Source organism: Hyla sarda, chromosome 2 (genome assembly GCF_029499605.1).
Source record: "Hyla sarda isolate aHylSar1 chromosome 2, aHylSar1.hap1, whole genome shotgun sequence".
Classification (NCBI taxonomy): Eukaryota; Metazoa; Chordata; class Amphibia; order Anura; family Hylidae; genus Hyla; species Hyla sarda.
This window is the reverse complement of record NC_079190.1, coordinates 287,829,581-287,973,759: the sequence shown is the minus strand read 5'-3', so window position 1 is coordinate 287,973,759 and position 144,179 is coordinate 287,829,581. Positions and strand designations below refer to the sequence as shown.

The following is a 144,179-nucleotide window of genomic DNA, read 5'->3' as shown; positions in this document are numbered from 1 at the left end:
AAATTTTTCGCCACAGCGCAAACTCCTAGCGGGAAACTCACTGTAACCCCCCAGTGCGAATATACCCTAAAAACACTACACTAACACATAATAAAGGGTAAAACACTACATATACACCCCATTACACTGCCCCCCCCCCCCACTAAAAATGAAAAACGTATTTTATGGCAGTGTTTCCAAGATGGAGCCTCCAGCTGTTGCAAAACAACAACTCCCAGCATTTCCAGACAGCCACTGACTGTCCAGGCATGCTGGGAGTTTAGCAACAACTGGAGGCACCCTGTTTGGGAATCACTGGCGTAGAATACCCCTATGTCCACCCCTATGCAATCCCTAATTTAGTCCTCAAATGCGCATGGTGCTCTCTCAATTCGGAGCCCTGACGTATTTCAAGGAAACAGTTTAGGGCCACTTATGGGGTATTTCCGTACTCAGGAGAAATTGCACTACAAATTTTGGAGGGATTTTTCTCCTTTTACCCTTTATGAAACTGAAAAGTTGGGGGCTACACCAGCTTGTTAGTGTTAAAAAAATTAAAAATTTTACACTAACATGCTGGTGTTGCCCCATACTTTTTATTTTCACAAGCGTTAAAAGGAAAAAAGACCCCCAAAATTTTCAACGCAATTTCTCCTGAGAATGGAAATACTCCATATGTGGGGGTAAAATGCTCTGCGGGCGCACAACAAGGCTCAGGAGTGAGAGTGCACTATGTACATTTGAGGCTTAAATTGGCGATTTGCACAGGGGTGGCTGATTTTACAGCGGTTCTGACAAACGCATAAAAAGAAATACCCACATGTGACCCCATTTTGGAAACTACACCCCTGATGGAACGTAACAAGGGGTATAGTGAGCCTTAAAGGGGTACTCCGGTGCTTAAACATCTTATCCCCTATCCAAAGGATAGGGGATAAGATGCCTGATCGCAGGAGTCCCGCAGCTGGTGACCCCCAGGATCATACACGCGGCACCCCGTTTGTAATCAGACCCGGAGCGTGTTCGCAGGGCGGGCGGCGTGTGACGTCACGCCTCCGCCCCCGTGTGACGTCACGCTCCGCCCCTCAATGCAAGCCTACGGGAGGGGGCGAGATAGCCATCACGCCCCCTCCCGTAGGCTTGCATTGAGGAGCGGAGCATGACGTCACACAGGGGCGGAGGCGTGACTTCACACGCCGCCGGCCCTGCGGTCGCCGGTAATAAGTCCCGGAGCGAACACGCTCCGGGCACTGATCACAAACGGGGTGCCCCGTGCATGATCCCGGGGGTCCCCAGACTCCCGCGATCAGGCATCTTATCTCCTATCCTTTGGATAGGGGATAAGATGTTTAAGCACCGGAGTACCCCTTGAACATCCCACAGGTGTTTAATGAAAATTCTTCGAAGTTGAATGGAAAAATGAAAAAAAATTTCACTAAAATGCTGGTGTTACCCTAAATTTTTCATTTTCACAAGGGAATATAGGAAAAAAGCCCCCCAAAATTTGTAACCCCATTTCTTCTAAGAACAAACCCCATATGTGGATGTAAAGCGCTCTGTGGGCGAACTACAATGCTCAGAAGAGAAGGAGCTCCATTGGGCTTTTGAAGAGAAAATTTGTCTGGAATTTAAGGCCACGTGTTTTTACAAAGCCCCCATAGTGACAGAACAATGGACCCCCCTCCCAATGGACCCCATTTTTAAAACTACACCAATCACGTAATGTATTAAGGCGTACAGTGAGAATTTATGCCCCACAGGTATCTGACAGATTTTTGGAACAGTGGTCCGTGAAAATGAAAAATTAAGTTTTTCATTTGCACAGCCCACTGTTCCAAAGATCTGTCAAATGCCAGTGGGGTGTAAATACTCACTGCACCCCTTATTAAATTCTGTGAGGGGTGAAGTTTCCAAAATAGGGTCGCAAGTGGGGGGGGGGGGGGGCTTTGTAAACGCACATGGCCGCTGACTTCCATTCCACAATTTTTTTCCCAAAAGCTCAATGGCGCTCCTTCTCTTCTGAGCATTGTAGTGCGCCAGCAGAGCACTTGACGTCCACACATGGGGTATTTCCATACTGAGAAGAGATGGGGTTACAAATTTTGGGGGGCATTTTGTCCTATTATCCCTTGTAAAAAATTTTAATTTGAGGGAAAACTAGCATTGTAGTGAAAAAAAATAAAATAATTTACACATTCAACTTTAACGAAAAGTCGTCAAACACCTGTGGGGTGTTAGGACTCACTGGACCCATTGTTACGTACCTTGAGGGGTGTAGTTTCCAAAATAGTAGGCCATGTGTTTTTTTTTTTTTTTCTGTTCTGGCGCCATAGGGGTTTCCTGAATGTGACATGCCACCCAAAAACCATTTCAGAAAAACTCACTCTCCAGTCGCTCCTTCCCTTCTGAGCCCTCTACTGCGCCCGCCGAAACTACACCCCTTGTTACATTCCTTGAGGGGTGTAGTTTCCAAAAGAATATGCCATGTGGGGGGTGTTTGCTGTTCTGGCACCATAGGGGCTTCCTAAATGGGACATGCCCCCCAAAAACAATTTCAGAAAAACTCACTCTCCAAAATCCCATTGTCGCTCCTTCCCTTCTGAGCCCTCTACTGCGCCCGCCGAACACTTGACATACACATATGAGGTCTTTTCTTACTCAAGAGAAATTGGGTTACACATTTTAGGAAGATTTCTCTCCTTTTACCCCTTGTAAAAATTCAATAACTGGGTCCACAAGAACATGGGAGTGTAAAAAATTAAGATTTTGAATTTTCTCCTTCAATTTGCTGCTATTCCTGTGAAACACCTAAAGGGTTAACAAACCTTTTAATTGTCATTTTGAATACTTTGAGGCTGCAGTTTTTATAATGGGGTCATTTATGGGGTATTTTGTAAAAAATTGGAAAATTGCTGCTATACTTTGAAGCCCTCTGATGTCTTCCAAAAGTAAAAACATGTCAACTTTATGATGCAAATATAAAGTAGACATATTTTATATGTGAATCAATATATAATTTATTTGGAATATTCATTTTCCTTATTAGCAGAGAGCTTCAAAGTAAAAAAAAATGCAACATTTTCAATTTTTTCCTCACATTATGGAATTTTTCACCAAGAAATGATGCAAGTATCGACAAAATTTTACCCCCAACATAAAGTAGAATATGTCGCGAAAAAATTATCTCGGAATTAGAATAAAAAATAAAAACATCCCAGAGTTATTAATGCTAAAAGTGACAGCGGTCAGATATGCAAAACATGGCCGGGTCCTACAGTGAAAATTAGCTGGGTCCTTAAGGGGTTAAGGCCCAAATGGGCTGCATCCTTAAGGGGTTAAAGGGTTACTCCGGTGGAAAACTTTTATTTATTTATTTTAAATCAACTGGTGCCAGAAAGTTACACAGATTTGTAAATTACTTCTATAAACCCCTTAACGACCACAGACGTAAATGTACGTCCTGGTTTGACAGGACTTCCCGCACCAGGGCGTACATTTACATCCTGTGTATGACCACGAGCATCGGAACGGTGCTCGCGTCATACATGGCAGGTTTCGGGACCTGCCGGTAATGGGCGACACCCGCGATCGCGCGGATGTCCGCCATTAACCCCTCAGATGCCGTGATCAATACAGATCACGGCATCTGCGGCAGTGCAGTACTTTGAATGGATGATCGGATCGCCCGCAGCGTTGCCGTGGTGATCCGATCATCCAGCATGGCGGCCGGAGGTCCCCTCACCTGGCTCCGGCCGTCTCCCGGGGTCTTCTGCTCTGGTCTGAGATCGAGCAGACCAGAGCAGAAGATGACCGATGATACTGATCAGTGCTATGTCCAATACATAGCACTAAACGGTATTAGAAATCAAAGGATTGCTAAAGATAGTCCCCTATCGGGACATAAAAAGTGTAAAATAAAAGTTGAAAAATTGTAAAAATAAAAAGTAAAAAAAAAGTGAAAAATCCCCTCTCCCGTTTTTCCCATTTTATAAACATATTTGGTAGCGCCACAAGCGTAAAAGTCCATACTATCAAAATATAATGTTAATGATCCTGAACGGTGAATGGCGTAAACATAAAAAATTAAAAAATAAAGTCCAAAAATGCAGCTTTTTTGTCACATTTTATAAAAAAAAATTATAAAAAATGATCTAAAAGATTTATATATGCAAATGTGGTATCGATAAAAAGTACAGATGACGGCGCAAAAAATGAGCCCTCATACCGCCCTATATATGGAAAAATGAAAAAGTTATAGGTGGTCAAATTAGGGAGATTTTAGATTACTGATTTTGTACAAAAAGTTTTAGATTTTTTTTAAGCGGTACAAAAAATATAAAAGTATCTAGCCATGGGTATCATTTTAATCATATTGACCCACAGAATAAAAAAAAACACATGTCATTTTTACCGTAAAATGTATAGTGTGAAAACAAAACCCTCCAAAAATGGTTTTCATTAAAATTTCCTCCCTTCGCCGTACATTTTATGATGAAATGAAAGGTTTCATTACAAAGTACAATTGGTCACGCAAAAAACAAGCCCTTATATGGATCTGTAGATGGAAACCTAAAAGAGTTATGGATTTTAGAAGGCAAGGAGGAAAAAATAAATAAGAAATAAAATTGGCCTGGTCCTTAAGGTTAAAATGGTCTTGGTCCTTAAAGGGTTAAAAAATCTTAAATCCTTTCAGTACTTATTAGCTGCTGAATACTACAGAAGAATTTTTTTTCTTTTTGGAACACAGTGCTCTCTGCTGACATCCTGAGCACAGTGCTCTCTGGACAGTTCCTAAAATGGACAGAGATGTCAGCAGAGTAGGAGAAAATCCCCATAGTAAACATATGCTGCTCTGTACAGTTCCTAAAATGGACAGAGATGTCAGCAGAGAGCACTGTGCTTGTGATGTCAGCAGAGTACTGTGTTCCAAAAAGAAAATAATTTCCTTTGTAGTATTCATTAGCCAATAAGTACTGGAAGGATTAAGATTTTTTAATAGAAGTAATTTACAAATCTGTTTAACTTTCTGGCACCTGTTAGATTAAAAAAAAAAAAAAAAAAAAAGTTTTCCACCAGAGTACCCCTTTAACCCCTTAAGGACTCAGGGTTTTTCAGTTTTTGCACTTTCGTTTTTTCCTCCTTACCTTTTAAAAATCATAACCATTTAAATTTTCCACCTAAAAATCCATATTATGGCTTATTTTTTGCGTCACTAATTCTACTTTGCAGTGACAGTCATTTTACCCAAAAATTCATGGCGAAATGGAAAAAAAAATCATTACGCGACAAAATCGAAGAAAAAACGCCATTTTGTAACTTTTGGGGGCTTCTGTTTTTACGCAGTGCATATTTTGATAAAAATGACACCTTATTATTCTGTAGGTCCATACGGTTAAAATGATACCCTACTTATATAGGTTTGATTTTGTCGTACTTCTGGAAAAAATCATAACTACATGCAGGAAAATTTATACGTTTAAAAATGTAATCTTCTGACCCCTATAACTTTTTAATTTTTCCACGTACAGGGCGGTATGAGGACTCATTTTATGCGCTGTGATTTTTTGTTTTGATCGGACTTTTTGATCACTTTTTATTCATTTTTTAATGGTATAAAAAGTGACCAAAAATCCGCTTTTTTGGACTTTGGAATTTTTTGGCGCGTACGCCATTGACCGTGCAGTTTAATTAATGATATATTTTTATAGTTTGGACATTTACGCACGCGGCGATACCACATATATATATTTTTTTTATTTACACTTATTTTTTTATGGGAAAAGGGGGGCGATTCAAACTTTTATTAGGGAAGGGGTTAAATTACCTTTATTAACATTTTTTTTTAAACTTTTTTTTGCAGTGTTATAGCTCCCATAGGGATCTATAACACTGCACACACTGAACTCTCATGCTGATCACTGGCGTGTATTAACACGCCTGTGATCAGTGTTATCGGCGCTTGACTGCTCCTGCCTGGATCTCAGGCACGGAGCAGTCATTCGTCAATGGGACACCGAGGAGGCAGGTAAGGGCCCTCCTGGTGTCCTGTATGCTGTTCAGGATGCCGCAATTTCACCGCGGCGGTCCCGAACAGCCCGACTGACTAGCCGGGATAGTTTCACTTTCACTTTAGAAGGGGCGATCAGCTTTGACCGCCACTTCTAAAGGGTTAATACCGCACATTGCCGCGATCGGCGATGTGTGGTATTAGCCGCGGGTCCTGGTCGTTGAGGAGCGCCGGGTCCGACGCGATGTGATGCTTCATATCGCGGGAGCCGGCGCAGGACGTAAATATACGTCCTGCATCGTTAAGGGGTCAATAACCACTGTTTCCTATCATTGAGCCAGTTACTTATCCACTACCCAATCCTTCTCATTTTATGTACCAATCTTTTGTGGCACCGTATCAAATGCTTTGGAAAAATCCAGATATACGTCATCCAGCGATTGCCCCTGGTCCAGTCTGGAGCTCACCTCCTCATAGAAGCTGATCAGGTTAGTTTGACAGGACCGATCCCTCATAAAGCCATGCTGATATGGGGTCATACATTTATTTTTCATCAAGATATTCCAAAATAGCATCTCTTAGAAAACCCTCAAACAATTTACATACAACAGAGGTTAAGCTAACAGGATTATAATTCCTGGGGTCACATTTTGACCCCTTTTTAAATATTGGCACCACATTTGCCATGCACCAGTCCTGGGGAACAGTCCCTGTTACAATAGAGTACCTGAATATGAAAAATAGGGGTCTGTCTATTACCTTACTCAATTCCTTTAGAACATGGGGGTGAATGCTATCTGGACCAGGCGATTTGTCTATTTTGATTTTTTGTAGGCGGCACTGTACTTCTTCCTGGGTAGACAGGTGAACTGTACTGGGGAGTTTACCTTATCTTGCTGTATTTCACCTGGCATTTCATTTTCCTCTGTGAAAATCACTGACAAGGTGCCGCGGGGGGGGGGTTCACTGCGCAAATCACTGACAAGGTGCCGTGGCCATAGAAGAATATTGTTTTTAACACAGGGTGCCTCCAATTGTTTCCCCACTACAACTCCCAGCATGCCCTGACAGCCAATAGATGAAACAGCTGGAGGCACCCTCTGTAGAAAAAATAAGGGCGGAAGTGTCGGCCACAGCAGGCATCAGTGACGTTGCGCCTGCTGGGGAAGTCTGCCTGTTAGTGAGCACACTACCAGGCAGACAAAAAAGCATTTTTAATATATATATTAAATTTAAGGCAGGGAGGGGGTTAGGGATAGATGGGCAATAGGCAGGGACAGAAAAAAAATAATAAAAAAATAAAAAAGGATGGTGGGAGCTACTCCCCCATTATTATCACATCATTCTTATTTGCTGCCTTTTTTATTTGCCCCAGTAATCGATTTTCTGGCTCTTCCATTATGTTTGGTGGCTTATAGCAAACCCCTATAAGAATTTTTTTTATCTCCATATATTTCTACCCATAATGACTCCACATTATGGTTTCCCTCCCATATATCCTCCCGCAGTGTGACCTTCAGACTGGACTTTACATAAAGACAGACTACTCCCCCTTTACGTTTTGTCCGTTCCTTCCTGAATAGACTATAACCCTGTATGTTGACAGCCCAGTCACAGCTATCGTCCAACCAAGTCTCTGTTATACCCACTATGTCATAATTCTCCTCAGACATCAACCACTCCAGTTCGTCAGTTTTATTGGACAGACTTCTGGCATTAGTCAACATGCAATTCAATGTTGTATATGTTTTTTTTTCCTATAAAGCATCTCTCTTAACTATTCTAACCCCTCCCTCCACTCCCCCCACCAGGTACCTTAACCCCTTAACATCCATGAGCGTAAACTCACGCTTGTGGGCGGCTCCCGTTATGTGAAGCATGCTCTGGAGCTGAGCGCGATTCATACCCAACAACAGATCACGGTTGCTATCAGCAGCCAGGACCCGCGGCTAATACCAGACCAGACAAATTTGACCGTGGCGTCTAAAACAGGAGAAAATCGTTGCCGGTTAGTTCAGTCGGCTGTTTGGGACCGCTGCGGTGAAATCGCGGCATCCCGAACAGCTGAGAGGACAGCGGAAGGTTTCTTACCTTGTCCCCCGCCATCCGATCGTCACTCTGCTGCTCCATGCCTGAGATCTAGACTGGAGCAGCAGAGCACCGATAACACTGATCAATGCAATGCTATGGCTTGGCATTGATCAGTGTCTGCAATCAAGATATTGCATGTTATAGTCCCCTATGGGGACTATAACATTGCAAAAAAAAAAAAGTGCAAAAAAAATTGTTAATAAATGTGATTTAACCCCTTCCCTAATAAGTTTGAATACCCTCTTTTCCCACTTAAAAAAAAAATGTAAATAAACATATGTGATATCGCCGCGTGCGTAAATGTCCGAAATATGAAAATATAATGTTAATTAAACTGCACGGTTAATGGTGTACACGTAAAAAAATTCCAAAGTCCAAAAATGTTATAACAGGCGATCAAAAAGTCCCATCAAAACGAAAATGGTACAGATAAAAACTTCAGATCATGGCGCAAGATGAGTTCACATATATCCCCATATACGGAAAAATAAAAAAGTTATAGGGGTCATTAGATGACAATTTTACACATACTAATTTTGGTGCATGTAGTTATAATTTTTTTTTTAGTAAAATAAAATAAAAGCTATATAAATTAGGCATCCTTGTAACCATATGGACCTACAAAATAAAGAGATGGTGTAATTTTCACCGAAAAGTGTACTGCATAGAATCAGAAGCCCCACAAATATTTTTTTTCTGGTTTTGACATAAATTTTGTGGTGAAATGATTGATGTCATTATAAAGTACAATTGGTGGCGCAAAAAATAAGCCCTCATATGGGTGTGTAGGTGCAAATTGAAAGTGTTATGATTTTTGGAAGGAAAAAACAAAAATGCAAAAACTTAAAAACCCTGCGTCCTTAAAGGGTTAATAAGTCCCCCTTCTCTATCTACACTATCTTCCCCCTCTATGTTGTAGGTTCCCTCCGCCCCAGTCCCTAGATTAAACACTCCTCCACCCTTCTAGCCATCTTCTTCCCAAGCTGCACCCTCCCCATTGAGGTGCAGCCCGTCCCTACGGTAGAGCCGGTATCCGACAGCGAAGTCAGCCCAGTTCTCCATGAACCCAAACCCCTCCTTCCTACACCAGCTTCATAGCCACTTGTTTACCTCCATGATCTCCCGCTGCCTCTCTGGTGTGACTCGTGGTGCAGGTAATATTTCATAAAATTTTACCTTGGAGGTCCTTGCCTTAAGCTTGCGGCCTAAGTCCCTGAAATAATTTTTAAGGACATTCCACCTACCTCTTACTTTGTCATTGGTGCCAATATGTACCATGACCACTGGGTCCTCTCCAGCCCCACCCAGCAACATGACAACCCGATCCACCATGTGCCGAACTCGAGCACCAGGAAGAAAACACACTGTTCGGTGATCCTGGTCTTTGTGACAGATCGCCCTGTCTGTCCCCCTAATTATTGATCCCCCACTACCACCAGTACCTGTCTGCCCTGCACTCCTCCCTCCCTCCTTACTGGAGCAGACACCCCCTGGCAGTCAGAGGCAGAGTCCTGCTGCAGTACTGCTAGCTCTGAAATGGCATCCCCCCTCATCTGCCAACCGGGCAAACTTGTTGGGGTGTGCCAGTTCAGGACTAGCCTCCCTGACACTTTTCCCTCTACCCCGTTTTCTAACTGTAACCCAGCTAACTGCCTGACTGTCCTGCACCTCCGTCCCACTATCCTCCCCCACCTCTACCCCATAGAGTACTTGCTCAGTGAGCAGGAGACTCCTCTCCAGGTTGTCAATGCATCTCAGTGTTGCCAGTTGCTCCTCCAGATCCAAGATCTGGGCTTCCAAATGAACAACTCGCCCACATCTCACACGACAATATGCACCCTCAAACTGCTGTTCAAGGATTGCATAAATTGTGCAAGGTGCACACAGGACTGCCTTTTTCAACATGGAGGCAATTCAGCGATGGGGATTTTAACAGATTAACAGCCAAAAACAGACTAACTATTAGAATTAAATTCTCAGTAGACCTTGTGAGTTTAAAGTGTTTACCGTGTAAGGAAAGTAACGCTCACAGTTTTGCAAACGCTGGAGGCACCCTGTTTGGGAAACACTGCCGTAGGGTATTTGTGGTGCAGGAGCCCTCATGTAAATCACTAATTGAGGCCTCAATTACGTATGGCGCTTTCTCACTCCTGAACCCTGTCTTATTTCAAGGCATAAGTTTAGTGCCACATATGGGATATTTACATACTCGGGAGAAATTGCGTTACAAATTTTGGTGGGCTTTTTCTAATTTTAAAAGTTGGGGGGCTACACCAGCATGTTAGTGTAAAAAAAAAAAAAAAAATTACACTAACTTGCTGGTCTTGCCCCTCCATACTTTTCATTTAAACAAGAGTTAAAAGTAGAAAAAGACTCCCAAAATTTGTAATGCAATTTCTCCTGAGTATGGAAATATCCCATATGTGGACGAAAAATGCTCTGAGGGCGTACAACAGGGCACAGGAGTGAGAGCACCATGTACATTTGAGGCCTAAATTGGTGATTTGCACAGGTGGCTGATAGTTACAGTGGTTTCCATTTTGGAAACTACACCCCTAACGGAACGGAACAAGGGGTTTAGTGAGCCATAACACCCCTTGATAAAGGCTGAAATGCTGGTGTTACCCCAAATTTTCCATGTTCACAAGGGATAATAGATGAAAAAGCCTCCCAAAATTTGTAACATAATTTCTTCTGAGTAAGAAAATACTCCATGCGTGGATGTAAAGTGCTCTACTGGTGCACTACAGGGCTCAGAAGAGAAAGAGCAAAATTTGTTTTTTGGAGAGATAATTTGGCTGGAATTGAAGGCCACGTGTGTTTACAAAGCCCCCATGCTGCCAGAACAGTGGATCCCCCCCCCCAATTGACCCCATTTTGCAAACTATACCCCTCAAGGAATGTAATAAGGGGTGCAGTGAGCAATTACACCACACAGGTGACTGACAGATTTTTTGACCAGTTATCCGTAAAAATGAACATTTGCACAGCCCACTGCTCCAAAGATCTGTCAACCACCAGTGGGGTGTAAATGCTCACTGCATTCCTTATTACATTCCATGAGGGGTGTAGTTTCTGAAATGGGGCCACGTGTGTGTGTGTGTGGGGGGGGGGGAGGGTCCTCTCTTCTGGCACCATGTAATGGCACCCAACTTCCATTCCAACCAAATTCTCTCTCCAAATGCCCAATGGGGCTCCTTCTCTTCTGAGACCTGTAGTGCGCCAGAAGGGCACTTTACAACCACATATGGGGTATTTCCTTACTTGGGAGAAATCGGGCTTCAAATTTTGGGGGCCTTTTTCTACTATTACCCCATGTGAAAATGAAAAATTTGGGGTAACACCAGCATTTTAGTGTTAAAAACCAAATTTTTTTATTTTTACGGCCCACTGTTCAAAAAAACCTGTGAGTTGTTAGTACTCACTCTACTCCCCTCAAGGAACATAGCAAAGGTTAGTTTCCAAAAAGGTGTCACATGTGGGGGGTTTCTGCTGTTCTGGCTCAACGAGAGCTTTGTAAACGAACATGGCCCCCGACTTCAATTCCAGCCAAATTCTCTCTCCAAAAGCCTCCTTTTTAGCTGCTGAAGAAAGGTCCTAAGGAGGACCTAAAACGCGTCCAGCTTCAACCACAAACAATCCAAGTGCCACATCAACCTTTTCCACAAGAATACAATGGAGAACCGCTGCAGTATCCACGGACTGAGCCCACTGCTGCCGCTCTAAATCTGAGACGGCCGAGTCTCTGGCAGCGCACCCTCTGCCCAGGGACTGGGACTCGTCCGGCGATCAGCGCAATCTACAGAAGGTACCCATTCTGACTACACTTTTAAAGCGCTGTTCTTATTGAACGTAACACTGCCGCTGCATAATTGGGAGACGGCTGTGTCTCCAACAGCAAGCCCTCTGCATAGAGGATCCTGATTTGTTACATTCTAAAGTCAATTGATACAATTGCCACTAACTAACTTTGCGCAAATCGCTGCATTCTTTATTCAAGACATTTACTATTTATTCTAATTGGATACAAAATTATTGTGGAAATAGCGCGCCAAGACTATCAGAGAAATCACTGCATTTTTACAAATCGCTAAACCATTGCTTTCATTCCTATAGATGTGTGGACACTTATTTAAAGGATTATTGAAGGGGCGTGTCAGCCACTGCTTTGTGCAGGAGTTGACACGCCCCCTTCCTGAGGACAGCCGGGGTTCCGGGGTCTCCAGTGGTCAGACCCCCCCCCCCCCCCACCCATGATCTAAAACTTATTTACTGCTCTGGAGTACTCCTATAAATGTCTGCCTCTGAAAAATGATGCAGTCATCTGCCCTCTTTTTATGCACTTACCTTATCATATGAAAATCTGTGGTGGGTGGAGCTTTTGATTGTCACATGATTTGCTTTGAACTTTATTTCCCAGCAGTCATTCGTACAGATGCTCATTCCTGTGCAGCATCCATCATGCAAACCTAATCTTCAGAATGGTTAAGTTACCTCTTCTCTCCCCATACAGCATAGAGTGCTATTAAAGTGAATATTTTCATTTCTCGGGATGGCATTATCTCACCCTAATATTGCTCAGTGGGTTTATTGAGTTTATGTTTATTAAGACTCATGTCTGCTTTTATGTATGATGTCTTTTCACACGGATTGTATTTTACACTATAACTATTTTATTGGGACACCACACGTTCTATGTTACTAAGGTTTTGCCTTGTTCTTTAAGTTTTCTGTTGATAAATGACAAGAAAATAGAAAAAAAAAACAAAACTGAAAATTCCCATGTTTTCTAGACTAGATATTACTGTGTCACTGTATTACTTGTGATCTTTACCTTGTACTTGACATGTTTTGTATTGATATCAGTGGTATTGTGTGAATAAAATTCTATTAAAAAAATTAAGAAATAAAAAAAGTGAACATTTTCCTTCACTCTTCCCTCCTGCCAAGTGACTTTAGTGTTACAGACTAATATAGAAGCTAAAGCAGTACATAGGGGGAGATTTATCGAAACCTGTGTAGAGGAAGAGTGGTGCAGTTGCACCAGGTATAGGACATATCCCATGGCAACAAGCAAAAAGCGATCCAGCTTATATTGATAGAGCTGCCTTTCAAAAACTATTGATTTACAATTTATTTCACATAATGCCTCAGTTTAGACCTATATATATTTACGGAAAACCCCTTTAAAATATTTGTTACTTGGCAATTGTGTTGTGAATGCTAGTATATGGCACACACTATTTTGCCAGCCTCAACATGCTTCGCCGTTATAATGGCTTTCTCAAGAGGCAAACAGTTGCAAAGGCCATTGCCCCTGTTTCCTCTTGAGAACGCCATTTTAGCGGCAAAACATATTGAGGCTGGCAATATACTGTGTGATTTTAACATTATCCAGTGGGTCATCAGGTATCTGCCGTACCTACTCACTTATACCGGAGTAACTACTCCTCTATATATGTAGACTATTGGTCCCACTGGCATAAATTTTAATCATTTGTTCTGGGTTTATTTTAATTACTGACAATAAAAGTTACATTTTATGGGTATATTAATAGGGGTGTTACACCCCAGGCTACGGCCCTGGGGTTTAAGTGTATTAATGGGAGATAAGTCATCTCCCCCTAGCAACAAGGGATCCTGGGGATTGTAGTTGGAGGGAGAGCACAGAAACAGGAAATAGCCAGTTCATACAAACAAGCCAGCAGCCTAATATTGGACAGGACATGGCCATTTATCACCAACACAAGCACAGATCCTTGGTAAGCATGTCAATTACTGGCAGGTAGTAGAGTCACCTAGGGTTGGATAACCCCTTTAAACCTGGTCATGGGAGAGCCCCTTTAATTCTATTTCTATGAGCTTAAAGAATTATTAGTGCCCTTTAACACAATTGCATGTAACTTGTATTAACCAGGTCAGCATCATCATTACAAGGACAAAACAAATAATACAATTTCTAAATAAGATTCTGCCAACTACAGCCCATAGGAAATGTAAAATATGTGTAGCTCACTTAGGATAAAAGAAAGCTGTAAGCTGTACTTTTACAAGGCAACTTTTAGCCACCATACTTATATTGGATACATAATGACAAAACAACAACAAACAAATTACTTATATAGCACACCTCTACACCCATCTAGTTTTGCAGTCAGCTGACAGACTACATATAGAATGCAAAAGTGTCTTTTACAGCAATATCATTGTCCTTCCAATGTATGAGGCTAACTGTCAAAATCGACCTTCGAAAGAATCCTAGGGTATAATGTAAATATTTTTGCCCAAATTTATTATTATCTGTCAGACTCAAAAACTAGAATGATTTGCCCACAACAACCAATCACAGCTCAGCTTTCATATCCTAATGCACTGTTATTGGTTTTCATGGGCAGGGGCGGACTGACAACACTCAGGGCCCCTGGAGCAAAAAAAGTAAGGGCCCCCTGCGATGCTCTGCTGCTGGTCACACTTCTGCCCCTATTCTACCCAAATCCCTCTACTAGCACTACACACAAAATAAACTAAATTTTATATATAAGAAACACTTTAAGGTAGGTAAAATAATTTTCCATGTCCAATAATACAGTATACAAGAAGTAAATATATACCACCACACAACTGGATAATACCGCCATATTGTACTGAATAAAACCCACTATACACAGACCAGTATACTATACAGGATCTGTATACTATATAAGTGATTATATACAGGACCATATAGTGGTAGATATCAGCTGTACACTGGATGTGTATACCATATAAGTGCTTACAGTTACATCAAAGGACTCACGATTACGTATTTTCTGATCAGCTGCGTCTTCTTTCCTTTTCTTCTCCATCTTGATCAGACCGCCATGTCCATCTCTTAACATCTGCAAGACAAACATGTTGGACTGCATTTTTTTCAGTGCTGCCCCCCCCCCCCTCATCTACACAATCTTTCCATCTATAAGCCCCTAACTGTTATAAAGCCCTCCTTGGTGTCTTACACAGTAAAGGGGTAGGTAGGTAGCCAGGTAAATAGTTAACAAGGTATGTAATACAAACTTGGAGATTCAGCACGGGATGGCCTCTAGTGCGGTGCAGAGTATCCCCCAGTGTGCCATACTGGATCCAAACACAACTCTCCCCTCAAGGAAACAGCACCAATCACGAGGTCCAGGTAGTGTGCAGGCTAAAAAGTATTTTTATTGTATCAGAGCATAAAGTGCGACGTTTCGGCTAACAAGCCTTTCTCAAGCATAATATAAGGATACAAACATCAATCTTAAACAGGTGACACAGATACGTGATAGGTGGAACCACAAATGTGAACAATATAGTAATCCACATTATGACAGCCCTTTGTTTTTCATAGGCTGGGACTGTGGCCATGTGATAAAACAACTGTCAAACATGTAAACATACAGTATATTTCATAAATACAGAATGATAAGTACTAACCAATTGGAGTGTCACAATGCGGGGGGACTCCATATCAATATTACTGATATCTGATGTGTCAGAAATTACCGTGGATGCAGCGATCACAGAGGGTTCACGCTCCGTCCCAATGTTTGTAAACACTGAATGTGCGGCTCCGTGGTAATCCCCTATGTGATCGCATGCATCCACCACAGCTGATCGTCTGTGAATAACTCACCTGCGTGTGCACGAACTGGTGAACATTCACTGCCAACCGGATCCACGTAACTGTTCCAGGACGGCTGCGCTGTGCGCGATACTTATGCGCACGCACGGGGAACCCCTGTCTGAGATTGACACACGAATAGGCTGTGCTGCACGTCAAGAGTTCGCGCACGTGAGTTATTCACAGACGATCAGCTGTGAATAATATGCGATCACATATGGGACTGCCGCGCAGCCGCACACGCAGTGTTTACAAACACTGGGACAGAGCGTGGACCCTCTGTGATCGCTGCATCCACAGTAATTTCTGACACATCAGATATCAGTAATACTGATATGGAGTCCCCCGCAATCATTCTGTATTTATGAAATATACTGTATGTTTAAATGTTTGACAGTTGTTTGATCACATGGCCACAGTCCCAGCCTATGAAAAACAGAGGGCTGTTATAATGTTGATTACTATATTGTTCACATTTGTGGTTCCACCTATCACGTATCTGTGTCACCTATTTAAGATTGATGTTTGTATCCTTGCACTAAGCTTGAGAAAGGCTTGTTAGCCGATTCGTTGCACTTTATCCTCTGATACAATAAAAATACTTTTTAGCCTGCACACTACCTGGACCTCGTGATTGGTGCCGTTTCCTTGAGGGGAGCGTTGGAGTTAACTAGGTAGGTAGATCAGGAAGCCAGATATGTAGGTAGGTGACTAGCCAGGTAGGTTGCTATCTAGGTAGTTAGGCAGCCATGTATGAAGGCCAGGTATGTACATAGTTAGGTAGCCAGGTATGTAGGTAGGTAGCAAGATATGTTTGTAGGTAGTTAGGCAGCCAGGTATGTAGGTAAGTAGGAAGGCATCCAGGTACAAAGTTAGGTAGCCAGGGAGTTAGTCAAGTTGGTAGCCAGCACCCCCTCCACCCAGTGGTGGATGCAGAGTCTAGTCTTGGGAGGTGCATTATGAAAAACCCCTATGTAGTTAGTAGGTAGCCCTCCTATTAGTTTAGTAGTTTGTCCCCATATTAGCTAGGCAGGAACATAGTAGATAGTTCCCTCACATTGGGTGTAGGCATCAGAGTTCCCACACAGTGGGTGTAGGCAGCAGAGCTCCCCCACAGTGGGTGTAGGCAGCAGAGTTCCCCCACAGTGGGTGTAGGCAGCAGCGTTCCCCCGACAGTAGGTATAGGCTGCAGGGTACCCCCCCAGTAAGTGCAGGCTGCAGAGTTAGAGCACGCCCCCCCCCCCCCCAGTCCGTGCAGGCAGAAGAGGTTTTCCCCCTCCCCCCATTGAAAAAAAAAAAGATGCTCACCTGATGTCCCACGCAGCGATCTCCTCAGCAGCAGGGGCCTGCGTCTTCCTTCCTACACAGTGCAGGTGCTGATGAGTGATGTCATCAACACTTGCGCTGCGTGGGGGCGGAGGTCACATCTCCTCTGTGTAGGTCACAAAGATAGGAAGCCTTTCCCCTGTATGTGCGTGTACCACACATACAGGAGAAGGCAGCGCTGTCTGCTGGGGATCAGGGACAAGTGTCCTAGATCCCCAGTAGCGGCGGGCTCTGTACCCGGCCTGGCCCTCAGACGATTTTCGATCGGACCGGCTGGTCAGTCCGCCTCTGGTCATGGGCAAATCACTCCAGTTTTTGTCTTGAACAGATTGATAAATCTGGATCTCCGAGTAGTTCCCTAAGGATGCATTTCACCGTATTGTCCTAGATGGCAAAATGCTGTGCATTGTCAATGCACAGAACATATTGTAACCCATTAAATATCGTGGCTAGATATCACATACAATGTACAGAGCGAATTCTAGCAGCATTTTATTTGCACATGACATGCTTGACCCAGCCCTGGAATAGGCCTGACATATGCGCACATGTCTACAGAAGACAGATACTCCCACAGCAACAGACTGGACTATTTTATGAAAATGTTGTGAGCAGATGACCACTGTTAGCCAGTGCACAAGATCATGTGCCAATTGGATGCTTGGACAGAGCAGCTCGGGCTCAGCCTGTGTCAGGCATTACAATCATTGTCATTACTGGCACAGCTGAATCACCACCCTTGGATAGGAGGGAAGCTGATAGATAGATGAGATAGATGCCTATTAGTGTGTAATATTTCATTAACACCAGAAAGCAACTCAGAAGGGACAGACTCCTCTTCTTGTGCGGCCTTTGAAGTGGGAGCAGTGTTGTTGGTGCCAGTTCCTGCTGACCTCATTACTGACACCTCAGGCTTCTAGAGCAGACATCCCCCACTCCTTTCCCTGTTCTCCATCTGTTCTCTCTTACTTACACCCCTCTACTCCCTCCTTTTCTTTCCTCCAGCAGAGTCTGTTTCTCCCCAATTCTCAAATTGCCTAACATCCACTATTTTGCAGTCTCTCCCATCTTCGGTGAATAGCGTGCCGTCTTACCACCCCCACCTCCAATCTACCTTTGAACCTTTCTTTTCTATTAGGTGTTTTGGCTGCTCTTTCCTAAAAGATGGGAAACAAGAGGTAGCGCAGAATGGAAAGGGGGAGGTGTGCAAAGGGAGGGAGACAGTGGTGCTGAGGAGATTAAAGACAGGGAAAAACCTTAAATGGACAGCATGAGAGACAAAAACAGTAAAGGCCTCTTCCTCCTCTCTCCCTCCTCTCCTCTAGTATCCATGGTAACGTGTCACCCTCACACCTTCTGTCCCTGACATGTCACACAGCTCCTGGCTCTGTCCCCAGCCCCTGACATTGAGTGACAGTGGAAAGGAAAGTGCCTTGTACAGACAAAACTCACAGCCATGTCTCTCACACACCTCCTATAGTCAGCTACTTGCGCACAGTTATGCATCACCACACACTTTCAGGCCGCTTTATATTCACGCTGCACATTGTTCCCTGGCCAAAATCAGGCTTATCTCTGGCCGTATTATTGTGCAAATTGCTCATGAACAAGAACATGCATTTCCAACATTAAGAGAATCTCACCTTCTGTGTATTAGTGATAATAAGGAAACAGCATGAAAGAGTTAGGGGAAAAAAATAATCAGCTTCCCCTCCCCCCACCCCCAAAAACAGCACCACTTCTATCTAGAGGCTGTGTCTGTTACTGCAGTTAGCACCATTAATCTAAGCTGAGCTTATGGGTGGATGCCCGTGCACTATGTCCGCTATGCAACAGGTGCAAACAAGTTAGACATCCTTTAATCCCCTCCTCTAGGCAAGGACTCGCTGGCTACTCATAATTTCATCAGATTTGTAATTCCTTCTGAGCAAGAACTTTTATAAAGCTATACAAGACATTCCCCAACCTGTAGCTCTCCAGCTGCTGCCCTTTGGCTGTCAGGGCGTAATGGGATTTGTACTTGTGCAACAGATGGAGAGCTACAGATTGGGGAATACTGGGTATTAAAGGGTTTCTGCAGGATTAGAAAAGCATAGTGGCTTTCTTCCTGAAACAGCACCACACCTGTCCTTAGGTTGTGTGTGGTATTGCAGCTCCATTACATTGAAGGAATGTAGCAGAGTTGTAATACCACACACAACCTAAGGACAGGTGTGGCGCTGTTTTTATTTTTAAGTAAGCAGCTATGTTTTTATAATCCTGGTCAATCCGTTTATGTGTTACAAAACAAACAAATCTTTTCCTCACAATTATATTCACTTTGACCACTGGTTGGCACTGTTCAACGTCAGTGAAATGATCAAAAAGCATTTTGCCACATACATACATTGAATTTCTGTTTTTAGTAGTGTGCTGTCTTTTCTACATCAGACAGGTATGAGACCAACAACTACTATTTTCCATTTTAACCTGGATACAGGAAGTAGCTAAACTACATCAGACATTTTAGCAGACATGCAAGGATGTTTGCAGGAAACACAGCAAAGAAGGTCACCTTTCAGGTGCAATCCCCCCAATATAAGTTGAGTTCAACAGTAGTAAAAGGACTGGTATTTGTCTTCGAGTAAAGACAACTTGTATAGACAGTGGTCCAGAATACCAGCTGTTTCTTAAAGGGAATATGTAAAAAGAAACTATTGACAAAAAATTTTTAGTTTGTGTTTTTTTTTATTTTTTATTCAAACATCTTTTTATTGTTATTATAAAACAGAAACAGAGAGTAAACATTATAGGCTCGGTAGAGACATCGGACGGTAGAAAAGCATCAAAGAGCAGCAGGACACACCCTTCTGGTGTCAGGGTCTCAAATGGTGGTCATTAACATTTGACAGGTATAAAAGTAAGGCATAGGGTGAATTACACGTCTCTACCAGTGCCACTCTAAGGGTAACGTAACAAGGGAGGTAAGGGAGTCTAGGGCAAGAAAGAAGGGAAAGAACCAAGGAAGAAGCAGGGGGGGGGGGGTGTAGGAAATGGAAGGGAGTAAGAATGAGGAAAAAGAGGAAAGCAACCTGGAAGGGGAAGCTCGGGAAGCGGAATGGGTGAACACCCAAGGAGGGTAAAGCAGGGCAGAAAAGAAAAGGAGGGGAGGTCAAAAGGATGGGAAAGAACAGAGAAACAACCACCGACGGAAACGGAACCGCACCCACCGATCTCGACCTATGCACACGTCCACCGGAGGTCGAGCCACCCACTAGGCCAGAGAAGAGAGGGTCCACATCCCATCAGAGTTTAGTCAGTCCTATATAGCGGGGACTCCACAAAGGCCAACCAGGGCTGCCATATCAGCACATATCGCCCTTGGCGACCCGTCGAGTCAGCCATCAGTTCCTCCATACGGCAGAGAAAAAGGACATCCTTGTACCACTACGAAACTGTTGGAGGAGATGGATCTCTCCAATGTCGGGGAATTACCGTCCTTGCTGCCATGAGCAGGAAGTGGGCTAATATCCTCGAGGGGGACCTTCTAGATGTAGGAAGGATAGACAGGAGAAGTACCTTGGGGTCGTCAGGGTAGGATACCCCTGAAATAGTCGCAATACGAGAGAGTACTACGGTCCAAAAACTACGGAGGGAAGGACAGGACCACCACACGTGGGACATTGTTCCACCAGGACCCTTACACCTCCAGCACTGATCTGGCACCGCTGGGTACATCTGTGTAAAGTTGAGGGAACCTGGTACCATCTGGTCAGTAGCTTATAATTTGTTCCCTGTGCTCTACAAGAAATGGACATTTTATGGCACAGGGTAAAGGCCGCATACCAGTCCGTCCAAGCGAAAGTGGTCCGTAACTCTGACTCCCAGGCCGTCACAAACGAGGGGAGAACTTGAGCAGCCGTGTCCAAAAGAAGGCCATATATCTGGGAAACAGACCTGAGCGTCAGAGAGGCGGAAGAACAGATACGCTTGAAGGGCAAAAGCGGTCTAGCAAGTCTCGAAGTCTGCGTGATATGCCTAGTGAAGTGCTCTAGCTGATTATACTGCATGTGCATCAATGGAGTGCGAAGATGATCCGAGACCAGGTCAGTGTATGGACGGAGTAGAGTACCATCCAGAAAAATACTTAGGGGTAGTGCGGGAGGGTCCGAGTGTCCCAGGAAAGAGGAGGCATGAATGCCTCATAAGCCTTTATGAGTTCTCTAGTGACCCACGGAAGAGACTGGAGCAGTCCAGTCGTGATCGCCCTGGGGGGCAGCCACGGGAAGGACGTGACCGCAAAGCTAGTCACTCTCACCTCAACATCCACCCATGCCTTAACATCGTGACCATGAAAGAAGTCCAGAAACCTGGCCAGGGTAGCTGTAATGTAGTAGGACCTGCAATCCGGGACCGCAAGTCCACCCACCTGCTTACGCCCAGCCAGGATCTGCCTGGCTATTCTCGACTGCTTCCCCGCCCATATAAATGTCTGGAATAGCCGATCTAGTCGTTTGAAAAAAAGGGGTAGGAATGGCCACAGGGACTGCTTGGAAGAGGTATAGGAGACTGGACAGGACGTTCATTTTTAGGATATTAGCCCTGCCCAACCAGGAGAAGGTGCCAGTCGCCCATTTCCGTAGATCACCTTCGATAGTCGCTACCAGGGGCGAGAAGTTAGTCTCAAAAGTGTTGAGTGGGTTTGTCGGGACGGTCACCCCTAGGTATTTAAGAGACATGGAGTTCCATCAAAAGGGGTGCGATCGGACTAGCTGTGCCATCTCCGTGGTCGGGAGGGTAACATTGAGGGCAATGCTCTTGGACATGTTAACCTTGTGGTTACTAAAGGAGGAATACAAGTCAATCGCTCGGGAGATCGCAGGTAGGGAGGTGTGGGGGGAAGAGACAAAGGAGTAAGTCATCCGCAAAGCCAGAACAGAGATGTTCGTCCCCCTCGTGGAGAAAGCCTGTGATGTTCGGGTCCAGGCGAAGGGAGTTTAGCAGGTGTTCCTTGCAAAGAACTTAAAGAAGGGTAGAGAGCGGACAGCCCTGCCTCGTACCATTGCGGATGGGGATGGGAGGGGAGAGGAGAGGGAACCGTTCACTCGCACCCGCGGGTCAATATATAAGGCCATGATGCGCCCCAACATTGACGGCCCCAAGCCCATCTGTACTAGGGAGGCCTCCAGGAACCCCCAAGTCCACCCGATCGAACGCCTTTTCGGCGTCAAGTGAGAGCAACATCAAGGGCTGTCGAGTGGCAGTGGCTCTATGCACTATGGAGAACGCCCACACAGTGTTATCGCGCGCCTCCCTATATCTAATAAAACCAGATTGATCGGGGTGGACCAAGGGACCCAGGTCCGCCAAGAGCTTCGCAAACAGTTTAGTGTCAGTGTTGAGTATGGATACGGGGCGATAGCTAGCACCTAAGTTGGGATCCCTGCCCTCCTTAGGTATGACTGTGATATGTGCACTCAACAAATCTGAAGGGAAGCCTACCCCTGGGGATATGCTATTGAAAGCTTTGCAGAGGAGGGGGAGAATGTCACTTTTCAAGGTTTTAAAGGGGTATTCCAGGAAAAAACTTTTTTATATAAATCAACTGGCTCCAGAAAGTTAAACAGATTTGTAAATTACTTCTATTAAAAAATCTTAATCCTTTCAGTACTTATGAGCTTCTGAAGTGAAGGTTGTTCTTTTCTGTCTAAATCCTCTCTGATGACACCTGTCTCGGGAAACGCCCAGTTTAGAAGAGGTTTGCTATGGGGATTTGTTTCTAAACTGGGCATTTCCCGAGACACCTTTAAAGAATTTAGCGGTATAACTGTCCAGTCCCGGACTCTTCCCAGAGGGCAACTGGGAGATGGCCGCCGCTATTTCCCCCTCTGCAAATGGGGCCTCCAGGAGCTCAATAGTGTTGTCAGACAGACGGGTAAGGGCAGTGTGATCAATGTAATCAGTAAGGGAGATGGGGGGTACCCTTCCGGGGCCAGAGGGGGAGGGGGGGAGGAGTTGTACAGGTCGGTGTAATAGTGTTCAAAGGCCTTCAGTATGTCACTACTGAGGTACGACTCCCCCCCCCCCCTTGAGGCATGTTGATGGATGGAACATAGAGAGCCGCCCTCTTGTCACGGAGTGCCCGCGCTAGGTACCTCCCAGGTTTGCTACCACTCGTAGAATGCCCGAACACAGTGCTGTCATTTGTAGCGGTCATTCAGCAAAGCACAGATATGTCTAGTCTTAAGCAAATCTCTCAGAGACTACTCCTGCTGACTCCTCTTATGTTGTGCCTCCAGTGAGGCGAGAGTCTCAAAGAGATGTCTAAATTTTTCCGCTTTAGCCCTCTTGAGGCGGGAACCATGGGCTATAAGTACCCCGCTCAATATGCACTTCAAAGCTTCCCACTGCACGGGCAGCAGCGTCTGGTCTCCGGCGTGATCAGATTGAAAACAAGCTATGGCCGACTTAAGGTAGGTCAAACATAAAGAGTCTAACAGAGATTCGTTAAGGCGCCAAGTAAATTGCGGTTTGCTGAGTGAAGGGATCCAAACCGTGCAAGAGACTGGTGCGTGGTCTGATAGAAACAGATGTCCTATCTGGGTGGAGGAAAGGCGGGGAAGGTAAAAATGGGGCAGGAAAATGTAATCTAGGCGACTATGGGAGGCGAGGGAGCTGGAATAGTAGGAATAGTCTCTTTCTTGCGGATACTGGAGGCGCCACATGTCACACAGCTGCAATGTATGCCAGAGTTTCCGAAGTCTGCTGAGCTGACGGTAGGAGATAGCAGTATGCTGTGTAGACACATCCAGCAAAGGCTGAAGAGTGAGATTAAAGTCGCCATTTAATATGAGCATACCCTGAGCGAACAAGGACAGATCCTCTAAGGTGCGTATCAAGAAAGGCACCTGAGAGCTGTTAGGGGCATAGACCGTCGCCACGGTCACCACCTGGTCCAAAATTTTACCCTTGACAAACAGGTACTGAGCCTCAGGGTCGGCACGAGTGTCTAACAGGCTGAAAGGTAGTGTGCGGTGAAAAACCACAAAAACACCCTTGAAGCGAGACTCGTCGTTGCTGCTGTGGAACCAGGTGGGATAGTAGCGACTGAACTGCTCTGGAGCATGGCCAGTCTTAAAGTGAGTCTCCTGTAGGCATATGATTTTCGCCCTCTGTTTGTGGAGATGGTACAGGACCTGGGACCTCTTCTCAGGCATATTAAAACCCTGCACAGGGAGGTTACCCTAACCTCGGCCATCCAGTGGGTGGAGCACAGGTCAAAGACGTGGGGCGGGTAGTGCAGCGGGACCTGCATAGAAAACAAAAGACAATGAGACAAAGCAAAAACAGTAACAAAAAAAAAAAGCAAGAAACCTTGCAAGGGTACTCTGACAGAGTGAAACGTCTGCCAAACAGGCATATAACCTACGCCAGCCCTAGATGGGGGTGAAAGGTGATGTGGGAGAACACTCAATAGGCCATCGAATAGCAATTAACAAAATATATATCAGACTAAGAAAGGGTGTGAGCACGTCCACCTACGGCCTGGAAAAATCTAGAAGACGGCTCATCCCAGGGGCCGTTATGCATAACCGGTATAGGAGAGTGGATAAAGTTCAACACAACAGGAGGCTATGGGGAACGGGCTACACACTAAGGAGAGGGGACAAATCAAGAGTGCTGTAGGAGCCATCCCATCCAAGATCAGAATGTAGTCAGCATGTCCCTTCTCCATGAGAGGTAACTGTCATATACAGCAAACGCACTCAGATCTCCGTTACAGAGCTCGCCAGTCTAGGACGTTGTCGTCTCAATCGCTGGGACAATGGGTCTCCAGACGTGGGAAGTCTCGCTGTGCCTCTTTGTGAGCCCTGGGTGCAGGAGGCCTAGCATAAGGGTCTCTCAGGTAAGCAGTCCATTCCTGGAGAGTCACAAGAGGGAGATCGAGGGTAGACAAGAAGAGGGGCAAATCTCCAGGGTTGAGGAGGGAGGCCGTCACATCCCCCATAGTGGCATGGAGGGCAAAGGGGAACCCCCATCTGTACGGAATGTGACGTTCTTGAAAAAGTTGTAGAAGAAGTCACAACAGGGCCCGTTGCTGGAGAGTGCGCCTAGAGAGATCCGGGTACAATTGCAAGGAGGCCCTGTCAAAGTCACCCCTGTCTCACTTTCTGCACCTTGAGAGCGTAGCGGTGAATGCGGCAAATTGCATCCCGCGGTCGGGCAGGGTCGGTGCTGGGAGCCCTTAGTGCCCTGTGCACTCTGTCGATCTCAATGGTGGTTTCAGGAAGGCGCCCCAGAAGAGTATTGAAAATCCCCACAACAGTACAGTGTAAGTCCTGAGAACTGGTCACCTCTGGAATGCCCCGAATGGGGACATTGTTCCTGCAACTTCTGTTCTCCCCATCGTCCAGATGGTCAGCAAGGGCATGTTGAGTGGAAGTTTGAGCGTTCAAAGCATGTTTCATGTCACGCATGGAGTCAAGTACAGTTCCCTGAAAGTCCTCAAGGGCCCGTACCCTGCTCTGCAGCTCAGCGACGTCTTGCTTGACTGGCTGAAGACCTTGGTGCCAGGCGCATTTAAGATCCGAGGCCATTGCGGTCGTATCAGCTTTCATGGGAAGAAGCGCTAAGAGCACCTGTAGCTCAGGGTGACCTTTCAACAGTGCTTTCAACCTGAAGGGATAGGAGTGAGATGGCAGGGGTGCCACCCTTCATATTCCTGCGATTGATCGGTCATAAGCGACCGACCAATCGCAGAAGGGGACGGGGGTGTTAAAGTTCAGTTCCCCCGCTCTGCCCACACATGGGTGGCCTGGACAAGCGGCTTACCAGGTCCAGGTGGCGATCCAAGCGGCGGAGTGATCCGGGCAGCGGCGGAGTAAAGACGCAGTGTCGGTGATCAGGTGACTGGGCCTCAAAGATGTGAAGGACCACAGTTTGGAGACCACTGTGCAGTGGTTTCTAAACTGTGCGCCTCCAGATGTTGCAAAACTACAACTCCCAGCATGCCCACGCAGCCATTTATTGTCTGGGCATGGTGGGATTTGTAGTTTTGCTACATCTGGAGGGCCACAGTTTGGGGATTACTGTGCAGTGGTCTCTAAACTGTGGCCCTCCAGATCTTGCATAACTACAACTCCTAGCATGCACAAACAGCAAACTGCTGTATCAGCATGCTGGGAGTTGGAGTTGTGTGCCTCCAGCTGTGTCATAACTACAACTCCCAGCATGCCCGTCGGCTATCAGTGCATGCTGGGAGTTGTAGTTTTGCCACAGCTAGAGGCACACTGGTGAGGAAACAAAGAGTTAGGTAACAGAACCTAACTCAGTGTTTCCCCACCAGTGTGCCTCCAGCTGTTGCAAAACTACAACTCCCAGCATGCACTGACAGCCTGTGCATGCTGGGAGTTGTAGTTTTGCAACAGCTGGAGGCACACTGGTGTTTCCTCACCAGTGTGCCTCCAGCTGTGGCAAAACTACAACTGCCAGCATGTACGGCCTTTCAGTCCATGAGAGAGAGAGTTGTAGTTTTACAACTGGAGAGGTTTGTGCGCCCTCCCACTGCCACCCCATGTGAATGTACAAGGTATATTCACACAGGCAGGTTTACATTAAGTTTTTCCCTGCAAGTTTAAGCTGTGGCAAAATTTCCATGGCAGTTCAAACTCCCAGCGGGAAACTCTGTGTGAACCCCCGCACGTGTGACTGTACCCTAAAAACACTACACTACACAAAATAAAAAATAAAACACTACATATACACGCCCCCTTATTTCCATACTTATTTCTTATTTATAAGAAATAGGGTTTCAAATTTTCTCCAATTACCCCTTGTGAAAATGAAAATTTGGGGTAACAACAGCATTTTAGTAAAAAAAAAAAAAAAAATCATTTTCAAGTCCAACTTTAGCGAAAATTCGTCAATCACCTGTAGGGTGTTAAGGCTCACTATACCCCTTGTTAAGTTTCTTGAGGGGTGTAGTTTCCCAAACAGTGTGCCATGTGGTTTGTTTGTTTTCTTGTTGTTCTGGCCCCATGGGGGCTTCCTAAATGCGACATGCCCCTCAAAACCATTTCAGCAAAATTCACTCTCCAAAAGCCCAATGGCGCGTCTTCGGTTCTGAGACCTGTAGTGCGCCAGAAGAGCACTTTACATCCACATGGGGCATTTTCTTACTCGGGAGAAATTGGGCTTTTAATTTTGAGGTCCATTTTCTCCTATTATGAAAAATTTGGGGTAACACCATCATTTTAGTGTTAAACACATTTTTAATTTTCAAGTCGAACTTCAATGCAAACCTGTCAAACACCTGTGAGGTGTTAAGGCTAACTGTACCCCTTGTTACATTCCATGAGGGGTGTAGTTTCCCAGACAGTGTGCCATGTGCAAGTTTTTTATTCTTATTTTTTTTTATGTTATAGCACCATGGGGGCTTCCTAAATGCAAAAGGCCTCTTAAAAACCATGACAGCAAAATTCGCCCTCCAAAATCCCACAGTTGCTCTTTCCCTCTTAAGCCATGTTGTGAGCCCGCAGAGCACTTTACGTAAATATATGAGGTATTGCCATACTCGAGAGAAATTGGGTTACAAATTTTCGCAGGCTTTTTCTCCTTATACCCTTTGCAAAAAGGAAAAAAATAAAATAAATAGGGCTACATGAACATATTAGTGTAAATGAACATAGTGTAAAAAATTGACATTTAGATTTTCTCCTCCACTTTGCTGCTGTTCCTGTGAAACACCTAAAGGGTTAAACTTTCTAAATGTCATTTTGAATACTTTGAGGGATGCAGTTTCTATAATGGGGTCACTTATGGGGTATGTCTGACAGAAACGCCCCCTCAAATCCACTTTAAACTTAACTGGCCCCTGAAAAAATCAGATTTAGAATTTTTTGCAAAAATTTGGGAAATTGCTGCTGAACTTTGAAGCCCTCTAATGTCTTCAAAAAGTAAAAACATGTCAACTTTATGATGCCAACATAAAAGTAGACATATTGTATATGTGAATCAATATATAATTTATTTGGAATGTCTATTTTCCATACAAGCAGAGAGTTTCAAAGTCAGAAAAATGATAAGTTTCACCAAGAAATGATGTATCGATGAAAATTTACCACTTTATTAACCCCTTAACGACGCAGGACGTATATTTACGTCCTGCGCCGGCTCCCGCGATATGAAGCGGGATCGCGCCGCGATCCTGCATCATATCGCTTCGGTCCCGGCGCTCATCAACGGCCGGGACCCGCGGCTAATACCACACATCGCCGATCGCGGCGATGTGCGGTATTAACCCTTTAGAAGCGGCGGTCAAAGCTGACCGCCGCTTCTAAAGTGAAACTGAAAGTGACCCGGCTGCTCAGTCGGGCTGTTCGGGACCGCCGCGGTGAAATCGCGGCGTCCTGAACAGCTGATCGGACACCGGGAGGGCCCTTACCTGCCTCCTCGGTGTCCGATCAACGAATGACTGCTCCGTGCCTGAGATCCAGGCAGGAGCAGTCAAGCGCCGATAATGCTGATCACAGGCGTGTTAATACACGCCAGTGATCAGCATAGGAGATCAGTGTGTGCAGTGTTATAGGTCCCTATGGGACCTATAACACTGCAAAAAAAAAGTAAAAAAAAAGTGTTAATAAAGGTCATTTAACCCCTTCCCTAACAAAAGTTTGAATCACCCCCCTTTTCCCATAAAAAAATAAAACATGTGGTATCGCCGCGTGCGTAAATGTCCGAACTATAAAAATATATCATTAATTAAACTGCACAGTCAATGGCGTACGCGCAAAAAAATTCCAAAGTCCAAAAAAAGCGTATTTTGGTCACTTTTTATACCATTAAAAAAATGAATAAAAAGTGATCAAAAAGTCCGATCAAAACAAAAATCATACCGATAAAAACTTCAGATCACGGCGCAAAAAATGAGTCCTCATACCGCCCTGTACGTGGAAAAATAAAAAAGTTATAGGGGTCAGAAGATGACATTTTTAAACGTATAAATTTTCCTGCATGTAGTTATGATTTTTTCCAGAAGTGCAACAAAATCAAAAATATATAAGTAGGGTATCATTTTAACCGTATGGACCTACAGAATAATGATAAGGTGTAATTTTTACCGAAATATGCACTGCGTAGAAACGGAAGCCCCCAAAAGTTACAAAATGGCGTTTTTTTTTCGATTTTGTCGCACAATGATTTTTCTTCCGTTTCGCCGTGCATTTTTGGGTAAAATGACTAATGTCACTGCAAAGTAGAATTGGCGACGCAAAAAAATAAGCCATAATATGGATTTTTAGGTGGAAAATTGAAAGGGTTATGATTTTTAAAAGGTAAGGAGGAAAAAACGAAAGTGCAAAAACGGACAAACCCTGAGTCCTTAAGGGGTTAAAGGGTACCTCTCATCAAAAAAAAACTTTTGATATATTATAGATTAATGTATGCAGAATAACTTTACAATTGCATGTTATTAAAAAATATGCTTCTTTCTATTTAATTTTCCACTTTGAAGAAATGACCACTAGGGGTCTCCCTACCAAGGGAGCATTTTAGACTCATGCTGGAGTCCTAAACACCACGAGCTGCCAGTCTGCTTTGTTCAAAAAGGAGAACACTCAGAGCTGCCAGCCTGCTTTGTTCACAGTCTGATTGGCTGTGAACAAAGCAGGCTGGCAGCTCTGAGTGTTTAGGACTCCAGCATGAGTCAGAAATGCTTGCTGACAGGACTGATCGGGAAAAATACAATAGAAAGAAGCATATTTTTCATTAACATGCTATTGGAAAGTTATTCAACATTCATTAATCTAAAATATATCAAAAGTTTATTTGATGAGAGGTACCCTTTAAAGTAGAATATGTCACGAAAAAACAACCTCTGAATCAAAATGAAAGGTAAAAGCATCCCAGAGTTATTAATGCATAAAGTGACAGTGGTCAAATTTGCAAAAAAGGGCTCGGTCCTTAAGGGGTGCGTCCTTAAGGGGTTAAAGGGGTATTCCAGGGGAAAAAAAAATTATATCAACTGGCTCCAGAAAGTTAAACAGATTTGTAAATTACTTCTATTAAAAAATCTTAATCCTTAATCTTAATGTACTTAAAAAAAAAAAATAATTTAAATTTTGCACCACAAATTTGGTGGTAAAATGAGTGATGTCATTACAAACAAATAAACTTCGGCCCTTTTGTAACTATTGGGGGCTTCAGTTTCTACGCAGTGCACTTTTTGGTAAAAATTACACATCGGCCTTGATTTACTATTCTTAACCCAACCTGTTTTTGTCGGGTTGTGCGCCACAAATTGGCCTTCATTTACTATTGCAAACCCAACATGTCTTGTTGAGTTGTGTGCCAGATTCTGGCGCATTGCGCCAGAGATTCTGTCTGTGCCAGAATTTGTGCCAGAATTGAAAAAATAACCCTGAATAACTCTCCATTTTACTGAGAAAACCCTAAAAGGGGGCGTGACTGTATGCAAAGGGGGCATGGTCGCCAAAAAAGGAGCGCGGTCCTGACATATTTAACAAAAAAAACTACATATTTACTAAGGTTTCCACAGAAAATGTGGTGAATTTCAGCTGAGGAAAACCCTACAGGTCAGAGCATGTGTAAAAAAAGGAAAATGTAGGGAAAGTGGAAAATGTAGGGAAACCTTAGTAAATACCGTGTAAAAAAAATTTAAGGGAATAAAAACCCACAAAGAAACCTACAGAACACTCTTAGTAAATAAGGGCCATTGTGTCAGCACATTGGGCCAAAATAGACCTGCAAAGCCAAAAAAGTGACCAGTCAGAAAAGGGGACTGCCAGATGGAATAGGGGCATGTTTAGGACCTATTTACTATTAAATTCACACAAAATCTTGTGAATAAAAAGGCTGGAACTTTCCACGAAAAGAAAAAAAAATAATTACATTTTTAACTTTCCAAGAAAAAGCTAGTCAGGAAACTTTCCTGACCAGTTAATCTCCATAGTAAATGGAAAGGGAATCCTGAAGGTCTGAAACAACATTTCCCATTAATAAAAACCCAACACTAAGTAAATCAGGTCCATTTTCTTTATTCTGTAGGTCCATAAGATTACAATGACACCCTGTTTATATAAGTTTTATTTTGCTACTTTTAAAAATTATATTTCTTAGAAATTCAGTATGATAAAAATTTTTCTCTTCTGATCCCTATGAGGGAGATTTATCAAGGGATTTAAGCAGCTTTTTTGCTTACAAAAGTCGCAAAAAATACCTATCTGCCCTACCTAAGCAATTTTCAGTTTTTACTTTGCTTTGGTCCATTGGTATTCCAATGTGGTTTTATTGGTTTTTGCTTATGTGAGCCAAATTTATCAACCCCCTGTGATATAATATGTGTCACACATAAGCAAAACCAAAAGCAAGAAAAAAATGCCTACAGAAGTCGCTTACCTAAGCTACGATGATAAATGTCCCCGTATAACTTTTATTTTTCCGTAAACAGGGCTGTATGATGGCTCATTTTTTGCATTGTGATCTGTGGCTTTTATCGGTAATATTGATGGGTCCTTTTGATCGCTTTTTATGTATTTTGTTCTGCTAAATAAGGTGACCAAAAAAATCAAGAATTCTGTACTTTTGTATTTTTTTATGTTAACACAATTCACCATGCGGTTTTAACATTACATTTTAAGGGTACATTCACACGTGCGCAGATTTGATGCGCAGGATTTTCTGCTGCAGATTTCAATGTCAACTATGTAGACTGAGTACAGCTTATAATCTTCAGTTACAAATCCAGCGCATGAAATCTGCGCAGGATCCTGTATGTGTGAATGCACCCTAATAGTTTTCACATGCGGCAATACCATATTTATTTTTGCTTACATTATTTTATTTTAAAAAGAGGGTGATATAAACTTTTATCACAGAAGGGGATTATTGACATTTAATGACAATTTTGTTCACAATTTTCTAAGTCCACATAGGAAACTTTTACCTGCAATATTTCAATTGCATCCACTGAACAATGCTGTGCAATAATACAGCATTGATCAGTTTTATCAGCCCTTCATTACTACAGGATGCCTGCACAGATGGGGCACCGATTGGGCAAAGTAAGGAACCTGCAGCCTGAACCCCCTCAAATTCACAGTGGTGGTCCTGATCATTTAACGCCTCATGATCTTGTTACATTTTATAATCCTCCCAGTTCACTGCACCATCATGATAAACCACCCCCTGCCTTTCTTTTAATAATTTTTTAGTTTTCTATCTTGAAATTGCTCTTACCCAGCAGGCTGTGACATCTCAAACCATACAGGGGAGAACTTCCTCACTCTGCTACACACAGCCCAGAGCAGTTCAGTGTGTGAGATGAGCTTTGATTGACACTAAGGCTGCACACAAATCCCCCCTCCCCCAACCTCAGCACTTCAGACTGCATTTCCTGATTTTGGACTTCTGCCAGGCCAGCAGGAGTCCAAAGTCTGTGCAAGAGATAAGGGGGGGGGGGGAGTGGGGGGGGCAATGTGCTTTGGAGAAGTAGGGAGACACCTAGTGGCAGCTTTTTTTTAAATACAAACATTTTTTTTAAACAAATTACATTAGAAAGATTTTTTATTTACCATAAGGAGTGCAATAGCAAACCTTTTTTTTAATGATAGTGCCTATTTAAGGATTTGTTTTTGCACTTTGATTTTTACCTCCCCCTTCTAAAAATCATAATGCTTTTAATTTTGCACCTTCAGACCCATATAAGGGCTTGTTTTTAGCGTCACCAATTGTACTTTGTAATGACATCACTTATGTTGCAACAATTGCGGCAAAGCAAAAAAAAAAAACATTTGTGGGGTGAAATAAAAAAACAAAAACATTTTGTAACTTTTGGGGGCTTCCATTTCTACGCAATGCACTTTTTTGGTAAAAAATGACACCTTATTTAGGTCCATACGGTTGCAAGGATACCCAATTTATGTAGTTTTATTTTTCTTTATTTTACTACTTGTTTTGATGGGGCATTTTTATTGCTATTTATTACTTTTTTATGGTATATGAAACGACCAGAAATGCATAATTTTGGACTTTGGTAATTTTGTACATGTACATCATCGACCGTGCGGTTTAGTTTACCTTATATTTTATTAGTTCGGACATTTACTCATGCGGCGGTACCACATGATTATATTACATTATTCTATTTAAAAAAATAGGAAAGAGGGGGTAATTCACACTTATGCAAGGGGTTAATTCAATATTAATTAATATATAACTTTTTTTTAAACACTTTTTATTTATTTTTTTCCCCCCTTAGGGGCTATACCATGCAATCTTTAGATTGCATATACTGTTTAATGCAATTCCCTAGCATAGCATTCATTTGTGTTATCGGTACATGGCTGGCTGGGAGCATCAGACCACTGATCGGACGGTGAGTAGGCAGGTAAGGACCCTCCTGCCAACGTCCCAGCTATCGGGACATCACGGTTTTACCGTGATGATCCCAATCAGCTCCGCTGAGCTGCCGGGATCATTTTACTTTCGGTTTAGTCAAAAGGGTTAATGCCAGGCATCGGCCCTATCCGCGGGGCCCGGCATTACCCTTGGGTGCTGGCTGCAGATAGCAGTCGGGACCCACTGGGTTTGAAGTGTGAGCTCGTGAGCACGCTTCAAACCCTGGTAACAGGAATAGGGCATACAGATACACCCTTTGTCCTTAAGTACCAGGATGCAAGAGCGTACCTGTATGCCGTGTTCATAAGGGGTTAACCAGCAATGCAGTTTCAGCATTTTTAGGTGCCGTAATCAACTTTGATGCCAACATCTAAAGGGTTAATGCACCCTGATCAGTGATGTATATTAGCCATGGGTCCTGGATGCTGATTGCTGCCGGCACTAACTGAGTATAAAGCATGCTCAGCTCCTGAGCATGCTTCATAGACTGGGAGTGGGCGCAGGACATACTTTTGCGCCCTCCATCTTCTAAGTGTTAAAATGTTGAAGTTTCTATATTGGCCACTAAGACTCATTCTAATAGACTTATAGACTGACACTTCCTGAGATCAACACAAGCAGGATTACAATGGAGTGTACTAGCTATATATAAACACAGGTTTACACCATTCACAATAAGGCTATGTTCACATGGTGGAATGTCCGCATGGAAAATTTCCGTGTGGACGTTCCACAGACATTGGAGTGCTGGCAGAACATGCCGGCACTAGGACCGCTTGGAAATGTGCCGTCTCATTCGTCTGTGTCAGCCTAAGTGATGGCTCAGCTCCCCTCTTCCACCTTTCAGAGCAGAGACTTCTTTGCCGGTCACAGAGTATACCTACAACACTCTTCCATAGAAGTCAATGGGGGAGATTTATCAAAACCTGTGCAGTTGCTCATAGGAACCAGCTTGTTTTAAAAAGGCCTCTAAAAACATTAAATACACAATCTGATTGGTTGCTATAGGCAACTGCACTTTTCCTTTACAGTACAAGTTTTGATAAATGCCCCTCAATTAGTCAGCTCCAGAATGCAGGCTCCTATAGTTCATGTAGCTGGTGTAAAGCATATTTTTAACCCCTCAACGACCAGTGCCGTACATATGGTACCGCCATGCGGCAGGTCTATGAAGTGAGCTCAGGAGCTTAACTCTCTTTGTATCCTTTCAGTTCCGGTTGATATTATCAGCCAGGATCCGCAGCTAATGCCAGACACCAGCAATCGGGCAGATGCCCTGCATTAACCCTTTTCAAAGTTGATTGCAGCATCTAAAATGCTGAAAATGCAATGCCGGCAGGTCAGAGGAGCTGATGGGGATCATTGCAGGGAAATTGCGACGTCCCGATGAGCTGAGAGGACAGCGGGAGGGCGCTTACCTGCCTCCTTGCCATCCGAACGTTTCTCCAAGGCTCCAGCCAGCCTTAGCAAGCTGGAACAATGGAGTACTGATAACACTGATGAATGCTATGCTCTGGCATAGCATTAAACAGTGTATTCAATCTAATGATTGCATGTAATAGTCCCCTATGGGACTAAAAAATTGTGTTAAAAAAAAAAAGTTAATAAATGTGATTTAATCCCTTCCCTAATAAAAGTTTGAATAACAAAAAATATATATGTAAACAAAAATTAGCCCTCATATAGCCCCGGATACCCCCCAAAATTTTAAAGTTATAGGTGTCAGAAGAGGACATTCTTAAACATGCTAAATTTTTGTACAAAGTTATAATTTTTTAAAAGAAGTAAAACAAAATAAAACCTATACAAGTTTGGTATCACCTAAATTGTATTGACCTACAGAATAAAGATAACTTAGAGATAAAGATAAAATAAAGTTTTTACTGAAAAGTGCACTGCGTAGAATTGGAAGCACCCAAATTTAGAAAACGGCGTTTTTCCCAGCCAATTTTGCTCTACAAATAATTTTTGGGGGGTTTCATCATAGAGTTTGTGGTGAAATGACTGATGTCATTACAAAGTACAATTGGTGGCTCAAAAAATCACGCCCTCATATTGGTCTGTAGGTTGAAAATTGAAAGCGTTTTGTTTTTGCCACCTCACTTTCTAAAACTCATAAGTGCAAAAATGAAAAAACCCTATGTCCTTAAGGGGTTAAATGCTGCTAACAGAAGCTCAAGCAAAAATGGCCGCCTCCATACCATAATAATATATAGAAAATAGAATTAAAAAAATCTACAATTTGAAAATGAAAGCAGATTTAACTTCACGTATGCGATATTTCATATTTAAATTTTTTTACAGGTGTTTTCTTTAAATGTGACAAATCCTGAAGTGCATTGAAAAGTCAACTTTTATTACTACTTATGTGAATCATGTTTGTTTTATTGGGAATTCCTCCTGCAAGTTGTTCTGTTTACAGTAGCTCCAAATGACCTGTAACTTCATTACATTAGTTTACCCACACCTTGGGTGGCTTCTAAGAGCAGGTTTTCAGGACACTGGCAGCGTTACCAATATATGGCTTACATAGGTGTAGTGACTACTAATTGCGAAACCTTCTGTCGCACATTTTTTCAGTATGCGCACTAAGAGTGTTTTTATACTACAAGCTCCTGTTCCTACAAACCAAACCTGCATTAAATATGTGTTTTGCTGTTGGACCTGTTGTGATACCTACCAGTTTGACTTTAGTCCAAACCTGGAACTACGTTTTCCCTGGGTTTTCACCCTTTACCTCACTCCAGCTGGACTTCTGCTGCAAGGAACATACCAAGTCACTACCGCAAAAGTATTTCCAGTAACGTGGCAGCTGGCCTGGCTGGCCAGAATGCTCCGGAATGCCATGCACCAGGAATACAGGCAGGAGGGGTAAGCTCAACAGGGTACAATATAACAGAGCTGAGAAGCTCAAATGCATCCAGGTGCTGCAGACTTGAGGAGAGCACAGGTGTGGTCGACAGTCCAGGTCATACAGTGGGGATCAAAAGTTTGGGCACCCCAGGTAAATATTTGTATTAATGTGCATAAAGAAGCCAAGGAAAGATGGAAAAATCTCCAAAAGGCATCAAATTACAGATTAGACATTCTTATAATATGTCAACAAAAGTTAGATTTTATTTCCATCATTTAGACTTTCAAAATAACAGAAAACAAAAAAATGGTGTCTGCAAAAGTTTGGGCACCCTGCAGAGTTATATATCTTGTACTGACCCCTGTGGCAACTATCACAGCTTGTAAATGCTTTTTGTAGCCAGTCAAGAGTCTTTCAATTCTTGTTTGAGGTATCTTTGCCCATTCTTCCTTACAAAAGTCTTCCAGTTCTTTGAGATTTCTGGGCCGTCTGTCACGCACTTCTCTTTTAAGGTCTATCCATAGATTTTCAATTATGTTGAGGTCAGGAGATTGTGAAGGCCATGGCAAAACCTTCAGTTTACGCCTCTTGATGTAATCCCCCGTGGATTTTGAGGTGTGTTTAGGATCATTATCCATTTGTTGAAGCCATCCTCTCTTTAACTTCAGCTTTTTCACAGATGGCATCAAGTTAATATCCAAAATTTGCTGAAATTTTATTGAATCCATTTTTCCTTCTACTTGTGAGATGTTCCCTGTGCCACTGGCTGCAATACAACCCCAAAGCATGATTGATCCACCCCCATGCTTAAGAGTTGGACAGAGGTTCTTTTCATTAAAATCTGTTCCCCTTCTCCAAACGTACCTTTCCTCATTCCGGACAAAAAGTTAAATTTTAACCTCATCGGTCCACAGAACTTGTTTCCAAAATGCATCAGGCTTGTCTATATGTTCATTTGCAAAGTTCAAATGCTGATTTTTGTGGTGAGGAAGTAGAAGAGGTTTTCTTCTGATGACTCTTCCATGAAGACCATATTTGTACAAGTATCTCTTTATAGTGGAATAGTGTACCACAACTCCAGTGTCTGCCAGATCTTTCTGGAGGGATCGCGCAGTCAAATGTGGGTTTTGAATTGTTTTTCTCACAATCCTGCGAGCTGTTCTGTCGATATTTTTCTTGGTCTTCCAGATCTTGCTTTAACTTCTACTGTCCCTGATGACTGCCATTTCTTAATTACATTCTGAACTGAGGATATTGACATCTGAAAACATTTTGCTATCTTCTTATAGCCTTCTCCAGCTTTGTGAGCGTCAACTATTTTCAGTTTCAGATTTCTAGACACCTGCTTAGAAGAACCCATTGTGCTGATGGTATGGGCAAGGTCAGATGAGTCGGGGCATTTAAAACCTTTGAGATTGACATCACCTGGTCTTCCCAGATGATGATGGAGAACAACCCATGACACTTGCAGGTCTCAGCTTTGCAAGTGTCATGCAGGTCTCAGCTTTGCAAGTGTCATGCTATAAATTCTGCAGGGTGCCCAAACTTTTGCAGACGCCACATTTTTGTTTTCTGTTATTTTGAAAGTGTAAATAATGGAAATAAAATCTAACTTTTGTTGACATATAAGAATGTCTAATCTGTAATTTGATGCCTTTTGGAGATTTTTCCATCTTTCCTTGGCTTCTTTATGCACATTAATGCAAATTTTTACCTGGGGTGCCCAAACTTTTGATCCCCACTGTATACTGGAGAATCAGCAATGTACCGAGGTAGCAGAACACAGATCAGCAGGTCAAATTAGACACCTTTGCTCTTCCAAATCTACACTGTTGCTCAGGTAACAGAAAATGGGAGTAGCAAAGTAACCTGGTAGGAATTGGTGGAGAAAAGGAATCAGGAGTGCCCACTGTCCCTATAAGAGGTGGCTCGTGCACATGCAAGGCCCCTATGGGACACACCAGAAAATGCTGCACCATGCGACAGTGCAGTAGAAAAGGCGGGGAAGCTGCACACACGGCAATGTACTGGTAAGCAGCAGTACACGCCTCATGACTCAAACTGTCGGCATTATAAGTACATTTTTGAATTGACCATTGAATGTGTATGATGACCCACCAAGTCATCATGGGTGATAAGCCATTGACAGGGGAAGTTTTCTTCCTTCTCATTCAGAATACGTATCAAACCAAGTTCAGATTTAGTTTAAACAAATGTTCAATCTTTCGACAGAATCCAGTTCTCTTACGTAACTTCTGTAGTGTTAACGTCAGATTAGAGAGTCTGCAAGTGGAATTTGAAATTCAGCAGTGTGAACAGAGGTGACTGTCAAATGAGGTTGCTCATCGAATCGAATCATCACTCTCACCACAAGGCCTCCATACCTGGACTCCAGAACATGAATTACAGTTCCAGTGCATAGCAGCCCAGCTTTCATAATCCCGACACCTATGTGATGGGGCTTGCTGTCAATAGCAGGACATGTAATGGGTGCCAAAAGACCAAATTTCCTTTTACAAATCACCTGGAAATCTATTGGGCAGAAAGAGGTGTGTAATGAATGTGGCACCAGGATTGTGGACAAGGAAACTGTGGTAGCTTCTCGTGCTTGTCAGTAGATCAAACCATACTCCCAACTTGTAGTTTGTCTAGAGCCTATTCACCGCATGTGCATGCCCTGATGTAAGTACCGCTCCCAACACCTCTAATGTTTCGTCAGAACAGTCTGGTCCTATTTCTTCAAGGGCAATAATGTGCTCCTTCTTAAAGTCTGTTACATAAGCAAAATGTCTTTGAATGCATTGTAAACACATGTCTAGCAGTCCTTACCAAGAATTGCACTATGTAAACAATGCAAAAGTGGTCTCAGAGCCACTTTGATAGAGGTAGTTTTTCAGGAGAAAATTTAACAATGCGTTTATGTTTTTTATTTATGTATTTTTACATGTATATATTTTTTTTTGGTTGTTTTTTCAATTTTTTTAATTTATAAAACATTTTTTCAAAATGTAAAGCACTGTGCATGTAGATTTCTTCACTATTCTCTAGGTCAAACAGTAAGCCATGGTTTTTAACTGCGCAGTAGTATGTACCATATTTACTATCTGAGCAAGTACACGACCTATGCACAAGTATTTGTCAGTCTCAAACTGGTTCAGTTAAAAAAAAACTGTTCTGAAATAGTACAATAAGTTAGTTCAACCTCAAGTGCTGTTTTGCTTGTGAAATGTGCATGTATTCACTTCCATTAAAAGAATTCAGCTGCTAGATAGACATGCTTGTTGTTTGAGGTTTTGATATATTATTGTTTCATGTGGGAACATTTAACCCAATTGTATTGAATATGCAATTGGATTTGTAATGGAAATACATGTATTAGTAGATATATTTATCAAATTTCATTACACCCCAACCTGACTCCAGCTCAGGCTACTTTGAGTGGTGTATAATAACTAGTAATATGGACATCTAACAAACCTTTTTCAGAAGATATGTTTTTTTGTATAGGACATATGCTTTAGAACAGGGGTTAGCAACCCCTGGCACGCATGCCATTTGAGCGGAGCGTGAGGGCTGCTGACATTTTCACCTGCAGAGCCAACCAAGGGACATAGTTGACTTTGCTCCAATGCCAATTTAAGACTGCAGTGGCTGCTGGTAGCAGACATGCCGCACGCAGGCACGTATGCTACAAGATGCTAGGCAGTGATGTTACAATTAACTCAACCCGTAGTAAGCTACACCCATATCGCCGACACACAAGACGACTTGGCACAGCACTGCAAGAGGTTGCCTAGCTCTGGTTTTAGAACTAGCATTCCCAATAATACAACAATTTTGTCTTTTCTTAGAACTTTGCCTTGTAACATTCATCTATTGTTCCTCCTGGAAATGTATGACTAAACTAATGACAGCTTGTACACTCTAGCATAGAATACAACGTTAACCCGCACTCACCATTCAGCTTCAGCATTCGTACTCCGCTGTGATTCCTTCTACGGACCCGGTACCAGACTTGCTGGAGGGCGCTCAGAGGCGACTGCTGGCGGTTTTGCGCTTCTTTTGCTTGTTACTATTCACCTTGTCAAAAAGATGCATGTCCTTACACAGTGGCACATGGTGAGCACTGACTTGGACAGCAAGACTGCGTAAGAACCCCCTATAAACATGCAAAATGGTAACACCCATTTGTCAAGTTATTTATATTTTTCCAGGAAGTATAACAGAGGAACAATTGTGTCCTAACAAAGGATGTTTATGAATTTTTTTTATGGGAAGTAAAAGAATTCACTAAAATATATATGTCAGGAAAGCCAACAGGTTCTCCAGGATCATAAAACTGCTTTTTATTTTAGTATTAAAAACACAAACTCTTGTAAATTGACATTTTCCCCATAATTCAATTAGACCATGAACTATATATTGTCTCACACCTAATGTATGAGTAATTTAAGGCAGATTGCACACAGGATTTAATTTCCACTTCAATAAATGTCATTTATTCTGTGTAGAATTATGCCCTTTCACTTTGAAACTGTGCTCCAAATCTACTTGTCAAGGTATTGTTGGGTATTTTGCTAGGAAAAGGACAATGGGGGTATTTATGAAGCCTTTACCCTTGTTTTCCTGGGTATATATGTCGCAATATTTTGGCGCAGTGCATTTTTTGAGACTTTTTTTTAATATACGTGCATTCCTGTGTTTTACTGTGGTAGATACGTTTTGGCTTGTGTTTTTGCAGTGGTCAGGAATTCATAAAAGTGCAACTTTTTTAACCCCTTAAGGACGCAGGGTTTTTTCGTTTTTGCATTTTCATTTTTTCCTCATTACCTTCTAAAAATCATAACGCTTTCAATTTTGCACATAAAATTCCATATGATGGCTTATTTTTTGCGCCACCAATTCTACTTTGCAGTGACATCAGTCATTTTACCCAAAAATCCATGGCAAAATGGGGAAAAAATTAATTGTGCGACAAAATTTAAGAAAAAATTTCATTTTGTAACTTTTGGGGGCTTCCGTTCCTACGCAGTGATTTTTCGGTAAAAATGACACCTTATCTTTATTCTGTAGGTCCATGCGATTAAAATGATACTCTACTTATACAAGTTTGATTTTGTCGTACTTCGGAAAAAAATCATAACTACATGCAGGAAAATTTATACGTTAAAAATTCTCATCTTCTAACCCCTACAACTTGTTTTTTTTTCCATGTACGGGCCGGTATAGGGGCTAATTTTTTGAGCCGTGTCCTGAAGTTTGTATAGGTACCATTTTTGTATTGATCGAACTTTTTGATCGCTTTTTAATAATTTTTTCATGATATAAAAAGTGACCAAAAATACGCTATGTTGGACTTTGGAAATTTTTTGCACGTACACAATTGACCGTGTGGTTGAATTAATTATATATTTTTATAGTTCGGACATTTTTGCACGCGGCGATACCACGTTTATTTTTATTTACACAGTTTTTTTTTTTAATGGGAAAAGGGAGGGGATTCAAACTTTTATTAGGGAAGGGGTTAAATGACCTTTGTTAACTTTTTTTTTCACTTTATTTTGCAGTGCTATAGCTCCCATAGGGACCTATAACACTGCACACACTGATCTTTTACTCTGATCCCTGCAAAGCCATAGCTTTGCATGGATCAGCGAGATAGAGGCTCGATTGCTCAAGCCTGTAGCTCAGGCTTGGAGCAATCAAATGCCGATCGGATGCGGAGCAAGGTACGGGGTCTCCGCTCGCGTCCTAGCTGATCGGGACATCGCGATGTCCCGATCAGCCCGACTGAGCTGCTGGGAAGCGATAACTCTCACTTTCAGACGCGGCGGTCAACTTTGATCGCCGCGTCTGAAGGGTTAATAGCGCGCGGCACAACGATCGGTGCCGCACACTATTAGCCCAGGGTCATCATTAGCTATTATTAGCAGCCGGGACTGACCCGGTGTGACCCTGTTTTAAACACCGGGACTGGGCGTACAGGTATGCCCTACGTCCTTAACAGGTTAAAGAGTCGCATCATTTGGCGCAAAGTACCTAAAAGGGCGTAAAGCAACACCAAATAAAAAACAGCATGCAAACTAACTGTGGACATCATTATTAAAAAGTTGCATAATTGTCTCACGGGTTAAAAAGACTCACAAAAAGTGGCTCAAAAAAACCATACAAAGTGGAGTACAGATGTGAGAAATGTGATTAGCACCAGATTTATCACATCCCCAGCACCATGTAATAAATTTAGTGCAGTTACAGTTTCCACCATATTAATTAGAATAAAAAGACGTTCATCTACACCATTTTTTTTTTCTTGTCAATTCCTCAGTAAATTTTACTTTTGCTCAGCGTAAACATTCTTTTTTGGTAATACAATGGCTTTGGTTTATCAAAATGTCTGAGAACATTGGGGTCATTTGCCCATAACAACCAATCACAGCTCAGCTTTCTAACACGTGCTGGTAAAGCTGAACTGTGATCGGTTGCTCTGGAAAAATAACAGTTTTTCTCACATATTTTGATAAAGCAGGGCCGTTATCTATATCTAGTTTAACAGTACAGACCAAGCCAATTCACAATAATAAAGCAACATATTAAACAGCATTTATGTGTAACACAAAAAATTCAGTAACTAATTTTTAAAAAAATATATATGTGTGTACTATTGCTCCCCCCCACGCTTAATACTGTAGCATGAATAAGATCGACCCCCATTGTTGAAATGTCAGCCAGTATACTACTAGTGAGGAAAAGTACCGTATTTTCTGGCATGATGACTTTTTCACCTCGTAAAATGTTCTCAAAAGTCAGGGTTCGTCTATACCCCGGGCGTCCTGGCCAAGATTAACTTCCCCCGTCACATTCGGGACATCCCGGTTTCCCGAAAGATCTTTTCGGGACACAAGGATGCCCCGGTTACCTTTCTGCGGCCCCGTGTTAACACAGGGACATCACTGACGTCCAGTGCATGCACCCATAGCAACAGTAGAGTGGAGAAGCGAGGAAGCACGGGCATGGTAAGTTACCAGCATGTCAGCTTTGGGGTTCCGACCACTGCTCATCCGGTCCCTACTGCTATGGCCTATAGGCCATAGCAGTAGATCTTGACCCCGGACTGGAGGATTGGTGGTCGGAGCACTGAAGTGGGGCAGTACACAGACATATAGTCTCCAGCCTTACACTGTATATGGCTGAAGGCTGTATGTCTGTGGGGGAACTACACTGCCACCCTAATGTGGGGGAACTACAACCTAATGTAGGGGGGGGGACCTATACTGCCAGCCTAGTGTAGGGGGGAACTATACTGCCAACCTAATGTGGGGGAACTATAATGCCAACCTAATGTGGGGGAACTACAACCTAATGTGGGGGGGGGGGGGGAACTATACTGCCAGCCTAATATGGGGGACCTATACTGCCAACCTAATGTGGGGGAACTATGCTGCCTACCTAATGTGGGGGGAACTATGCTGACAACCTAATATGGGGGGGAACTACAACAATGTGTGTGTGTGTGTGTGGGGGGGAGACTATACCACCAGCCTAGTGTGGGGGAACTATGCTGACAACCTAATGTGGGGGGGCAGGGCCGTCGATAGGGCGGGGCAAACCAGGGCCCCCTGTCTGCTGCTAAGTAGGGGAGGGGGGGGGGGTCGCAACTATTTTAAAGTGGCCGGCTGCTTGTAAAAAATTAGCAGCCCGGCCGCAGCCACTTTAAGACAGTGGCCAGCAGCGGTCCCGGACAGTTCTTCTGCTTTTTCTATTTTTCATATTTCCTTACCTGGCCGCACTCGGCAGGCTCAGGTAATGCGGCGGGTCTTGTGGGCTGTGTGGATAATATGACAAGTGACGTCTCCTGCTGTCTCCTCTGCGTGGCGTCAGAGACGTCACTCATCATTTCCTGCAGCCGCGGCCAGACTGCTAAACTTAAGCAGCTGTGGCTGCAGGAAATGATGAGTGACGTCCCTGACGCCGCACAGAGGAGCCGGCAGGAGACGTCACTCGTCATATCCACACAGCACCCAAGATCTGCCACATTACCTGAGACTGCCGAGCGAAGCCAGGTAAGGAAATATGAAAAATAGAAAAAGCAGGGTGACCTAATATGGGGGAACTATACTGAAAACCTAATGTAGGGGAACATACTGCCAACCTAATGTGGGGGGGAACTGTACTGTCAACCTAATGTGGGGGGACTATACAAAAATATAAAATTGTACTATACCGATCCCTATAACTCTTCTGTATATGGGGATGTATGAGGGTCATTTTTTGCGCTGTGATTTTAATCTGTACCATTTTTGTTTTGATAAGACCTTTCAATTGTTTTTTAGATATTTTTTATGGTATTTGAAGTGACCAAAAATTTGCTAATCTGGTTAGTGCTCTATTACAACTTTTGATTTTGCCTAGGGCCATGCTAAGCCTAAAACCAGCCCTAGTGGGGAGGACTATACTGCAAACCTAATGTGGGGGGCCTATACTGCCAACTTAATGTGGGGGGGAAATATGCTGCCAACCTAATGTGGTGGTAGGGGGGGGGGGAACTGTGCTGACAACCTAATGTGGGGGGGGGGGGGGAACTGTGCTGACAACCTAATGTGGGGGGGGGGGAACAATGATAAGGTACCGTATCGCGATAGAGGAGTAGTCTTGTACGGCGAGTTTTAAATGTAAAAGTTGGGGGTTATATTATACGCCCAGTTTTCTTATATGCAGGAAAATACGGTAACCGAAAAATCAGAGCAAAAAAAATAAATAAAATTCTCTATCTAGTCTGCCAACATTTTCTATTTATTTTTATCTCAGGATAGATAGGTTTGTCCCAGGCATGTATAAAGGGAATGTGTCAGCTTCATACCAGGTATGGAGCTGCAGATGCAGGTGGATGTGTGATATAACCAGCTATGCCTTTACTTTTGTCTTTTATCTTAGCAGTTCAAGTGTCACAGAGGTGGCACTGAGCTGCTGCAGCACGCCTCTTTCCTCCCTGTATGATTTATGTATGGCAATTTAAATGTGCAAACAAATATCAAACAGGTATATTTTTGTTTTATCTACTTGTGACCTATATATTGGTGCCTGCAGCTCCATACCTTGTACGGGGCTAAACTATTCACTCTGAACATGGGTTCACACTACTAAATCTCTGTTTCAGACTGCTGCAGGCACTGACTGAATCAGTCAGCACTAAGGCTATGTTCAAATGCCCAAATTTCTGCACGGAATTCTGCATGAATTTATAAACAAATACACTATAATGGGATTCCACTTTCTGATACAACACAGCAGCATTTCCCCTGCAGGAATTCCATTGACGTGAAAGGGCAGTTGATTTCTGCTGAATTTTCATGCAGAATTCCGTGTAGAAATTCTGCCGTGTGAATGTAGCATAAGACTGCTACGACGTGAGCCATCCCCATAGATGAAAATGCATATCAGAGCGGATTCTGCTATAAAAAAAAAAAAATTTAACAAAATCTTTCTTTTGACGAAGTCCGGTATTTGAATTTCCATGGTGGAAATTAAGCAGTGTGCTTGGTGCAGCAGAATCCCATTGAATAAAATGGGAAGCTGCTGCACCAGAAATTTTATAGTGTTAACTTTGCCTTTTTTTTTCCAACCACATCTGCTGAAAGTTTGCACCCAGCATTTACTATTCCACATGTGGAAAAACAAAAGTTGCAGATTATGAAATATATCTTTTTCACCATACTGGGTTATGTCTGGCACTGCAGCTCCATTTTGTATAATTACCACAATGTATTTGACAAGGAGTCAAAGGGTTGTCCTAGGGTATATTCACAGTGAGCAGATATGCCGATTTTTCACAGCAGATTTACATGCAGAAAATCTGCAGTTTATTTTAGGAGAAGCAAAGGGGATAGGATAAACTGCATAAAAACTCTGCACGTATCTAGACCTGTGGTCTATATATAAAATCTGCAGAATGTAAATTTATGCTGTGAAATGCTGCAGATTTAGTCAATGGGGGAAGTAAAAATCTGCAATAAATCCAGAGACGTTTCTGTTTTGCAACAAAATCAGATTTTTGCAGTTTTTATCTTCAACATAAAAAAACTGCATGATTGTGTGTAAATTTCCTATTGCAGAAATGCTATCTTTCACAGTTTATCTCCCCTGAGAAAACGCTAATAATCCTGGCTGCTGGGTGGCTATCATATGGGGAGAGGCAGAACAGTCTTTGTGATGGTGCTGGTAGCCTCAAACAAAATTCAAAGATCCACAGTTATAAAGCAGTTGGCATTACAACTGTATTTATTGTAATAAAACTAAACAAAAATACATAGTTTCAAAAGGTCTCTTTCTCAGGATCACCATAATCAAGCCCATTCTTCTACCTCTCCCCATGACTATAGCCACCCAGCAACAAATACATTTTTCGTGTATATCTTTATGATCAGCTGACTACTGCATCAGTTTTTATTTAAAAATAAAATAAATCCCAGTAATGTGTACTTCATGTGTGGATCGATCACTTTCTACTACAAATCTGCCATGTGTGAACATACCATTTATTTTACCGATCTTGGGGGAAAAAAAAAAAAAGGCCCCAAGACAATGAGCCAGTGTCCAAGAGGCTCATAAATTGTGCTGGATAAAACCTGTGACAGCAGCTGCGACCTCCAGTAAGAGCTCTACTGCAGCACCCTTATGTCCGTCCTTTCCAGCTGCTTACTTCTATATGCCTTTACTGCTGCTTTATCAGAGGAAAAATGTTTGAAATCTGGAAAACGGTTTCTACTTCTGTAAGGGGGGGGGGGGGGGAAAGGACAAATTTGATGAAGTGCAATACGAAGTCTCTTCATATATATAATGTGATATCCTAATCAGCATAATAAAATTCTGCCTATCTTTTAGCAGTTACTATTGACTTATTTGCACACACTATATGGGGTCACCTCATGCTTACAAGCTTTTGCATGTTAGCAGTAGAATTAGCTACATGACCTACATGAATGACTCAGTCCTCAGATATCATACTATGGATATTAAATGACACTCCTAGAAAATGAGGAAAGAGTCTGGATAGCCCCACCAGGATGCAATGATGGAGGTGGTCTGCTGACCATAGTATTGGCTAAAAGATTGGCTGTTTGGCCCCATAAGACTACATCTCCTTGAATCCTGTGTTTGGCGGTGAGTTAACAATGCCTATTACGTGATTCGTAGGTATGTAATGCTTCTTCCCCATTTAGTTACACGGTAAAGAAACACATAAGAAACCTAAATAACACCAAATAAATCTAGTCTAATACCTTAATGGGAGAAATGCATTAGATCTATACACCAAAGGTATTCATTGCAATTGTACAAATGGTTACAGAAATATTGGAAATGGCTTGTTTTGTATTCGTAGGTGAGGCTTCCTATTTTATTACTTAACATAACGGAGGAGTCTACATATTTCACAGCAGTATGTTGTACTATTATTCTATACTATTTATGATGAGTCCATAATATGGGGACCAATTATGCAAATTACCCATCTATAAACATATGTGTATACACATATAGATGAATATAGACACACATACATAATTGATGCAATACTGGAAATAAAGGCCTGCATGACTTCCCACAGGCACTTGTTTATCTAAAATCTCCCTTTCTTGATCAGTCAAGAAGCTTCTATTTGTACGAATCCATGCTCCCCTGCTTAAACTACACGTGTGTTTTTGCGTTACACATATAACTTCTCATACACACAATGGTCTTGGAAAGGTTTCTCATATTCGCATAAACACATCCATTATATCTCACAAACAACCCTCTCCCTTTCTTGCCTGCACACCTCTCACACACAGCTGTGTCAGTGCACATTGTACAGGGTCAGACATCTGGGCTGTTGCTGGGCAACGCAGCCCCCCCACTCGCCACTTACCTGGCAGCGAGACACCCCCCTGCAGGCAAATCTGGAGGAGCAGCAGTGACCTCCACCCCCCCAGTAATCTACAGCAAGGCCAGAACAGAGGATTAACTAGCACCCTGCCAGAGAGAACCCTGCAGAGCTTTGAAAAGTAACCCTTCCCCAGCCAGGAAAAGATATACAAAGCATAGCAATGTATAAACCCTCCAGAGCGTATCAATGTAACCTCTACCAAGCCTGAGAAAACAGTCAAAGCTAAGCATTGAACAGCTCCTTCTAGAAGGAATCAAAGCAATGTTCCGCTAGCATTTCCAAACCAAAATACGATAATCCATTAAAGCAGTAACATCGAACACGGCAATAGTTTGTAAAGATATACATTTTTGTACATTCACTTCATCCATGTATGCATAAATGTGTGCTACACGTGGATGTTTTGTGATACCGCAGTATGTGCAAGGCTCTCAACAAGCAATGAGGTGTATCTGGGATAATTAGTATTGGAGGGCGATAGTGGTATAGGCCTGGGGGGATTGTGGGAGGACAGTCTGTTCCGAGCAGGAAGGGTCATAGAGCAGCAGGAGATTGTCACACTGCTGGCACAGCTAGGAGAGAGGAACTGACGATGGGGACATCAAGAGCCTGGTGTGAACCGATGAGGGAGGGGGAGAGCAGAGTACAGCAACTGCTGAGCAGAAAAGAGGGCTAAGACATACACACAAAATCCCAGCATAAAATAGCAAGATATGAACGCAAAAGGCAGGTTTGAGTAGGAGCTCATATGATGAATTACTGGAAGGGGTGGAAATGGCAGGAAATGGTAGGTGCACTGGCAAGGTCAGGAAAGAGAATGGGATGATAGCAGGGAACAGATGAGAAGAGAAAGATCACCACAAAGGTCTAAAAGTTAATGTGCATGCAGATTACACACAGGAAGGGTTTGACAAAGCAATTGTCCAGGCAGAGAGTTGCACGATCAAGGAGAGGGTGATGATGATATAAAAGGTGAAATAAAGATGATAAACGATAACATAAAGAAGGCAGAATGTGTGAGGGAGAGATAAGAAATGCAATGATGTGAGATAAAAGATAAAAAAAAAAACGAGACATGAGAAAAGAGGTAAGAGATCAGAAAAGGCAGAAAGCTGGGTAAGGCTTTGTGTGAGAAGTAATACAGAAACAAGTGCTGATGAAAGAGGGGAAGCACAAAGAAGCCTAATGGAAACAGAGACCTGATCACTGTCACCTTGGGTTCTAACACTACTCAAATAACACTTCTGTATACAGATTCCAGGAAGAGTACACACTAACACACTCGAAGTCACTTACATTCTCTCACATTGAAGACACAAGGCTGGTTTTGGACAATACACAATTTATGAGAAATCCTTATTTACAATAAATAGTTTTAACCGCCGAGGGTGGTGGTAGGGCTTTTAACATACGCAATTTCAGTGCAGCCGGTAGATGGGGGACACAGGGTGGTGGTGCAGGACTGGGGGTATGTGAGAAAGGGACTGGACTGCTTAACCATCTCCATGACAGAGGTGCCAGTGCACTGCAGGCAACTCAAATCATATAGAAATAAGATCAGATTTTCCACCCAGTCAAATTTCCTACCTCTAACTCACATACTCCCCATTACCCATAATTCATCTTATTTTACATTTTGAAACATTTAAAAAAATTTCTTATGTACAATTTTTGCTGGTTTTGTGAAGAAAGTAAAACGAGAAAAAAAAAAATTAACAAAAAACACAAATTTCTTGTCAGGGGAGAACTGGAGGGGAGGAGGTTCCAGAGCTCAAGGAGGAGAGAGGGAGTGCACTCAGGATGTAGGTGGTGCAGCCTCCGAAGGGGATCCCACGGCGTTTCTTCTGGCTTCAGTAGAGGGGAATGGTTTCAGCTGTGGATTTTAAGAAGAAATATACAAAAATATCATTAACCTAATCTACAGTAAATAGAGATAGGTCAGAACACTGTTCAAGAAAAAACAAACAAACAAAAAACAGAAACATGAGTCATGATCTTGGGTGTGTGTGCAGCAGTGTTCAATATAGAACAGTTAAAAGGATTAGTACAAATATGACTACAGTAATCTAGGAAGCATAAAAGCAGCTGATACAAAGAGTTAAGCCTTGTGATGGTTGTCCGATACCACAGCCATGCCAGCCCTAGTAGATTTGCTATTATCACTTTAGACCCAAGTACATATAACCCTGAGAAGCTGTATGTATCAGCACCTTGCACTAATCCAATGATTGAATGAGGCCAGGAAAGCTGAGTAAGTTGGTTAGGGCATCTGTCAAATACAGCAATAGTTGCTTTGAAAAGGCAGAGAAGGAAGAGATAACAAAGCAAAGCAATTGTTTGCATACATGTAAGTGTGAATAGTGTACAACAGGCTTGAAAAAAAAAAATTTGCAAACCAGTTAGCAATTTCCAATACAGCTAATGCACAACTGTTTATGGTGCAATGAGGAATGTTCAATCTAAACATATATGCTGTGGAATTACGACTCAATAGGGTTTTATTATTAACACTTTTACAGCATTATTTATAAAGACAATTGTGTAGTACGTGCAACCACCCAGCAGGTGTCAGTATTCAAATTTTTGTGCAAAGTACAGTATTTGACAAAGCTGCAAGATCAGCACAGACAGCAGCAGAAACAGTGACATCTGCAGGTTTTACAATATAATTATACAAATGTCTTCATAGGTTTTAAATCAACAAAGCATGGGTGAAAACACACCATCCGATTGCGGATGCATAGAATTTTGCTGAATTTTTTTCATGTTTGCTAGTTTTAGCAATTACACCCTAATCTTAAATAAACTGGCAAGTATTAAAAGAAAAAAATGTTAAGAGCAGCATTTCAGAAACCGTTTCTGCATACGGCCAACCGGAACAATTGTGTTTTTTTCATACCATTTTAATATCAGAGGACAATAGTAGAAAAAAAACTTTGCTGCCACAAACAACTAGAGTCCATGGTGCATTTTCCTAAATGGTAACAGAAAAATGACAATTGGAGCCTGATCAGTGGCTATATGCAGCAAGGATCTACTTCAAATCAAGACAATGCTGTTCCAAAAAACAAGTATACAGTAAGGTCTAAAGCAATCAATGAAACCATAGTAAAGGCGACGGGGCGGGTGGTGTCAAATTTCTCAAAGGATGAACTCTACTTCAATATCCTGTTCTAACTAGGAAGGCTACTAATGTTCTATGGTGAATGGTAAAAAACGAAACCAAAAGTTTGTTTATTCTAAGGTACTGAGAGAAAGGGAAAAATATGTCATATGTTAATGGTTTTTGTGTAAATTTTCCAGCAGCAGGTGAATTGTGGGGGCTTTTTTTTTTTTAGATCCCAATATAAAACAGAGGCTCCAGGAAAAAAAAAAAATATGTATATACACAAATAAATAATGAAACATTCCAATCCTGCGTGCAATAGGTGGAGACAAAAGCTGTACACTTTATTTCACCATTGATAAATTTCCCCTATAATTCCTTCTTTTCGAAAGCACTAAAAGAAATGAAGCATTTGTTGCAATTGTCTGATCACTGCAACCATTCGAAAGGCTGACCAACATTATGTATAATGTGTAAAGATGGCCATACACCTCCAATAGCTGTCACTATTTCTCCTGTCTTTACTAGACACGCTCTGTTCAATTAATCCATCAAGAGAGGGGCATAGGGCGCTGAGAGACACCTTTTGCGGTGACTTTACCTTGACAAACTAAAGGCATGAGAATTAAAATTCAACATTCTTTTTTTTTTTATATAGCAATAATCTGTTGAAGGAAACATGGCACATCTCCATACATCTAACTGGATGTGCCACCAAAACTGACAGATTCGGCCAACTTTGCCCTGTGGTTACACCTTTAGGGGTATATGCTGGGCACATGTAGCAGAAGCTTATTTCCCTCTCTTCCTTTACCATGAGTAACATGAGAGCGCGCTGCTAACAGTCATCTAAAGCGTCCACCATTATACCTTTGGGGAGATTTATCAAAATCTGTGCAAAGTAAAAGTTGCTCAGTTGCATATAGCAACCAATCAGATTTCTTTCTTTCATTCATTTTGCAGAGGCCTTGTTAAAAATGAAAGAAGCGAGCTGATTGGTTGCTATAGGCAACTGGGCAACTTTTCCTTTGCACAGCTTTTGATAAATCTCCCCCTTTGTGACTAATCGAATCACTGTAATTTCGCTCATCTCTAGTACATAAAGGTATATTTTTATTTGGCAAAAAAGCTGGAATCTCAGACTCCAGATAAAAGGCCTAATGTTTATTTAGACACTAGAGAAAAAGCTGGCTTGGCTAAGGGTTTTTGTTTTTTCTCCAGAGTATGTCCAGCGGTAAGTCATTCAAAATGGCGGCATCCACTGCACACTGGCACTAAGCATAAAATACAAGAATAGAAGGAAAAATCAATTATGTTACCAGAAATTTCAAAACGCTTTGAGTCTGTTAGTTCACATGGAAAGGTAAAGAAAAATCCAAGCAAAAACTCAATTCAAGGAAATTCAGGGAATTTTCAGTAACCTGCTGCAAATTAGTATAAGTGTAAATAAAGTGGCCAGATTGCATTCTCCAGGGATGCTGCAGGGAGGGGGGAGTTTGTAGCAGTCGAACCCCTGCGGTCAGACACTTAAATGGGCACTATCAGATCCAAAAACTTTTTATATGTTGTTTCTGATGAAAACGAAAGACCTTTTGTAATATGGTTGTTCAGGGATGTGGAAATCCTATCGCCCGACGCGAGGGACAAGTAGTTTTGGGATTTTTTTTTTATAGATTTAGCCCTGTATCGGGCTAGCAGGGACAGACCGACTTCCCCCTTATTTTTCTTTAATGCCGGTGTGAGGCGCAGGATCAGATGCAAGTCTGCACCTCACACCGGCGCTCAGGGTGTATGGAGGGGGCAGTGACGGCCCCCAGCTGATTTCAGTAGCCTGAGGCCGCTGCTCAGAGCTTCCCCAGCCGGTGTGAGGGGATCTCACCTCACAGTTCCTCCCCTCTGCTCTCCGAAGTAGTGCCAAAGCTAGAGCGGGGAGGAGCGAGGGCAGAGCCCGAGGATGGTCTGCAGGAGATGATTAAGCCACGCCCCCTCATCCCCCTCCCGAAGGATGGAGAGCGCAGCTCTGAATACAAGAAGACAGGGGGAGAATGAGGACATAAACAGCCCCTCCCCTCCCCGGCTCTGTCTACACAGGACCTAATTCATCACAGGGAGGTTTCAAGTCTTCACGGGGGAAAACACAGAGCGGGGGGAGGGGAGAGGACGTGTGTGAGGAGACATACTGAACTGCACTGGATGGGGATTTCAACTCACACTGGCATGTATGTGTATGTATGTATTGTATGATTAAGGGGGTGTATCAGCGGCAGGTGTATGTATGATGTGTGCACATGTATGGTGTATGTGTATATATGATGTGTGTATGCTGTCTGTATGAAGTGTCTATGTAATGTATGATATAGGGGGCAGCAGCCCGGTGTATGTATATGTGTATGTATGATGCCTCTATGTGGGATGTGTGTATGTAATGTATGATGTGTGTATGTATGATGTGTGTATATATGATGTGTGTAGGTTGTCTGTACGAGTTGTCGATGTGTGTATGTAATGTATGATGGGGGGGCAGCGGCGGGTGTATGTATGATGTGTGCATATGTATGGTGTGAGTGTATGTGTGATGTGTGGATATATGATGTGTGTATGTAATGTATGATGTGGGTGGGGGGGGGGCGCAGCGGCGGGTGTGTGTGTGTGTGTGTGTGATGTGTCTATGTATGATGTATGTATGTTATGGATGATATAGGGGCAGTGGCCCGGTGTATGTATGATATGTGTATGCATGTATGCATGTTTTGTACAGGGGCGGACTGACAAGTGCTGCCGCCAGTTGTGCAATCTAATTTAAAAAAAACATTTTTGGTGGTTTCTGGCCACCCGCACTGAATTGCACCACCAGAATCCCGCCCCTTCATACTCGCCCGCTGACCAAGAGCCCCACAGATGGCCGCAAACACAACCGAACCAAAAATGTCCAGCATGTTACACCATAACCTAAACTGTAGAACTATAAAGTGTAACATCCTGGGAGTTGTAGTTTTGGTTCGGGTCAGCTGCAGAGCCATAGGCTGCACCAGGGCATGCTGGGTGTTGTAGTTACTAACTGCAATTCCCAGTATTCCTTGACACAGACTATGGCTCTGCAGCTGACACAAACCAAAACTACAACTCCCAGCATGTTACACAATAACATTAACTATACTACTATACAGTGCAACATGCTGCAACACCCACACAACCATAGGCTGTATCAGGGCATGCTGGGAGTTGTAGTTATCTACTAACTAAATGCAATATAATGACACATAAATTAGAGTAAATAAAATGCACCACACAAACTGGAGAAGCAGAACCCCCCCCCCCAGTAACACAGCGTTGCTCAGTGTTTTCCAAAAGACTCCATATATAAGTCCCTAAGAAGACTGAAAAATAGTGATTAAAATATTTTCAAAAGTGCGTATATATGTGAATGAGCCCCTTTCCTAATAAAAGTTCTGATAATAAATGGTTCCGATAAAAACTACAGATCACGGCACATAAGATTACCCTCATACATCCCTGTATATAGAAAAATTGGAGTTATGGGGGTCAGATTGGGGGGGCGCATTTTCTGGGCTTGCCTCGGGTGTAAAAGGAGCTAGCTACAGCTCTCCCGCCACTAATAGCCTGGCATGCTGTGATCTCAGTGGCCGCTATTAAACCATTAGATAACCACAGTCTAAGTTGACAGCAGTGTCTAAAGGGATCTTATATCCATCCCTGGTGGTCTAGTGGGGTGGATCAGACTATTTTGGTTGAAATTATTTTATCTACCAGGACAAGTGGATTTTCTTGAGGGACAAGTAGATTGTGTTCCGCTTTAGTCCCTTGGACAAGTAGTTTTTTTTTTTAATTTCCACACCCGTTTATAATTTGTTTTGAATATTTCGTAAAGAAAAACTGCTCCTGAAAATCCCACCACTAGAGGTCCTCATACATATTGGGAAACTAACCAGTCCAGCAGCATCAGGCTTGTCCATGAGTCATGGACAAGAAATTACTCATGGACAAGGCTGCATGAGCAGACACACCAATCACCTCCCACCATCACAAGGGAGGGACACGCCCCCTTTCCTGAGAGGTTTGAGAACAGTGAGCTAATGAAAAGAGGTATCTTTACAATAAATATAGGTGACAGAGGCATAAAATTAGATGTAGATGGTCAGGATTAGGTGCAGAGTATTTTTGTTGTTGTTGTGGGATCTGACAGGTACGGTGTAAGTTTTTAAAAACCGGAGTACCCCTTTAAATCCACAGTAAAATGTATTGCTGCAGGTTACCTATGAATTCAAACCAAAATCCACAGCAGCGGACAAAAAACAAAAAGTCTATTTAACCTTTCCTCTGTCTCTCTCATGCCAACACTTTCCTAGTCCCCCACCAGTCTATTAGCCTGGCTTCAGCAACCAACACTGGCGAACGAGTCAGGTGAACCAAAAGTTTTGGCACAGATTGAAATGTGAAACTGACTCTTTTTTAAACTAATTTATTTAAAACTAGCAATACCTATTTATTGTGAGTTTGCCTCTGTAGATTCGACAAAAACAAGCCAAACAGAAACAAATAGGTGTGTAGTGCTATAAAAAAAACTACTGTAACACCCCCTGAAAAGGTACTGCCCAAAGGTATTCTACAACTCCAAACTAAACTCAAAAATAAGAACAAGTGGAGTCGTTATAAGAAGCATAAAATAAATAGTTTATTGGTATACATTAAAAACCAAACACACATGTATAATGGGGAAACAATACATCAAGAAATGTGGCATCACCGGACACCCTGCACCAGAGATGTAAATCATAGGGCACAAATCATACTACAATAGTGATAAAGATTAATGTTTATGAGCACCAGTCAAAGAAAGGTTGGCAATTTCAATACAGATGAATGTACATGCATAAAGTGCCTATAGAGATAAGGTGCTACATACAGGTAATCATATAAGATACCCAAAATAAAGTGCATAAAGTAATGAATGGCAGTATAACAAAATGATACCCACACAGGAGCGGGTGGTCACTACAAGGCTGCAGGGGCCGGGATGACGCCACTCCAACGGGAGTTTCAGCACGCCGACCTTCGTCCGGGAGTGACTCGTTTTGTTATACTGTCATTCATTACTTTATGCACTTTATTTGGGGTATCTTATATGATTACCTGTATGTAGCACCTTATCTCTATAGGCACTTTATGCATGTACATTGATCTGTATTGAGATTACCAACCTTGCTTTGACTGGTGCACACACACATTAATCTATATCACTATTGTAGTATGATTTGTGCCCCATGATTTAACATCTCTGGTGCAGGGTGTCCGGTGATGCCGCATTTCTTGATGTATTGTTTCCCCATTATACATGTGTGTTTAGTTTTTAATGTATACCAATAAACTATTTTATGCTTCTTATAACTATTCCACTTGTTCTTATTTTTGGGTTTCTGTTCTCTGTAGATTCAGACAGACAATAATAGTATTGTAACTACTTACACAATCTTAACAGGTGTGGAAGAACCACAGGAAAACTATGTTTTTTATTTTTTTAAAGCATTTAAATTTTTGGGTCAGCAAGTTGTCCAATTACCAATATCTAACTACCACATTAACCTTTGTAAAAGTAAACTTAGGTGAGGTATCTAAAATCATGGCAGGTAGTGTGTTTCCTATGACCTATACCTTGACTATAGGCTAATAAAACATCAAAGTGAATAATACATAAATACATCATTAGATCCGATGAGGACAAAGGAAGTCAATTAGTTAAGCTGTCAACACCACGATCGAAGTCCAGTAACTGGCCTCGAGTCCCGAGACCCTAAATCTGCCCTCCAGGCCTCCGCCCCCAATAGATGCTGCATGGCATCAATAACAATCTGCAATATTGGTTTTAACAAAACTACGGTAATTTACACAGAGCTATTCAGTTCTTAGAGAGAAGCCCCAACAATGAAAATTTCTGGCCCTAGAGGAAATATACAAATGCGCATCACAATTTACAGACATAGTTGCCCTCAGTACACTGCTTAAAGAAGTACTGTGGGATTTTTTTTCTGAAATAGTGTAGCATAGGCTATTATTAGAACACAATGTAGAGGTTCTTGTGTATATATTGGGACAACCTGTTTTAGCTGACACGCCATGTAGTTTTGAGTGAATCAGCAAATGCAGCCGAACCCGAAGGCTTGACCGTTGATTTAGTCCTGCTTACAGTGACTGGAAAAGATGGATACATTCCTTGGAGACCTCAGACTGTCATCCATTTAAAAGGGACTAATTTATGCAGACCAAAGCAATCAACAGCTGAGCCCTCAGGTCTGGCTGCATTTACTGTAAATTTGCTCAGTCACAGGCTTTAGGCCATGCTTTTTGCGGTTTTAAAGCAGAAATGAATTTATCATGCTGCCTATTTTTCCCATGAATCCTCTGGCTTTGCAGAGAGGGGAAAGGGTGCAGTTCATCTAATGAGACCAACCTCATCACCAAGACTGACTCTAGCAACCTGATTCTGTTTATTAGAAATCCAGTAGAGAAGGTTCCAGGTGATTCAATTGGTGGAAGATTTTGGGGCATTCTCAGGAATGAAAATCAACTGGCAGAAATCAGGATTGCTCCCACTGGACGAAGAGATTGAGTTCCCCATTGGTTCTGTTAAAGTATTAAAAACCAATGATTGCTTAGAATATCTGGGTATCAAGATAGCAAAACAGACGTCTGAATTCGAGGGGTTACATTTGGAGCCCTTGATTTAAAGAGTAGGGGCAAAAATAAATATTTGGACTAATTTGGAATTGAATATGGCCGATCGGATAGGCTTAGTTAAAAATGGTGATACTCCCTACGACTACATTACTTGAGAGCCTCACCTATATGGGTTAAAGATAGCTTTTTTTTAAAGTTTGGAGAGAAAACTAAATGAGCTGATTTGGGGCCGGAAGAGGGTGAGAATTAAGATGCAGAACCGTACAAACGACGGAAAGAGGTGGCTTAAGTATTCCAAATTTTTTTTTATTATTTCATTGCAGCACAGTTAATTATTATTCAGGAACAGCAAGCTTTGATGGATTTTTTTGCTAAGGAAGGGGAAAAATTTAGAATCATTTGGGAGTTGTTAGAAAGTGGGAGGTTAAAGAGGAGGGGAGATAAGAGTAGCTGCTTTATTGACCCAGGTATGGGAGAAAGTGAAGCAAATAATAGGAATCACAGGAAGTATTTGTGTACCCCAATATGGCATAATGAAAATCTCCCAGAATTAAATAAAATATCGTATTACAGCAATTGAGGGAAAAAAAGAATCTATATGGTGGACCAGTTATGTCAAGATGGGGAGTTAAGAGAGTGGGAGTGGCTGTGTGACAAATTTTATTTAAACACTGGGAATTACTTTGGATATATACAGGTGAAAGATTATATTATAGAGTTTATTTAAAAAAAAGGCACAAGGGGTGAGAAAAGTTATTGAGCTCGTTATACAAAATGTTGGGGGAATATGGTTGGAAAAAGGGTTAAAAAAGACTAGGGCACGGCCGAGATGTAGGTGGGATTACAGAGGAGGAATGGAAAATATCACTAAGGAATATTGGTAGAGCAACAATTAACACAAATCATAGAATTTCTTTTCTTATGCTATCATATCGTATACAATACTCACCAAAATTCTTTTTAAGGTAAGAGCTAGGGAAGAATCTGCCTCTCCAAGCAGCCTGCAAACAGGGACCTGCGAGTCACTGCACGCATGCGAAGTGTACTCCGACATTGCTGCTGCTCCATGATCTCTGAATACAATGCAGTGCACTCGGTGACTCGCAGGCCCGTGTGGCTGCTCTGAGCTGCGGATTGACGATGTGAGGAGGTCAGGGGGCGGGGCAAGGTGGGCACGGCAACAGCTGCAGGAACACTATGGGTCGGATCACCAGCAATCCGCAGCATAAAATAAGCTGCAGATCTGTAACATGTGACTCTACCCTTAAAGTGTTCTGTGAAGATTTGATGTGCTCACACATTGCCATCCTACAGCATTTCTGGCACATTTAAACTTAGTTGGCCATACTTTTGCTGTGATTATCCAAAAATCATTTTTTACTGCAGTTTTGTTCTAATGCAGCCATTTTGGCAAAATCATGGCAAAAACACATCCTAACTAGGAATAAAATTAAAACTACTATATATAGAACTGGGAGGGGAGGGTCTATGCGCTAACATGATTGATTTAATAGGTGATGATGCCAGCAGACCCAGGACAATTTTTTCTGACAGATAAACCAATGATTTTTTTTGTGGGCCAGACATGATCCAGATTCTGTAATGAAACATGAATGCAGTGTGCTAGAAACATTAGGCATTCTAGGACTTTGTTAGAGTGCATGATATAGCCAAAATACCCTCAAAACCCAGAGAACTTCTTTAAGTGGCATTAGAGATGAGCGAAGTTACAGTAGTCAGCAACTTCTCGGCAGTTGCTGACTTTATCCTGCATTAATTAGTTCAGCTTTCAGGTTCTCCAGTGGGCTGGAAAAGGTGGATACAGTCCTAGTAGAGAGTCTCCTAGGACTGTATCCACCTTTTCCAGTCCACCGGAGCACCTGAACTAATTTATGCAGGCTAAAGTGAGCAAACGCCGAGCCGCAAGGTTCGTGACGAATCGAATCACTGTAACTTCGCTCATCTCTGGCATCACTTATCTTCTAATATACTAGGCATTCTCTGATGACAGGCAAGTAATACTTTGTTGTACAGGGAGAACTAGCTTGCACAAAGAAAAATATAAATATTTCAGACAATTAGCTCCTTTTATTGTGCCTTGGTAAAAAAATAAATAAAAAAAAATAAGCCATTAAGAAACGGTCACTTAAAAAATACATATTTTTAATCAACTTTGTTAATTTCACCAAGCCTAGAGACTTTGCAAATCTGTCTTGGAAACAAGGGCTGGGCATAACAATATGCACATTTCTGCTTTGCTCCCATGGTAATTTGTTCAACATCAGGAATGAGAATATAACTATAAGCAGAGACACAGCACACCCGCGCATTATGCAATTCTTTTGGCAATGGCACCATGATGGTATGACCTGATGTCACATACCATGGTGCAACAAAAAGTCAAAAAGTTTAGTCAACCCCTGAACTGTACCAGGATGGCTTATAAGTAACGTGAAAAACACTTCAAACATCATAGGAATAGCAGATCCTTGTTATATGACACTGGCTCCCATACAGCAGACAGTAACATAGAGGGCAATACAAGATGCTCTGCCTTTAGTGTTTAGTTAGCTTCAGCAAATATCCTCTTATTACAAACTATACACTTTAATAGACTTTCTAACCGGAGGTACACTTTAAAGTTTACCTGACTGTATATTTATTTATGTGGTGACAAAGTGATTGGTGAACTATTACTGCTTTTTTCAGCTTCTATGAGTATCCTCCATGGTGCACAGCTATTTCTCATTTTCTCCATTTTAGGAGGTGGGGCCAGAGCTGGGCTGTTTGACAGTAACACACACAAAGGCTCTTTTCCCTTATGTGACTGGCCAAATCACCGCCCAGCACTTACTCCTCTTGGCTATGCCTGCTGGTCAGTGCTCTAAACTGAACAAGTTGGCACTGTGCTGGGGGATGATTATCAGTACACTACTATAGATGGTATGCGGATGGGAAAGGGGAGTACTGGCTTTGCAAGGTGCTTTGTGACCAAAAAGGAAAGAAACAGCAGCATAGCAAGGAAGGGGTTACACTAAGCACTGAACTTCTGTTTAAATGAAAGGGAAGCCTGGATTTACCCATCAGGGACAACATATTGCAAAGAATTGCAAAATATAGTGGCTGAGACTTTAAAGCTTCTTTGCTTTTTTTTTTCTGGGGTAAGCAACTCTACAAAGGTAGTGGCCATGAATAGTACTGTTTATATAGTTGTATGTGCCTGGTATACAACTTAAGCTCATCTTTTACTAGAGCTCAGCCACCTATATTTAAAAGTGGTTGAGGTGCAAGACCTGACAAAGATGGACATAAATGGTGTGGCTTCTGAGAAAAGAACCTTAAAGCGTTATGGTCATTAAAAACAACTTTCGACATGTTGATTAGACATGTTAAAAGTTGTTAATCGCACTAGGTTTCACTCCTAAGACCTACTACGATTGTGAGTTATTAGCCATGAAAGTGAGAGGTGCTGCAATCTGCTCCGTCTGGCAGAGAGATCTGTAGAGAAATGTATGGAACTCTCGGTTGGCTGGGGAGCTGAGCACAATGCTGCCCGCTTCCCCAGCTAATAACTTACAATCCCAGTAAGCAGTGGGTCTCAGAATTGGGACCTGATGCGATCAACGACTTGACTAATCAACATGTCAAAATAACGCTTAAAAGAGATCATCCAGCTTTTTAAAATATATCTCCTAACCACAGGATAGGGAATACATTTCTGATCAAGGGGTCTGACCATTGGGACCCCCAATTAATAGAATGGCACCCAAATCACCGTGTGCCCTGAGCAGGTTCAACACCCCCCCTGCATGCATTCTCTATGGAAGCATGGGAGATGCATGATGCGTGAATGGGCCCTGTAGTCCCAGCTACGTACACAGGAAGCTTCAGATGCCTTAGAGCAGGGGTGTCAAACTCAAATTCATAGGGGGCCGCATCAGCAGTTTGGTCACCCTCAAAGGGCCGGTTGTATCTGTAGGACCCCTCTCCCCCCCCCCCCCAGATAACGTATATACGTATAAGAAGACCCCCAACTTTTACAGTTAAAATGTAGAGTTTGGGATATAAGACTACCCCTCCTACCGCAATGTACAGTACCTTGTAGTTCCCCCCACATTAGGTAGGCAGTATAGTTCCCCCCACATTAGGTTGGCAGTATAGTTCCCCCCACATTAGGTTGGCAGTATAGTTCCCCCCACATTAGGTTGGCAGTATAGTTCCCCCCACATTAGGTTGGCAGTATAGTTCCCCCCCACATTAGGTTGGCAGTATAGTTCCCCCCCCACATTAGGTTGGCAGTATAGTTCCCCCCCCACATTAGGTTGGCAGTATAGTTCCCCCCCCCACATTAGGTTGGCAGTATAGTTCCCCCCACATTAGGTTGGCAGTATGTTCCCCCCACATTAGGTTGGCAGCATGTTCCCCCACATTAGTTGGCAGCATGTTCCCCCACCCCTCTCTTCCCACAGACATTATATGGCTGGAGGCTGTATGTCTGTGTGCTGCCCCCACTGTGATCCGGTCACCGCTCCTCCGGCCCGGGGTCACAATCTACTGCTATGGCCTATGGACCATAGCAGTAGGTGCCAGGACCGGTCGAGCGGTGACCAGAACGCTGAAGAGAAGAAGATAACGTGCCGCCGGTCACTTACCAGGCCCTGGCCGGAAAACGTCCTCCTGGTCCTCCCGCGTCTCTATGGTTGTGCGTACAACCATAGAGGCGGAGGACCAGGAGGACCCAAGGAGGATCGCTAGAGGGCAGACATTGGTGAAGGCTGGTGGCCGGCGGCGGCTACGCGGGCCACATGACGAGGTCTGGCGGGCCGGATTCGGCCCGCGGTCCTTGTGTTTGACACCTGTGCCTTAGAGGATTTGTTTTAAAACACTGGATAACACCTTTAACCTCAAACCTATATCTTGTAGCACATGGCCCACAGTGTGGTTAGGAAACAAGCACTACATTAAGCCATCATTCCCAAGATCTTGGTAAAGGCAATAACAGCCATTCTTACCAGTTAAAAATGGTAAATAGTTTATTTATATTTTTCCCTTCCTTAGAATCCAAATATAGACTTTGGACTATATATAAACTTAATCAAAGCAATACGGCTTATTGGAAAATTGAGATAACAGATACTGCAACATACTCTATTGTGTCACTAAGCTGTGGAAGAAAAAATTATTACTGTTTTCCTTGGCTACAATACATTTCTTTAACATATATGTATATCTATGATATAGTTATTGAATTTAGGTACATGTATTTGCTACAAAGACAGTGGTTGACATTTTAAACCTATAAGTAGGTTTTTATGAATGAGCAATGAGACTGAAGTGATACTTAAAATTGAACAATATAAAAATATCTAAGAGAGGTTTTCCAACTGTATGCATTTATGGTTAAATTATGTATTCTGTCTATACAGGTAAATATTGTATATAATATAATTAAAATAGTAATAGAGTGTCACAATTATGCTCAATATTAACTAAACAGATATTTATATGTCCTATAGAGATTATTATATTATATAAATTGTGATGAATGAGAACTCTAAATGCGTAATTTGCACTGGCGGAAGGTAAGGTTTTCCATATTATGCAATTCATAAAATGAAGATAGCCCCTAGTACGTGCAGACATGTCACTCCCCTTTGTATTTTTTACAAGAATAGTTCCCTTTAAGAGTAACCCAATATGGCAAATTTAATAAAGATGTTTGTCATTTACTAGAGTACCACTTTTACTAGTGTACCACATGTAGCGCTATAAGGAAAAGCATAACACTAAATATGACATGCCAATTTGATGAATTAAGAACAATAAATGATATAACAATAACTACAATTGTTATGCATAAATCTAGTATTAAAAGACCCTAGAGAAAAAAAAAAAAATTATATATATATATATATATATATATATATATATATATATATATATATACACACACACACCGTATTTATCGGGGTATACCACGCACCGGCCTATAACACGCAAAAGGTTTTTACCCAAATATCCATGGTAAAATGAGGGTGCATGTGTGCGCGTGTATACCCCGATACACCCCCAGGAAAGGCAGGGGGAGAGAGGCCGTCGCTGCCCGCTTCTCTCCCCCTGCCTTTCCTGGGGTCTAGAGCGCTGCTGCCGGCCCTTCTCTCCCCCTGGCTATCGGCGCCGCTGCCCGTTCTGTCCCCCTGACTATCGGTACTGGCGCCCCATTGCCGGCGCCGATAGCCAGGGGGAGAGAAGCGGCACCGACAGCCAGGGGGAGAGAAGGGGCAGCGGCACCCATTGTCGGCGCCGCTGCCCCGTTGCCTCCCCCCATCCCCGGTGGCATAATTACCTGGGTCGGGTCCGCGCTGCTGCAGGCCTCCGGCGCGCGTCCCCTGCGTCGTTGCTATGCACGGCGCAGCGCACTGACGTCATGCGCCGCGCCGTGCAGCGCATAGCAACGACGCCGGGGACGCACGCCGGAGGCCTGCAGCAGCGCGGACCCGACCCAGGTAATTATGCCACCAGGGATGGGGAGAGGCAACAGGGCAGCGGCGCCGGCAATGGGTGCCGCTGCCCCTTCTCTCCCCCTGGCCGATAACCAGGGGGAGAGAAGGGCCGGCAGCAGTGCTCTAGACCCCAGGAAAGGCAGGGGGAGAGAAGCGGGCACCGACAGCCTCTCTCCCCCTGCCTTTCCTGGGGGTGTATCGGCGTATAACACGCACATAGACTTTAGGCTAAAAAATTTTGCCTAAAAAGTGCCTGTTATACGCCGATAAATACGGTATGTATGTATGTATGTATGTATGTATGTATGTATGTATGTATATATATATATATATATATATATATATATATATATACACACACACACACACACCTATACACACACACACACACACCCCTATAGATAGGCAAAACCTGTGCATAATGCAAAGATATGCAACATTCTACTATCTAGTACAATTTCTAATATCTGCCTTAGGTCTTCTTAGTCTTTGGACATAAAAACTTCTCACACAAATGCTGAAAATGTCAAGCAGACTAAAACCGCAGCAAAAGTGTATCTGATTGTGATAAAGGAATTAAAGGGGAACTTCAAGAGCATTGAACTTCTCCCCTTTGCATAGGATAAGGAATAAGAAACTGATCGTGGGAAATCCGACAGCTGAAACCTCTTGCGATCTTTGGGACAGGACCTGCAGAGGGCATGTGCTCCATTGATTTCTATGGGAGCATCGAAAAGACCCGAGTACAGCACTCGGGCATCATCAGTGCTCCCATAGAAAGGACTGGAGCATGTGCAGTAGACGACACTCGCTGCTCGCAGAGAGTCGGGGTCCCAGTGATCGGATCCCCCACAATCAGCTACTTATCTCCTATCCTATGGATAGGGGATGTTCACTTTTGCTGGAGTTCTCTTTTAAATATTGACAACACATAATTATTACAAGGATGATAATTGGCAGAACAGGCAGATCAGCTAACCAATGAACTTGTTTATTGGCTGATTGAGTCACTTCAACCTGCTTAAAAATCGCAGTGTAATAGAGAATGCGCGATAGTTCATGTGGCCCTCCCTGCTTGGCGAGCGCTGATCTACAGGGCTTAAGCTGTCTAATAGGGCACTTTCAAATACAAAGAAGGCCCTAAAATACTAATAGATCCTATGCAAAAAATCATAATATACTGGCAAAATAGGCGTATAAAGATAGCAATAAAAAGTTATTTATTGATACATAAATGCAAAAAATTACATACATTTAAAAACAATTAATATATAGATGGAATATAACCAAATAGATACCACTCTACAGAGCAGAGACAGAAAGGGGGACCGAGAAAAACTATTATTTGATCTTTATACGCTTTTTTTGTGAGTATATTATAATAGCCCACTACCAAATGACTCAAAAGATTAATTCTATATTCAGCTAAATACTGGATATAGTATTGTATAATGGGATTCACTGCTTCATACTGTAGCAGATAAAAAATGCCCAAATTGTGAGACCCTCCATCCTTATATAGCTGTATTTATGGAAGATGTATTTTCCATAGCCTTAAAGCGTACCTGTCATAGTGGAAAAAAAATAAAATAAGTGATATGTTACTCAGTACCTAATCCTGATAATCTACATATAATTTTTATGTGTCTAGGACCTATACATCCCTAACAAATAGCATTTATATGTTGCTCATTTGCTTTTTCTTCTTGCCTTCTGGAGGGGACGTGTCTATCTCTCTCCCTCACTGTGATGACATCTGCTCTGAGTCTGGGAACAGCCTGGCAGTCTGCAAATCACTGGACTCTGTAACCCTTTCTTCTCTAAGCAGTCTACAAATCACTGCACAGTAGTTTTTATGCATACATTTTCTATCTGTTCCTAGTAAAGCTGGATGCTAATCAACATAACTGTCACTATGTGTGTCATTCAGCTTTTCACAGACTCCTGAATGTCTGTTCAGCTTCTTTTTCATTCAGGAGTCAGAGAAAGCTTTGGCTGCTCAAGCATGCTGGGAGTTGTAGTTTTGCATTGAAACAGCTGGAGCTGCAGTGTTTGTAAAGCACTGTGTTAGAGCAGTGTTGCTTTTAGCTGTTGCAAAACTACAACTCCCAGCATGCCCACACATCCTTTGTCGTTTTGCAAGAGCTGGAGGCACACAGCTGGAGAATTCACAGCTCTAAAACTGTTTTACAAAGATTGCATCCCCAGCTGTTGCAAAACTACAACTCCCATTATGGGAGTTGTAGTTTAGGAACAGCTGAAGGCTGTAGTGGTGCAATGGTGATCTCCTATACTGAATACCAACACACTTTACGGCCGGTATCCAGTATGCTGAAAAATACAGAGTAGTCTGTCTGCATAAAGATAGAAGACCCCTAGTGGCGGCTATTTTCATTTTTAGTAAAATTGAATTTTTTATTTTACATAGATTTATATAGAAAAAAATAGTACTAGTATTACAAAATATAAAAAGTTTTTCATAATGACAGCGCCTCTTTAAGCGAGGTGAACACGTAAAAATTGTTCTATGTTTAGATATATATTTCAGAATACTGGCCTGAAAGGTTGCACCATAATGCACTCCTAAATGCACCAACTGTAGTCACTTGTTCAATGCACTGAACTGAATGGGCACAGTTCAGGTGCACTGCAGTATACATTAGCATACCTTTCTGGCAGTATGCTCATGTGTACCTAGAACATAGTACACTTTATAAGTGAGAACATACCCTTACTGGCCGTCTGCTGTATATGCAGATACACTGCAGCCTGTCAAACAATTAAAAATGGGAAATAGTAGTGATCCTCATTACTCCCTATTTGCCAAACTGCACAGTGTTTTATATAATTTTAGGAAAATAGATCAGCCCCTGTTATATCCTGCTATTCAAGTGACAGGACAGTTTTAAACACACATTTGTTAAATCATATTACCAAACTTATCAGCTTTTGTGCTGTTGATTTTTTTAACTGCTTTTGTGCTGTTTTTTTTTAACTGCTAATAACACCAAAAAAATAACATTGCTATCAAAGTTTACAGTAGATCTGGGCGGTATGACTAAATGTATGTATGACGGTATTTTTGTAACTTATGGCGGTTCCACGGTATACAACGGTATTTCTCCCCCCCCCCCACATCATGTGACCCGCGAGTGCTGTTCTGCTCCCCCCCCCCCCCCCAATTATATGCCCAGCGCTGCGCTGTACCCATCGGGGGAACTAATCACGTCACCCGCAAGCGCTGCCCTCCTCGTCATCCTGTTTGTTGTGGGCCGCCGGTGCAGACACTCTATACTGTACGCTGTATCCCTATGCCCGGGCTGCAAAAGATAAAAAAATAAACTTTAACGCACCTTCCTACATCGGCCTCATGCTCTTCCTGGGGACGGAAACGTCAGAGAGCCGTCAGCCTATCACCGGCTGCAGCGATGTTACGCCTCGGCCAGTGATAGGCTGAGCCCACTGTCATGTAAGAGGCCAGCTTCTTACATAACAGTGCGCTCAACCTATCACCGGCCGAGGCGGAACATCGCTGCGGCCGGTGATAGGCTGATGGCTCTCCAACGTTCACGTCCCCAGGAAGCAGGTCCGGACTGACGGGGTAGGTGAGTTAAAGTTTATTTTGTTTATCTTTTGCAGCCGGGGCATAGGGATACAGCGTACAGTATAGAGTGTTAGCGCCAGCGGTCCACAACAAACAGGATGACAAGGAGGGCAGCGCTTGCGGGTGATATGTGAGTAGTATCTCGATGGGGACAGCGCAGCGCTGGGCTCATAATTGGGGGGGGGGGGGCAGAACAGCGCTTGTGGGTCACATCATTAGTTCCCCGATATGGGGACAGTGCAATGCTGGGTTGATAATTCATTCCCGAGGGGGAGGGGCCTAACTGGTATTGCGGTATGGGAAAAATTTATATCGTCCAGCACAAAAATTTCGGTATTTGGTATGAATCGGTATACCGCCCAGCACTAGTTTACAGCAAGTATAACATTGGAGCAATATCTATATGTTACCAGTAACTATTTACATATTAGCTGTGTGACAATTTTAGATCCTTCATCAGCAAACACTGTGTACATCTCCCATGATCTTTATTAGCTTCATTAGATGCCGTTTAAGTGGGAAGATTTGATTTGAAGAAACAGGCAAATATTGGACCAGCTATGTCCATGCTCCGTTCTAGTGGCTTAATCGAAAGTGATTATGCTACACATCATTTAGGCTGCTGTCACATTACAAAAGTACGGCGTACGAGTGGTATACATGTCCGCATTCTAGCAAAAAATATCCCTGACGTATACTATGGCAGGTCCATTCACTTTAATTAACTGAACTTAGCCTACTAGTGACTAAGCTCAGTCTGTTTACCATGCTTTGTCCCAAGTCCTGTGGGTAGAAATAAATGTATACATTAGAGAAATGGACTGGTCATTTACAGACATATTTGGTTTATTAAAGTGAATAGACCTCCTGCAGTATACAATAGCATACCTTTCTGTCAAATATGCCGGTGTATTCCAGACACATGTAGCACTTTTGTAATGATATAATCAATTGCAAGCACGCCTTAACATTTAGGGAGTGTATTACCACCATTAACAGACTTAAAGGAGAACTCCAGCAAAAGTTAACTTATCCCCTATCTACAGGATAGGGGATAAGTAGCTAATCGTGGGGGTCCGACTGCTGGGACCCCCTTTATCTCCGGGGAAGGACTCGCTCATTTAGCAGCAGGTGTCTACCAGTAGACTACACGTGCTTCATTCATTTCTATGGGAGCGCTGATAATGCCCAAGTAATGTACTGCAGCATGCCCTCCTCACAGATTAGCTACTTATCCGCTTTCCTGAAGATAGGGGATAAGTTAAAGTTCTCCTTCAACTAGTAGCAGCATACATAAACATTATGCACACACAAAAAAACTATAGCTTGGATTGACAACCTTCCAAAAATAAAAATCAATGTTTGAGAAGCAACTTTAAATTTCCCTGGAAGGATGTGCATATAGTGCTGGTAAACATTTAAAAACTAGGTAATAAAAATGGGTTTACAGTGTCTTCTATGTAAAGCTCTAGGAAGGTTGGACACTTCATCACTTGACCTTATCGGCCCAGGTTCTTGTTGCATTACTGAGAGATTCTGATAACATTAGGTTAAAGTCAACATCCACATATATACACTTGCCTTACAGCAATGATGTGGGCATGGACATGGCACAGCACACGGAGTGCCTTGGAATCTATATAAACTTTTAATGCAATACTGCATGTAAAAAAAAGGATTTCTTCCTATAATTCAACAGAAGGCTACTGGAGCCACATTCAGGATGTTTAGTGACATGGATATTAAATATGGACAGGTGCATGAGGTGTAGATATTGATGTGATTTTTTTTTCTTTTGGATGCATACAGTCTCCTTGGCAACACTGATCCTAAAAGAAATCATAACGCTGTCTTTAGACTCTCCAATGCAGCCCATACTTCAGGCCTGGAACTTCATTGATTCAGTCATTACAACCTGTTTTCACATTGTTAATATACACTAAGCCATCCTTTACACATTTTTCTATTTCTTTCTTTTCATTGCATAGAGTAACAAGACAATCAGAAATTGCATTCCCTATGATATAAAACCTTACTATTGCGTTTTTTCAGTATAATTTTTTCTACAGTTGCTGTGAAAAGTCCCTGAAATTGTTTTATAGTACTGTATGACAGGTTACACCTTAAAATAGGTACACTGATCAGACTAAAGATGTACTAACTCAGTATGCTTCACTTCTATTAGGAAAAAAAAATAGCTTCATCAAATATGACTGGCTTTATTTAGATGTTTCACAATGTGGACAAAGTATGGTTGTATGATATTTGGTTAAATAAGAGCCCTTAGGTCACACGTCTAGCTGCAGCGTTTAGAAAAAGAATTGCGGTCAGTATCCGAATGTAACCAGCAGAAACATACGTTGTTTTGGAGATTAAAAAGACAAAGAATTACCCTAGACCAGTAAAAATAGTTAGTGGTGAACAGTAACCAAACATGCCTAGAATGCAGATGTGATTAGGTGATTAGTTTATTTGTTACAGCAACACACACTGGGGAGATTTATCAACCTGTGTAGAAAAAGAGTGGTGCAGTTGCTAATAGCAACCAGTGAGATTTCTTCTTTTTCAGAGGCTTGTGTTACAAGAACGCAATGATCGATAGGTTGCTATGGGCAACTGCACCAATCTTCCTCTACACTAGTTTTGATAAATCTCCCCCACTTTCTCTACAGCTTCTCACCTCACCCCTTTGACTGCACTGCTCCTGATGACTCTGGACGTGCCACTCCCCCTAGAGGGATGTGACTGTGAAGTTGTCTTCTGGGATGTTCTCAGGTCCCAGGAAGCCACCCTTCAGATTCGGGGGAGACAGGACTGGGGGACCCTGGGGGGGAAAGGCTGGGTAACGATAGGAATCCTGGAGCTGCACCATTGAGTCTCTTTGCACAGGGGAATGGGTAATATCGTTGAGCAAAGGGCAAGGGTATGATGATCTATGGTGTCCCCTTACCATGTCCAGCGTCTCTTTGTCTCTTTTGGGGCTTGGGATGTGGGGGCTCAGGCAAGATACTCCCTCTCCCCGCCTACCCATAAAGTCTGAAAGTAACCCACCCTTTCCATCATAGGGGGGACTGCGGGGTGGGTACCAGTAACCAGCATTCTTGCAGCTGGGAGGGTCATAGCGGTGGTGTGTTGATGGCTGGGGGGGCAGTTGCTCCCTACAGGAGGGCAAGTGTGGAGGGAGGCTATGTTTCAGGGGATCGCAAGATGAGTGGGGAGGCGGCACAAGCTTTCTTCCTTCTCCCGGCCGTAGCTCTAGAGTAGGTGAGCAATTGGGGGAAAAAGGAGAGTCTTGTAGTGGGTGATCATATCCCAGGCCAGGTGGTGGTGGGGGTGGTGGTGGATGAGGTGCACCAGTACTGGTGTTGCCAACTGTAGGGAGATGGGGAAAGTGTTTACCAGGATCAAGTTCTGTTGACGGAGGGCCCAGCCCAGGAGAGTCACTCTGGAAGCCAAATGTGCCATCAGAAGGGGTAGATGGGTTCATGGAATAAGGTCCAGAGAAATCACACGTAGGCTCCCTCTCACCCACCCCATACGCCCGCGAGTGGGAGGGCAGAGGAGACATGCTGCTGTCCCCACTATAGCAGTCCAGCCCTAAGTCTGAGGTGTCCTGAAAGAGGGAACTGACTGAGGAAGTAGGTGGTGGAGCAGGTGGTTTGGGGGAAAATTTGGCTTTGCCTGAACCTCTTTCTTTCTTGCTGGCTGCACAGCTACCACCTCGTCCTCCTCTTGGACCCCTGGGGCCACCACCTCTCTTGGTTGGATAACCTGCTGGTGGAGCAGCAGCTGATGATGAGGAAGAAGATGGGGAGGATGATGAGAAGCCTAGGTGATGGTGTTGTTGGTGCGATTGTTCAAAAACATCTGTTTTCTTCCTGCGTCCTCTACCAGGTTTTGCAGATTGGTGAAACAGGACAGTCTGGTTCCAACTATATCCTGGTGCAGATGAGGTGTCATTCCAGTCCATCATAAGCTTTTCAAGGCTGGAGAGACTTGACTGACCTTCACTGGAGGAGGCTTCACTATTGGCCCTACGATAACCAGCACCAGGTTGCGTGTATTGTGTGCTGTCAGAGGACGACTCTGACATGTTGTCAGTATTTTGCTTGGCCTTCTGTGGTGTATAATTGCTTATGTCCAAGATAACATTGGATTCAGTCATGTGACAATCAAACCCTGGGCCATAAAGCTGACCAAAACTCTCATTTCCCCAATCTGACTGGCCATAACCTTGTCGAAATCCCCACTGACCTACACCTACAGATCCTGTAAAGTTGCGGTTGTTCTCACCAGGAAACAATGGACCAGATACTTTGGGCATCATATACCCAGCTGGTGAAGAGGTGCTTGAACGACTTTCACTCCTAAGTGGTGGGAATGGTGGCAACTCTGATGTGTTGAAAAAAGGAGTTTTAGCTGTGTTAGGACCTGTCCCTGCTGATAGCTGTTGTTGCTGGCTGAAACTTGTGCTACTATGGGCACTGCCTGGTGATGACGGAAGGCTATTGCCTCCACCACTAAAGGAAAAGCTGCAGTCCTTATTACCTAAACAGTCAGGAGGAGCTGGATACTGTTTGGTTGGTGCAAATATACTGTGACCAGGCAAATTCTGTCCACTTGATGCAGAAAAGCCTCCAAATTGGCCAAAGCCTCCAGCACTTTGGGAGTTGGGCGAACGTGACAGCAGCTTTTGAAAGGCATCTGACCCACGGCATTCCTGTTGGGAAAGGCAGCCAAAATTTGCATTTCCTCGGTTTGGAGGGAATGGTTGCCTGGTAGCTGTTGAACTTTGGTATGGTGAGTCTTGGGTACCAGATTTTGCACCCCGAGAATTGGAATAGGACTGAAGGGCCCTTGGGTTTGGAGAAGCTGATGAGCCAGAAAATGCAGATGCAGATTTTCTAGCTTCTTGTTTCTGAACAGAAGCGAAATCCACAAGGTCTGAGGAATCGTCTGAGTCCAACAGAGATCGGAAATAGCCAGTAAAGAGACCATGGTGATCCTGTCCTCCACTTTCAGCCTGAGACAAAGAGGAGCCTGTTCCAGTATAGTAACCTGGACGTGATGGTGATCCACTATGCAAAGAAGAAAATCCTCTGTGCTCAGGTCCTTGGTAATTACAGTGTCTGCCACTTGACTGTCCATGGGAAACCTGTGTCATCCAAGGCCCACTTTTCCCTTCACTTCCCCATTCTGACATGCCTTGATACCCTAAACCAGGTTCTCCTCCTATTTCACCCAGCAAAGCACCATTTTTTCTAGATCTTCTCTTGCGTTTGGGCTTAGCATTAGGATCTGGTTCAACCTTAGGTTGTCTACGTTTTCTTGGCTTTAAGGGGTCAACAGCTCTTGGCTTTGATTTTTTCTTTCCAATACCTTCAAAAAAGTCACTAAATGAACACCGAGATAGTTCTGCATTATGACTATTGCACCCACCGCGACGGCCAGGCCCACCACCACGCCCACCTCTCCTTCGATAACCCTGGACTCTGTGTAGAAATTGAGAGATGTTATGAGTTTCAGGAGCCTGATGGACTGAGTCAGGCAGGGTAGGTGTCCAACAACGAGGTGGTGAAGTACGTCCAGCTCCTTGATTCTGGCGGTTCAGAAAAGCAAGCTTTGCCAGGACATCACTGTATTCAGACTTGCTGTCATTGGTGTCAGCTACATAGGAAGGTTGAGGAGATGGCAATTTTTGCTTTCTTCTCCTTCTCTTCTTTACAAATTCCCCATCAGATAGTGGTTGGGGTTGCTGGGGAGTTGGTGGAGGTGGTAAAGATGGTTCAATAGGAGGGGTCTGAGGCAGCATTGGTGGGGTGTCTCTAGCCAGGACTAGGTTTTTAGGTGGCCGCCCTCTTCTCCTCTTTAGTATGATTGGAAGCTCACCAGGTGGGAAAACCATTACAACATTTCGGCCATTGTTTTTCATCTTAAGTAGAGAGGTGGGACCAGGGCCATTACCACCAATCAGTTCTCCTCCTTCAACACTGAGTGTGCTACTGAATGAAGATACTTTATAGCTTGTTTTATTTCTCCTACCCATTGGCATAGGGATTCTGGCAATCCGCACTACCATCTTGCGTATACCTCTTCGTTTCGGTTTCTGTGGAGGGCCCTGCCCCTCATTCATGTCAACTGTAGCAGTTTTCTGATTAGGAGTAGGAATGGGGAATACTGAGCTCTGCTCATGAGGTCGATATGCTCTAGGCTCCTCTGGTGTTCGGTGGTAAGGAGGCATAACATATGCACGAGAAAGACTTTCAGATGCTCGAGGTCTTCCAGGTCTTCTCCTCCGGCCCCTGCCAGGTCTGTCACCCCTGCGGCCTCTGAGACCAAACCTGTGGCCTCCACGAGTTGAAAAAGGGGTTCGTCTGAGAGTTTCTGATGTTTGAGAAAAAAGAGGTAGCATCCAGGGCATCTCTTCCATTCTTGGCTCTGCTATTACCTCCCTTTCTTTGTATTTCTCTAATCTTTTTCTACACTGCTCAGCCCTACTTTCATCATCTGATGACTCCCCTTCATCCTCATTTTCTGTCCTCTCATCATCTTTACCACTTAACTTTCTTTCCTGATTTGCATGTGTATTACCCTGTTCCCCTTCAGGTTTTATCTCCTCATCCTCCTTTATCATTTTCATTCCCAATTCATCTTCCTGCTCATCTGATGACTCTTCAGGTTTACTATCAATCTGATCCTCCCCTGACTCCTCTTCCTGTTTAATTTCTTCCTGTTCTTCACCTGATGATTCTTCTGAACGTTTTCGCTCCCTTTCATCTTGCCTAAAACTCTCTGCCTGCTTACTTGGCTCTTGCTCTTCACAAGACTCCTCTTCCCGTGTATTTTCTTCCTGCTCCTCCCCAGATTCCTCCATGTCTTCTTGCCTAGCATAGCCCTGCTCATCCCCTGATGAATCATCTTTATTTTCATTTTTGGGCCCAATCTGCTTTTTATTTGCATCTTCCTCCCAACTTTGACTGCCTAACTCTTGCTGTTCACCTCCCTGCATACTTTCTGTTGGTTCTGGCTCCATCCAGGCAAGGGCTGCTAACTCCCTAAGAACATTTGAGCTGGCTGATTCACTTGAATCTGGGTTGGGTGATACAGGGCTTGGCTCCTTGGTATCCACAGTATCTGAAGGCTTTTCTTCTGGGCTTCGAAGCCCACATGCAATGCTCTGAGAAGAAAAGAAGCTGTACTGTAATCCTGGCTCTACATCCTCAATTTCTGATGGAGGGCTAACATTGGTATAATCAAGACGAACACCGCTGGATCGTAGGTCATTGGAAAGTTGGCTAAGGTCCTTCATAATATCCATCAAACGTACAACTGGCTGTAGATTGACACGACCATTGCCACATTTGCTTTTAAGAAGAGCAATGATTCCATCAACACCTAGCTTTGTGGTTCCTGCAGATGATCGACAGAAGGATTTGTTTGAACGGCTGCAAGAATTCTGGGATTGGCTATCTTCTCCTTGGTGTTCAAGCTGGATAGATGTGGAGTCTGAAAAAGAAACCCAGATTACAAAAATAAATAAGGATGACATGTATGGAAAAATCCCATTATGTACATATGGGGGGGAAAAAACATTGGCTTTACACGAATATAGCTTTTTCCTACAACCTAACAAACACTTAAAAATGAGGTAGTAATTCAAAGAGAAAAAGATCTGTCAAACTGAGCAAGAAAATAGGTATCCTTTAATTCCATGTATTCATATTTGACTAGTACATTTTAAAGAAATGTTACTTGGCTAGCCTGGTCTCCAATGTAGAGAAACCAGCAAGAGGTATTTTTCACCAGGAAGCTACACTCTAGATAGACAAAGCAGACCAAGACCCATCCTTTCACCAAGGCATATCATGCACTAGAGTAGAGAGGGGGGGAAAAGAAACTATGTTTGGTACACTAGATGCAGATTTTTTTTTTTTTTTTTAAACTGTGATACAGGATTCAGTAGGATCAAGCAGGAAAACATGGTATGTGAAACTAGTTTATGGTTTAGTTCTATTTTATGACTTCACCACTATACATCTGACATTTTATAATTCATCATTTAAAACATTAGGTAAATCAGATGTAACATATGCTAATTAAGAGAATGCTGCAGGTGTACTTACTTTCTTGCCTCTCCTGCTTGGAAGTTCTCCCGCTGTACTTGTGGTCTCTAAAAAGATACATTTTATGTAAATTAAAAATGAGGTTAAAGTCATAGCTAAACAACTAGAGAAAGTATACATGCAGAGTAATGTGGCTATTAAAGAATTAACTAAACTTAAAAGGTGCTATCTTAGGATAAATCCATTTTTAAGGGAACAACCCCATGTGTGAAATAATCCCCGAGGGTCAGGCTAACAAATTCTTTCCATATACAATAAAACTTGGCCGAACAGTCATGTTTTCTTAATGGAAAGAGTGGGTAGGACAAGAACAAAAAGGATAAAGTAAATTAAATTTACATGCCTGGTCCTTCTCTCCTCCAAAATCTACCATTGGAGAACAGTTTGGAGACCTTCCTTAAACACTGGATGGTTAGCCAATCCTTGCCTGGGACAAATTTTGCTTGAAAAAAACTGCAACATTTGCATGCCAGCTGGAAGTGAATGGCAAACTCCTTTTCTATAGTACATTAGCTGTCTAGCAATTTGCGTAACCCTCAAATACTAAGGCAAATTGAACAGGAAACATGTCATGGTAATAGGTAACAAACTTGTATTATTATTATTAATAATAATAATATAAAAGGATTTTTGTGCAAATAATTACAATGTACAAACTATTTCCATAAAGGTGCCATGCAAACACTATTCTCATGACGAGCTGACACTCACCTTGAACGAGGGTGTCTACAGACTAGGGTCACTCTGCGACCCCTCTCGGTCTCCTTTGAGTGTGAAGGATGCTTTTCGGCAGGACTATCTCCATTTTCGAGGCCAGGAGGGGCAAGGCCAGCAGCACTGACATCTGTAAAAAGACACAAAATATTATACTTCTGCTACTTCTGGTCTGGTGGTGCAGTTGCTAGTCTTTGAATATATAAAGCACAGTGCAAGCACTCTCTGCACATTCATGCAAATAAATCCAACATAAAAAACATTTAAACATTTAGCAGTATCTGAAGTCACTGCCTTTACTATAATGCTCACCCCTTCTTTGGACTTGTTTAGCTCTCTCGTGTCCCTTTCCACATTTTTCCCAGTTTCTCCCTCCCTTTCCTCCCCCTATTTCCTCTACTCTTCTCTCCCCTGCTGTCTCTCTGCTCCTGCCTCTCTCCTCCTTTCTCTCTTTCCTGTTATCTGTATCGCAGTATCCAGCAGAGTGGTGTATATATAATGTGTCTCTCTTCTCCACATACTGACACAAGTCCTCACCTCAGGGCTGCATGCTCTCCCCCCTCCTCTCTTCAACTTAATCCCATGATCTCCTCACGCCTCTCCTCAAGGCTGCATGCTTTCTCCCTGCATCCTCTGCTTTGCCATCTAGAACTCACCTTAACCTACCAGACCTATATACTTCTCTAGATGCCAAGTCATTCATCCTCACTCTTCTATTTTTCTATATCTGACAATGCATTCCACAAACCATTATACTGAATTATACGCTCTCTGGCAGCGGGCACTAATCCAATGCCAACCTTTTCTGTATGCCATTATCATGGTTGTGCTGAGGGAAGTTTATGTGCGCATGTGTGCACCTGTGGCCTTAGAGTACCTGTCTATTCAAAGGTTTCTCCGTTACTGCAAAACCAGCGCTTCCACAAATCTGCACACATTTAGAAACATTCCTAGGTAAATTATAAGCGTCTCTGCCCATGTAAAACAGCAACATACAGAAACACCATTTAATGCACAGAAGCAATGCCAAGTTTAAGGTAAAATAAACATCTTAATATCTATTCTAAACTAGGTCTAATAGACTAAAGGTATTCTGGTTAAAGTCACAAACAAAACAGGCAGTGCAGCTTTTATGGGAACAAAAATAGATCTAAAAGAACCTGCTATACATACACCTAAAGACATGCTATGGAGACGACAGACAGTTATTTTAGAGGGGCAAAGGTTTCTGCAGTAATATCAGGAAGTATTACTTTACTGAGAGAGTAGTGGATGCATGGAATAGCCTTCCTGCAGAAGTGGTCACTACAAATACAGTGAAGGAGTTTAAGCATGCATGGGATAAGCATAAGGCTATCCATCATATAAGAATTCATATATTGAAGTCAAATTAAACTCAGGAGTCATGTAAGGTAGCGTAGACCTCCCTGAAATCTGCACAAGCAAAAGAATTAAAAGGCTAGTAGATCTCAATGGCTGAGGATGTTAAGATGTGTAAAAAGGGACCATAAATAAGATTTTGAATTGAAATTTAGTCCCGTAAACACAACGACTTGTGGCTGTATAACATAGGATAGTAATGTTGAGCTGTTATGTTGCACCTAATGATGAGTAAATATGGTTATGATGCATCCTTCGTGTTGCTGTGGCACAACAGTCGGCAGAACTTCAAACATACCAGATTTCAGTCCAACCATATTTACTTTTATTTGCGGCGATTTTTGCAGCACAACATTGCAATCTTGGCTATGAAATCTTTTTTGTTACGATTTTCAGACTGAAAGTGACTAATTGTGACAATGGAGGGCAATAGATTATAGTCTTGTAGAATTGCAGGACAGATGATGGCATAATGCATGCAGTGACGTTGGTGCCAAACTTCATAGTCTGTCTTACAGCAGTTAAGGCTTACAGGTCAAACAGCACTAAGTGGTATTGTGCAGTCCTTACATTACTCAGTTTAGGATACTGGTAGCTAGAACTGACTGATGTACCATGATCTAACATGTCAAAATATTAATACACTGTAAAAGTATAAACTGAGCAAATGAATGCACCTTAAAGATAGGCTGACATTGGCAGTTCATTCACAGCAGATAGGTTCTCCAGATATACCTATATAGTCAGAAGTGAGCTAGTGTCACAGCTGAGTGTGTGTGGGGGAGGGTAGAGGGCAGACAGATGGTGCAGTGATAAGAGGAGGGAGCAGGCATTGGATTCCAGGCACAGGACTAATTATAGCTGCCCTCCTCCCAGAATGCTTTGAGGCAGAAAGCACTCAGCCAGGGAACCACATCCTGGCAAAGCATTCCCTTTCCAGCCAGAAAGCCCTGCAGACCTTGGCATTTTGACCAACCTCTTTCTTGCCTGAGAGCAGCATGTGACAGTATAACCCTTTCTGCTCCAATGTTCTAAAACCTCTTCCCGTCCAAAATGAAAACCTCATTCTGTATTCCTGAGTAAGGCCAAAGAGATAGTTCACAAAAAACATATCATGTGACTGTCTGAAAACATTAGATTTTTTTTTGGGCTATGCTATTTCTGGTAGTCTAGTTTTCCTTCCATGACACTAGTGTATGCCAGGGTGAGGCAATACAGATCATGATCTCATGAGCTTATGGGCCTCTATTGTTGGTCTGAATCTGTACTGCATATAGTCATTGGCCCCTGCCCCTAATATAGTAGCCATGAATGTTGACATTAGTATGAGCACAAACACTAGTTATTGGTAAGTGATCACATCTCGGCCCAATGCAGAAAAATCTCTTCTTCCCACCAGATGTCTCTCTCTACTTCTTTTCCCACTACAAAGACCTGCACACTAACTCCTTCCTTCCCTCCCTTTCTCCTGTCTGTCCTGTCTCCTCTGTCTCTCTCATCCTTTATTTATCTGCTTCCTCCTGTGTGCACAGATTAGCTGCTCCCCGCTGGATCCAGGATCTGTCAGACAGGCAGATAAAATACACAGCTACAAACAGAGAGGGGGTGTGCAGATACTCAGCATCATTATACAGCTCAGCGTGTGCATTTTCTGTACAGATACTCAGTGCCACTCTCTGTTCTAACAGGATGCCGCTGTACCGGGCGTTACATGTGGTAGGGCAGAGGGAGCAGGAGCATGTTGCCTGGATACCGAATGTGGAAGTGGGTCATGCAGCAGTGGGGACACGGTGACATCCGAACGGGGAGTGCTCACCATTAACCCATGTAGTGCCGGCGACCTGTTGTATTGGGGACGTACTCTAGCAGGAGTACTAACCAGGTCCTCCAGGGCTAAATACATTCACATCAACAGCAAATATTCAGAAAAATATTACAGAGAAACTTTTACATAGGAGAAAAGTTCATAATCAAAAGAAACCCAGAAGTTGTTGAAAAACTCCAGAACAGACCTAAAAAAAAAAAACTCTACAGACTCTAATCAACACTTCGGGCTATGTTTCCCAATAAAAATTATCAAAGCAACTAGATATTTTCTGACCACCAATGTGTCCCCATCATTCCAGCCAAGCTCATCCAGCCCTGGAAGAACTTTCAGTTCTAAGACTAGATATTCTACTGTCCAGAGCGGCCCGTCATACGCAATGGCTGATATATACAGAAATGCATATACATACCACCACATATCAGCAGGCTGGAAGTGCCAGCATCACAATGATCAAACCAGGCTATGGGTAATACTCCGAGCCAAGTAAAGGAAGATGCTTTAGAATAACCCTGCACAACATACTAGATGTGCCATAGAAGCGTCACCATAATATAAGTTACAGCAAACTGTGTGCAAACTGTTGTGCAAATAATAAAGAGAGGTGTTGCAGATACCTCCATTTTTGGCACATGAGGCCAAATGAAATCAAGACCCCCAACCTGTAATGTAGTCATACACCCATCCCACTAATGCCATTATATCACACGGGGAGGAGGGTTGTTACGTACAGTACAAGGTGTGGAGAGCATCTGTTAAAGACGATTGATTTTCCTTCCCAATTCTAGCGCAGCTAAGTGAATCTTTTTTCCAGACATTGTACATCTATAGACACATTATGTGTGCAGGAAGCTTTTATTCCAAGCTGTCTCTGGCTGGAAGGTGACAAGGTCACATTATCCCCAGAGCTGACAGTGACATCATATGACAAGGGAGGGGTGTTTTCTTACTTACAAGGTGCTGGTTACCATAGGTACAGAGCTCAGCAAGGAAAGTGTTACTACATTGCTGTGCTCTGCAGGGTGCTTGGATCTGCAGATCTCTAAGGCAGGAAAGAGATTGCAGCGAGCGAGCTGACAGGAAAGGGTTACACATTGACACACTGCAGTGAATGGTCTCTCACAGTCTGACCTCTCAGTATAATCAGTTCAGTGATTCGGACTCTGACGGCTAGAGATGGCTATGCTGCTGGAGCTTTCTAAATAGAGAGCAGATGGGCCCCAGTATAGCTGACTTGGCCAGTGATAGCTGTTGCAGAGAACAAAGCCATGGAAGCGCATTTCTCAAAACAGACTTTTATAGCATTTTAACGGCTCAAATGGTCAACTTAATAACAAGCCACCATCCAATTTAAATAACGCATTAGGCTGGGACCGCACTTTGTATATTTTGCCGCAAATTCTGAGACTTTGGAGCAAAGTCTATATGTTTTACATGAAGATTTTGAGGCAGAGTCAGTGTGGATTTCAACCCTATAAACTAATGGGGCAAAATACACTTCACGTCTGCTGAAGATTTGGAAATCTGTTGCATGTTCTGATTCAGTGCCCCATTCTCTTGTAGTCTACAGTAAATTGTATACATAAGCATGTACAACACATGCAAAAAATGTAATTCCTGATGTGCGTATAGCGCCACCTACCAAAGCATGGTAGGTACAGATGTCCGATTTCAGTCTGCTGTCTTGTGGGAGAGTCATCTATTCAAACCCAAGGGCCAGTCTAATATGGAGGTTACTGAGTTATCAGTATGTTATTGGAGTGTTGGCGGGTAGGAGTCCAAAGTACCTGGACAATTCCATGTGTACAACAGGAAAACAAACTGCATGCAAATGTAGCGTGGACCCATTTATGCACAGATGGTTTTTATTTCATTTAGGAAACATAGCCACAGTGAAAAAATAGGTGTCTATTCGTAATCATTTTAGACTTAGCCCTTTAGAAAAGACTGTAAACTGCTGCGTCTGTATAGAAGAGACAAATTGAAAGACTGGATTCCCTCAGCCCATGTCCATACTAAGGATGACAACATAATTTCCATCGGACATGGGCAGATGCTATGGTCACCTTCATAGGAGCGTTTTTATACTATGCTTTTGTAGGGTGTGAGGGAATCTGTCCTGATGTGGACAGGACAGACAAAATGTACACTAACCATTCTTATACATATCACCAGGGACAATTAGTATTTCCAAGGTTCAAGGTGTCTCAATCATTGCTGACAATTGCATGCTTACATTAGAAATGCTACATGGATAAGCTTCAGCTTGTACAAATGAATCACACATTTGCACATAGGGATCAATCACTTGAAAAGATGAGTGTAAGTCTCATCCAGCAAGCCCCCATTCTAGCGTGTGCTGTAGAGGAAGCCTGCTCACACGCACATGCATCAAGATGAGCACAGACATAAAATGCTATCCTGTGAATACCCCTTTAAACACAGGTTCCCCAATAGATTACAGCTAATCTTGGCTGGGGTACCAGTAACAAAGGTTGTACAGACTCCAGGTTGTACAATGTAAAGTTATACATTTTTTCCAATATACCATCTATATCAATCTGCTACGTCTTTGAAGAACAGTTTGCAGTCAAAAGTGCCTGGCTTGACACTAAACAGTTCAATACCTATCCTGGAATATAGGGCTTTCTGAAACTTTCTGACTTCACCCACCAGACCAAGGTGCTGAAGGGGCCTCAGTCTGCAGATTTTTTTTTAATATTGCTTATGCATTTGAAAAGCACAGCAATAATGATGCCTGCGTGTTCATCACATGACCAGGAGAGATTTTTAACCCATAGAAGGTTCCAATTAAATGACCAGAAGCATAGATGTTCATATAAACAGAACACATATCCTCTACTGACTGAAATCACACTAAGGGGTATTCCAGCTTTAGACATTTTATCCCATATCCAAAGGATAGGGGATGTCTGATCACCACTTCCCTGCAGCACCCGCATTATGAGCGGAGCTGCGTCTCCAGGCTTGGAAACTGGAAGTTTTCGGGACTAGAGACGTGACTTAACACCACGCCCCCCTTGTAACGTCATGCCCCCTCCCTTCATGTCTATGGGAGGGGGTGTGGCATAACGTCACGAGGGGGCGTGGTGTTCAGTCATGTCTCTAGTCCGGAAAACTTCCGGTTTCCGAGCCTGGAGACGCAGCTCCGGACATAATGCGGGTGCTGCAGGGAGTCCCAGTGGCGCCCCGCGATCAGACATCTTATCCCCGATCCTTTGGATAGGGGATAAAATGTCTAAAGCCGGAATACCCCTTTAACATTTATTTACATAATGTCAATCCCCCTGCTGTTTTGGTGATCCAGCTCCCTGCAAGAACTTCGTATTCAGCTAGTCACAGACTAAGGCAGGATATCACTGCGACCAGTGACTAGCTTTACATTGGCAGTTCCTATGGGGACAATGTGTCACAGGATAAAAGGAAAAAGCACATTGCCATATTGGGTGCGAAACACTTCTGTTCCAAACTGGTGGGTCTGCATGGATATCTGGGATGTCATTTCTATTGTTATATGTCGACTGAATACGTGAAGTTGAGACATCATATGGACTGTTAATCACCATCTTATGTCCTCTTCCCATACTCCTTTCCCCTCTTTTTTACTTTTATTTACCTGAAGATGTGCCTGTTCTTTATTTTTATTTATTTACTTTTTTTTTTCTTTATATGTATTTGTTCTTCTTTGTTTTGAATTTTTTTTTTGAAAAATAAACAGTTATTTAAAAAAAAGGAAAAAGCAGTCCGTACCACTTTTTACAGCCATATCCATTTTTTTTCTTTTTAAACATCCCTGTACAACCCATTTAAAGGAGTACTGCAGCCATAGACAACTTATCCCTATCCGCAGGATAGGGGATAAAAGTCTGTTCACGGGGGTCCGAACCCTGGGACCCCCCACGGTCTCCTGTATATGGCCACGGTTCTCCCCATGCAGGAGGTGTGTTGGCCGACACGCCCCCTCCATGATTCACTACGGGAGAGGTGGAGATGCAGCGTTTGTGCATCCCCCACCTCTCCCAGAGCGCTGAATGGAGGGGGCATGTCTGTCGAGCTCTTAGTAAGTGCAGCATCAGATACAGATGAACTGCTTACACTTAAACCAAAATAGAGTAAAAACTGAAAATAAATAAAAATTAATACTAGTGAACCATATTATCCCTGGCCCTTCTTTCACATACCATAGACAGCATATCACACTTTAGACTTCAGCAAATTCTCAATCACTTCAGGGACACTTTCAGCAGTTACAATACTGAAGTCACAATTTAAATTAATGCTTTTTTTCTAGACTAATTTAGCACTGGACCCAGAGTCATAGATATCACATGCCCCTGGCGTTTTATTTATTTATTAATTCAAAACTGTGTCCGCGTTCTCATGCAGACAACTGAAACTATAGTGAAGCAGAAAGTTCCCTACCATTTATCCTGACCACTGGGGTCAGTGCCTCTACCAACTTGCAGGAGCAATTATTTGCAGGGGAGCCACCAGCCCTGTATTTAACGTTAGTGCCTCAGGTGCCAAGCCATGATGCACCAACAACACAATAGATGTGGCCATATTCATAGAGGAGATTCTACTACCTGATATTCTTTGCTTATTTATCGAGCAGGTAAAACTAAAATCTTGCATTGACAAAAGTAATTAGACCCTTTACTCAGGACTTAGTTGAAGCACCTTTGGCAGAGATTACAGCCTCCAGTCTTTTTCAGTATTTGCCACAAGGTTTGTACACCTGAATTTGGGGATTACATAGAAAGTTGCATTTGCATAAGCTTGTAAAAAACATTTCAATTTCTGTATTTTTTGATGCATGCAAATGCAACCTAGAAAGTGGCAGCATTTATTATTTTAATTAGCTATCTAAGTGTGTAATAAGAGTGTGGAGTAATGAGTGACCGTGCATACTGCAGATGCGCTGGATGCGCTGTTAAAGCACAAATCTGCGCATTCCTATGGGGAACTGGTTTATTGGTTCAGCATTACCCAATAGTAGTGGCAACCCCTTTGGGTGCATATATAACTGACTAGTCCACTGGAATAGGTGGCAATGAGATGCTTCTTTTTGTGCTCTCTCCACAAGGGTAAATCCCTTGATCAATTTTTTACAAAGTAATAATTCTATCCTATACTTCATGCAAGGATTGTGATTTTAATCTTCTATATCAACTCAGTTCTTTTTAGAGTATAATAAGTTACATTTTAGTAGATAACAGGTTAAAAGGGTATTAGTGCCCTCTGGATACATAGTTCTTTTGTTTTGTGGCACCCTTCCCTTATTTATGGGCAAAAAATGTGGTTTTATCTGCACATGCAATACCTTAAAGGGGTATTCCAGGAAAAAAAAAGAACTTTTTTTTATATCAACAGGCTCAAGAAAGTTAAACAGATTTGTATATTACTTCTATTAAAAAATCTTAATCCTTTCAATAATTATCAGCTGCTGAAGTTGAGATGTTCTCTGTCTGGCGACAGTGCTCTCTGCTGACATCTCTGCTTGTCTCTGGAACTGCACAGAGTAGAAGATGTTTGCTATGGGGATTTGCTTCTAAACTGGGCAGTTCCCGAGACACGTGTCATCAGAGAGCACTTAGAAAAGAACAACTCAACTTTAGAAGCTCATAAGTACTGAAAGGATTAAGATTTTTTTAATAGAAGCAATTTACAAATCTGTTTAACTTTCTGGAGCCATATATATATATATATATATATATATATATATATATATATATATATAACGTTTTTTTCCTGGATAACCCCTTTAAAGAAAACCAAACAGACAGCTTGCAGCATTAGGATGTAGCATAATGAAACTGCATGGACTGTTCCACACAAGTTTTACATGGGATATGGATTTAACCGGCTGTTCACTCACACTGTTCACTCACACTAAACCCAATATACTGGGGTTATAGGTGGAAATTTATCAAAACCTGTGCAGACAAAAAGTTGCCCATAGCAACCAATCAGATCCCATCTTATATTTTTGATAAGACCTCTGCAAAATGAAAGAAGCAATCTGATTGGTTGCTATGGTCAACTCAGCAACTTTACCTGTGTACAGGTTTTGATAAATCTCCCCCAAATAGTGTAGGAAAAAAAAAAATACAATATCCTTACTTACATTAATCAGTCCAGTATTTGCAGAGTTAAGGCATGTTAATCTCTTTATATTGTGCAGCTCTGCGCAATGGAGGTGGGAAGCAGGCTGGGGGGTTGTAATGCCACTGCCTTCCGGATGTAGCAAGGCAGCAGCACCTGCACTCTCCTCAGACAGCTCTCACCCCCAGCATCAATTAGCATATTCATTACGGTTCAGGCCAGATGGGAGGAATATGGAGGCGGCAGAGGAGCTTGGCCAGCCGGCTCCCCGCCTCCATTGTGCACAGCTGCGCAATAGAAAAATAAGAAGATTAATATGTCATAACTGTCAAATACTGACAGATTAAAGTTAGTGAGCAGAATGCTTGGGATGTATAGGGGGAGGTATTAACAGTAGAAGATCCTCTGCTGAATTCAGTGAATCGCGCGCAGGGAGCCGGGCTTTGTCGCACTATACACCAGTATTGGGTTTAGTGTGGATGAAAAGGCTGATAGTTCTTTAAATTAGAGGGGCAAAGGTTTATGCAATATCAGGAAGTATTACGGAGTATTTTCCTGAGTAAGTAGTGGATGCATGGAGTAGCCTTCCTGAAGAAGTTGTAGCTGAAAATACAGGAGTTTAAGAATGCATGTATTAAGAATTAATATAAGATAGGGCCAGGAACTATTTATAGTATTCAGAATATTGAACAGACTAGATAGGCTGAATGGTTCTCATCTGACAACACATTATATGTTTCTTAAGGTCAGTGGGATCAGGATTATTTTTTTAAACTTTCAGAAGCTTTGTGATTTTGATTTTGGACAATTACAAAAACATAATCCAACTCACACATTTTTGTAGCCAACCCATACCCTGCTCCGTGAAATTATTTATATAGTAATGACATGAAATCAAATCAGGAACTTCCTATGGTGTTAGCAAAGTGAGCATAAAATTATCCAGGCAAGTAAACTCATGCATGCAACTTAGTATTAAAGTGAGTAATAAACTGCAACCTCAAGGGTCATGGTTTAGCCTTATTCCGCAGCAGAATCACTGACATCGGTCTATAGAGCAACTTCAAGAGTCCACCTTGCTTTTGATGGTATGTCCAGAGGTGTGGGTATCTAAGGAGGAATCACTGACAGTATACCTCGGATCAATTACAGTTGAAATGTTCTATTTATTAATTCATTAAATAAATGGCTCTTTTAAAGGGCCAAACACAACAAAAATGTGCACAACACAGTACATGCTGTGTTGTGCACATTTTTGTTGTGTTTGGCCCTTAAAAAAGCCTTTTATTTAATCTAGCCGAGGTATACTGTCGGTGATTCCTCCTTTATTCCGCAGCAGAAAGAATATATTTACATCTAAAAGCCATGGAACATATGTCCATTTAACATTGTGTGCTACTTTTGGTAGTTATAAGATACTTAGGGAAGATTTTTGGAAGGACAAATGTTCCCACCTTTAGAAGTTACATACAATAAATTGTTATAACATGAAATGATTTAGTTTTTCGTAAGTGTTGCCAGATATTCTCTTCAATTGTCCTAATTAAAGAAAATAAACCCTGAAAATATGTTTTTGTATTTTCAGCAGGTATTAGAAAGGATCGTACATGACCATTTTACAACAGTGAGTATAAAACATAGGGTTGTTGGCTGACATGCTATCGTAAGATGTGCAGTGTTGCCAGGTGAGTTACCGTGCCGGATTTATAAAGTGCGTTTGTTGGGAGAGTTGGGACAAGGGGAGGGAAACATACTGCAGGTGAGGCAGGAATTCTGCAGGCACAATGATGGTATTTTCCAGCTGTATGGCCAAGAGCATTCTGTCTCCTACCTCTCTTGGTGGACAATGAAAAAATGTCAATTCTGTATTTTCCATCTTAAATGTGTAAGATATACATCACCAGGTACTAAGATAAATAAATAAAATGATAGGCATCAACTAACTGGAACTAAAGATACATCCAACCCCACTCACATTTTAGTTGCCACAAGGATATTTTATTTTTATTCTATTTAACACCATGTCAATGCTAAATGCTGTTTTCCACAAAAAAAAAAAAAAAATAAAGGTATGCAAGTAAACAAGACCACCACACAGCAAATTAGCAATAGTGAATAGAACATTATAGGGCACAGCGATTAGGACTACTGCTTACTGCCTAGTAGTAGTAACAGTCATCATAATCATAGGATTTATTTTCCCCTTTTATAACCTAAGCAGATCTTCTGCATGGTCTATATGACATACATGCATCCTTCTGTTTATGTACTTCCAACAATTTAAACCATACTGACAGGAAAAAGGGCTCGCCAAGAAACTCTCCATAGCAGTGTGCACAAGCCTGGGGTAGAGACAGATGTCACCTAAATCCTCTGTATAACATGCAATTCAAACAAAAACTGCAAAAAAACTATAAAAGCTTATATCAACAAATTAAATAATACACTAAAGTGTAAAACACAATCACCTCTTCTAGCTATACTTGACCACACTCTGAAGAGTATAGAGAGGTACATTATATTGACAATGTATATGCTTGACCTAAATACCAGCTGTTCAGGCTTATATAAATGACAAATCTGACAAATGCTGCCGAAAGCAAGTCTTGTACATTGGGGTTTAAGGATATGGTCCCTTGACTGAATTGTCCCAAAATGAGTTCAGTCCCAATCAGATTTCAATGTATTTACAAAGCTTTTTGACTCCAGAATGGTAGCTAGCTTGTTGGCTTATTTGGAGTATATAGTCATAAGTATTCTAAGTTTATGTTTTGATCCTGGCATGTAACAGGTTAACCGCCTGGATCTGCTTTTCCCCCCCCAGATTTTCATATGAAAAGGGGAGTGGATAAAAACAAAAAGGCAGAGACCAGGAAATAAGGTCATGTCTGCATTATTACTGCTTTAACAAAAATCATCAGCCTACTACCACCACTGTTGGGTCTGATCCTAGTAAAGCTATCTATATACACACACACATACAGTCATGGCTGTAAATGTTGGCACCCCTGAAATTTTTCTAGAAAATGAAGTATTTCTCACAGAAAAGGATTGCAGTAACACATGTTTTGCTATGCATTCAGGCTGAGAGGTGTAAGAAGCTTATTGATGATTATAGGAAGAGACTGATTTCAGTTATTTTTCCAAAGGGTGTGCAACCAAATATGTTAAGGGTGCCAATAATTATGTCCAATACACACAAAGAGAATAAACATGTGTATAGCAAAACATGTGTTACTGCAATCCTTTTCTGTGAGAAATACTTCATTTTCTTGGAAAATTTGAGGGGTGCCAACATTTACGGCCATGACTGTATATCTAGGTTTGTGTCAGCAATGCACTGGGCTGTTTTCACAATGTGTTTAAACAAAAAAAAAAAAAAAAAAAAAGACATAAAATGAGGTAAGAAACACTACTGCATACTTAAAGGGGTATTCCAGGATTTATTTTTTTTTGACTATGCTACAGGGGCTGTAAAGTTAGTGTAGTTCACAATAGTGTCTTTACCTGTGTGTGATGATATTCTCAATTCTTTTGAGATTTTCACCCCAATATTTATTTTTATCAGCATTCAATATGACTGCTGTCTCAGATTTTTCCCAGCTTGCAATGCGGTCGAGACCTGACTCACTAGTCAGCTGATGACCGGGAGCCTGTCTGCTTCAATGGATGGAGAGAGCAATCTGCAAGTAATGCAACAGCTGGAGGCACCGTGATCGAAAACCACAGGTCTGCAGCTCATTTATGTTTCAATGGGTGGGGTGGCTGATGTGTAGGAGGGAGGAAAATGGTATCATGGGATTTGTAGGCAAACAAGAAAACTGAAAACAGGAAATACAAGTTCACATAAAGCTAGCCACAGTGTTCTGGTAATCTCACAACATAGCCATTTAGCACAAGACAAGCACAGATCCTTCCTAAGCATGTCCATTACTGTCTGCCAGGTACGTACTAAAATCACCTTATGCTGGAGAACCACTTTAAAGAGGTTATCCGGGAATAGAAAAACAGAGCTTATGTGCAACAACCACTCCGTCTCCAGGTTGGGTGTGGTATTACAACTTTGCTCCAGTCACTTCAATGGAACCAGCTGCAGAACCACACCCAACCTGGAGACAGTCGGGGAACAGTTTTTGAAAGAAATTAGCTCAGTATTTCTATTTTTGGATAACCCCTTTAAAGGAGTACTCCTGTGAAATACAACTTCTCCCCTATCCATGGTGCCCCGGCAGTCCACAGGAAAGGGACGTGCTGATGCATGCAGGAAGCCACGGCCAATACACCCCCCTCCGTGTATCTCTAATCTGCCGGGGCGCCGTGCAGAAGATCACTGGCTTCCCAGCAGTTGGACCCCCACAATCTATAACTTATCCCCTATCCAAATGATAGGAGATAAGTTGTATTTCACTAGAGAACTCCTTTAAACTTTTGCAATTCTGTTTACATGCTTTTTTTTTTCTTTTTTTAAATGCAGGTTTTTTGGAGCCAAAGCTAGAAGTGGATCCAGTTCTAAAGGAGTTGTCTCACTGTTAGGACTTATTCACAGGATAGCGTTAAGTGTATGATAGCTTGGGGGTTTGCCTGCTGCTCTATTTTGATGGAAGATTTGGGACCATGTTCTAGAGTTTTAGCAGCTTGAACCTCACATGATCACTTAAAACCTATCCCTGTGGATGATAGATAAGTCTTAACATTGGGTCAAGTCTTGTAATGGTATTTTATCAAAATGTTGTATACATGAGCTAAGAGCAAATAGCTATATGGAATCACTGATACTGCCTTTTTCTCTAACATTTGTATAAAAAGTCTGTTTTGTAGTTAAAGCGTACCCGCCAGATCCAGCAAAAAATTTTTTTTTTAAATATATCACACAGTACCTAATCCTGACCATGTTTTTTGTGTCTAGCACCTTTATTTTTTTTATTACACTTTTAATTTAGCTCACTAGTCTGAATTCCTCTCAAAGATAGGGGGTGTGGCCTAACTGTGCAGGTCTCCACCTCCTCCCTCAGTATGCTGTCTGCTCACATCTCCCCTAGCATTAAAACTACAACTCCCAGCTTGTCCTCACTGACTGTAGCGGGACACAAGCTGACAGTGGGAGGATTTTTCCTCCAGCTGTGAGCCCTGCGCTCACAGCTGTCAATCAAGGAAGTGTGTCTATAACATAGGTGATGATGCATGGACACAGCAGGACTAGTATGTGTCCAAGCAGGCCGGGGGGGGGGGGCACAGTTGTTTGACTGGCTTTTTCAGTATGAAATATTGAAACATTTCTAATGAAAGCAATTGCAAAACCTATTGGTTATACATGCTTTACAACTTATCAAGTTTTTTTTACCTGAAATTGCCCATTTAACACAAATTTACTGAAAGGAGGAAACACTATTCACAGTACATAAGGAAAAGACCTATACCTCACATGAAACAATATGCAGAAAAAGTGTGCAAAGTGTTGGTGTTGCCCATACTAACTAGTCTTTATTCATCTACTGCAGCTTAGAGCATTAGAAAAGTGATCTTATTTGTTGCTATGGGAAAAACTGACTTTGTCTGTAGTAGGCCCTGCTGCTGCAGCACGGTGTAGGTACATGCCAGGGGCTTAATTTTATGAGAATCCAATAATACAGCTACTTGAATCATATGCACACAGTGCTGTATCTAAGACATTTGATTATTACGAAACTCTTGCATGCTAGAAATTTGTGCAACTTCACCTGGATGGCAATCCTGTATGGCAGGACCAGCCTGTCATACTGGTATCACAATTATTTGTAACAAATATTAGAAATTGGAGACAATCCATCTGATTGCCACAGAAAACTTGCCACAGGTTGAGCAAAATTTTCATCATATACTACAGACATTTTATGCATCTTTGCAACATTATTTGCCTCTTTCAAACTTTTTGACTTTTTTTTTTGGAAAACCACCTACAAGGAAACTGCAATAGCTGACAATAGAAACACCACTGTGTGCAAATCTTGTGGGAGCGTTCTTGGGGTGGGGAGGTGAAGTCTCTTTAGTGTCAGCATTTACAGGGTGCATTTAACTCCTCTGGACATCTTGACCTGCACCCTGTAGCAGAGTAAACTTCTCTCATGGCAGTAACAACGTAACACTGTACAGCATAACATGAGCATTATCTTTGCACTTGGATAAGGAACATAAAACGTACAATGAAGCTGAGTAATGTGCTCAATACCGGTATATACTGCACCAAGAATACGGGCCTTCCTCCAGGCATGGTGCTGAAGGTTATTCTAATGGATGTTGGATCTGAAACAGATCCAGGGACATCTGTTCCACCCTGTAATTATGGAGAGCCAAGAGGGAGAGAGACAGAGGGAAAGAGATTAGGAGGCAGGAAGATAAGGCCAAGGAGAGAGGGAGGAGAGAGAATGCCCTCGGCCATACAGCCACAGAACACATACCTCACACATTTTACAGCTGGAAAATACCATCATTGTCCCTGCAGAATTCCTGCCTCACCTGCAGTATGTCCCCCTCCCCTTGTCCCAACTCTCCCAACAAACGCACTTTATAAATCCTGCACGGTGTCTCACCTGGCAACACTGCACATCTTACTATAGCATGTCAGCTAGGAATACATTAAATCAGTAATAACTTGGCCATTTATCTGCTAGTTTATAGAAAGTATTTCATGTAAGGAGACTTTGAAAAGCTGAAAACTGGCCATGGAAGGAATAAACAAGCCTCTGTAATCTCACACCCTGCTTGTTCTTCTGCCCTAACACCACATGGTCATCACTCCACCCCTTTCTAATCCGGCCTGGAGCAGAAGAGGGCAGAGCTGGGATTCCAGGCCTCCAGCCCTTGGGAGAGGGGGAGCAGAGAGGATACTGTCTTTTCCAACATGTGAAGCAATGTCCAGAGAGAGGAAGGGAGGGAGACCTAGACAAGGCGTAGAAGGGGGAGTTATAGGACTGACGGAAAGGACAAAATAAATTGGAATCATGAATAGGTTGTGAGTGCAAAAGTGAGGGGGGGGGGGGGGAGACAAAAAAAAAAGTACAAGAGGTTAGAAAAGATGAAAAAACTACAGTGAGTTAAATAAAATTGGGAGAGATTAAAGAAGGAGAGAAGGGTGAGAGAAATAAGTGAAGATGAAAAACAGGGGAGCTTGGGGTGGAATTCAAGACACAGACAGGAGAGAATAAACAGAGCGAAGAGGGGGGTGGCAGAGAGGTTTGGGGAAGGGGGGAGTGTGGGAGAGGAAGAGCAGAGGGAGGGAGACAGATCCGCCAAGACATTATCACCTCTTTCCAACATCTGAGACAGACCAGGAATAACCACACAGGCACACAGGAGGGAAACAGGGAGGAGGGGAGAAAGGCGCTGACACACTACACAGATCTATGTGGAGCGGCATGGGTTATAATACAGTGCTTGCTAAAGCGCTGTGGCCAGGAAGGGTCACGCTGCAAGGCTCCCAATGGGGATTTAAATTCCACACCATATGCCCTTAGCAATCTTACTGGGGGCTGGGGAGGGTTAAGCCAAGTAAACATGCAGAGGTGATAAGGCTGTTACCAAGGCCAGTAGAGGGAAAAAGGACAGTCCAGTTGCCTGGTAAGTAATGACCAGCTGAAAGCCGGGTTATTTAAGGAACAATTAATAGTGGCCTTAAATCCAGAGGAGTCAAGGTGGCAGCTAGCAGGAGGTCCACATGGCAACACGATGACTCCACCCGGCCCTATAGCTTATTCCAAATATGTATTCTCTTACTCTTGAAAACATTTTACACAGGGGACACCAACAGTCATTTAATATTACTGAGCGCAAAGCAACTTATACTATCTTAGACATTTGCCAGAAGCACTCTAGTTATTGTTGCAGGTGAGCATGTCTTACCTAGCTTATCCAAGCACCTGAATGGCATATCTGCTTATAGCAGTATCAATTTATGCACAGGCAAACATCACAACTCATAAGAGTCCCTGTAAATTACAGGCAGCCATATTGGTTATAGTACTATGCAGATGTGCCATTTAGGAGCCTGGAAAACCAGGGGTGCTTTTCCGGGCTGCCTGCACCTCCTATCATTTTATAACCAGACAGAAGGCACCTTTCAGATGCACAGGCACACTTCACAACTTATATAATAGTCAATGTAATGTAGCAGAGGCTAGTTGTGGTGACCAACTGGCCATTGTTTCATACTTAAAAGGGTACTCCACAGGAAAAAAAAAATCAGAAATGAACTGGTGCCAGAAAGATAAAGGGGTACTCCTGACCTAATATCCCTTATCCAAAGGATAGGGAATAAAATGTATGATCGCAGGAGGTCCCGCCGCTGGGGACCCCAGCAGTCTGTCATTCCGCACCCACCTTTGTGAGCGCTGGAGGCTCAGAGTGTAAAGCATGATGACCACGGGACCAAAGTATAGTGATGTCACGCCTGCCCCCTCAATGCAAGTCTATGGGAGGGGCGTGATGGCTGCGGATAGCTCACAAAAGGTGGGTGCGGAATGACAGATTGCGTAGGTCCCCAGCAGCGGGACCCCCGCGATCATACAACTTATCCCCTATCCTTTGGATAAGGTATAAGATGTATTAGGGCTGGAGTACCCCTTTAACTTTCTAGTACCAGTTGATTAAAAAAAAAAAACATTTTTCCAGTAGAGTAACCCTTGTCTACAGTACACTACACTACACAAGTAGATTAGTGCAATAAAGTGTCAATGGTGTAACAAAACTTAAAAAAAAAAAAAGGCTTTTGTGTATGTTTCAATAAAGAATTTAGTATTAGGTGTATAGGAAATTTAGTCTCTAGTAGATGCTTTTATATGTTGACTTAAATCTCCATATACTGGTCTTCAATTTGGTATTTATCCATGGGTGATAAGCCATTGCCAGATGTGCCTGTAGGGGTTTATTCCCCTCTCGTCAGAGAGAGTAACATGCTTACACAGCCAAACAAACACTTTATAGTAAAATTGCAGTGGGACCCCCGCGATCATACATCTTATCCCCTATCCTTTGGATAGGGGATAAGATGTATTAGGGCCAGAGTACTCATTTAAACAGATTTGTAAATTACTTCTATTAAAAAATCTTAATCCTTCCAGTACTTATCAGCTGCTGTATGTTCCAGAGGAAGTTCTTTTCTTTCTCATTTTCCTTTCTGCCTGACCACAGTGCTCTCTGCCGACACCTCTGTCCATTTTAGGAACTGTTTTCTATGGGGTTTGCTCCTACTCTGGACAGTTCCTAAAATGGACAGAGCACTGTGGTCAGGCAGAAAAGAAATTCAAAAAGAAAAGAACTTCCTGTGGATCATACAACAGCTAATAAGTACTGAAAGGATTAAGATTTTTTTTAACAGAAGTAATTTACAAACCTGCTTACTTTCTGGCACAAGTTGATTTAAAAAAAATATGTTTTCCAGTGGAGTACCCCTTTAAAGGTGTACGGACAGCTGGCCAATAAGGACTTTTTTGTCTTTTGTATAGGTTTCAATAAAGAATGATTTTGTATTAGGTGTATGGAAAATTTAGGGATCCATTTTTGGGTAGGCTCTAGTAGATGATCTATGGGTTTTACATTATCTCATGTAGGAACAGCACGGATGGCAGACCATAATGTATCGAACTAGCCCCATCAATATTTGTTAATCCAACTTTTGTCTGTGGCCAGCTGTAGGTTTTATGCAGAAGACTTCTATTAAGTTCTTAAAAAAGGGGTCATTTATCAGGGAGCCCTAAGGGTATATTAAACAGTTTCCCACGGCATGTTTGAGCTGCAGCGAAATTTCCGCAGTAGACCCCACTGAGATCTGCTGCAGATTTTCTAAGGCGAAAAATCTGCTACAAAACGCCCGCTGCAGGGAAACACGAGAGCAACCCCCCATTTGAATTTATCCTAAGTTACTTAGAAAATAATTCATGCTTTTACTTTCTACAGACTGAGTCCTCTCACTCCAGTTGGGAGCTCCGCCAATATCAAATGTACATAATGCAGCATTATATATTAGCTGAAAAAAACCAGCCTGTAAGAATATACAAACAGAACTTCTGGCCTTGTCCTCCATGGCAACCACACCAAGCTTTTCATATATATATATATATATATATATATATATATATATATATATATATCATTTGTTAAGTGCATAAGAAAGAGATACAGGGACGTATTTTGGGACTGTACACAACTGTAAACTCTTCATGGTAGATTGCCCTCAAAGTTTAATAAGCCATTTATGAAAATCCCAGAGTGAGAACAATGGACTCACAAGCACAAAAACAACTGCAAAATGTATATTGTGTCCAAGATACATAGATTGTGTTACTTTGGCTGCAGAGGAACAATGAGCAGTTGAATCTGAGTGGCACACACTGGAGCGATGTACCAATTTAAAAAAATAAGTCAGTGTGGTCCATTGGGCAAGTCACTATGGTCCTATTACTTGTTGTGCTCCTATGAGCTCCTATGAGCCTTAAAGGAATACTCCGCCGCAAACATCTTATTCCCTATCTTAAGGATAGGGGATAAGATGTTAGATCACTGGGGTCCCGCCGCGATCTCCAGCACCCCCGTCATTCGGTGCACGGAGCTAACTCCACTCCGTGCCGAATGCGTCATAGCCGTCACACCTCCTCCCATTGACATGAATGGAGGTGGTGTGGCGTGAGGCCACGAACGCGGAAGCTCCAAGCTTCCCCATTCCTGAAGCCGCCGCTGCCGGCACAAGCGATGCCTCAGCTCTAGTACAACCTGTAAGAATTATTTTAAACTGTTAGCAGTGCACGTTCACTTTATGCGTAGTGTAAAGATCCTAGTGTAAACATTAATGGGGTACTCAGGGGAACTAAACTCATAGCTCATCCTTTCCCTCCCATCCACCTTTTTAATTGTCTAAATATCATTCATTAGCTATACAGAGCATTTTCCCCTCTTTGGTTGTCCTGCACATGCATGAATAAGGGAATGACATTTAGCCATCCACTCTGTCTCTGTCCATATCCCTCTTTGAAAGCAGCCTCCACCCTCCTGAGAGACACAGACCATGTGTTTTCTGCCCTTCACTGATGAGTCATGCTCCCTTTAGTGCTGAGAACCTGGAGGTGTGTGCAGCCTTAGCCAATTAGACACTGAACCTCTCTCTGCTGCTCAGAGCAGGAGGGTGGGGACTGCTCTCAGAGAGTAAGACTGGGTTCACACCACGTTTTCTGAAATACGGTTCCCGTATACGGTTTGGAGGAGGGGGCGGGGCTTAATCGCGGCGCCCGCACTCAGCCGTATTCGGGAACCGTATTTAATGCAAGTCTATGAGCCGACCGGAGTGAACCGCAGCCTCCGGTCGGCTTCGTTTTCGGCCGTATGCGGTTTCCCGACAGCAGGCAAAAACGTGGACTAATATTCTAAAACAACTGGAATACTCCTTTAATGTTTGTTTTTATTGTACTGAGCAGCTGACAATGCATTATGTGTATTTATTTTGTGCAGGTCCATCTATACTATAGTGACTTTAAAAAGGACCTTGTGGTAAAACGTATTTTTACGCATATTGTAACAGCAAAAAAATATCAAAGTAATGTTTTAAAAGAGGACCTGGTACCTTTAACTCCTTCTAAACTTACTCTGACAGCAATGCTGGTAGAATATTGCACCACAAAGCACAGGTGCAGTAGTGATGTGGAGGACATTTGTGACATCCTCTGAAAATAAAAATATATGAAAACATCAAACACTATAGTAAAATGTTATCAAAGGTGCTTAACACAGAGGCATTATTTTCTCATGCTCATTACGGCCATACATCACTTCCTATGTACATACAGCTAAGCCATACAGTGTTTATAATATTTGTATTACCGTATATACTCGAGTATAAGCCGACCCGAGTATAAGCCGAGACCCCTAATTTCAACCCAAATTCCCAGGAAAAGTTATTGACTCGAGTATAAGCCTAGGGTGGGAAATACCTCATCCCCCCCTGTCATCATCCAGACCCGTCATTAACATCCTCATCATCCCCTTGTCATCATCCCACACATCCCCCCTTCATCATCCCCTTGTCATCATCCCACACATCCCCTTATCATCCCACACATCCCCCCTTCATCATCCCCTTATCATCCCACACATCCCCCCTTCATCATCCCCTTGTCATCATCCCACACATCCCCTTATCCCACACATCCCCCCTTCATCATCCCCTTGTCATCATCCCACACATCCCCTTATCCCACACATCCCCCCTTCATCATCCCCTTGTCATCATCCCACACATCCCCTTGTCATCATCCCACACATCCCCTTATCATCCCACACATCCCCCCTTCATCATCCCCTTGTCATCATCCCACACATCCCCTTATCATCCCACACATCCCCCCTTCATCATCCCCTTGTCATCATCCCACACATCCCCTTATCCCACACATCCCCCCTTCATCATCCCCTTGTCATCATCCCACACATCCCCTTGTCATCATCCCACACATCCCCTTATCATCCCACACATCCCCCCTTCATCATCCCCTTGTCATCATCCCACACATCCCCTTATCATCCCACACATCCCCCCTTCATCATCCCCTTGTAATCATCCCACCCCCCCCCCCCCCTTCATCATCCCCACCCCCCTTCATCATCCCCACACCCCCCCCCCCCCTTCATCATCCTCTTCTCATCATTCGCCCTCAGTGGTCTTCAACCTGCGGACCTCCAGAGGTTTCAAAACTACAACTCCCAGCAAGCCCGGGCAGCCATCGGCTGTCCGGGCTTGCTGGGAGTTGTAGTTTTGAAACCTCCGGAGGTCCGCAGGTTGAAGACCACTGCGGCCTTCAACATGCGGACCTCCAGAGGTTTCAAAACTACAACTCCCAGCAAGCCCGGGCAGCCATCGGCTGTCCGGGCTTGCTGGGAGTTGTAGTTTTGAAACCTCCGGAGGTCCGCAGGTTGAAGACCACTGCGGCCTTCAACATCATCCAGCCCCCTCTCACCCCCTTTAGTTCTGAGTACTCACCTCCGCTCGGCGCTGGTCCGGTCCTGCAGGGCTGTCCGGTGAGGAGGTGGTCCGGTGAGGAGGTGGTCCGGGCTGCTATCTTCACCGGGGGCGCCTCTTCTCCGCGCTTCCGGCCCGGAATAGAGCCGTTGCCTAGACAACGACGCATCTGCGTCGTTGTCAAGGCAACGTGACTATTCTGAGGCCGGGCCCGAAGCGCTTAGAAGAGGCCTCCCCGGTGAAGATAGCAGCCAGGACCACCTCCTCACCGGACCACCTCCTTACCGGACAGCCCTGCAGGACCGGACCAGCGCCGAGCGGAGGTGAGTACTCAGAACTAAAGGGGGTGAGAGGGGCTGGATGATGTTGAAGGCCGCAGTGGTCTTCAACCTGCGGACCTCCGGAGGTTTCAAAACTACAACTCCCAGCAAGCCCGGACAGCCGATGGCTGCCCTGGCTTGCTGGGAGTTGTAGTTTTGAAACCTCTGGAGGTCCGCATGTTGAAGACCACTGCGGGTGGGGGAGTTCGCTCGAGTATAAGCCGAGGGGGGTGTTTTCAGCACGAAAAATCGTGCTGAAAAACTCGGCTTATACTCGAGTATATACGGTATATGGATTTCTATGTTTACCTATGTACTGTACAAAAAAAAAAAAAGGGTTGTCAGTCACATCCAACGTTCCAAGTAGACTTCTTTATATATAACAAAATAGCTATTTGGGCCAATTATTCCCAAATTATTAAAACACCCAACCTACAAAATATCTTCTATGTTTTCTGCAGGAGATTCCAGGTGCTACCAGGCAGTGAACTAAAACAATGTATTCCATAGAATGTCAGGATAAATAAAGTATTTCCATGGTTAGATTAACATATTATGCAAACTATGAGCTATAGACTGATAAAATACTGGAACAGCACAATCTACTTGTCCCTCATGACAATCTACTTTTCGTTCTATAATAGCCATATCATATTTTTTCATCTACAGACCCATAAGAGAATTTTTTTTTTATTGCCATTTTCTATCCCCTGTAACCTTTTTATATATTTTTGTATACCAGGCTGTAAGAGGGCTAATTTTTTACGTCATAATCTGTTTATATTGGTACAATTTTGGTATTGATCTGACTTTATAGCTTTTTTTCACTTTTTTCTGGGATGTGCAATTCTGAGGATTTCTATTTTTTTTTTTTTTTTTTTTTTTTTTACATTTACCGTACAGGATTTTTATCATGTTTACATTTTTTTTTATATAGGAAAATGGGGTGATCTAAACTTTTAATATAAAAAGGGCTAATTTGTGTCAAACTTTTATTAAACTTTGCTCCCACCAGGGAGGATTTACATGTCCCTTTAAACGCTGCTGTCAGCTTTGACAGCGGCGATCTAAAGGGTTAATAGCTGACCACAGCGATCGCAGCATTCCGGCTATTAGCGGCAGCCCCCAGCTACTGAAATTAGCTGGGGGCCACCGGGTATGAAGCGGGTTCAAATCAGGAGCCCACTCCATACACCCTGAGCGCCGGTGTACTTGTCGGGGGCTTTCAGGTCCGGCCCTGTTTGCCTGAAGCAGAGCTAGAGGCCTGGAAAATTCCAGTGCCCGATGCTCCGAACTGCATGTCCCGGGCGTCTAGCAATAGGATTATGACAACCCTGTGTCATTATGTCATTTTAATTGGTATTTTCTAAGGACAATTATCAGTACACCATGTTAAAGTGGAATTCCAATGTCAATTAAAATTAAAAAAAATGCCGCAGAAGCAACCACCAAATATCCATTGGGTGAGCAGCACTACAATTCCCAGAATACATTGCTTTGCCTCCCATTGCTGTTGAACATCTCGTTTTACAGCAGACTATCCCAATGAGATTGCAACAATTGCTATATTCTTTAAGTCTGCTTCTCTGCCTGTAGCATTGCTCTGCACAAGACAGCATGCTGTTAGTACACCTAATTTCCCCCGAATGCTCTAATAAAGATATACAGTCATGGCCGAAAATGTTGGCACCCTTGAAATTTTCATTTCTCACAGAAAAGGATTGCAGTAACACATGTTTTGCTATACACGTTTATTCCCTTTGTGTGTATTGGAACGAAACCAAAAAAGGGAGGGAAAAAAGCAAAATGTGACAATGTCACCTAAATCCAAAAATGGGCTGGACAAAATTATTGGCACCCTTTCAAAATTGTGGAAAAATAAGATTGTTTCAAGCATGTGATGCTCCTTTAAACTCAACTGGGGCAAGTAGCAGGTGTGGGCAATATAAAAATCACACCTGAAAGCAGATAAAAAGGAGAGAAGTTCCCTTAGTCTTTGCATTGTGTGTGCCACACTAAGCATGGACAACAGAAAGAGGGGAGGAGAACTGTCTGAGGACTTGAGAACCAAAATTGTGGAAAAATATCAACAATCTCAAGGTTACAAGTCCATCTCCAGAGATCTAGATTTGCCTTTGTCCACAGTGCGCAATAGTATCAAGAAGTTTGCAACCCATGGCACTGTAGCTAATCTCCCCGGGCGTAGACAGAAGAGAAAAATGGATGAAAGGTGTCAACCCAGGATAAGCCGGATAGTGGATAAGCAGCCCCAAACAAGTTCCAAAGATATTCAAGCTGTCCTGCAGGCACAGGGAGAATCAGTGTCAATGCAAACTATCTGTTGACATTTACATGAAATGAAACACTATGGCAGGAGACCCAGGAAGACCCCACTGCTGACAAACATAAAAAAGCAAGACTGCATTTTGGCAAAATTAACTTGAGTAAGCTAAAATCCTTCAGGGAAAAAGAGGACAGACAAGACCAAGATAGAGCATTTTGGTAAAGCACATCATTCTACTGTTTACTAAAAACAGAATGAGGCCTACAAAGAAAAGAACAAAGTACCTACAGTGAAATATGGTGGAGGTTTAATGAGGTTTTGGGTTATTTTGCTGCCTGTGGCACTGTGTGCCGTGAATGTGTGCAAGGTAGGGATGTAAGAAAAAAATCGATTCTCGCGATAATCGCGATTTTTTCATTTGCCGATACAGAATCGATTCAAAATATTTTTGAATCGATTCTTTTAGGGATGTGGAATTTTTATCTGCGGACGCCCGGAACAGCATGTCATGTCCCGGGCATCAGGAGATAAAAGTTCCACATTTGTGGAGCCGGGCAGGCCGGATCTGACACGGCTATGGAGCGGGCTCCGACTCGTGCCCGCTCCGTACTATGCGACCCCCGGCTGATTTCAGTAGCCGGGGGCCGCCGCTAATAGCCAGCATGCGGCAATCGCCGCGGCTGGCTATTAAAGGAGTATCCGGTGCACACTTTTCTCATTTTATCCTATCCAGGCTGCAAAATAAAACGCACTTTATCTTACCTGCCAACGAGCCCCCGGAGCTCCGGTACAGGTGTTCGGTCCCCGGGCTGTATTCTTCTTACTTCCTGTTAGTCCGGCACGTCACATGGAGCTTCAGCCTATCACCAGCCGCATCGATGTCCCGCCTCAGCCAGTGATAGGCTGAAGCTCCATGTGACGTGCCGGACTAACAGGAAGTAAGAAGAATACAGCCCGGGGACCGAACACCTGTACCGGACTGTACCGGAGCTCCGGGGGCTCGTTGGCAGGTAAGATAAAGTGCGTTTTATTTTATTTTGCAGCCCGGACGGGATAACATGAGAAAAGTGAGCACCGGAGTACTAGATCGCCGCTGTCAAAGCTGACAGCGGCGTCTATTGGGATCTATGAATGCTCCCAGGTGGGCGATATATCGCGATATATCGCGATGTATCGTCACCTAGACGGTATCGCGACATATCGGGATATATCGAATCGCCACACTGGTATCGCGATTCGAATCGAATCGCCAAATTCTTGGCGATTCACACCCCTAGTGCAAGGCATCATGAAATCTGAGGATTACCAACGGATTTTGGGTCACACTGTACAGCCCAGTGTCAGAAAGCTGGGTTTGCATCCGAGATCTTGGGTCTTCCAGCAGAACAACAAACCGTAAACATACGTCAAAAAGCCCCCAGAAATGGATGGCAACAAAGCACTGGAGAGTTCTGAAGTGGCCAGCAATGAGTCCAGATCTAAATCCCATTGAACACCTGTGGAGAGATCTTAAAATTGCTGTTAGGAAAAGGCGCCTTCCAATAAGAGAGACCTGGAGCAATTTGCAAAATAAGAGTGGTCCAACATTCCGGCTGAGAGGTTTAAGAAGCTTATAGATGGTTATAGGAAGCAACTGATTTCAGTTTTTTTTTTCAGAAAGGGTGTGCAACCAAATATTAAGTTACGGGTGCTAATAATTTTGTCCAGCCCTTTTTTTTGGAGTTTGGTGTGACATTATGTCCAATTTGCTTTTTTCCCTCCCTTTTTGGTTTAGTTCCAATACACACAAAGGGAATAAACATGTATAGCAAAACATGTGTTACTGCAATCCTTTTCTGTGAGAAATGCTTAATTTTCTTGAAAAATGTCAGGGGTGCCAACATTTACGGCCATGACTGTATATGTGTATATGACAGGGAGACTGTAGGGGTGGTCAGAGGTGGTGACATCACTCCAGGGGAAGGGCTACAACTCAGAGACCAGATCCAGCAGATCTCCTGAGACAGCAGAGGATGACGTGTTGTCTTTGAAAGAGTCAGGGAGCTGGAGATACCACCACACTTAAATGGCCACTGTCAGATACAAAAACCAATAGGTTTTGCATTTACCTTAATTAGAAAATTTTCAGTATTTCATACTGAAAAAGCCAGTCAAACAACTGCCCCCCTGCCTGCTTTGACACATACTAGTCCTGTTGTGTCCATGCATCACCTATGTCATGGACACACTTCCTTGATTGACAGCTGTGAGCACAGGGCTCACAGCTGGAGGAAAAATCCTCCCACTGTCAGCTTGTGTCCCACTACTGTCAGTGAGGACAAGCTGGGAGTTGTAGTTTTTCTAATGCTAGTGGAGATGTGAGCAGACAACATACTGAGGGATGGGGTGGAGACTTGCACAGTGAGGCCACACCCCCTCCCTTTGAGAGGAATTCAGCCTAGTGAGCTAAATTTAAAGTGTAATAAAAAAAATAAAGGTGCTAGACACATAAAAATAAGATGTACATGGTCAGGATTAGGTACTGAGTGATACATAAAAAAAAATTGTTGGACCTGATGGGTACGCTTTAAAATAAAACACCACAACTTCCTGTCCGGGGTAAATTGCACAAAAGGATGCCGAATCCAGTACAACTTGTGGTGACACTACATTAATTATGTTATATATCTTGTGGTAAAAATACATTTTTCTGATACCAGTATAGGCCTTTAAATTATGTGCAATATCTATATCATTAAAGAGCCACCCAATCACTAACTTCTGAATCCCTATAAATAATATCAGCCTCATATCAGAGGAGTCAGAAAACCAAAAGATGGGCACAGCATAGAATAAAGAACATCAGGGTGCAACCAGCTGACACTCAACCTCAACAACACTCAACCCTGTGCAACATAAAATATCCAAAAGGGGAGGGTCCCAATCAAATATAATGATAAATATCAGCTGCACTCGCCGTAGTATAAACTCCTGCAGCAATACGTATATAAAACTACATATACTATACAAGGTGCAAGTAGCAATTACATATAAGCAATAAAGAGCATAGTGCAGTACCAAAAATATAAATATCCTAGCTGTTGGCAGAACGCGTGGAGTGCCCTGTGCTTGGGTGATGAGTCCCGATAGTTCCTTTTACATATTGGCCAGCTAGTTTTGCACCACAGTAGTTTGGGTCACATTATACAAGTTTTCTTCATTCATCTGCTCCAGGGTGTATATGGCACTTTAGGATATTTATATTTTTGGTATTTAAATGTCAGGGATGTGGAAATTGTATCGCCTGACGCCCGGGACATGCAGTTCCGGGCGCCAGGCAGGTGAATTCTTCAGGCATTTATCCCTGCTTCGGGCAAGCATGGCTAAATACCTGAGGAATTCACATATAACGGGGCCGTCACTAAACTCCTATAGACTGCAGCTGTATTCTGCAGCCTATAGCGAGACGCACAGGACATCAGCGTCCTGGCGTCACTCATCACGCGCATCTACATCAAGACCAAGGATACGGTCCAGCAACAAACAATCACGGAGCCCGAGCCTGCCGGAGCGCACATGGGACGGAGGACATGTAATAGCAGGGGATCAGAGGGGGGTTTGGTGAATGAGTAAATTACGTGTCTCAGGAGGGGAGGGGGGGCTGAAATATAATGGCAAAGGGGAATGATATGGCACAGGAGAGGATCAAGGGGGGAAAGATGGGGCACAGGTAGTGATAAAGGGGGGGGGGGTGAACTGGCACAGGTTGGTAGAAGCCACATTTCTAATGCTGATACTGGTACTACGTTGTGCATTGTCGACATTCAACACAATGCATGCAGTACAGTGTCACCAAACTATGCAAGGGCATCAGGGGTTATAATTGTTTAAATGGGAGCCCTACCTGATGGGGGTCATATCTATGTGGGGGCCTGTCTACCTACTGGGGGAGCTGTACCTAATGGGGGTCATTTATATCTGGGGCTCTGTCGTCTGGGAGCCCTACCTTTTTACCAACTGGGGGGACATATATATCTGGGGCCCTATTTACATACCAGGGGAGCCTTACATGCCTGCTTACCTGATGAGGGGGACGTACCTACCTGAAAGGGGGACTACCTACTTAATGAGGCGGACTTACTTATCAGGGACCCTTATCCACCTAATGAGGTGACATACTGGTCTGCGTATTAAGTTTCTATTAATTAAGACCTTATTTACAGACTATTTTGGTTGAAATTATTTTATGTACCAGGACAAGTAGATTATCATGAGGGACAAGTAGATTGTGCTCAGTTTTAGTTCCTTGGACAAGTAGTTTAAAAAAAAAAAAAAAAAATCCACACCCCTGTATGTGAATGATACTTGCACCTTGTAATTATAGTATATGTACACTGCTCAAAAAACATAAAGGAAATACTTAAAGGGGTACCCCGGTCGAAAAAAAAATTCATTTATTTTAATTTTTTTCAAATCAACTGGTGCCAGAAAGTTAAAACAGATTTGTAAATTACTTCTATCAAAAAATCTTAATCCTTCCAGTACATATTAGCTGCTGAACACTACAGAGGAAATTCTTTTCTTTTTGGAACACCGTGCTCTCTTGCTGACATGACCACAGTGCTCTCTGCTGACATCTCTGTCCATTTTAGGAACTGTCCAGAGCCGCATATGTTTGTAATGGGGATTTTATCCTACTCTGGACAGTTCTTAAAATGGACAGAGATGTCAGCAGAGCACTGTGGTCATGATGTCAGCAGAGAGCACTGTATTCCAAGAAGAAAATAATATCCTGTGAAGTATTCAGCAGCTAATAAGCACTGGAAGGAATAAGATTTTTTTAATAGAAGTAATTTACAAATCTGTTTAACTTTCTGGCACCAGTTGATAAAAAAAAAAAAAAAAAAAAAAAAAAAAGTTTTCCGACCCCTTTAAACAACACAATGTAACTCCAAGTCAATCACACTGTCCACTCAGGAAGCAACACTGACAATCAATTTCACATGCTGTTGTGCAAATGGAACAGACAACAGGTGGAAATTATAGGCAATTAGCAAGACACCCCCAATAAAGGAGTGGTTCTGCAGGTGGTGACCACAGACCACTTCTTGGTCCCTATGCTTCCTGGCTGATGTTTTGGTCACTTTGAAAGCACCGCCAGCATTCAAATTAGGGCTGCAACGATAAATCGATGTAATCTATTAGAATCGATAACGGGATTCGTTCGCCCTCCGGGACGTGCTGCTCATCTCAGTCGGGTACAGAGATGAGCAGCAGAAAATAGACATGTCCCGGCGGGGCGCTAGGAGCAAGGCAGCAGCGGGGACATGTGGGGCAGCAGCAGGGCTTCCCTTTAAACCGCAGCCCCCACCCTTGTAGACAGCTCACCTACAGCTGTCCTCTGTCGGGGCTGCCGCTGCACAGTTCTAGCGTCCGCATCATGTAGTCCTATGGTGGACCATGTGACATACTCCACTCCTCCCCTGCGCCCGGCGTAACGTTACGGAGGAAGCAGAGTGATGTGTGTGTCACATGCTCCTCCATAGGTCTACATGATGCGGACGCTAGAACTGTGCAGCGGAGTTGCAGCCCCGACAGAGGACAGCTGCAGGTGAGCTGTCTACAAGGGTGGGGGCTGCGGTCTACAAGGGTGGGGGCTGCGGTCTACAAGGGTGGGGGCTGCGGTCTACAAGGGTGGGGGCTGCGGTCTACAAGGGTGGGGGCTGCTCTCTAAAGTGGGGCCCTGCTGTCTAAAGGGGGGGGGGGCCCGCTGTCTAAAGGGGGGGACCCGCTGTCTAAAAGGGGGGACCCGCTGTCTAAAAGGGGTCTGTAAAAGCAATGGTCTGCAGTCTGCACACACCCGTGTATAGAAGTGCTATATTAAAAAAAATATATAAAAAAAATTTAATTTACTGCTCCCCAATAAAAATTAGCTCCCCCTTTTCCTATTGCTATACAAAAAAAGTAAAATTATTTTTTCTTTTACATATTTGATACTACCACATGGCTAACTGCCTGAACTATTAAAATAGTGAATCATTAACATTTTCTTTTAATAGTTCAGACAGTTACCCATGCGGCAGTATTAAATTTACGCTGGTTTCTGTACAGGATCATTAATAATGGCAGCAACCGGTGTAAACGTAAAAAAAAAAATCTAAATTGCTGCTGTTTGGTCACATCACATGCTAGAAACTTTTAATATGGCCATTGTACATAGTTTTTCAAGTAGAATCAGCTGAACCTCTTTTTTTTGGCAGTTTAAATTTTTTTCCGATTAATCGATAAAATAATCGACAACTAATCGATTATTAAAATAATCGTTAGTTGCAGCCCTACTTTCACTCTAGTGGTAGCATGAGACGGAGTCTACAACCCACACAAGTGGCTCAGGTAGTGCAGCTCATCAAGGATGGCACATCAATCAATGCCAGCTGTGGCAAGAAGGTTTGCTGTGTCTGTCAGCGTAGTTTCCAGAGCATGGAGGCGCTACCAGGAGACAGGCCAGTGCATCAGGAGACATGAAGGAGTTCACAGAAGGGCAACAACCCAGCAGCAGGACTGCTACCTCCGCCTTTGTGCAAGGAGGAGCAGGAGGAGCACTGCCAGAGCCCTGCAAAATGACCTCCAGCAGGCCACAAATGTGTATGTGTCCACTCAAATGGTCAGATACAGACTCCATGAGGGTGGTATGAGGGCCCGACATCCACAGGTGGGGGTTGTGTTTACAGCCCAACACCGTGCAGGACATTTGGCATTTGCCAGAGAAAACCACTGGCACCCTGTGCTCTTCACCGATGAAAGCAGGTTCACACTGAGTACATCTGACACACGTGACAGAGTCTGCAGACGCCATAGAGAACGTTCTGCTGCCTGCAACATCCTTCAACATGACCGGTTTGGCAGTGGGTCAGTAATGGTGTGATGTGGCATTTCTAGGGGGGCCGCACAGCCCTCCACGTGCTTGCCAGAGGTAGCCTGACTGCCATTAAGTACCGAGATGAGATCCTCAGACCCCTTATGAGACAATATGCTGGTGCGGTTGGCCCTGGGCTCCTCTTAATGCAAGACAATGCTAGACCTCATGTGGCTGGAGTGTCAGCAGTTCTTGCAAGAGGAAGGCATTGATGCTATGGACTGGCCCACCCGATTGAGCACATCTGGGACATCATGTCTCGCTCCATCTACCAACGCCACGTTGCACCACAGACTGTCCAGAAGTTGGTGGATGCTTTGGTCCAGGTCTGGGAGAACATCCCTCAGGAGACCATGCACCACCTCATCAGGAGCATGCCCAGGCGTTGTAGGGAGGTCATACGGGCACAAGGAGGCCACAAAAACACTACTGAGCCTCATTTTGACTTGTTTTAAGGATATTACATCAAAGTTGGATCAGCCTGTAGTGTGGTTTTCCACTTTGATTTTGATTGTGACTCCATATCCAGACCTCCATGGGTTGATAAATTTGATTTCCATTGATAATTTGTGTGATTTTGGTGTCAGCACATTCAACTATATAAAGACGAAAGTATTTCATAAGATTAGTTCACTCATTCAGATCTAGGATGTGTTATCTTAGTGTTCCCTTTATTTTTTTTATTTCATATATTTTCTCATAATCTTGGGTGTGCATCATTGCATAGTTGCTAGCTTTTTACTTTATATTCATATCAGACGAGGCCTATGATCTTTTCCACACCTCATACATAGTGACTTGTTTACAGAGTCAACATATTACACGAGTACGGAACACATCAGACAGGATTCCACTTTAAGACACTGAATGGGACCACCGATAAATAAAAATTGTAAATCAGTATTACTCCCTTTTGATCTTTCAGATTTTGTATTTTATTTTTATTCACTTTTTTTTAATTTTATACTCACCTACAATGTAACAACAATGTAAAATTCATGTCCATTCAGATAGAGTACAAAGGAGGGAACCTACTATATTACCAAACCAGATTCCATCTCGAATACTAGTCATCCTTAACTTTTCTTCAAACCTATTTGCTTCTGCAATATAATTAAGATTAACTGCATGTATACTTCAAATATATATATATTGGTATTATTGGCCAAATAAAATGTATTGCGGGCTAGATCCTCATTCTACAGCTAGGGGTTAAGTAACACTAGCGGTTGTGGGGGGTACACTGAATTCCTTCCCAGCTGCAGGCCTGGCCGCTCCTCCCCCTCCTATCAGCACACACCTGGCAGGACACAGCTAGGCTTCACAATGCAGCTCTCAGCTCACAGGAGCAGCATTGTGTGGGACCTGACATGGGAAGGAGGAGGGGAGGAAGAAGACACAGAGAGACCTGTGTCAAATCCATGGACAACCAATATAGCTTACACAGAAAGAAAGAGCCTGCCTGCGCTAAGAAACAGTGGCTAGAAAACTCATCCGACTGTTAGCTCTTCTGGACAAGGATCACTTTCAATGCTGTCACAATGTTATGCCACCACTGCTCACCTGCATGTAGAGAGTCTGTCCACAAATTCTGTCCAAGCTAAAAAGCAATACTTTGAGAAACACTGTCATTAGCTCTCCATAAACTATAAGAATCATTCTACATATATGCATCTCATGTTGACCAGCAAGAAGCTGTGTATAAGGAGGACTGCAGTACAGAAAGAACACTTACAAAGCTTTTTTATTCCTTCCCTTCCTGGCACTATTTACAGGGTGGGAATTCCAAATAAACACTTCCTCCCTGTAGACTCTGCCTCAAGGGGGGACAAAAAGCCACATGGCAACCATCTGCCTAACTGCATACTTACTTGTACTCAGCAACTCATATTGACAATGCTTTCTCTTTTAGAAGTAAAAACTAATGCAAGCAACATCAGCAGTAAATGTTACACCGAGGTGACAGCACCGGATAAGGTGGTACATGGCACACACAGGCAATGATGTTTAAAAGGAAAAGGGGGTGGGTGCTAGGAGGAGGAAGACAGCTGGAAAAGGAAAGGGGTGGAAAATACTACAGCCAGGAGAGTCTGAGCAGGTTTAAGTGATAAAGGAAGCAATAGTGTCCCTATGATTTGAAAGAAAAGCAGGAAAACTAAAACAACAATTAGATATATAATAAAACACCACACATAGGATAAGAAATCCAGAGACTGTGGGGAAAAACAAATGCATCAGAGCAAGCAAAGGAGAGAAAAGCTGAGTGCAATGAAATCAAAATGAGAAAAGTGCAGAGAGAGCACAAAGAGGAAAAGAGCAAGAAAAGCAAAATGAAGCGAGGGAGACAGCAGAGGGGAGAGGACAGAGCAAAATGAAGGAAAGGGGTGGGAGCGAGGGGAAAAAGTGCAGACGCCACAGAGTGGAAACGAAAGGCAGGGAGGAAAAAAAAACCTTCAGAGAAAGAAGCCAAGGAGTGTGAACAGCAGAAATGAGACAGAGGGGAGAGAGCTGGCGATGCAAGCAGAGAGAAGGAGCGTGAAAAGCATGCGAGAAAAAATAGCTCAGCAAAGGTGTGGGAGACATGGCCAGAGAGAGGAGGAGGAGGAGGAGGAGGAGGAGGAGGAGGGGGGGGTGGAAAAGTAGGGGAGATCAGGTAGCACACAAGTCAGGAAAGTGGGAGTCAGGCTGCACACTGGTGGGGTACCGATTAGTAAGAGGCAAAGATATAGGAAAAAAAGAATCACGCTGGAAGGAACGCATTAAAAAGGCAGAAGCAAGGGAGGGAGACCTAGAAAGAGGAGTTTGAGAGGCAGCAGTTAGCAGCAGGCAGGGGACCTGGCAGTGCCAGCCCTCAGCATGTAACACAGAGCACAGATGGGGGGAGAGAGAGAGGAGAGGAGAGAGGAATAGCATGTTGTTCAATCTCCTTTCAGCGTCCAAATCCTACTCCCCCCTCCTCCTCCTCTCCTCACTCTCTCGATCCCTCTCTCCCCGGCTGCGGGGCTGGAATTTTCCACTGGTTTTTTGCACATCCCTCAGCCTCCAGGAATGCGGCTGGCTACTTCTCCCTCCATGCACAACCAGGGGAGTAGAGGCCAGGACACCAGCGGCTGTAGGGGGGTGGAAAAAAGGAGGTGGTAGGACACAGCTGGCCAGCCCCCTAGAAGGGAGGCTCTGACTGTGCAACACATGTGCTCTCCTCAACCAACCCCCATAAATAGCCTCATAGCATGCAGGAACAGACAGCTTAGGACCCAAAGAACTTAGTTACATAGCTAGGTCTGTATTTTACAATATCTTTCAAAGTGGATTACCATTGTCATGCACACACACTAATACCATACCACCCTGCATACTCTGACCCAAGCCTGAACACATGAATGTGAGACAGCAGCTATAGATCAACAATCAAGGGGGTCATGTGACGCTCCACCAAAGGCTTTAGCGCTTTGCTTTCAGGATATGAGCAGATACATATCACAAGAACACATGCAGTATGTGGTCACATGTCATCTACTCTTGTGCCTGTATAGTTTACATATTCCATATGTTACATACTGAACCAACCAGTGGTGGAACATAGTATACTTTATAACGTTATATCATATTAACCAGCAGAGAGAAAAAAGGAAAGATATACGGCTGCACCTGTATATACCCAGACAGCTGCCCTAATATCTACATAAACAGGAACAAAATGAATTATGGTTTGTTTATTTAACCACAGAACAGTACCCTGTGAGATCAGATGATGTGACACAGAACCAAGTTATCAGGTACCACTTCCAAAATTTTAAAAGGCAAGTATGGATGTGAACGGAGAATATACTATAAAACCCAACGTATCTGCACATCTGCACAGTCTGTCAAAAAGGGAGGCAGGGGGACACGATTTACATATTCCCAAAGAGAGGTCATTTTCATAATACAAGCCTTTATCCTAAAGAGCTCTCCTGACATGTTTAAGTAAATACTTGTAAACTCCTTGAAATATCAGTTCTGGGGAATCTTGCATAGAACTATTTTTCAGATTTTCTAGATGTTAAATGAGATATGTCATGCATAAATACTTATCCCCTATCTGCAGAATAAAGGATAAGTTAGATGGTGGAGGGCCGACCGCTGGGACCCCCTGCGATCTCCTACATGGTATCTTCTGCTCTCCCAGTAATGGTGCGTACCGACCCCGCACGAAGAGGAAGCCGACACGTCCCACCCATAAATCTCTACGGGATAGCCGGGAGAGCTATGGAGGTGTCGTGTCTGCAGCCGCTTTGTGGGGGGGAGGGGTCGTGATGCTTCGGTCCCAGGGAGAGAAGAGTGCCCCTGCATGAGATCACAAGGAGTCTTGGCAGTTGGACCCCCGGCAATCTAAAACTGCGGATTGGGGATACGTTTTTAAAAAACTTTAAAGGGAATCTTATCACTTTTGTTCTGCCTAAACAGTGCCCATCATACAACTGGTGTAGGCATTGCATGACATTATGAATCAGACACCTGGGCATTTGAGAATAATCCATTTAACCCCTTAACGACAAGCGCCGTAAATATACATCCTGGTGAGGTGGTACTTAACGCACCAGGACGTACATTTACGTCCTAAGCATATCCACAAGCATCGGAGCGATGCCGGGATCGTGCGCTGCAGGTCCCGGCTGCTGATCGCAGCCAGGGACCCGTCCATAATGGCCGACATCCGCGATCCCGCGGATGTCCGCCATTAACCCCTCAGATGCCGTGATAAATACAGATCACGGCATCTGCCGCATCGCGGTCACTAAAATGGATGATCGGATCGCCCGCAGCACTGCCGCGGCGATCAGATCAAGCACGGCAGATGGAGGTCCTCTCACCTTGCTCCGCTGCCTTCCCGGCGTCTTCTGCTCTGATCTGCCTTCTCGCAGACCAGAGCAGAAGATGACCGATAATGCTGATCAGTGCTGTGTCCTATACATAGCACTGAATAGTATTAGCAATCGAGTGATTGCTATAAATAGTCCCCTATGGGGACTATAAGGGTACGTTTCCACACAGCATATTTGCTGCATATTTTATTTTCCCTGTTGAAGTCAATGGGTAGGAAAATACGCAGCAGCAAATACACAGCAAAATACGCCACGTGGGAATGCACCCTTAAAGTGTAAAAATAAAAGTAAATTGGCCCATTTTCCCTATTTCACCCCCAAAAAGTGTTAAAAAAATATTTTATATACATATTTGGTATCGCGCGTGTGTAAATATCTAAACTATTAAAATAAAATGTTAATGATACCGTACGGTGAACGGCGTAAATGTAAAAAAAAAAAAAAAAAAGTCCAAAATAGATGCTTTTTTATAACGTTTTATTCCCAATTTTTTTTTATAAAAAATGGATTAAAAAGTTCTATATAAGCAAATATGGTTTCAATAAAAAGTACAGATCACGGTGCAAAAAAATTAGCCCTCATACCGCCGCTTATACGGAAAAATGAAAACGTTATAGGTCTTCAAAATAGGGGGATTTTAAACGTACTAATTTGGTTAAAAAGTTTGCGATTTTTTTTAAGCGCAACAGTAATAGAAAAGTATGTTATCACGGGTATCATTTTAATCGTATTGACCCAAAGAATAAAGAACATATGTCATTTTTACCGTAAATTGTACGGCGTGAAAACGAAACCTTCCAAAATTAGCAAAATTGTGGTTCTCTCTTTAATTTCACCACACATAGTATTTTTTGGTTGCGCCATATATTTTATAGTAAAGTGAGTGATGGCATTACAACGGACAACTGGTGGTGCAAAAAACAAGTCCTCATACTAGTCTGTGGATCAAAATATAAAAGTTATGATTTTTTGAAGGCGAGGAGGAAAAATTAAAACTTAATTAAATTGTCTGCATCCTTAAGGCCTAAATGGGCTGCGTCCTTAAGGGGTTAAAAATGCAGCTGGGACCTCCCAACCAACTTTAAGTGGTACATCTCTCCATAGAAGTATATAAGGAGAGATGTGTCACTAAAGCTGGCTGGGTAGGGAGCAGCTGCCGGGACCCAATCTGGGGACAAGTTACCAGCATTTATTAACTATGATTCCTCTGAAATGCCCAAATGTCTCAGAGTAATATATATAGTGTCCCAGATTCACCATGTGTGCACAAGTATGATGCTGTCCATGGTTTAGGCAGCACAAAAGTAATGAAAGGTTCCCTTTAAATAATAGATTGACAGCTGGGTGTTACCAGTTGGGAGTGGGTCCCTGTACAGTCTGAACACTCAGTCGGCATGTGCAATGACACTCTCCTTGTCAATTCATTCATAAAGATTTAGGAGAAATAAGAGGGATGATAATGCAGAGTTATTTCATAGGGAATACTAACTAGAACTGTATGTACTAAAACAGGCATAGGAGGAGTAGTGAAACTCTTAACTTCTATGCTCACATAACATTTGGCGTATATTCCAGGAAATTCTGAACAAAGTCTTAATGTATGTCAACATGGTCACAACATGTAAAACGCTTACATAGTGAAGAAATTACTTCGGACTTTGCAAAGTGACTTATAATTATGCTGCATTAAGCGATATCTATTGCTTACAGCTCACTTAAACATATGCTGAATATTTTGAATGGACAGAGCATGTTGAAATCCAACAACTTAAAGGGGTTCTCCGGTGCTTAGACATCTTATCCCCTATCCAAAGGATAGGGGATAAGATGCCTGATCGCGGGAGTCCCGCCGCTGGGGCACCCCGTTTGTAATCAGTCCCCAGAGCGTGTTCGCTCCGGGACTGATTACAGGCGACCACCGGGCCGGCGGCGTGTGACGTCACGCCTCCGCCCCCGTGTGACATCACACTCCACCCCTCAATGCAAGCCTACGGAAGGGGGTGTGACAGCTATCACGCCCCCTCCCATAGGCTTGCATTGAGTGGCGGAGCATGACATCACACGGACACGGGAGCGCGACGTCGCCGGTAATCAAACCGGAGCGAACACGCTCCGGGGACTGATTACAAATGGGGTGCCGCGTGCAAAATCCCGGGGGTCCCCAGCGGCGGGATTCCCGCGATCAGGCATCTTATCCCCTATCCTTTGGATAGGGGATAAGATGCCTAAGCACCGGAGTACACCTTTAATCCTTTTCTCCCGGCTTCCACATTCCCAGGGCTATGTTCACATGGCAGAATTTCTGCATGGAATTCTGCAATTAATAGCCAATACACTTCAATGGGATTCTGCTGTCCTAGTCACACAGCAGAATTTCTGCTGCCGGGATTTCTTTGCCGTGAATTGGCTATAAATTAAAGGGGTACTCCGGTGGATAACTTTTTATTTATTTATTTTTTATTTATTTTTAATCAACTGGTGCCAGAAAGTTAATAGATTTGTAAATTACTTCTATAAAAAAATTCTTAATCCTTCCAGTACTTATTAGCTGCTGAATACTACAGAGGAAATTATTTTCTTTGTGGAACACAGTGCTCTCTGCTGGCATCTCTGTCCATTTTAAGAACGGTCCAGAATAGGAGAAAATCCCCATAGCAAAAATATGCTGCTCTGGACAGTTCCTAAAATGGACAGAAAGGTCAGCAGAGAGCTCCGTTTTCCAAAATGAAAAGAATTTCCTCTGTAGTATTCAGCAGCTAATAACTTAAGTACTGGAAGGATTAAGATTTTTCAATAACTTTCTGGCACCAGAAAAAAAAAGTTAATTTTTCAACAGCTGTCGGCACCCTGATTAGAAAACACTGGTGTATTGCATTGAAAGGATCACAGGTTTGTTTCAATGGGTGGGGTGGCTGATGTGTGGGAGGGAGGAACGTGACCTCATACTTGCAAACTACGGAACTATGGGATGTGTAGTTTAGAGAACGAAGTTCAACAGGAAATACCCAGTTCTGCCAGGTACATACTACTAAAATCACCTTATGGTGGATAACCCCTTTAACTAGCAAAGCAATCTGCACTACCATAATTCCACGTTTCGTGCAAAAATATTGTCTCAGACTACACTTTTGTCTGTGGTAACATACTAACGCTATTTGTTAAATCCCTAAAGCTTGCTGTATCCAAATCCCCCGTTGTATCTAAAATTGGGTAATGACAATACACAGTCGACATTAGCTATATTCACACATGGCAGATGTGTTGCGGAAATTTCTGAGTGTCACATTAAAAGGGGTACTTCAGTGGAAAAAAAAAAGGTTTACAAATCAGATGGTGCCAAAGTTAAACAGATTTGTAAATTATTTCTATTTAAAAACCTTAATCCTTACAATACTTAGCTGCTGTATGCTCCAGAGGAAGTTGTGTAGTTCTTTCCAATCTGACCATAGTGCTCTCTGTTGACACCTCTATCCATGACACAAACTGTCCAGAGCAGGAGAGTTTTATACGAGGATTTGCTCCAGCTCTGGAGAGTTTCTGATACAGAGAGAGGTGGCAGCAGAAAGCACTATGGTCAGACTGATCATTTTTTTACTATATACAGTCAGGTCCATAAATATTGAGACAGACACAATTCTAACATCTTTGGCTCTATATACCACAACAATGGATTTGAAATGAAACAAACGAGATGTGCTTTCTCTGCAGACTGTCCACTTTAATTTGAGTGTAATAACATCCAAATCAGGTGAACGGTGTAGAATTTACAACAGCCTGCATATGTGCCTCCCACTTGCTAAGGGACCAAAAGTAATTGGACAATTGGCTTCTCAGCTGTTCCATGGCCAGGTGAGTGTTATTCCCTCATTACCCCAATGACAATGAGCAGATTAAAACCAAAACTACTGGTTGGAAGATTCTTAAAAAAAAAAAAAAGGAACGCATGGGTGAGCTCAGCAACACCAAAAGACCCTGAAGACCAAGGAAAACAACTGTGGTGGATGACCGAAGAATGATTTCCCTGGTGAAGAAAACCACCTTCACAACAGTTGTCCAGATGAAGAACCCTCTCCAGGAGGTAGGCGTATGTGTGTCAAAGTCAACAATCAAGAGAAGACTTCACCAGAGAGAATACAGAGGGTTCACCACAAGATGTAACCCATTGGTGAGCCTCAAAAACAGGAAGGCCAGATAAGAGTTTGCCAAACGACATCTACAGTTCTGGAACAACATCCTATGGACTGATGAGACAAAGATCAACTTGTACCAGAGTGATGGGAAGGAAAGGAACTGCTCATGATCCTAAGCATACCACCTCATCAGTGAAGTATGGTGGTGGTAGTATCATGGCATAGTGGGCATGTATGGCTGCCAATGGAACTGCTTCTCTTGTATTTATTGATGATGTAACTGCTGCTAAAAGCAGCAGGATGAATTCTGAAGTGTTTAGGGCAATATAATCTGCTCATATTCAGCAAAATGCTTCAGAACTCATTGGACGGCGCTTCACAGTGCAGATGGACAATCACCCAAAGCATACTGCAAAAGCAACCAAAGAGTTTAAGGGAAATAAGTGGAACGTTATGCAATGGCCAAGTCAATCACCTGAACTGAATCCGATTGAGCATGCATTTCACTTGCTGAAGCAGGGATGTGGAATTCCTATCACCTGACGCCGGGCAAGTGAATTTTTCCGGCCCTTAGCCCGGCTTCAGGCAAGTAGGGCCGGACCTGACAAGCACTGCGGTGCACAGCAGTGTATGGAGTGGGCTCGCGACTCCTGCCCGCTCCATACTCTGCAGCCCCCGGCTGTTTTCAGTAGCTGGGGGCCGTGGCTAATAGCCAGCATGCAGCAATCGCCGCAACTGGCTATTAACCCTTTAGATCACCTCTGTTCTCTGCTGTCCCGTGGCTCTGTCATTGATAGAGCCTGGCTAGACTAGGCGCTATCAATGGAGGGCAGAGCACACACATCAATGGAGTTCAATAGATCTGTATGAGGAATCTAATGAGTCCTCCTAAAAGTCTAATAAAGTGTTAAAATAAAAAAAGTTTTAATGAAAGTTTATAAGACACATTAACCCCTTCCATGTTAAAAGTTCAAATCACCCCCTTTTCCTATATAAAAACATGTAAACATAACAATAAACGTATTTAGTATCGCTACGTGTGTAATTGTACGATTAAAATATAACATTATGTATCCCATACAGTAAATTACATAAATGTAAAAATACCAAGCCACAGAATTTATGATAATATCCCCCCAAAAAAAAGTAAAAAAGCGATTAAAAAGTCAGAGCAATACCAAAATGGTACCGATACAAAAAAACTGATTATGGCGCAAAAAAATTGCCCTCATACAGCCTGGTGTGAAAGCTACAGGGGTCAAAAAATGGCAATTAAAAAAAATTCAAAAGAGTTCTGAATTTTTTTTAAATTCGTAAAACATGACAGAAACTATACAAATCTGTTATTGCTGTAATCAGGCCGGCCTAAAGTATCAAAACATGTTAGCTCAACCACAAGGTAAATGGTGTAGAAAACAAAACCACAAATTTGATAAATTATCTTTTACTATTTCAATTTCCCCTCACCGATTATATATATATTTTTTGGTTCAGAGAATATGTTATTGAAAAATTAAAAGGTATCATTATAGTAGGTAGTTATGGTTATTATAGGGCGAGGAGGAAAAAACGAGAGCGTAAAAGTGAAAATTGGCCCGGACAAGTGGATCGTCATGAGGGAGAAGTAGATTTTGCTACGTTTTATTCCCATGGTAAAGTATTTTTTTTAATAAAATTTCCACAGCCCTGTGAAGAAAAAAAACAAAGGAAAATGCCCCAAGAACAAGCAGGAACTGAAGACAGTTGCAGTAGAGAACTGGCAGAGCATCACCAGGGATGAAACCCAGCAATGTCTGGTGATGTCTATGCGTTCCAGACTTCAGACTGTAATTGACTCCAAAGGATTTGCAACCAAGTATTAAATAGTGAAAGTTTGATTTATGATTATTATTCTATCTCATTACTTTTGGTCCCTTAACAAGTGGGAGGCACATATGCAAACTGTTGTAATTCCTACACCGTTCACCTGATTTGGATGTAAATACCCTCAAATTAAAGCTGACAGACTGCAGTTAAAGCAATTCTTGTTTGCTTCATTTCAAATCCATTGTGGTGGTGTATAGAGCCAAAAATGTTAGAATTGTGTCGATGTTCCAATATTTATGGACCTGTGAGTGAGAGTGAGTGAATATATATATATATATATACACATACATACACACACACATACACACACACAACCATTAACTAAAGCTAGGTTATAGTTTACAGAAGAGGTGCCCTGCACAATAGGTAGCCCATCAGGAAATGTTAATTTGTTTCTTACAATGTGTTATTCACCATCCTAAAACCAGACTGAGTGGAGGACAAATCCTGTTTGTTTACTCACATCTGCTCTCACCCGCTTGGAGTTTACAAACTTCTCAAACACACTTCAGCCCGTTGACCCACTACAAAATTTATTTCTCCTCATTTCCATTTCTATAGGAGACAAATAGTTATTTTCTGGTTTCACTAGTGTTTTCACATGATCAGCCGAGGTCTTCAGGTTTGTTGTTATGTCTCCTAATTAAGTCATATCTCACTACAACTGTTACCATTCTATATGCTAAAGTGAGAAGTACTAATAAAAATAAAAGTAGCTCAAATGCCCCCTCATAAATACACTCTCCCATTTATACTTGGCAATAATCCCTAAAACTCATTCTTCACCCAGCAATTGTAAGGATCTGTGCCAATTCTAAATGCACAAAATGATCAACTCAGATATTAAAACTATTGTTTATCATAACGGACTGTTCATTTAGAGATGGACAGATTGTTACATGCAAACTGGCTTTTATTAGGCGATCTTGCCAATGGTTCAGATTCATGATCCCAGAGAATTTTAATATATCACCCTGCAATTCAGTCTGAGGGCATAACGGAATAGCAGCCCCTTGCCAGGTAGCCAGTGGACACCGCATGCAGACAGGGTGTCCTGCATATCTGTGATAGCTGCACTGACACCATACCATTATTTAACCCCTTATAACATGCAATTGTGAACAAATTACTCCATATTTTAATTTTGTATAATTTTGTAAAATGCAGCTAATCCTACTGACAAACCACCTTCACCAAAGCAAAAATTGCATCCACACTTGTCAAAAAAAAATCTGCCCTTAAAGGAGACATTCTGGCAATTAGCAAAATGCCAAAAGCAGTTGGATGCACCAACAAGAAAAGTAGTGTGTATAGTTACACTACTAATATTAAAGGAGTACTTTGGGATGTAAAAAATTTGGTTTCAGCTCCCCCAGTGCCTCCAGTAACCCGTTCCGGCCTCTGCCGCGATCCTCTTCCTGGTTGACGGTGAGTCATACTGCACCTGGAAGAACAGTGCCAAGTCCGAAAACTTTGCACTGCCGCTCAGCCTATCGCCGGCCAAGGCAGGAATCGGCTGAGTGCAGTATGACTCACTGATCACTGGCAACCAGAAAGAGGATCGCGGCGGAGGCCTGGCACTGGGGGAGCGGCGGCAGGCATGTATCCCTGTTATTTTTTTACCGCTGGCAGTCTAAAACTAAATTTTTACATCCTGGAGTACTCCTTTAAAAATAAGCTAGAAGTATACAAACTAGATTACCTGCATTTTTTGTTAACACTTTAGAATGTGGAATGGCACTTAGTTTTTTGGAACTACTTAAAGTTATTGTACAACTGGGAATAATTCTCTGCTAGACATTTCCTTCAATGCTTGATTTTTTTCTCCTCCTCCCTAAGGAGAAATTCGGCAGTGTGTACAGTGCCACAGCCTCCCATTATTTTCAATGGTATTCTGCTGCAATGTGCAGACGGTAGAAGTTCCATGGCACATGTCTGCATGGTCCTAGCGCCAATTCATTTTGGAGGCACCTGTTGCACATATAATGTCCACCTGGAATCTCTCTGGGTAGATGTTCAGTAGTGTGAAAGGAATATGTAAATAAATAGCTGAAGCTGGGTTTAAGCTGGCCATGCAATAATGATTTGGATCTGCCATAATGCAGCTAGATCAATTGTTTGTCAGATTGTTCATACAAATGACCATACCTTCAACATGGAAAACTACACTGGGTGGGTTCACGCTGCATTTTTGTCTCCATTTCACTGTTTCAGGTAAATTACATTTAATTTTACTGTATGCCAAAACTTAAATGATAAGACCATTTTATTTATTTTTCATAAAATAAATTACATTAAAAAAAATACCACTAGAGGTCCTCATACCATTCAGAACATAATCCGTGCTTCATCTTTGTCCCAGCTGAAGCACGGGAATGGCCAAAGTCCAGTAAATGAGGGTGAGACTAGCACTCTTCTGTGCCGGCCGCACTCCTGTCCTATCAGTCTGCAACACTGCATGGTCCTATCAGTCTGCAACACTGCAACACTGGTCCTCATACCATTCAGAACATAATCCGTGCTTCATCTTTGTCCCAGCTGAAGCACGGGCATGGCCAAAGTCCAGTAAATGAGGGTGAGACTAGCACTCTTCTGTGCCGGCCGCACTCCTGTCCTATCAGTCTGCAACACTGCATGTACTGTGGTTGGGTGAGGAGACCTAAAACAGCAGACTGAAGGAGGAAGATGAGTCATGCCCCCATCAAAGCACAGAATGAAAAATCAACTGAGCAACAGAAAAGGCATTTGTGAGAGAAACATAGGTGCTAGACAAAATAGTGCTATACAATGGGAATCAGTTAAAGGGGTACTCTGGTGGAAAACATTTCTTTATTTATTTATTTATTTTTTATCAACTGTTGCCAGACAGTTTACAGATTTGTTAATTATTTCTATTAAAAAAATATTTACCCTTCCAGTACTTTTTAGCAGCTATATGCTACAGAGGAAATTATTTTCTTTTTGAATTTCTTTTTTGTGTTGTCCACAGTGCTCTCTGCTGACACCTGATGCCCGTATCAGGAACTGTCCAGAGCAGGAGAAAATCCCTATAGCAAACCTATGCTGCTCTGGACAGTTTCTGATACGGACAGAGGTGTCAGCAGAGAGCACTGAACAAGACAAAACAGAAATTCAAAAATAAAAGAATTTCCTCTGTAGCATACAGCTGATAAAAAGTACTGGAAGGGTAAAGATTTTTTAATAGAAGTAATTTACAAATCTGTTTAACTTTCTGGCACCAGTTGATTTAAAAAAATAAAAATAAAATTCCACCGGAGTACCCCTTTAAAAGGTATACGTTTTTACTTTCTCAAGTCTGTATAAAATGTATACAGCAAATTTAAACAAAAATGTTATGTGAACCCATCCTTATAAAAGAAAAAGAAAAAAATCAGAGAAACAGAACATGCTTTAATTGACCGTTTATAGGCATACGAATTTGGTTTCAGCCAATGATGGCTGAGAAAATTCAATGTGACAGATCATTTTAACTTTATGTGTATGGCAGGCTTCAGATTGATGTTTTAGTGTCTACATCCCCCTCCCCCCCAAATAGTTGTCAATTTAACTTGTTCAACTGATAGCGATTTCGGACAATCCCAAAACATGTGCACGCAGATGTGGTCAATATTATTAGGGGAGTAAGGCTCTGCTTGAAGTCTCTGCTGATGACTTATCTCCTGTGATGATAAAAAGGATTGCGCATGTTGATCAGGCAATGACCATACAGATCCGCCGTTACTGCTAAAATCGCCAGGTTCAGCCAACATTGACTTAATATATACTGGTATCTCTAAGGACAAGACTCTTTATAAACAAAAAGCGCTCTGATGGACAAATATCCAACACAAATGCATTTACTGTACAGTTTGTGCTAAGGCTTATTTAATTTTTGTGTTGTATGAAGTTTACCATTTTGTCACTGTGGAATCAAACATTTAAATCTTTACCTTCAATGAAAAGTCAGAGATTTGGAAAGAGCATTTTTTTAAACCCATGGGCCCATGTTAATGTGAAAGCAAGCTTTCAGTGCATCAAATAAGTCAAAAGTGTGAGACTAAAGGGGTCAGTAGCTAGAACTTTTACTTATCCAACAGAAGAAGACTTCACTCCAAGGAAGTAAATCTAAATAACACAAACCCAATCACTTCAATGCATTTTATAAACCCAAGTGTGCAGCTATTACTTGCAATGAATCAGGAAAAAGATTAGCCAGCTATGGTGCTAGATATCGGATTTGCTTCCCTTTCCAATAATTTTATGAAAAAATTAATATATGAAAGTATGCAGTAGTGGTTAACATTCCATGGGTTTTGCACTTTCATATATTGTACATCTTACATATAAAATTTTTTGTAACTGACAGTGCCCATTTAAGAGAAAAAAAAAGTTTGATCATTTTATGTACAAAAAAGGTTCAGTGAGTGGCGCCTTCAAAAAGTATTTAAATTCTGTTTCATTTGCAGGATTTCTGTAAGTTCTGGTGTTTCCATAGTAACGTAATGCTGTACAGAAGCCCTATACAGTCTAAAAAGACAAATGTGTTGTAAGATTTTACAGTCCTTGATATGCCTTCCGTAACAAAATGCATTGTTGTGACAATATTCATTCCCAGGCCAAAGCAACTGTATTCAGGAGCAGAAGTCTCAAATCATTTTAAACCTATAAGTCCCTTAGTCATTTGTTATGTAGCTAAGGGTTGTCCACATTAGCAGGTGTCAGTACAATCATGTACAATTAGCTTTAAAAATATGAGGTTGCCTGAAAAATATTTCAGTTTTAGGGTACGTTCACACATACAGGATCCTGCGCAGATTTGATGTACAGGATTTGTAACTGCAGATTAAAAGCTGTGATCAGTCATTTAGTTTACATTGAGATCTGCAGCAGAAAATCCTGTGCATCAAATCTACATACATGTGAATGTACCCTTAGAATGTATCAGATTATACCTGGTGTCCATGGTTGCACACTATGCACATGACACATCCACCTGTGCTTTAAGGGGTATTCCAGGAAAAAACTTTTTATATATTTCAATTGGCTCTAGACCGTTAAACAGATTTGTAAATTACTTCTATTAAAAATGTTAATCCTTCCAATAATTATCAGCTGCTGAATTTGAGTTGTTCTTTTCTGTCTGGCAACAGCGCTCTCTGCTGACATTTCTGCTTGTCTCGGGAACTGCACAGAGTAGAAGAGGTTTGCTATGGGGATTTGCTTCTACTCAACAATTCCCGAGACATGTGTCTTCAGAGAGCACTTAGAAAAGAACAACTCAACTTCAGCAGCTCATAAGCACTGAAAGGATTAATATATATATATATATATATATATATATATATATATATATATATATATATAAAAAAATCCTGGATAACCCCTTTAACTCAGAATGGACATTCCTTCCAACATCCATTTGGCATAGGCATTGCAAAATTACTAACAGCAAGAATATTTTATTTTCCATACCCAAAAAACTCGAAGCCTATTGCTACTCAGAGTACTCTTTCTTAAAGGGGTTATCCCCTATTGTTAACCCCATTATATATATTTATCTACCATATATATATATATATATATATATATATATATATATATATACACACACACACATGTAGCAATTCAAATGTTGTACATATTGTGTTTATTAATGGCCTGATGTAATTCAGCAATCTGTGGGTTGAAAGGGGTGGGCCCTTTCTGACTTCCCGTATTCCCAGGTCTTATGACAAAGCCAGAGGAGGTCGGTATAGGTGTCCTCTCCGCATGCGATCTGCGTGTGGTGGGGACATCAGGGTCGATCCTGTCTCTACCTCCAGTAACAAATCTATGTATTTTTCTTTTCAGTGATGTGCTGCTACTGCCAGTAGCCTTGATGGCCTCCTGCAACTCATATCCCCCTGCTGCACCCTGCGTGCGTCAGCTGAGGGCTTGCTCCCATGACAACAACTATGCCGCTCCATGATTGGTTGAGAGTGGGTCATTTGCGTGTATGAGCACAGTCCCAAGTGCCGCCATGACAGCTTGTAGGTACGGCAGTGGCATCCCACACCACGAGGTTGTTCTTATTGCAGACAATGTAAGAATGGGTGTAAGTATGCCCCGCCTTCCCTATAATTGCAATAATAAGTTATGGAATGCACTTGTTGATAATCACCGATCCTTAATGTATTATTACTGCTATGATAAATGTATTTAACAGGCACTATTGCACCTTACATTATATAATTGGATTTGCTCACTGTATGGATTACTGAATCTCTGAAATGTGCACTTTAGCTAATACTACTATATTATTTTGCATGCACATTAAGGGGTTACCTGCCAAAAAAAAAAATATTCTCCCATTATGCCTGGCATACCTGTCATTTACAAAAGTGTTTTATATAATGAGGATAACATTATTTGTATATTTGTAACATACACAATGTGTGTGAGAAAAATGCCCTCTAGTGACTGTAGCTTTTGCATGGTTGTCTGTGCAGAGACAAAATGCAGGAAGTGTGGGAGGACAACCGGCGCCTTTACACTGACGCTTTTACCCCGCTCAGGCACAAGACACTACTCTCACCAAAAAATGTACACATTTTGGAACCAATACACATACAATACAGCTGCAACTATTATTTCCTAATCAATTAATTGGTCAATTATGGTTTTGATAATCAACTTATGGGACGCTTTAAATCAATGAACTGTTGCGGCTTTTGCAGTGCCAGAGACCGCCGCCGCCACTTGCTTCTCTCCCCCTGGCTGTATAAAGCCCCCCCAGACTTATAATACCCCCTGTCCTGTGCACCTCACATATAATTCCCCCTGAGGGTGCAGAACAGGGAGCATTATATGTGAGGGGCACAGGACATGGGGCATTATATATGAGGGGCACATGTCAGGGGGCATTATATGTGGGGGCACATGATGGGGGCATTATATGTGGGGGCACATGATGGGGGCATTATATGTGGGGGCACATGATGGGGGCATTATATGTGGGGGCACATGATGGGGGCATTATATGTGAGGAACACAGGACATGGGGCATTATATGTGGGGGGTCACAGGACAGGGGGTATTATGTATGAAGGGCACATGACAGGGGGATTATATGTGGGGGCACATGACAGCCCACCCCTGTCATGTGCCCATATAATGCCCCCCTGACTAATAAGATCCCCTGTCCAGTGCCCCTCACATATAATGCCCCATGTCCTGCCCCCTCAGGTGGCATTATATGTGAGGGGCAAAGGACATGGGGCATTATATGTGAGGGGCACTGGACAGGAGGCAATATATGTGAGGGGCACTGGACAGGAGGCAATATATGTGAGGGGCACAGGTATTATAAGTCGGGGGGGCATTATATGGGCACATGACAGGGGGGGGCTGTCATGTGCCCCCACATATAATCCCCCCTGTCCTGTTTTCCTCACATATAATAGCCCCCTGATATGTGCCCCTCACTTATAATTTGCCCATCCATCCATACAGCGCCCGAGCAGTGCTCACCTCACACACTGCTACGTTCTTGTACTGTGAGTGAGAGCTGCAGGGACGTGATCTCCGGGCGCCGGCGCAATGATGTGATGTCATCACGCCGGCCTGCCGTGGATGGCGTCCCCGCGGCTCTCACTCCCACTGCAAGAATGAAGCAGCGTGAGAAAGGTAAGGGAGTGGAGGAGCGGGACAGCTGACAGCTCCTACTCCACCATGCTGTCAGCTGTCAAGCAATTGCTCCGCACGGCAAAACAAGGCGTGCGCACGAATCGCGGAACTTCCGTCCCGGCCTGAAGTTCAGGGCCGGGACTGAAGTCCCGCGATTCGTGCGCACTTGTTTTGCGCATTATCGGCAGGTTATAAGCCGATAGCGATAACGGGAAAAAACTTGAATATCGGCCGATAATATCGGCCGTGCCGATAATCGGTCGATCCCTAGTGCTGGACCCGCTCTTCACTAAACAGGCTGCCGAGGATCACAGTTTTATACATATATATTGATAATTATATAAAAAGTTTATGCAAATGAAATGTATGCTTTAAAATGATACATTTCAATCAGTGTGACATGTCAGGCTTTTGGGCCCCGACATGTCACACTGCTGCTCAGCTAATCGCTGGCCACAGCGATGTTCCACATTGCCCGGGGACCAGTGTGATATATCAGGCCAGGCATGGGCTTAAGGGTGTGTTCACACTGAGTAACTCGCTGAATCTCCACTCACGGAATTCAGCGAGCAGAGATTCAGCCAGGCCATTGACGGCTATGCAGTGCTTATGGGATTCCACTCAAAGAATGAACATGTTCATTCTTTTCGCGGAACAATTTTAGCGACGGAATTGTTCGCCGCTGAAATTGCTCAGTGTGAACGGGTCTCACGGAAACCCGTTCACACTGAAAGTTCACTGCACGGAATTCTGCAGGAATTACTCAGTGTGAACGCACCCTAATACTTCACACTGCCACTCAACCTTTCACTGACCGAGGCGGGACAACGCTGCAGCTGGTGATGCTATGAGCGTCAGGGTGACATGAAGGGCCTCATAAGCAGGAAAAAGATCGCACCAGAGAACTGAAGAGTGATACCAGCGACATCGGATTCTCACTTGACAAATTACTTATTTGCAAGGTGAAATAGCTGCCAGCTAAACATTACATGTGACCATTTCAATAAATAGCCAACCATGAAATACAGACAACTCAAATTGTGGCTTATAGAGGAAAATCTCTGCCCCCTCCAATGACATATGTATGCTGTAGCACTTTGTGAGACAGCAAATTTAAATATAAAGCCTTTTGGGGGAAAAATGCACTATTTATAGGCATCCAAATGGCTGAATCGGTATTCAGGTAATGCCCTCACTTCCTGCTTGTAGAAGTTGGGGGGGGGGGGGGGGGGAGGGTTATCAATCCCTCACCCCCAGAGAAAGTTCATCCAACCAATGATCTGATTATTAACTAAATGCTGGATTAAGAGATCATTAGAAATCAAAAACATAGAAGGAGAACATAACCTTTTCCATTGGTTATATTTGTTTTCATTGAACCACTGGGACATTTTCTCCCAGTCTCTACTGACAAACGTAACCAATGCAGCGTTTAACTACACGAAAAATGACAAGTATACTAATACATAAGACTTAGTATTTGCATTGCTGGAAACTTGCTTGTCTATAGCAGCTCCTTACCAGAAATTAAATAAGCCTTTAACATTAAAACTAATTTTAGAGTGTACACTCTTGTACCAGTATACAAGTATCTTGGTGTATAGCTTTATCATAGTTACAGTAGTGGGGGGCATTATTCCTACTGTATGTTAAGACATTCATACACACAGGCATTTGTTAGGCTAAGTTTACACTGGTTTTTTTTCTGGCAGTTTTTGAGCCAAAGTCAGAAGTGGATCCATAAGGGAGGAGAAGTGTAAGTCCTTCCTTTATATTTCCTATTCCTTTTGAATACATTTCTGGCTTTGGCTCAAAAACTGCAGTGGCAGATGTCCAAAAACTGCCAGAAAAGTGGAAACTTAGCCTAATAGTTGTTAATTAAGATAGCAATAAAACTGACAAGTTTTTTAGTCTTTCTTAAATATAGCCAGGTTTCCCACTCAAACAAAACAAACCAAAAATGCATAGGATAAGGTGTGTGATTGTGGGGGGGGGAACGACTGCTGGAACCCCTCCGTGATCTCCTGCCCCGCACCCCAGCTTTCCCCGTGAACAAAGCAGTGCCAATGTATGAGACTGTATTATCACTCATTTTACCATCAAATGTATGGGAAAAAAAATATTACGGTACTTGTGTGGAGAAATTGAAAAGAAAACAGCATTTTTGCTAATTTTTGAAGGTTTTGTTTTAATGCTGAACACTTTTCGGTAAAAATTACATGTTTTCTTTATTTTGTGAGTCAATACAATTAAAACGATTGCCATGTTTAGATACATTTCTATTATTGTACTGCTTTTAAAGAAAACATTTTATTTTTATAATACAAAATAAAGTATGTTTAAAATTGCCCTATTTTGACCCCCTATAAAATATTAAAAATAAATAAATAAAAACATTTCCATACACAGGGCTGTATGAAGGACCTTATTTATTGCGTCGTGATCTCTAGTTTTTATTGGTACAATTTTGTGTACATGTGACATTGTTTTTTTTATTTTCTTTGGAGCGTGATATGACCAAAAAGTTGCAATTTTGGATTTTTTTTTTTTATGTCGTTCTCACAAAATGGGTAAAAAGGGGTCATTTAAATTTTTATTGGGGAAGGAGCTTTTTCAAATTTTTTAAACTTTTCTTCTTTTGTTCCCATAAAGCTAAGATTGCTTATAGCATATGCATAGCACCGATCAGTATTATGGGCGATCGTCTCTGGTCTGCTGGAAGGAAGATGAGAGAAAGACACTTTGAGGCAGGTGAGGGGACCTCTGTCAGCCATCTTGGTTGATTGGATCCCCGCAGCCGCGCTGCAGGCGATCTGATCATTCATTAGAACCACCGCATTGCCACAGCTTCTGTGAATAGTATTGATCACGGCATCTGAGAGGTTAATGGAGGGCAAAAGAGCGATCGCTGATATCCGCCATTACAGGCGGGTTCCTGGCTGCTGATAGCAGCCGGGACCTGCCATGTATAAAGTCAGCACCGCTCTGGTGCTTGCGTCTTGTACAGGACATAAATGTACATCCTGGGCATTAAGTGCCCGGACGTACATTTACGTCCTGTGTCGTTAAGGGGTTAAGAATGCAAAAGTAATCGCCTAACAAAAAAATGGCTTTATGTATCTAGCCATCCATCCATTCCTTACTTCACTGTTAACTAAGCAATAAGGGTAAAAGTACAAGACTTTTGATGTAGGGAAAACACATATACACACATATATATATCCACAGTATATACAGTGTGAACATACCCTCACTCAATACAAATGAATGTTTGGATAAGGGATAAGATGTCTATGGGTGGAGTACCCCTTTAAAAGAATATTCATGTGTGTAACTAAACTTCTGATCTAGAATTTAGTGGAATGCTCTATGGGGTTTGCTGGCTTCACTAACTTGCAGGTTCCACATGTTATTAAAGGGGTATTCCAGGCAAAAACTTTTTTATATATATCAACTGGCTCCGGAAAGTTAAACAGATTTGTAAATTACTTCTATTAAAAAATTTTAATCCTTCCAATAGTTATTAGTAGAGATGAGCGAATTTACAGTAAATTTGATTTGTCACGAACTTCTCGGCTCGGTGGTTGCTGACTTTTCCTGCATAAATTAGTTCAGCTTTCCGATGCTACGGTGGGCTGGAAAAGGTGGATACAGTCCTAGGAAAGAGTCTCCTAGGACTGTATCCACCTTTTCCAGCCCACAGAAGCACCTGAAAGCTGAACTAATTTATGCAGGAAAAGTCAGCAACTGCCTAGCCGAGAAGTTCGTGACGAATCGAATTTACTGTAAGTTCGCTCATCTCTAGTTATTAGCTTCTGAAGTTGAGTTGTTGTTTTCTGTCTAACTGCTCTCTGATGACTCACGTACCGGGAGCTGTGCAGTTCCTAAGGGGATATTCTCCCATCATGCACAGCTCCCGGGACGTGACATCATCATTGAGCAGTTAGACAGAAAATTCAGAAGCTAATAACTATTGGAAGGATTAAGATTTTTTAATAGAAGTAATTTACAAATCTGTTTAACTTTCCGGAGCCAGTTGATATATATAATAAAAATAAAAAATAAAAATAAGGTTTTGCCTGGAATACCCCTTTAAGTTTAATCTAGGGAAGGGTACGAGACGAATTTCTGGTATGCCAATCCAATATTCTAATATACAATCTATACATATCTATAGTCCATAGTCGTCCAAGTGTAGACAGTTTAGGTAACCTGCTCCAGAAAAAAAAAAAAAGGAAAATTAATGGCTACAATCACAGTAACATTATAGGCTGGACGACTAAAGCTGCTTTCACGCTATAAAGTTGTTCCGTTAAAAGATCCGTAATAAACATCTGTTAGAAAAGCCTTAATAACGGATGTTAAACGTCTGTTACAAAATCCCATTCAAGTCTATGGGATTTTTTGATTATCCGTTATTACCCGTTATAGCCTGTCATGAATAACGGACATTATTTGTGATGGAAGAAAAAACACATGCACTCATTTTTCTTCCATCACAAGAAATGGGTAAATTAACGGCCGTTATTTTTAACATTTTAGTCAATGGCAAACGGATGAGCTTTATGTCATCCATTTGCACCTGGTTTATAATATCAGTTATTATTTCTGAGCATGCTCAGAAGAGGTGACATCAGCAAACTCCTGCAGTGCTGAGGGACTACTACTCCTCCCATCATGGAACACTTTTTTCCATGATGGGAGTAGTAATTCCCTGGCTGTGGGAGTCTGCAGACAGCTGGGGAGGCTACATTAGTGTTTGTACTACTACCCCCATCATGGAACAGAGTCTGTTCCATGATGGGGGTTGTAGTACAGGGACTGAGGGATTGAATGCATCGGGGTTCACTTCTGAGACCCGATGCGATTAGAAGTTATTAAGCAGGGGAGCGGGCGGCATGGTCTGCTCCCCTGAGATGTATGGTGTGTTGCTAACTTTCATTTTTAAATCCCCCACGGGGAGCCCTGAATGGCCGGTACTCAGGAGCCAATCAGGGCTCTCCGCGGGGTGTTTAAAATGAACATTGTGAGTGGCAGCAGGGGCCATATGTATATCAAAAGCACTGTGGGGGGAAAGATATATAGCACTGCAGGGGGGGGGGGGGAGCTGACATATAGCCTATATATCTATTAATAAAGATTAACCCCCGCCATATACATATATATATATATATCATACCCCCACCAGCGCATTATATATATACCCCCTGCCAGCGCATTTATATAAACCCCCTGCACAATATACATATATCTATTAGCAACGCATAGTACCAGCAGCCGTCTGCTGGTCCTATGTGCTGCTGATGGATATACTTTTCATTCATAGCGCTGCGGTGGCATATGTATATAGATGCGCTGGGGGGGGGCAGACATATAACGTTATCTGCCCCTCCCCCCAGCGCATCTATTTATCTGCCCCCCCCAGCGCATCTATATACATATGCCACTGCAGCGCTATGTATGAAAAGTACTTCTAACAGCATCATCAGGCCGGCTGCTGGCACTATGTGCTGCTGATAGATATACTTTGCATACATAGCGCTGCAGTGGCATATTATAAAAAATGCGCTGAGGGGAGGGGGTCTATGTATAAATGCGCTGTCGTGGGTCATATGTTTATTAATGCGCTGCGGGGGGTATATATAAATGCCTTGGTGGGGGGTATTATATAAAAATAAATGCGTTGGTGGGGGGGTTATATCTTTTAGAGATGAGCAAACTTACAGTAAATTCGATTCGTCACAAACTTCTCGGCTCGGCAGTTGATTACTTTTCCTGCATAAATGAGTTCAGCTTTCAGGTGCTCCGGTGGGCTGGAAAAGGTGGATACAGTCCTAGCAGACTCTTTCCTAGGAATGTATCCACCTTTTCCAGCCCACCGGAGCACCTGAAGGCTGAACTAATTTACGCAGGATAAGTCATCAACTGCCGAGCCGAGAAGTTTGTGATGAATCGAATTTACAGTAAGTTCGCTCATCTCTAATATCTTTATTAATGTGCTGCGGGGGGCATACTATAAATGTGCTGGGGGGCTGCCCGATGCAGGGCTAAATCTATGACAAATTCACCTGCCCGGCGCCCAAAACTACTTGTCCCAGGCGTCGGGCGATAGGATTTCCACATCCCTATTGCTATAAGACGGAGAGAGAGGAGAGGAGTGCCATCAGACAGGAGAGAGAGCACAGAGGAGTGCTATCAGACAGGAGTGAATACAGAGGAGTGCTAGCCCACCCTCACTTACTGGGCTTTTGTCCATGCCTGTGCTTCAACTTGGACAAAGCCATGATTTTCTAAGCCATGATTTCTATAAAAAAAGAAATAACATTTTCTTATGAAGTATATTCAAAAAGTTAAGGTGTACAACGTATAAAAAGTTTTTGTATCTGACACTGCCCATTTAAGCAGATTCAAAAGCATGGGCTGCTACGCTTTGGAGTCTAGTTATCCCCTAAGGACCAGGCCTATTTCTGTTTTCTTCCTCCCCTTCTAAAATCATAACACTTTCAATTTTGCGCCTACAGACCCACATAAGGGCTTGTTTTTTGTGTTACCAATTGTACTTTGTAATGAGGTCCATAGGTTGTATTTTTTTTTTTTACTACTTTAACAAAATTATAACTACATGCACCAAAATTAGTATGCTTAAAATTGTCACCTTCTGACCACTATAACTTTTTTTTCCGCATATGGGCTATATGAGGGCTTATTTTTTGTGACGTGATATGTTGTTTTTACCTGTTGCATATTTATTTTCAAGGGACTTTTTGATCGCTTTTACATTAATTTTTTCATGGTATATGAAGTAACCAAAAATTCACAGTTTTGGACTTTGGTATTTTATTACGTGTTCGCCATAGACCGTGCAGTTTAACCTCATATTTTAATAATGGAGACATTTACGCACGCGGTGGTACCACATATCCTGTTTTCATTGGGATGGTGAAAGATACGACTAATGGAAGCACTAAAGTAGTACAAATCTAGCCTAATAGTTATGGGGGCCTCCTAACTCTCCACAATAGATTATGAGATTATGTCAGTGGAAAGACTGAGCTTGTTGTATAAACTACAATAAACTGCCACCAAGGGAGTCCAGTAGCAGCTTATTCATCTCTCAATCGTGCTGATGCCTCCACAACTGTCAAGGCCCTCATGATCAGACAAGTTGGTTTAAAGTGTAACAAAGCCTTCACAAACTTCTGACATGTCAGAGACATTTCAAAAGTTGTGATCGGTGGGCATCTCAGATCGCTAGAATGAAGTGCTCTGTTCCTTCGTTTCTACTCTGCTTTTCTCCAAAAGCTGATTGGCAGCGTACGGATGCACCGAAAGTCTATGAGACTTCCAATGTGTCTGTACTTTGTATACTCTGCTTTGCGAGGAAAGCAGAGCAGAAAGGGAGGGAGACATCGCTCAGGGGATCGCCTTATGAATGGGTACAGCTGCTGAAGCTTCTGCTACACACTAAGGAGGAGATTTATCAAAAGCTGTCCAGAGGAAAAGTTGCCCAGTTACCCACAGCAACCAATCAGATTGCTTCTTTCATTTTGCAGAGGCCTTGTTAAAAATGAAAGAAGCGATCTGATTGGTTGCTATGGGCAAGTCAGCAGCACTTCCTCTGGAGAGGTTTTGATAAAGGTCCCCCCAAGTCACAGCCTTAACATGTGTCTGATGACCCAACTCAATTTAGGTGATCAAACCCAAAGTCAGGTCAAGACTTGTGGGCATAAAACAGATACAAAAACGGCATCCCTATGTAGCTGTACCGCATTTGTGGGCATAACATGACGCGAGCAATAGGTTGTATGGCAAGGCTATAGATATCTGTTGCCCATTCTTTTTCTATGAAGCATGCCATACAGATGATGCATACCACCACTGTCTGCTTTGGTCTGGGCTTATCATTAGGAACCAGCAAACCACCACTAAAAAGAATACGTCATTTTAAACCATAGAATAGCGTAAGTCTTAGTAATGGAAATTACTGTTCTTTTTAATGTTGAAACACAACTTGACAACTCTCCTGGTCCTGTTAATACAATTGGTATCAATATTTATTAGATTTACCTATAAATGATTAAAGCAAGCCAATGTGTGTAAACTTATATCCATTACATATAACAAGCTGCCTGTAATCTATGGATATATTTTATACTACTTATTACTGTACTTGTCACAAAAAAAAAAAAAAAAAAAAGTTCATTCTTTTTTATGTTACTTCCCTAGATGCATGAAAAGATAAACATAATAACTGCATGAATGAACTATGCAAAGACATACTGAAAAGCTTCCGGACAACCCTTATAAGTTATACTACACATGAAGTAATTTGTTTCAGTGCTTGAAAAGCATGCTGTACCTTTATCCAACTAAAGGGTACCTTCAAAGGGGAATATGAAGAAAGGAGGACTCTAGAGCTGTTAGTCACCTAGGAATATGAGGTAGAGTACAAGGAATCTATGGTTGTAACCAGCGGCACCCTCTCACAAATATGGATGACACTGGACACAACAGTCAGGGCAAGTGACCTATCACTATCACCACCTCAGAGATACTGAACATGCCTGTTTACATGTATGCATGAACATGGTTTAAACCAAATACAAGAGTTACCCTGACAAATCTGGAAAGCAGATATTTCCTCTGCTAACTTTTCTGATTATTTCCACATCTAGTGAGAGTGATTTGGTGTTTGGCATTGTCTATAATCACACAGGGCAGTACTTTTTATTGTGGTTACAACAGGCAAACCCTCTTGGATGGCCTATTACAGCATTTTTGTTATTCACAAACGGTGTAAATGTAATGGCACTGGAAAGCCATGGACATCCCTCAAGATCAGTGGGAACCTCCTCAAATAATTTCCCCAGCAATAGTGCATTATCCTTAAACATCACAACAGAAAACAGAAACAGTAGCCTGCACAACCTATAGCATTTACTTATCTTAAACTATAAAGGAAACATACACGAGGTAAGGAAACCTGTGGCAAACATCCAAGGCATATCCTTGAATTTCTGACACAGATTTGTTGCATATAGTCTAGAGATTTGGCCAAAGATTAAAGGGGTACTACGGCCCTAATACCTCTTATCCCCTATCCAAAGGATAAGGGGATAAGATGCATGATTGCGGGGGTCCTGCCGCTGGGGACCCCCTGCAATCTGTCATTCAGCACCCACCTTGTGAGCTCTCCACAGCACTGGAGGCTCCGAGTGTAAAGCGTGACGACCATGGGGCCGGAGCATCATGATGTTACGACTGCGCCCCCATGACATCCCGCCCCATCCCCTCAACGCAAGTCTATCAGTGGTGGCCTAACCCCCCACCGTATGAACTACATAGAGAATAGGATGTGAACCACACACACACTGGTGCAAGAACCTTATCAAAAATCAACATGAAGAGAACTCCGTGCCTCTCCTCACACACTATCAGACAAGGTTAGAAGCATCATTCCAGAATATACCACCACTGTATTTTGGGCTAACAAATAAGAAGGTCCTATTTTATTCTGCTCCATAAATAAATGCAACAGGTTTTACAACGCAAATTGGCATTGGTGACATTCAGTGCAGAAATAATGAAAGCAAATCCTAAAATCCTACACCTTAGCCATTCATGGCTGTTAATTGGATTTTAGCTTCCCATTCCAGCCACCTGGAAAATTATTTGCTTTCAATTACTTCCTCGTTCCATTACGTTGAGAGCCCCCCCAACCCCCTGGTACAGAACCACTTTTATTCTACCTGTCAACTCCCCCTTTTCCTCATGTCTTTCTAATATCTCCCCTGTTCCAATTTATCCCCCATACCTCCTCCCTTTCCAAGCCTTCTGCCTTATTCAGGAATATCAGCCCTGTGTCTCTCCTCCCCCTCTCCTCTGGGATGCGGCCTACTCTCTGATGCCTGCTGTCTGTCAGGTCCTTGCCACATATTTTCTGCTGACCCCCAACCGCTCCTTGCTGCAGCAGTTTGGGAGGGAGGGGGAGAGAGCGCCAGTACAGGCTCCAGGGCACGAGGGGGGAGGAGGGGGAGAAATCCGACAGGGCTCTACCATCGATCTGATAACTGAGCTTAAGCTGGCACCTCTCCCTTCCTGTGCAGATAACACACAAAAAGTGGTAATAAGTATCCATAGGAGGAGGACCTGCGTGATGTGATGGGGACTTCATAATTAGTAACGGAGAAGCTCCCCATGACTTACTACTTGTCATTCACTAAGCAATGAGAACCAGAAATGCTGCTGATCACAAAGTGCACCCTATGTAGCCATTCTTACACAATTTCATGCAGAAAACATGTCTACTAGATATAAGCTGCTGTAACAGGACAGAAAGCAATGTAGTACAGAATCCTTCTCTATATACTCAATGAACAATTGAGAACAATGCCGAACCACTATTGTCTCTTAAACACAAAGACATTTTAAAAGTCCACATGGATGACTAATAATTTAGTAGAGGAAGAAAGGAATTTAGTCTTTAATGTGAAAAAAAATTCAAAATACAACAAAAAAATTACAAAAGAAGTCATCTTGAGCTACGGTTAAGACATTATAGAGAGCTACATTACACTCCCATAAACAGCAGAACTGCACATTCAAGGTAGACAAGATGTTATTTTTCTGCATGTTACAATGGCCATGCTACATTAATCTTACAATGCTGTGCTGCTATATAGCATGTAACAATGACCATCAGTAAGTTAAAGGAGTGCTACAGAGCGCTGGTACTTAAAAAAAAAAAAAAGTTTACCTCATCTGATAGCTCTTTCAAAGACCTTTCCAACGATACCTCATTTGTCAAATTTGGCCCAGCCATTCTCTTGTAATTGCCACCTGTAGCAGTAAGCAGCCATGTCATAAAGACTACATTTCCCATGACTCCCTGTTGCTCTCTCTCCCTCCTCCCCCACCAGGAAATTATAATAAAGTGACGCCCACAGCTCCTTCCCTTGTGGTTATCTCCTCCCATCCTCCCCCTCCCAGCTCATCAGCCCTCTCCATGTGCCCACTAGCCCACTGATCCCCCCATCCATGTGCCCACTAGCCCACTGATCCACCCATCCATGTGCCCACTAGCCCACTGATCCACCCATCCATGTGCCCACTAGCCCACTGATCCACCCATCCATGTGCCCACTAGCCCACTGTTCCATGTACCCACTAGCGCAGTGTTTCCCAACCAGGTTGCCTCCAACCTTCGGCTGTCCGGGCATGCTGGGAGTTGTAGTTTTGCAACAGCTGGAGGCACCCTGGTTGGGAAACACTGCACTAGCGATGTCACAAGAATGCCGCAGCACTACGCAAATAGCGTAGGGCTAACATAGGCAGCGATAGGAGCCTAGCGTTAGCCCTATGCTATTTGCGTAGTACTGCGCATGCGCAGAATAAATTAACTTTGGGGGAGTAGCCGACTCCGGGCGGGGAGGCCGGCACAGCCCGCAGTGACTCATGGGAGCGATGAGTCACCGGGCGAAGATGGCGGCGGATCAAGAAGAAATACAGGTCGAGCGTCATCAAAAGACCCAGCTGCCAGCCGGAAAGAAAAGCGAGGAGAAGACTGGTAAGACGACCATATGGAAAACATTAGTATATTAGAATGTTATATAACTTTGCCTCATGCTCCAATTCCCCTATAAAAGGTAAGCTCCGGAGTACTCCTTTAAAGAAACTATGGCTTGACAGTCGTCAAAAAAACTAAACTGTTGGATTCCACATTGACTGTCCTATGTTTTGAATTTAGCCGGAAGCCATTGCTATTTTAATGGTGTGGGGCCAAAGTCTCAGTGTAACCCTAGCATTAGGTACCTGAATACCACACAGACATTGATATCACATTCTGGTTTGTCCTATATTGTGACCCTGCGCACAACCAAGCTGTGAAACATGGACAAAAACTTGTCATACAAAATTTAATGTGAAAGGTGGTCACATGGGACAAACAATAGGAACACACAGCGACCTTAACATTTTGTGCGGCCTGAGGTGAACCCATTAACAACATTATGAAAACCTACAGGGTTATGTAGGCAAAGGCGGAATAAGCAGGTCACAAGGTGATTTCTGGGGGTTATGTCATTTAAACTACTTTAATAATGCATACTTTATTATAACCTGTTACCAATGTGCATCGTTTTTCGGTTACATATAGGACTGCAAGTATTCTACAACATATATGGTCTGATGCAGGTTGCTTCTGAACCAGAACACTAATCTAGCTACCTGTAACCTTATAAGCAAGCATGTCTGCACAATACATTTCATTAAATGAGGGGGGTGCAATCTAAATTGTTTCGACAGCAAACAGAATAAAATATTTCTATTTACAAGAAGCAAACTCTAAAGTTATCAATTATTCTCAAACCACCGGCAGTATGCCCCCTGAGGAGAATACAAACCAGGCTCCACCACGGTGCTGCTGGGACAATTTATGACCCGAAACCTTGTGTAGTTATTACTGCAATAATCACATTAGTTCTGTTCATTCATTCTGGCCAAAAGGCAGGTGAGATGCCCTCAACAATTACCATAAAGGAATAAAGCCTATGTGAGCCCCATGTTTATTACTACGTAGACTCCCAGCATCAGAAACCAAACAAATTATACTTCATACGATGGTCATTTGTTTAGTCAGTGTTATTAACCTACAACCAGTATCCTCTGTAGCACAAAAGCTGAATAATTCGCAGGTGATAGGTTGCATAAGGTACGCATGCCCACATGAAAAGAAAAACGGGCCTCCATTATAGTCACGTCCACCAAACAATCTAAATTTACACCTGCCAACAGTCAGATTCCATCATAGCATCCGGATAGATCCAATCACAGGCAACAAAACTGCAGAATAGCGGGTACACACTGTACTCACATCTGTAGACTTCACTGGAGAGTGAACATATGTGCATTGGGTAAAGAAAACAGTAATCTTACATTAGATCTGGGGACCCATCTGGACCCCAACCAGAATGATGGCATTTCATTATTATCTGGTTTTATTGTTAGTGAAGGCTAGTGCAAACTACAAGGATTCTACATTGCACAAGCTTCCGGGTCAGGACTTTCACAACACGCTAAAATAAACAGGAGTTTCATTTACATTCAGTATATAAGGCAATGGCTACTAAAGCACACTGTTTACAGCTTTTAAAGATACAGTAATTAAAACCTCCAAAATACAGAAAATGTAACAATAACTGACCTGGAGGGCATACTTTTACACAGCATTGTAGCCCTGTATCTTCAAAATATGACTATAGCGACAATACTCCCTATGACTGTAATAACAGTGTGTTTCTGGACGACAACCAAAGAAAATCATGAGACCTCCAAAATCTAACAGACCAGACCTTACATGAGAGAGCTGCTAGTGTCTCTGCTAGCATAACGCTTTGTTCCAGACTGGAATGGAGCCTTTAAAATATGACACCATCTCTCACACATGCCAGAAAGTAAGAGAACCTACATGAAGGAAAGTCCCAGACAGAGGGATGACTGCAATATATGGAGAGGCTTCCATTTTGCTATAACATCAAATTATCTGCCATAGGATTATGAACATTACCAAGACTATCAACATGTGATCAAGACAAATACAGCCATGTAAAGAAAAATGTAGAGGCCAGAATGGCATGGGTCTTTATACACAAGTAGGGTAGTAGAATTGTTGGGTGTCAACAATCAGACAAAGCCATAAAAGTGCAACAAATATCACCATTTCCCCACATTTCACAATAAACCCGTTCTACTAGATGTAAAAGTGGGTATGGATTGAGGAAGGAGTATGTTATCCTGGCTAAATCCATCACCATTACCCAATATTCTGTCACCAACCCCCACCAATTAATGTTGGCACAACTCTACCGCCTATAATCTAACAAGTACAAGATGCAATCTTTCCCCAGCATACAACTCCGCTTTCCCCCAAAACAAGTGCCAGGACTGTAAAAAAAATTAAAAATAAAAATAACTGTACAATTCCTTAGATATCCTCAGATGAGCACAAGTGGCCTAGCTGAAGAAAGGAACAAGCCACCACCAACACTGCCCAAAGAGTGCCATCTGTAGCGTTCACTGGTATAGACACAGATATAAGACAAACCATGTTACATATTCAAAACGCTATATGTATTTAAAAAGAGAGAAGCATTATAAAACCTAGTATGCTCTGTATATAACACTGAATCTCCAACTGCAAGAGCTAAATGTCCATTCTCATATATCGAGAGAACTCCCTACTGTAACACAATAAGGGCAGCTCATTGCTATATATTTAGAAGAAGATCTGCCAGCTTCTGCCTGAACCGTAAAGAAAGCCTAACGAGTTTAAAAAACATACAAATGTTTTTATGACAACTACATCCAGGAAACAACCAGGAAAAATACCACATACACATGTGCAAGACAAAAGCCATGCACACAAAAAGGATGATCCAGACAGTCACAGCGTCTCAGCAGTGGCTATAATGTCCCTGGAAATCATTCAGATCAATGTACATTGAGCAGCATCTCTGTACGTATAGCAACATATAGAGACAGTAGCTACCAGCACATCTATAGTAGCCTTTACCCGATATACACAAACAGGACTAGTGAAAATCAATATTGGCAATCGCCTAAGCATTACCCCCAAATCAGCAGACAATGGGTTTACATGAAGCTGGCAGAAGGGGTAGAATGTGAGCGTGCACTTACGTCTAACTTGCCCTGCTCCCTTCTCTCTGCCACCTCAAGCTCCTCCAGACTACTGTGTAAATGTAAATATGTATATATGAGTGTGATATTTTCCCAGGCACCGCCCCTTCACACCGATTGGCTGTAGCCCTCCCAGTGTCATTGTTTTTGCCTAGGACACACACATTTTATATAATACACACCAAAAATAATAAACAGTATATCTGATAGGAGAGATGCTGGGCTTGTGATGTCACCTGGAAACACTACATCCTAAGGAGCCCTCTCCTCTCTGGATGAGTAATACAGAGCCATTACTTGGCCCCAAGTCAAAATGGAATACATTATGCACATACACGCTGATCTCCAGGGCAAACAATAAAGGATGGAGACATTATCAAGGGGACCCTATAGAAGAAGTGCTGAGCCATAACACAGCTGCACGGGAATACAGACCGACCATTGTTCTGACCACGACTTAAGAAGCAAAAGGGTTAAGGGAAAAGGGAGAAACCAGAGGCACTCAGACAATGACTGTCACCTGAGCTGGGACATGTGTCCCCTGACCCTCCGCCCCTCCTCCACCTCTCCCAGGGTATAATGGCATCTTTTAATTAGAAGAGCGGGGGAAGGGAGGGGAGATCACAGGCTGGAGATGGTGTCATCCCTTAGTTTAGGTAAAACTATAGTAATAAACAGTGATATGAAGGTGAGAAGCAAGTGTAAAGGTGATAATGGTTAACTGAAGGAAAGCTTATGACAAGTGACAGCAATGCAGGCAGCTCTATGGGATAGGCAATGACAGTAAGTTTACTGACCTGAGACTGTAAGCAAGTCCTACATGTCCAGTATATATCCTCCATAACTAGTACAAGCACAGTATAGCAACACCCATAACTCATTCATGCACATCACATACATGCACAGAGGCCTACACAAGCAGGGCTAGGGGGGCTGCACAGTGCAGAGCCCACGGGAGACAGCCTGGCACCGCCACAGGAGGCACATGCGTGGCAGGCAAACATGCAGGAGATGACTGGAAGGACACAGATAGGGGAATGTGGTGACTGAGCGCTGGGAAGAAAATGAGAGACGGCTGTGGTGTGTGCTGGATGAGACTGCCCTCGGGGTGTGCGAGTGTGTGTGTGTGTGTATATATATATACACACACATATATATATATATACACACACACATATACACACAGTGCAGAGGACTCCCCTTCATCCTCCTCACCCAGCGCACAGACATGCCCCGGGATAACCCCCTCCCTCGCCGACTAGACGTGTCCCTGTACCCGGTGCCCACACTGACCGCTCCCCGCCGGCTCCGGCTCTTCTCGGCCGCTCATGGCTGCTCCAGGTCCGGGCACGCTCAGCATGGTCACATCATCACGGGGCCGTGCGGTCCCCGGGGCCTCAGTAAGCGGATATTCCCCTGGGGGTGAGGTGAAGGGAGAGGCGGCTTCAGCTGCCGGCGCCCTCTGAACTCTCCAGTGGCCGCGGGCTCAGCTCTGAGACCCCTGCGTGTCCCGGTGTGCGCCGGTTCTGTGTGCTGCGTCTGCGCTTCCGTCTCCAGGTATTCCCCTGGTGAAGCCAGCCAAGCCCGCGGTACAGTGGCGCTCCGTCCGCTCAAGCACCGTCTATCCCTCGGGTATATGTTCGTGGCGCTGTGGCTGTCTGTTCGGTATATCCCCGGTCTCAGCGCCGTTCTCCCCTCTCCTCCTCCGTGTCTCTGCGCTGAGTGCCTCTGAGCCGCCTCCGCCCGCCGCTGGCACCGCCCCCTCTCCCTCAGTGCCGCGGTGCATGTTGGGACATGGAGTCCTCCCTGCTGGGCCTCTCACAGGAGAAGTAAGGCATGTCGGGAACTGTAGTCTGGCCGAGCCTATCGTTCCCTATGCGCAGGCGCTAACTCCGTTTGCCGGGAAGTAGAATACCATCACCTTGGAAACGTAAAAGGATGCCGGGAGATGTAGTTTTACCCGCCAGGTCGTTTGCGGAATAGTAATGGATAAAACGCAGAATATTCTCAGTATTTGGGGAAATAACGCAGCAAGAACCCCAACTAAATAGCCATGACATATTCCGCTACAATTATTTTATCAGTATGTTTGCATTATGGGATTTGTAGTCCGTTAGAACTGTAATGACTGATGGTAGATGTAGTTTAAGTGCTTGAGCAGCAATGCCTAATGGAAGTTGTAGTATTCTACTTACACCTCCT

At 42.8% G+C, this 144,179-nt stretch overlaps 1 protein-coding gene across 4 annotated transcripts; it reads right to left on the bottom strand.

Moving 5' to 3' along the window:
- Positions 1 to 49,533: 49,533 nt before the first annotated feature.
- AHDC1 (AT-hook DNA binding motif containing 1) lies at positions 49,534 to 143,844 on the bottom strand. 4 transcript variants are annotated; one of them, XR_008888813.1, is made up of 5 exons: positions 143,271 to 143,844; positions 76,949 to 77,081; positions 76,238 to 76,284; positions 70,795 to 75,620; positions 49,534 to 50,081 (listed from the first exon to the last, which is right to left on the bottom strand). XR_008888813.1 is itself a non-coding variant. In XM_056557385.1 (5 exons), the coding sequence occupies exons 1-4, from the start codon at positions 97,961 to 97,963 to the stop codon at positions 70,846 to 70,848; spliced, it is 5,052 nt and encodes a 1,683-aa protein (XP_056413360.1). In that variant the 5' UTR covers positions 97,964 to 97,966; the 3' UTR covers positions 49,534 to 50,081; positions 70,800 to 70,845. The 4 variants fall into 4 exon arrangements, 1 of the variants encoding a protein (XP_056413360.1); XR_008888811.1 differs by lacking the exon at positions 143,271 to 143,844 and adding an exon at positions 97,867 to 97,966; XR_008888812.1 differs by lacking the exon at positions 143,271 to 143,844 and adding an exon at positions 80,888 to 80,996.
- Between the last annotated feature and the right edge of the window lie 335 nt (positions 143,845 to 144,179).

Excerpts from the sequence above, each read along its gene's own strand:
- AHDC1 (XM_056557385.1), bottom strand. The coding sequence starts at position 97,963 with ATGTCACAAATGTCCTCCACATCACTACTGCACCTGTGCTTTGTGGTG. Across the intron at positions 77,082-97,866 it reads AAGTTTAGAAGGAGTTAAAG|ATGTCAGTGCTGCTGGCCTT; the intron begins GTACCAGGTCCT and ends GTCTTTTTACAG. Across the intron at positions 76,285-76,948 it reads TGTAGACACCCTCGTTCAAG|AGACCACAAGTACAGCGGGA; the intron begins GTGAGTGTCAGC and ends GTATCTTTTTAG.